A 144,179-nucleotide genomic window follows, 5' to 3' on the forward strand; every position below is an offset into this window, starting at 1 on the left:
TTGCTATTTTGATACCAATAACGAAATATATCTATAAATATGGATTCTAAAGATATTTTTTATTTGTATAGACATCCTTATAATGATAAAACCATGTTTCCAAACAAAGTAAACATTGTTCCTTTTGTTTACATTGTTGCAGTGTTGGTAGCAAGCGTGATTGCGTGAAGCTAAGGGTTCTTGGTTTGAGGGAGTCGGGAACAATAGGGCTTTGCCCTCTGCTATTCCACAACCCGGTCAAGGGCTATTTCAAATAACCTTCGATAAAATATGAGTACTAAACTGAATAGGTTTAATTTTATCCTCTCTGTTATATCATCGACAACATTTTAAGTCTATAGCTGGACTTTAAAAAATCGTCATGTCAGTCACAAAGTCAAGACAAAATGTCGACATCAATATATTTATAGAAAATGGATATTTTATCATTAAAACAGACACATTAAAACCATTGAAGCAGTATAACGTTATAGATATGAGTTGACGATAGGAAGGAAATAATTAAAACCTAATCATGCAGTGCAACCAATCTTTCTGCGGAAACGGTTTCACCAATGGATTTTATAGTTGTAGTAACAATAATGCACGTTAGTAATTTCGCTAATAACTGGTACAAACCGATAATTTTATTTATAAAGTGTCTTAAATCATGACTACACCTTGGTTCCTCCGTACGCGTGTAAAGTGGACCGAAGTTATGTATTTGTTCTAAAATCTAGTTTAGTACATATTATACTTACCGAAACACATAAGCAAAGAGTTGCTTATGTAGAGATAGAGGAGAGCCTCTATCTCTAAAAGGCTTCTATAAGTTGCAACAACACCACAACGCATCACAGAAGTGAATAACATACCTACATTCAATTTGTAGGTAGCTACAGCTTCATCTACCATTGGTCATCGCCTAACAACAGGCGTTATTTCTTCAAAAAATATTAGTAGAAACTTTATTGAGGTAATTAAATATCTAAATAAAAAATATTTTTATAGCTCTACAAACCACATATCCAGAAATAGTTGGAGAAGGAGAAGTTACGTCAGTGACATTACCTGATGGGACAATACAGTTCTTTTTCATACCGACAGTCAAGTGGTGGACACCTGTCGTGCCGCCATGCTATCCCCCGTACTCCAATGTACGCGGTCCCCCTTTCCATCCAAACTATAGCGCCTCGCCCTACAGTATTAATGCTGGAACATGGTTTATTAGGAGTATATCAAATCCGTAAGTACACGTACCTAACAATAATTTGTTATCAGAGCATGGATATTAAAGAAAGTAGTTAAGTAAGGATCGTAGCAGGTGACACTCAGTAGTCTGCGTGTCATTGGACAAAAGCGTGAATTTATTTATGTACTTATTCACGCATATACTTACTAGTGTCTTACTACTTGACTTAATGCCCGTGAGCACAAAATTCGTAGTATGTAGGTATGTCCACTGCATACTCCTTCATTCTATTTAAAGATACTTTTCTCAATAGAGTGCCTCTGGCTCAGCCACAGAATCCATTTATCCCGACATGCCAGCGAACCGAAGTTCCGAGACTGCGGTTTGCTTCCGATTGCCTTATGAACACTGGAAATAATGGATTTCAACTCAAGGTATGCAGAAACAGGTAACTCGATTGTTTCAAGTTAAAAGATAAAATAAATAGATACAAGTAAAGTTTAATTACAAAATTACAGTTTCACAACGACGGTTGCAGTTCGACAACCGACTTACACTACTTTTGCCCCAGCTTACGTAAGGAAGCACCATGCAAAGGAACGGCCAACGTTCAGATTGACACACCAATAACCAGCACAGTGTGCCACTACGAAGTCGTCTGCGGCAAGCCTTGTAACTGCAAGGCGGCTGCTAAACCACCGTGCCCACAGACAACAGATAGCGTAACGCAACCTATGAGTTTAGAATCAATATGCGACTGCAGGAACACTAAAAGTAATAACACCATCACTACTGACGATTGTTCCTGCGAAGACCTCAGTAAAAAACGTAATAAACGCACCAAAGATAAGAAATCGAAACGAAAAAAGAAAAAGAAGGAGCATGTTGTTTGTTGTTGTGATGCAGCTGCCGGAGCACCCACTGCTGACAAGTCGATGGCAACATATGACGAGAAATGTTGCTGCACTGCCGCGACCCCCGACAAAACGAAATCAGTACCAAGTAAAGAAAAAAATACATGCCAATTACAGAAACTCTCAAAACTAACTTCATGCAGCAAGACATGCAAGCCTGTACAGTTCCTGAATTCAGACGCGATCCTGAAACGATGTGAGGTTAAGACAGCAGACACATGGCGACCTAACACAGCTTTCAGCAAGAGAGCAATGAAAGACAGTCCTTCTGCGAACTTCGACAGTGAGATAGAATTGAATGCGGCATGTAACAGCAACTGCGGCACTTGCAGTGGGGACAATATCAGTGATAATGAATAAAAAACTGTTTTAGGTATTTATACTTTGTTATAATACAATTTATTCCTTAAAGTTAAAAATAACTATTTACATTGTTGAAAATAATAGTACAAGTAATAAACAAAAACAATTGAGATTTTAATACCTTAGTTCTTACTATTTTTATATAAATTACAGATAAAAATACAACTGCAAACAATTCAGTCCTTACTACTCTTCAAAGACTAGTAAACAGTTGTACAATCTATTAAAAATTATATTGTTTCCATATAAAAAATTAATACATTTTAGTAAAAGGAAGACTTAAATGGAAACACCAAAAAATCAAGTTCCTATGCTTTGGCAGAAATCAAATGTCTTGCACTTGAATCGCTTCATTACATACTTAATTCTCACAATTTTTCTGATAGAACATAAATATATGGTAAAAACAATTTAACACTTAAAACTAGTATTGCATAAGATTAAACAAAAGGACTTAATAAACGTGGTAGTTGGATTTAAAGTCTCATTCTTAAAATGCTCAATCTTACTTCCTAAGCTTGTTGAAACACAGAAAAATATATTGGCGATTCTTTATAGTAATGCATCGCATGTACATTATTTTATTAGTATCATATAGATCCTTTGTAACACGTATAAGCAATTTTACGCAAGAATTTTATAAAGTTTACAACGTTAACATAGAACTTTTGCATTTCCTTGAGATTCATGGCTTACTTCAGACTACTTGTCATGTTTCACGCACTCTTTACAACTACCGTAAATTATATTAAACCATATAGATAGACGTGAACGTTTTCTTTGTATACAATCGAATTGTATAGGACTTTAGGGTACCTTGCTACAAACGCTAAACACCCATTTTTAAAACGCACGTAATGTTTACAAATAGACTTTAGTATAATAGGTGTTGCGTGTACCCGACACAAGGTAATCTTATCTTTAGGAATAGCACACAACCTGTAACCTAGTTGTTTCATACAACTTCACCTTACTATGGCTAAACATATCTTAGTCTATAACACAAGTGTCAACCAATTGATACTAATTGAACTTTAAACACAAATGCACTGATTGTTTCAGACAATTATACTATCAGACTTTGATGCTAACGTTGTCGTAACGAATTAATAACTCACTCGAACAGCTGCTATTATCCTTTGACACAACACTGAATGTTATATTACGTAATACTTCAAGTGTCCTCACATTACCTAATTTCTAGTAAATGAACTAACACACAAGTACGTCTAAAATTTTAATACTTGTTGTTGATAATTCGTGGAGTTTAGTTATATTTTGAGCGATTTCTTTATATCTCTACAACCAGTTGTGTGTTTTGTTTTGTATGCAATCAGTCCCCTTTGATTAATTAAAGTGCAAATACTATAATATGATACAAACAATACTTTGACTAGACAGTACCATAGTACCGACATAACCTTCGTGACCTCTACTGGGTGGAATCTTTACGAGAATATGTTAGCATACATTGAAGTTTAGGCCTTCAATAAAAATTTATTTAATAAAAGATCTTTTAGTGGAACTGCGGTGTATACATTGTGCATTGTTATTGTGTTTATTTTACACTTACAACTAAATATACACTGTTATATAGCCAGGGTATAACATCTAAAACTTGATACAAAAGAAGCTGAAGATGGGTAATAAATCCCTGATTCCCTGACTAATCGTGGAGCGATTAATCTGTAACATAATGGTCGTCTGGTTTATCTTAACGCGTATGTGGTAAGGAGAGTAATTTCCACTAAAAGGTCCTCCAACACCTAACACCTGACACACATTCTTGTACAACACATCAAAATTACACATTATCTAATCTACATTACAATTATACTTAGCGAGGGAGTGTCTTCAAACATATTAAAATAATTTAGTACTTACAGTATGTATTAATTAATGTATAAAATACATCTCGCCACCGTCACAGCACTATACCTTTCCCGTGTGTACATATTACACTAATTCATCAAGTCCCGTCCTCTGCAGCCCGCCGGTCTGCCCTGAGGATAAACGGTTACATTGTTAGAAAAAACGTCATATAAATATTGTTTCATTTGATGTCTGGAATTTATACTGTTTGTATATTTATTTGGGGATCTAAAGTAAATTATGTAGCTATCGATAGATTTTAATCTTAAGATTTTTTAAATAAGGACTGCGGGTTCTGACCTTTCAAAATAATAATGAAACTAAAAATTAAAATTGGACTAGGCTGCTTATTGACTTGTTGAATATTTAGTTAGTGTAGTGCAATTAGATTTACATTGTTAAGACACAATATAATACCCATTGGGTATGAAAGAAAGAGTGGAAGTATTTATCAGTCAATTGAATGTATGAAGTATAGTAAGGTATAGTTACCGGCGCGCTGTGCTATGGCGCGGGGTGCGCGGCGTGTGCGAGCTGCGCGTGGTGCGCGGCGTCCCGGATGGCGGCCAGGCGGTGGCGCGTGGCCGCGAACGTGGGCCGCTGCGCCGGGTCCGCGTGCCACGCCGCGCGCATGACCTCGTAGGGCCCGCCCGGGCAGCCCTCCGGGGCCTCCATGCGGTACCCGCGCTCCACGTGGCGGACCACCTCCGCTAGAGGCTGCACAAAGTCAAAATCATTTATTTCAAATAGACCAGGAACGCACTTTTGAACGTCAAAGCAAATATAATAATATTAATAACGTCTGTCTGTCGGTCAGTCCTCTAGTGAAGCTATTTGCTCGTTCCAAAGTGTAGATTCCTATGGAGAAGAACGAGTAAGAATATCCACTCCACATAACATAATATATTTACTTTACTGGTTCTGTCATACTTGTAATATAAATACTCGTGTTCCAATCCGGGATTACAAAAATATAACGAACAGAAGTTGAATAATGTTTCTTACTTTGAAATAAAAATATTTTTTTCTATTCTAATGCTATGAAATTGTCATTTTCCTGCTAAGTTGTCCTAGTTACGACTACAAGGAAAGATACACAAAAACTAACAATACATGCATTATTATCGTTTGAATGTTGTACTCACAATTCGAGGGTATGGAACTCTTCCAAACGAATATATCTCCCAGAGGAGAATGCCGAAACTCCACATGTCAGACTTGTTAGAGAATTTCTGAAACAAACACATATTCCATTAATACCTGAGTCACACAATGCTTTATTTACTAGTGTGTTACATTGATTAGTGCCACCACAGTTTTCCAAATATCTGATCTGCCACCATATAAAACCTTGTTCTTAGGGGAATATTCTTGCTGCGGACCTAGCGGGTTTACCGGGGCTCCGGCTTGAAAAGCAGGAGAAGGAACGGGGTGGTTTTTAGTCAGTAAGAGTCTGACACTCCCTCTCGCCTCGCCCAAGGCGGGAGAAGTCATTGGATGATGGCCCCCTCAAAAAAAAGGGAATATTCTTAAATAATAATAACAACTTACGTTGTACTTGAGTGCCTCGGGCGCGGTCCACTTGATGGGCAGCTTGGCCTGCAGGCGGGCGGCCTCGGCGGGGTCGTCCATGGTGGCGTCGTTCCGCGCCAGCCCGAAGTCCGCCACCTTGGCCGTGCCCTCCGCCGATATGAGCACGTTACGCGCCGCCAGGTCGCGATGCACCACGCGTTTGCCCTCTAGGTACTCCATGCCGCAACACGCGTCACTGTAAAAGTAAATTTTATTTTACATTTTTGTAGTAGTGTAATAGGAAATAACAATTTGATCAGAAAACATAATCCAATAACAAGAATTTTTATTGTACTATCGAAGGTCTAGAACACAATATAACAATAACAACGTGGGGACGTTTAAATAACGACAAATTCCACAAATGGGGTCAATCCTCCTCCCCAACCTTAATTCTTAAGTGGTGGCCCCTCAGGGTGGCAACACACTCATAACTCCTCTGGTGTTACAGGTGTCCATGAGCGGCGCTGATTGCCTACCATCAGGTAATCCAACTGCTCATTTACAATCCTATACCATAAAATAGCAAGCAATAACTTACTAAGCGAAGTTGATCTGGTTGAGCTGCGTGACGTAGTGCCTGCCCCGCGAGCGGAGGTAGTCGAGCAGGGATCCCTGCGCGCAGTGCTCCGTCACGATGCACGTACTGCCGCTCGACGTGAACACCAGCCCCAGCAGCCGCACCAAGTTATCGTGCGTTAGTGACCTGGCAACAAAAATTACATTTCGTGTGAAGAGAAAGAGGTATGTAAGGGTCGTAGCAATTGGCGGTCCATTGTCTCTGCCTACCCCCATGGGAGATAGGCGTGAAGTTATGTATTTCGTATGAAATTATGTTAGTTAAGCTAAGACAAAGCTAATCAGCAGTAGTGAGATCCCTTAGCTTAAATACTTTATGTCTTTTTCCTATACATTTAAATAAATACTTTACATATATTATTGCTATAAATATCATACTACTCGGAAACGAAACCACCATACCGAAATGTATTTTCCCATGGCTAAAATTATAAAATTTAGTCATTTAGTCAGAACTAAATTGATTCATACAAAATATTATTTGAAGAATTTCCTTTTAGCTTAAAATAACAAAAAACATACATCCTGACAAATTACCTACACCATAAAGCAACATGTAATATGTATGATAGCCGTAGACCTATAGCGATGACTAATGCCCGGTTCCAATATTTAACGAATCGGCGTGGTATAAGAACTACTATCCGTTTTTCGAGTACCGACTACGTCTCGTTATTACCGTTCCACAATTAACTTTCTTTACCTGCTGTCAACGAACATCCGTTGGTTATTGAAATACAGAGCCCTCTTCACTTCCAGGCGTGCGTTTCGTTATAAGCAAAATTGAAATTTAAAATAACACAAAATTCAAAATAAATTAAGTTAGATTTACATACAAATGAATCATTTAGTTTTTTTAGGATATGTAACTAACTATACCATTGCAGGCATCGGCTTGATATGTTTTTTTCCTTACCAACACAATTGAATGCATCTTACACTAGGAACGGAACGTAAGTTTCCCTATGCATACTTATTATAATACTCTTTGCACTGACGCTTGACATCCGTCAAACTTTGTAAGCGCGAGCATTCAAATTCTTTTCCTTTTCACAAGGGCCGTGTAAAATAAGAATTGAGGTGTTATTGTCATTTGAAAAGAAGTTACCTATTTTTTGAAATGGATATTACGCCGGTGAGTACCTAAAGATAACATCTTGTATGAGCTATTTCTACAAAGTTGTACATTTTGCTTCGGTAAACCCTCATTCAAGAATACTTATTTATATTACAGAAAATAAAGAAGGTTATGAGCAAAGATGAGGTTTCACTACTCGTGGATTTAATCCAAAGCCACCCAGTAGTAATTACCAAAGAGACCAATGCTGCCACCAACAAACTGAAGGAGGAATCGTGGATTTCTTTAACGAACAAATTTAATTCAAAAAGTGGTCAAATACCACGTCAGGTCGGTCAGCTTAAATTAAAATGGGACAATTTAAAAAAAGCAGCTCGTAAGAGAGCTGCCAATATAAGGATGAACAATTTAAAGGTAAGATTATATTATTATGAATAACTAGCTGTATGTTGTGGTTTACATCCATGAATCCCACTCTTATGTCTGTCTATCCAAATACACTAGGCCAGGTAGGCAGTCACTCCATGTAAAACAACTGCTTCGGGTTAGACTGGTAGCTGACTCCAACATAGTTGGGAAAAGACTCGGCAGATCACGATCAATCAAATTAATAATAATGTGTTTTATTTTATTGCAGACAGGTGGTGGCAAACCAGATTTCATTCCACCCGATGAAATTCTTGAGAAAGTGGCAAGTGTTTTGGGACCCACATGTAGTGGGTTTGATGTTCCATTTGGTGGTGATGGAGTAGGTGCTACAGAAAATGTGAATGAAATCTTTGAATTGGACAATGCTGATTGGATGCAAATTCCTGAACAACTTAACACAAATGTTGCATCAGTTAACATCCAGGAAGAATCACTTTTGCCTACATGTCCAAAAAAGAGGAAAATAGACGATAGTTCCCAAGCTGGTACTTCAGAAGGCAACACACGCGAACCAGGTGCTAAACATATATATGGAATGATGTCTAAGCCTCTGCAAAGCAAAGGTAAAATCACTTTTTATATTAACAGTGTTTATGTTATAAGTTTTTAAACTGACATGGTCACTAACACTATTATTAGAACTTATGACGGGATATTTACCATTTACCATACCGGCACTGTTGCAAGCGCCATGATCACGGATTAACTGTGATCATGGCGCTTGCAACAGTGCCGAAATATCGGAAACTCACCAAATTCAATAAACATGGTATATATCCCGTCATAAGTTCTAATAATAGTGTTTATGTTTATTTTTTTATTTAAATAAATTGTGAAATGTGGGTATACACAGTGGCATTGTGTGCCATAATGTGCACCTCTGCCTACTCCTTCAGGGATAAAAGGCGTGACGTTGTGTGATTGTGAAATATTTTTATTAGTGAAACCTAATCTGAGCTTTTTTATTACAGCCAAAAAGTTTAAAACGAACCAGGATGATGGACGGCTGCAATGTAATTTGGCAATGGCAAGATACTATGATAAAAAGGCAGAAAAATTAGATATAGAGATTAAAATATTGAAATTGGAGTTAGCCAATAAGGAAAAGAATTGTAATAATAATATTTAGTTTTCTTCCATTTACATATTTAGCACCTGATTCGCCTGTGTTGCCTTCTGAAGTCCCAGCTTGAGAGCTAAAGTCTGTTTTCCTCTTTTTTGTACATGTAGGCAAAAGTGATTCATCCTGGATGTTGACTGATACATCATTTGTGTCAAGTTGTTTAGGAATTTGCATCAAATCATCAGCATTGTCCAATTCAAAGATGACATTTTCTGTAGCACCTACTCAATCACCACCAAATGGAACAGCAAACCCACTACATGTGGATCGCAAAACACTTGTCACTTTCTCTAAGATTTCATCGGGTGGAATGTAGTAATGTAATAATGTAAAATAAAACATATAATATACAAATTTGTTAATTTTATTACTTTTCTTTTTTTTATTTCAAATAAAATACATTTATTTTATATATACAACTTAAAATATAAAATAAAAACTAATTTAAAACTAAAACTGACTGCCTCGTTGGTCGAGTCGTCGCAAATGCGACTGCCGAACAAGGGGTCTCGGGTTCGATTCCCGGGTCGGGCAAAGTATTACTGGGGTGTTTCGGTTTTTCGAAAATTTCTCAGTAGTAGCACGGAGTCTGGAATTGTGTCTAGTATGTGGCAATAGACTCATCCCCTATTACCTGGGACTTATAACACAAATGGTGAAAAGTGGGTGTATAGCGGCATTATGTGTCGCAATGAGCACCTCTGTCTAAAAGGCGTGACGTTGCGTCGAAGTACTCGTCCGCATCGCTGTCACTGGAAAACGTTCCCAGAAGACTGGCCGCATTGCCACGTTGAATGGCAGTACTTATCTTCTGACCGAAGAAATAACCAGCCTTTTCATTACATTTATCAGAGAACTAATACTTAGCAGTTCATTGTTACTACTACTCTTGATTATTTATAGATTATTATCTTCATTAGTGTAAACTGAAAAAAATAAAGAAATTTTGAAGTAGTGATTATATTTTATTTTTATTTTATTTTTTTTAAGTAATACTCACTTATTGAAATATTCTGTAATCAATAAGTCTCTTTCCATATAATTACTCATCTCCTCAGCATTACTGGCAACAGGCACTGCCTCTGCATTTGGAAGTTCCATCTCCGGAGGTACATCTGCTAAACTCTTTGAGCGACAAATATTATGCAGCACTGCTGTAGCTATTATTACTGAGTGAGCTCGTAAGAGACTCAGGCGCAAAGTCAAACCCACAACAGGAAATCGTCGCTTCCATACCCCGAAACATCTAAAACCAAATAATTAGTAGATAATTAATTTTCTTGCTACAGTTTAATTAAATTATAAATAGTGATATCTATATATATACCTCTCACCTATGTTGGGTTATTGGGTTTTTTTATCAGGAATTTCTTAAAAATCTTTCGGTTTGTCGAAAATTTCTCAGTAGTACCACGGAATCTGGATGTCCTCTGTTGTTGGCAAAAGACCAGCCTTCTATTACATGGAACTTAAACATAACTGGTGATATGTTACAACATTATAATGAATGTATGAAATTGTCAACCTACCTTTCAATGCAATTTCTTGTTCGGATATGCGCTTCGTTGTACAAAATTTGGCCTTGTGTTTGCGGGTTTAGTAGTGGTGGTAAAAGGTAAGGCTTCAGAGGATATGCACTATCTCCCAGTAACCATCTGTTGCCAAATAATCCACTTTCACATTGTGCCGAAAAAAAGGATGCTTTATTTCTGTTTAAATTATGGGAACAAGTAAATACTTACAGATAGGTATATGTTCTTACCACGCAGTTCGGAAGCATTGAATATAGTGGCATCATGAGCAGAGCCAGGCCAGCGAGCCATCACATTCATGAAAAGCAGATTGGCATTACGTACTGCTTGCACATTCAGGGAAAATTACCTTTTCGGTTTCTAAATTCTTCTCCAACCTGAAAACCTGTGTTGAAAAAAGTAGTTTTAAAAAACGAGTGAAACTGTTTTTATATGTAGGTACCTACCTAACTAACTTATTACTTAATTTCATGGAGACTTACATGGTGATTGTATTCTGATGTGTGTACCATCAATTGCACCAAGAACACGTGGGAACCGAGCTATATTATAGAACTCATGTTCTGTGTCAGTGTGCATGAAAATGTATTTACTATAAAGTTTAGCGATAGCAAAACTAATATCACGCACAATACGACATGCCGACGTTTTTGACACACCCACAAAATCTGCCACTGACAACAACATCGTTCCTAAAGCATAAAATCTTAAGGTCAGCAATAGCTGATGTAGTGGAGAAATCCCATGATTCCTGAAATAATATCAATTTATTTAGGTTATGTTTAAATTTTTAGAATAAGTATACAATACTTTCAAATGCCTCCAAGATACTTACCTGGATCCTGTTACTTTTATATGCGGATGAATTTCAAGAAGTAACTCTTCAGTAGACGCTTTGTCGAGTCGAAATCTCACTTGAAATTCGTATGAATCCAGCGACGCTAAATAGTTTACTCTTTCTTTATATGTTCTGCTACGCCTGTTATCTTCGTCTGAATCACTTTCATTGATGTGTGATAGAATATCAAACGCTTCTCTATCACTCTCTGAACTGGACATTTTAAAATTTACAAGGAAAACGGTGAAGTTTCTTTCTAAATTCTACTCTAACCGACCGACATCGGCTGGTAACCAAGTGACATTACGAATAATCATCTTGACAATCTACGGACGGTTAAAATATTTATAGGAACGCCATGGACTGTCATCTCTATACTTTACGCTTACCGGTGCCCTCCCATCCGTTAGTTACAAGCCGTCAGTAAGTTGCGCGACGAGACGTTTTTTATAGGAACGGTTTAAGCTTACGCCTCGTATATAAAACTACTATTCGTAACTAAAACGGATCGTTTCTCAATTATAGGAACCGGGCATAATACACGTTTTAATTAACCAGTCGACCTTGTGGATAGATAAAAAATAATTTTATGAGTCACGTTAGTTGACAAACATTAAATTAATAGCACTTTTTTCTTATTTATCCAGTCGGCTTGTTGTGACACCCGCGGGAGGAGTTGAGGTGGTGATAAATGTATTTGACACTGCTATCCGTCACTACACAGCTAATTTATCTACTTCATTATATAGTCGACTCTCGATGATTCAAAGTTATCACGAGGTTTCTAGAAAATCTCTTTATATTTCGACCTAAATCAATAAATTTTTATACACTTGGTAATTGGAATATAAAAATCATTACAAATGACTAGTTAATTGCAACTTTCGTCAATCTCTTGACAATTTGAAGTTGAACAACGATAGAGAACGAAAGATTGCAGAGACAAGTATCTACATTTTAAGGCTAGTTAAAATTTCGGACCATTAGATGATTCGTAATAATTTAAAAGTATCTCCTGTTTCGAATTAAAGAGTGACTGTACAAAGTACACACATTGCATACACACATGTCCATGTATATGTTTGTAATCAAATGCTAGGCCGCGGTTAAATTGCGGTCAGTTCATATTTCCCGTAATACGAAATCTGTCCAATATTTTTCCAATTACAAACAATGAGCGTAGGTACAGTTAATGGAAATCTCAAGTTATACATTTAACTCTTAAAGGCTCGACTGGAGTGATACCACGGCCACATAGAAAACCGACGTGAAACAACGCTTGCGTTGTGTGAGTGAGGTTACCGGAGGCCCAATTACCCCCATTCCCAATCTTCCAAATCCCCGATTCCCCAACAACCCTTAAATTCCTAACCCCCAAAAAGCCGGCAACGCACTTGTAACGCCTCTGGTGTTTCGGGTGTCCATAGGCAACGGCGATTGCTTACCATCAGGTGATCTGACTGCTCGTATACCATAAAAAAAATACTTACGCCATAACACTAGCTTCCGCGCGGAACTTGCTGGCAGCTTCTCTGTCCTTGAGGATCTTCACAGCGACCTTCTGCGAGCCGTTCAGTATGCCCAGCATCACGTCACCGAACTCTCCCTTGCCAATATTCTCACGGATCTCAAGGTCACGCTCGTCTATTTTCCAACCTGGAAATTAATGTGTACGCAAGAACATTTTTAATTATAGCCCACAATATTTATGTTACTACTGAATCATAAATAATATTTAAAAGGGAAAGTGAGATTGCGAATGTTAACTGGAGATAGTAATTTTTATAGCGATAGTTAATTATATTTGAAAACCTAGTAAACTTGTTTTTTTCCACGGAAATTGCATGTAGATATAAAACTGATACTAGTATTATTTACTAGCTTTTCCCTTCGTGACTTGCCACGTGTGAAATTAAAGTTTTCTCACGAGTCGGTAAGTTCCGGTTCTAAAGGAATATTGGAGTATAATTATAGTAAAATTTGTTTAATGGTATAGGCATAGGCTAATATATAGAATAGGCTCACCTCCTATTACATGGGACTTATAACACAAATGGTATATTGCGTGCCGTAATATGCACCTCTGCCTCCCCTTTCGGGGATAAAAGGCGTGACGGTGCATATTTATTGCATAGTTTCGTAACAAAGCCTATAGTTTAGTAATTCAATGCAAAGAAACTATGAAATGATTCCCTCTTTCTAATATAAATGATACTAACGTGCATCCACGAAGTTCTGCGGTTGTAACGAGCTGTCGGTCTGGTCGGAGGAGGCCATCTGCGTGGAGTACGTGTGCTGGAAGTGGCCCGAGCTCAGCGCGCTCGACACGCTCGGCGTCGGGGGGTACGGCGGGGGTTGCTGCGGGGTCACATTCAAACAATATTACGTACTATTCCCGCGGGGTGTAAGGGACTATACATTTGATAGAGACCGAGAAGTAATGCTCTTTGATAAACCTGAACTTGAAACTTTAAAACTGCTATTTCGAAATCGTGAAGATTACGGCATACCAATACTGGCAACTACATTTGAGGTAAGATAGTTGCCTTGTTCTATATCAGGCATATTACATAGGTCTTATAACTCAGTTGGCGATATGCTGAATTTACTTTTGCGAAAGCAGTATAAATTATATTGTAACTTTTCTACCTACCTAGTACCTAAATATTTATTATTTCTTAACAAACTATGTAATGATCATTACCTGCGGATGAGGCGGGTAGGACGGCTGCAGCACTCCGTTGTTGTTGGCGCCATTGGGCGAGGCCTTCGGCAAGCACCGCACCAGCTTAGTGCACAGGCCGTCAGCGTCTTGTAAGTAGTGCTGTGTGGAGTAAGACAAACATGTATTAATATTATTTTGTCATTAAGTTCCATTTTCGCTTGGTGGTTGGTAAGAAATTATGAGATCAAAGTCAATGATCGAGCACTACTGCTTATAAGCAACATTTTTTTTTTTTGCGTTGATAAGTCTGTGTTTGGCCACCAACCCGCTTACTGCCAGGACACTATTTTGTAATTTAGTACGTTATTATCTCGCATCTTTACTTTGATCAGTGACAAAGTAGTACTTATTGGAAATGTGCTAACTTTTTCATGAATTTTTATAAAAAAATCTTTCGACTGCTATTCTAGACATACGAGGATGGCAACGGAAAATAAAAGTATCGGACATATTATACTTACATGGATTAAATCCGTCATATTATCGAAAAACTCTTCATCGTCTATGGTTAGACGTTGGTTTTGGTTATCAGGTGCTGTTGCCCATTTTACTCTGTAAACAATAATAAAACGTTTATTTTAAGTTGTAAACAACATATTCAACTCTTTCATGAATTAAATGGTTGGAAAACAGTAGAACATGTTTTTGCACAAAGCAAAAACGTCATTATTATGGTTGTTTTAAATAATACTGTTGACGTGAATGGTCGTTTCAAGAACCTTATTGTTTAGTCTGTAAGACATGTTTACTTACAATATTGAAATAACTGAATGGCATATTGTGATATGAACGTTTCAAATGTATTATATATACACACATTAATGATGTCCCTCTAACATTATCATTTTTAAAAGTAACTTTAATAAAATAAAGTTATTAAAAATAGGAACAAGTGATGTACAAATGGTAATTTCAATGAAATATTACTATCGGTCGAAGTTTCCTAATATGGGACATAATCTTTCGGAATTAAGAGAAGGCTAATTTGATGTTTTCTCCTTACTAAGGAGTGAATGGTTATAGCATGGAGTTCTTGGACGTTCAACAGCGACACAAGTCACAATAACAAAAGAACACAATATTCTGTAGTTCTGTATTCGTAAACAATAGTAAACACAGTAATTTAAGTGTTCGATTGAATTCATTTCATTCATGTACCTTTCTACAACACTTCTGGGGCCTTAGTCTGCTATTACAATTGTGTCAGGATGGTTCATTGAGCAGTGTATGAGGGACGGAGCTATGTAGGTTGTATAGCTCTTCTCTGCTCAATGATCGACCATTCTAACACAATTGTAATAGCAGACTAAGGCCCCTGGAATAAAAGGTGTGAAGTGATGGAACTCACCGATAATGTTCGACCCGGCCCCGATACCGCACGCAGAGCGTGTGGTCGCCGGGGAAGTTGGTGCTCTCCCGCACCAGGAACACGCCGTCGGGAGAGCCTGACAGTAGGGCCTCCGCGCGCTCGCGGGATATCGCGCCGTGGTGCCATCTGGGGACAAACATAATAGTGAAATTACTATATTTTACAACTGAATTATATGCTATACTAGTAAACCCGGCGAAATCGGTTTCGCCACCAATTATATTCCCTGTTTTCCTGCTTTTCTCTTAATTTTTTTCCTGAATTTTCTTTGCTTTAGCAGAGACCTTTCCAACGATTGCAAAACCGGTGGAAATTGGTTAGTGCGTTCTGGAGTTATAGCGTCAGGAAGGAAAACCCGACTTATTTTTATATTATAGATAACTAAATGTCAGTACTTTATATACTAGCAGAGTTAGAAGCACGGTTGATAGCTCTAAAGATGATAACTTTGTTGTGTACAGTACAGTAGTCAGTGTGTTGAGCTTCGTTGATACTTTGTTTTTATTCAATCAGCCTTTTAAACCCTATATTTTCGACAATATTGTGATATAATATAATATTATGTATAAGATACAAGTCTATTAATAAAGTCAAACAGTCTTATTCATTTGCAATAAGGTCGATTTCTAATTTACGTTTATTATATTTATAATACTTTTGTGTCACAGTCAAAGGTTTTCCTGTTATATATACACTACAACGCAGCAAGTATACACAACACGAGTCGTATGCAATACAATACAACGACTACAATTAGGTTTCATCAATCATGTGTTTTCTTTCAATACTAAAACAATGATTTATCAACATAGCAAAAATTTGTAATGTAATAAAGACTAGTACATTTGTAAACGTGTTAACGATTGATAAGAATAATAACAAAAGATACGTGTGATACAAAGACCTATACTAATCAGTTCAATTGAAACGTAGGACGGCTTGTGAACACAGTCCCTATATAAAGATAATACGATTAACTTTATCAAGGGTTTTAATTGACTGATTGGATTCTTTTCATTCAATCTGTGTCAATTTTACGAAGTGATAAAGTTTATGTTCATACTTTAGAATGTAAAGAACATGAGTTTCTAGGTGCGTTTAATTCGTGTCAACTTTTAATTTTGTATGTGTTTTATAGCAATTGTTAAGATTTTTTAAAGTGGTGGTGTTTCTTGCTCATTCTTCTCCATTCGAAGCCACATTTTGGAACTAGTGCCTATCTTCACTGACAAACAGACAGACAGACGGACAATTCAATTTGACGTTTCAAAAGTGCCTAAATTAAGGATTAATTGAAATAAATGCTTTGATTTTGACTGTTACCCTTTACTTGTTGGCAACCTAATCTGTACAGAAGATGTTGTATAGGAAAATAGAACAAATAAGAGCAGGCATGATACACGTCTACAAATGCGAAACCTACTGTCAATGATTCCATTATCAGTATAATCAACACTAGTACTATTTCTGAATAAAAATTCAACAGGATATTTACTCTACATCCTCGTAAGCTAAAGCCGGCGGTATGAACAACAGAACTTTGTGTGGTTTGTTGAAGCACTGGGTTATGTCACACGCACACTCCATACTTGTGTGTTTCAGACTGACGACTGTACGTCTATTATCATTCAGATAAGTCCTGATAACACTAATGTTATCACCTATAAGCGTTTTAATAAATTAGTGTTTTCTTAACAAAACAATGTGTGTTTTTATATTATAACTTTAGTGAAACGTACTAAATTAATTATTATAATGGTGACAGTCGCCGCGTCGTGTGTAGCGGAATGTTGCTCAAGAATATGGGCCTCTAGCATGGCTTGAAATTAGTCGAGTTCCTCGTCAAATAGTTACGTGAGTAAGCCGAAAAATATAATAAGTAATTTGTGTGTTGAAAGGTATTATTTCTGTGAATATGGTAGTTTTGTGTCTTCGGTTCGTGTTTTGTCTATCTATTAATTAATTAATCAAATAAGTGGCTTTTAACATTAATTGTAGAAAGATAAGATTAGGTGTTTTAATTTTATGGAATCGCAAATAGAAGTGTGAGCAGTTTTTCTACAAATGCGAGTTATATTCAAATTTTAGATCGTCATTTTTGTAATTTTGATTTGTTAACGGTACTAAAAATATCTTCCTGTGCTGCGGTTTCGTTTAGTCACAAACTCGGAACACGTATCTATGTGGTACGTGCCGTACCGTTAGTAGGACATACCAAGCGTAGATATCACGTAAATTTCATAGAATTTAGAACAAACATACTATTATCTCGTAACATTAATAAAACGAAATTAATTAGCTTGTTGTATGTAGAATACAAAGAGTTAATTGTTTAAACAGCTCACTAAGACATCTTACATACACATAATTTATGTATATGTATAATAAACTCACGTTTTTATCCCATGAGGGTAACCATAAAAGACCCATCTACTATGATCCTCACATACTTCTTCAGTTTCGATTACATACAAGCATCTCATGATACAAGCATGCCGTTTAACACACTCTCAGCCTAATTAATTAGTTAATACATACATTTACTCGGTATGTATGTGACATAAGTACAAATACAGCTGTTGACAAGATACGTACGGCCACTGAGTCATGTTGATGAGCCTGTTGCCGGCCGGTGGAGGGTTCACGCACGTCGAGTTCACCAGCACGTCGCTCGGCCCCTTCGACACAGCTGTTGGATAAACATGGAGTTTTATAAATTCTGCTTGAATTTAAGACAGGAATTTTATAAAGTCTGCTTGGATTTAAAACATGTTTCTTGTAAAATTAGAGTTGTATAACAGAAATAAATTTTCTATGTAATCGTTTGTGCTGTTCTGTTACTATAGTATACATTTCTGCGACTATAGTATAGTGTAATAAGATTAGAAGGTAGTTCTGTAGTGCACATTTTTCTTTCTTTATATTTATTAGTTTCACAAGTATTTGATGGAAACAAAACCCTATGATTTGCTTGGTCTAGTAAAGAGTTCCGAATCATGTTTAAGATAAACAATCCCATATATCAAGTACTTTTAAATATAACCAAGGAAAAACATTGTCTTTACACAATGCAATTTGCTTTCAAAATGTGATTTAAGCTAATGTATTTCGCGATAAATGTATTCGAGCTAAAAATTGCTTATTCATCTCTTTTGTATTAGCCTTTTCCCGAGTTGGTGCCAAGGCAAGGTTCGCCCGGCTTTATAAATAATACTGCAATGTAATATTTGCAAGTCACGAATGCCTGTATTCCTGTAGCGTCATCCTCTGACATTGGATCATTTTGCTCCTTTGTACCGGTATGACACAAGTTGAGGCTTAACATAATACTGCCGCTAATTTGTTGGAAAAGCTAGGGTATAGTATGGTAAAGGAGAAGTTAAATCTTTGTGACAATTAGGCCCTAAAAGATCCCTTTGAAAGTCAAACTTTAAAGACATATCTGTCAGTCCTTTGGTAGGTACAGCTAGTTGATCTTGATCGTGCCAATGTATAGATTCCTATGGAGATAATTGCATACTCTCCTTCCATAATCCCTACTTTCTTGAATCCTTAGATGGCATGTAAGCTACATAACGAAAGGTTTCGTAACAGCTAACTAGCAGACTGTGTGTCGATTGCAATTTAAAGAACTACTGCGAATAACGAGGGCCGAACGTGATTTGCATGTCTGAATACATTACATTAGAAAACGTGTATGCACACACTATGTTACTGTATATTTACGCACATGCGGAATTCACATTAACCGTATGAAAGTTATATTACTGTACTTGTTACTCTGATACTATTAATATCAGCGAGATTTATTGGTATCTGTCATGACGTCACTCGCTAATTCAGCTTTTTATACTTGTGAAACTCAGTGAAATCGCAGTTGAATGTATAAACTCAAGGTGCATGACAGAACATATGAATGTAATTTCGTATAAATTACTAATTCAAGTTGAGATTGAAATTTTGGTAGGTAGGTAAACTGTAATGTTCACTAAACTAGGTCGTGTGTTTACTGAAACAGTATCTTAATGTTTTTATTAACTTACGACTATTTTGGGCATTGCATGCAAGCTGTAAAGTCCATCATAAAGGCGTAATTATGAACAGTTCCGTCAGAATGTTAAATTGATTTACCAGATGTCGTCTGCGAGGTGTGCATGGCGGAGGGCGCAGGCCCGGGCGGCGCCGGCGTCCGTACCGACGACGACATCACAATCTGTTGACAACAACATTTTATTACCTATTTTACAACATTCAATTGAAGATAAAACTATACGACACGAGCAGGTTAACTCAACTGTCGTCATCTATTGTTTAAAAACAATCACTACCCATCTATCAAACGCAAGGTATAAATCATTGAAAAACTTGGATTACAAAAACACTATTGTAAGTGCAGACGTGGGACGATAATGACGCCATCACAAGTCAACGAAACCTACCGGTGAAAATTAAATATCATTATTAGTAGGGACTAGAGACGGTCGATATGACATGGAATGTTCTATTGCTTTGACATACATTAATAATTATGTAAGTAGGTGAAGTTCAACTGAAAACTGGGACACTAGTATTTAGGACACTTATCACTAGTAATCCCATTAGATAATGTTACTAGTCAACACTTCGATACTCATTTAACCTTAGTGGGTATCTAGTACAAACAGCAAACGAAGAAGTCCACATTATACGAGCTTTAGAATGCAACGCACGTAGTCCAAATAGCTACATTTGCAAGTATGTGCAGCAAAAATAATATAAATAAATTGCACTCACGTTATGTGGAATGGAATTCTGCAATGCGGTGGGCGAGAGAGGCGCGTGTGGCCCATTACTACCGCTCACACTGCCTCCACACTGAAACAAAGTTTTCAACTATCGTAAAAATAACCCACGTGTATTGTGGAAATGCCAATTCTAGATCCAAGCCCACGCCATAGCGCCACCGCCACATCTGCCTTTAAAGAATAAATATTTACGTTTGATCCGGCGCGGTGTCTTACTTTCTAAGCAACCGTGAGAATTTCCACCGCAAACAATACTAGTTGTGACAAAGGGTCTGAATGAATATGAACTCTACTTTCTGTCGCCGGTAAAGCGGAGTTTAGCGCAACATAAATATAGCTAACACTGAGACAATAACCTACAAATCATTTTAAAAAACTTGTCACATGTCAGTGGAATCACGGCACGCCGATAATGCTACAATTGTTTTGTTTCAACTACGTGCAATGGGAACTTGTCTCGCGCTTAGCCTTGTGAATAGATCAATGTGGTCGCACAAAGGGTCATAAATTATGTGACATCGTTGTGATAACTATGCCACTGTGCTTCTCATTCTCAATGCTGTGTATCACTAACCATGAATACAATGAGTCTCACCTATCGACATTATGGAGTATTCCACTCTGATCTCATGAGAAAACCTATTAAACGATAATAATCTACTTTCTATCCTACTTTAGGTATGTTGATGTTTATATAGATTATATCTACGAGTAAAACCGTAAATAGTTATCTATCTTCATATTCCTGCAGTCATCATGTTTAATTATAGAAAATTCGCGTAGAAGTCGAGACGTTGACGTGATAGTATACGCACTGGTAGTTGATGAGGGGGCTGAGTGCGCTTGAGCCGGGCCGGTGCGGTGGGAGCGGGTGCAGCTGATGCCGAGTACCAGCCGCAGGGACCCACACCCTGGGAGCCCGCGTGCACTCCGTGCTGTAACAACACGGGACACATACAATATCGCATACGGGTTTCTTGACACAATCAATCAGTTTACAATACTTATAGGTACGAATAGTTTAAACCCGCCACAGCGAATATTTCCAATTCTGCAATATAAATTTTACACCTTTGCGTGGAGGTCATATCTCAATTTATATACGCAAAAATCCTTGTAATAATAAAATGTGAAATCTGGACTTCAAAGTACGTTTACTCATTACTCGTAAAACGTAGATAGTTTACACAGAAGCCCGCATTAAAATAAACTTGCTACTGTTGAATTTGAGATCGTGACAGGCGAGGTTGACCGCAAATCGACCTTTCATGAAGACGACTCATGAATATAAAATATCGTAAAAGTGTTCCAACGTTTACCGTAGTCAAATCCAATCATAATAGGGACGCCGATTAACTCGTTCGATACCGATGTCGATAAACTGTATCCAAGTGTTGTAATACAAACCGTAATTGTTTAGCAATATAACGAATTGGAAGCACTTGGATAAACGATAATGTTCCCCGTAACGATCCATTGAAACGCAAAACCTTGGACGTACGCCAACTGTTGATGCAGGTACGTTAAATACAATTTTTCATGCAAATTTTCATTTCACACACTACTTTTGATATGCATGAAATATATGCTTATTATATTGAAAACTAAGAGCGTAAGAAAATTTGTAGAGGTTATATTTCAAGTAGTACGCATTAAAGAAAGTCGGGCACAGTGCATGCGGACGTGCATGTATCGAGGACGAATGTTGCTTACAGAGTGGTTGATGTGTCGATAAACTATGTGCTACAGACGTGCTGTTCTATAACTTTAGCTTGCACATGTTACTGAAAATCGAGGATGATGATGTAACAATGAAATCCGTTCACAAAGTGCGTATGCTCCTGGCGATCGGTTGCAACATTGCTTCATTCATTTAACAACAGATTGATTTGTTAGTTTGAACTTTAAATTGTGATTTGCATCAAATACGAAAGCAAAACAATTTGGATTTATAATAATTTAAAAACATCACTCAGTTTAAGTAAACATCTGGTTGTTAGACTTCAGAAACTTTTTGCTTATTTCGGTTTTTGTCTTTCGAGTATTTTTTTTTATGAAATAAGTTAGTAGGTGCAAAGGTTTACCTGTGCCAATGGCGGGTGCGCCTGATGACGGTGCACGTCAGAATTCATGTCGCGCTCCTCCTACCACGACAGATTACCCCTCATCATCTGTAGACAAACAAAACAAATCATTACACATCAGCATATTTTCACATGTTATGAAATCTGAGTTTAGCGGTTCATATTTCACATATCGTATTTGTTTAGATATTTGCAGTAAGTGATAATATTGCATATTCTTTTATTTATTTAATAATTAAATCTGAAAGTCAGCTGCAACTATTTTGCTAATGCTATAATTTAGTTCAGAATAGTAATGGAACAATTCTAGGTATATAATTGGCAAAAAATTCCAAATCGATGTACAATAACAACAACAACATCGCATGATAAATTGTCTAGTAATAACGTCAACTAAGTCAATTGCAGTGAATTTATTCTTCTAATAAGCAATAAATAATACTGTCGAGAATATTTTCTTTCAGTAAGTAACATTGAATTTATTTTGCAAACTTCCGATTTGCGTCATAACTTTCACGAAAACAAAGACATTAAATACGATATACTACTCTTTGTATTCGCAGCTGTTATACGAAGAAGCTTTGTCTTATATATTAATATTTATCAATCGTTCATCAAAGCTATAACTGTCTGAGATAATAATTTATTAAATAGTGTAAAGTATTCATTAAAGAAGATTCATAATACAGGTTAATGACAAAAGTGAAGCTTATAAAAACGTATAAGTGTTCTTCATTCGTAAGTCTTGTAAATCAATCTTTGAAATTGCTGTACTTATATGGTTGTTAAGAGCTTTAAGGGATTTGTAGACTGATGAATAGTAGGATCATGTTAATCTAGGAAAAGACGACGTATCATAAATGGTTAAGCCGCAGTTCTGAATTTATTCATACTTAGTCCATAGCGTTATTTATCATATTGGACACACTAGGATTTTCGCCAGTATCACTGGCCCAGGATTTGACACACGACACGTAGAATTTCCATTTGTCTTTATCGTTTAACCTATTCCCATTAACTTCCATTTGTTTAACATGATAGAATTACCAAATGCTTTTTTAACTTCTTCGTATAAAATTAATTCATAATTCGAAAGAATTTTACATAACATTCGTACATTGTAGTAATGGGTTATTGATTACGATAATGCTGTTGATAAATGATGTAATTTATTACACTACACATTACCACATTACATTGTCATCATCAACTGTCATTATTGATTGAATGTTTAGTTTACAACTGTACTGTTAACATGTAAACAGTACTACTGGACTTTATTCGGTTTTTCGAAAATTTCTCAGTAGCACGGAGTTTGGAATTGTGCCCAGTATATGGCAATAGGCTCACCCCCTATTACATGGGACTTATATAACACAAACGGTGAAAAGTGGGTGTACATTGTATAGCGGCATTATTTGCTGTAATGTGCACCTCTGCCTACCCCTTGAGGGATAAAAGGCGTGACGTTGCGTGTACAGTTAACATTTTTGTTAGAATATGTATTTTCTAACCCTTTAAAAAGTCAGGTACATAATGTATGTAGATTAGATAGAGCTTGTATATTAGAACAAACACAGCGCTAATTGCAGAAGGTACAATAAGGCGTGGGTAGGGAGTGGTGCTGATTCACTCTCGTCCTCACAGCGATGATGTGGAACAAACTCAACAAACGATCATAGCACGGCACTGCCCAGCCAACCGTGTCGTATCGTGACTAGCTACTGTACACGTATGAGCCAACTTATGTAACTACAGGTGGAAATGCAGATGACAGCATAACCATTAACGCGTAACGTTTGTAAGAACTGTTTGTTGTGTCTCTGCACACCATTGCATGATACTGATAAAGGAAAACTTTACTTATCTGCGGATTTTCTTCCTAGTTTTGGGTAATAAAAGGCAGTTAGTGCCGGTTGAGTGTATAGTGTCCCCCCTCAATGAATGTAACCCACTTACTAGTTTTCATCGCTATAATTGAGAACGGAATTAGTAGCCGGGAGAGGCAATCTAGTGCACCGGGCGGAGCGTCGGCACTTTACATCGTAAGAACTAGTCAATAGTTAGCCACTATGACCGGGTATAGAACGGGAAAGCCTAGTATTTCCTTGCTACTTTTCTTCACCATAATTGCCAGTTAAAGTGTCTCATCATAATTTTTTTACACTACGATGACTTTGTAGAATTCGTGATCTGAATCTGTGCAATTACATCAAATTCCAACAAAAATTCGATTCATCTCAACAACGTTCATTATTCTGATCTTGTGGATTATATTGGTTCTAGTTCAATGAATTTCACTTGAATACGAATAATATAGATTACATTTTCTTTGACGTGCGAGTTTCTCGCTATCATTCGGATACTACACAGTAGGAGTACTACATAGGTGTATTGATTTTCACCTAGTTGATCTAACTCGAAATCTAAGTATTAGTTGCCATATGTACTTGTAATGTACAAGTGACGCAAACCACTCTTTTTTCGCCTCATGCGAGCGTGACCGTCCGTCGCACCGTGTACGCTACTTGCATATTTCTTTACTAAAAACAATTCTGTTTTTATCACGCGATAATTTTCCGACTACAAGTGGACTTCGACAAAAATATCTTGTGGATACGCCAATGACTACTTAGCGTTTGTAAATATTGTATTTGCTACAGCAATTATTTTCAAGTCTAGAATAGATTTAGCGTTTAAATTTTAGATCTTGGAACCAAACTAAGAATAGAATTCACAAATACACTGAACGGAACGACGTTAAACAAATTACCAATGAATTATTTACGATGACTCCGTATTAACACATCTGAGCACATAACAACGAAGGTCATATCTAGCAGCCATAGTTTAATTTATTTAAATTATCCTCACACACTCACTGTTTTCAACTACACATAAAAGACGACTAAATGTTCATCAACAGGAAAATTATAATTCTGGTCAAGTTAACCTCATGCAATGTATCAATATCGTCAATTTTATATGACGTGTTAAAATAAATAATACACATAACGCATAGTATTCCTTTCAAGCTCATTTTTTTTACTTTATGTATCACATTTTACTTGGAAATTATTATACGGTTCATTGGAAGTATAAAGGACAGTAATGATATTCCCAATTGGGTAAAATTAAAAATTTAAATTCCTTTGGTTAACATTTAACATTTGGAATAAACCAGCATTTTTGGTGGTTAGTTTGGTCACCACGATGGTGTCACTACGATGACAAAACATTGTGACGGATTTTAAACATTTTGTAGTATTTTTAATCATTTCACGTTCGTTTTGTGTCTGGGGCGAAACGTGACCGAAGGATTTCAAGCCGCGCTGTAAGGCAAGAAGGACTTATCGTGTAGTTGTTATTAGATCACCGCTTTGGAATCCGTCACAGATCCGTATATGGTATCTTAGAGTAAACTGCTATGTACTGACAGATACGCTGAATAAAGTACTTATAGAAATTATCTGGTCTCAAACACAACCATTTTAGGTAGTTGTACAATGATAGAACTTGAATTTAATGTGGAACTCAGGTAAGTACTCGAATACAAGAAATAGATGTAGCGCGAGCTGCTACAAGGCTAAGACATGTTATTCACAAGTATGGAACTGACAGAGAATTGGAATGTAAAATATGAGCGTCATCCAAATGTTACATTTTAAGAGAAATCAAGGCATTTAGAAGGCATTACATTACAGAAATGAGAACGAGTGCAACAAAACAACACAAGCACCGAGATGGGCCGTCAGAGGATGCAGGCGCGTGCCGAGTTGAACGACCACGACGGGGACCACGCGCGCGTTTCACTTTCATCGCATCCCGGCGAGACCGCGACCACGCGACCGCCATTACAGAACAACATCATTCATCACTTCATCACCACGACCGTGCTTTGATTGTTTGCCTTATATAGCACTTTGTACGACTCACTTATTTGGACAACAGGAAATGGAGCAAGCTTTTAGTCACTAATTGACGGATTCTAACAGCTGACGTAACAGATACAACGATTAATTATCCAAATCCCTCTACAATCAAGTATAAGGTAATTAAGTCAGTGCACATTTACACAAAGAAAGTGACCAATAGGCCTCGAGTAGACATACATTCGTTCGCACCAAATGCATAAAATTATATTTTCTTTCATATTTCACGGTTTCTCTGACATTTAGCCTCTACCACTTTCGCCGATTTTACAATTTCATTCAATCGAACGTAGCTACAACGTACGTAGTAACGTATTTGAATTGTACGCGATACGTTTATGGTCACAAGATTTCATACATGACAAGAGAGTGACTCAACAAAGATATTAAAATTTGAGAGGTCTAATTGGGTTGTTTTGCATATAAATATTGATAATGTGAATAGTTGTTATCCGCGTCATGCCGCTAATTTTAAGGTTATAGAGAACTGTGTCGGTCAACGACTTATAGCCTTTATAATATGAATGCAGGAACTAGGAAGTTATGTACGCAACAGCTGCAGTAGCAGACACATTTTCAATTATCACTGTTTATGTTTGCTGGGCTTTGTTTATGTTTTATTTTTAGTACCTGTGTGCACGATGCTATTATATTTTACAAAAAATCCTAAAAGCCAGTCTTACCGTTTTGAAAGAATCATAAAACAAACACTAGTAAAATGTCTATCTCTGAATAATATGAATTAGCTTTAATTAAAACTGCCTGCTCCAATTTAGATTATCTTGAAATTGGTAGACTTGACGTAACAAAATTGAAAGTAAGCTAGATGATACGCCGTTTTTCGAACGGAATCACCAGACGGTAGAAAAACCTCTGCAAAAACTGCGGCCTTTAACCGGTAAAAATCTTTAAAGTGTTGTTTCCTTCGTTCAGTAAGGTTATAAGATAAAGTCGATGCATCACCACTTTATGAAGACCAGAATCATTTCTTTGAATTAAATTCAAGTTAATTCGGCACTACAACATTTACAAGTGGAATTTTTCGTTCATTTATCGTAACGATAAGAAATAAGAGAAATCTGAATCCACGATTTAAGTGTCGGAGTAAATACGTCTTTTCCGAGGATAGAGCACTTATTCTCAGATTATAACTTACTTTATTTATGCGAAAGCGGTACAATGTTGGTATAAATGTCGGAAATAAAGCTTGTAGCAGTCAAGGTGACTACGACAGTTGTAAATAACTACTTCCGGACGCCATTTCCATGTTCAGAGACCATTAATCCTGTTTTGGCGAGTGACACCCCGTTTTTATTGTGGCGCATAGGGTAGAACCACTCCTCACTTTAGTATGAAAGTCGTGACTCAGCTTTATTGTATGATAAAATGATGATAACTGATTACGAGCTCTTAATATGTTAGTCACATTTATTTTCACACTGCTTTATTATAAATAATGGCTACGGCTGATTTTAGCCAGATAATTATTTAGACAGACAGTAATTAGACAACTTTCTAATAATAATGAGGTACTTAGCATAGTTAATTGTTTGATAGATCTTATTTTAGAATAACCAGATTGCATAAATGACTTTCCTAAACATTTTTCGGATTTATCGGATCATTCTGATATATATCTGCTCTGTAAACCAGTGACTCATTAACTGGCTACCAAGATCAATACATTTTTTATCAATGGCATCTCACTGGCGGCCTTATAAGAGTGCACGTGTCTGTTAAACCGAACTAAAATCAATACTCTTGATTCATTTGCGTAATACGCAGAAGATAACATCGTGTATTTTTAATAAGCAGGGGTGACACCCACTGCTGATGTGTTTAACCCTTTAAGTTTGATGTCCGAATATAACAACTTTGTGAATAAAACGTGGGCTCTTGGGAAATATAAACAAGGCAATGACGAATAAAACAAAATTAGATATTCCAATATTTGTAGTCAATTAAAATATTTGAGATGACAAGGTGTATCATGTATGGGTAGGTCCGCGGCCCACGTACAGCTAATCAAGGTGGACGCGTTCGCATACTGGCCTCGTGTGATGATCACTGCCGGTTCTACGTGTATGATGACTATGACTCCTCTTGTTGTTAGTTTATAATTCTAAAAAGTGTCACTTTTGTAGCAATAAAATTTATATAATTACATGCTACCAATCAACTTTGTATTAATCCTAATAAAACCTGGGATTAGAGGAAGATGATGATGACAGAAAGCGTCACTTTTATAATAACAAACGTCACGCCTTTTATCCCCGAAGGGCTAGACAGAGGTGCACATTAGGGCACGTAATGCCGCTATACTTTTATAATATTAAAATTATATTTAGTTGTTCAGTGTACTCTTGTTTTCTATTAAGCTTATTTAAACCTTATTACAAGTGAATTATTAAATAAATAACTTTAAGAAACAATTACAACTCCGATATTTACAAATGACAACGAGGATACGGATGAGATTATTATTCACCATAAGGAAAAACTAATCATGTCTGTCCCCGTACCTTGTCTGATGTCAAGCTTGACTGTCTTCATTTAGAACTTGTAACACATGATAAACCTTTAAAATAATCACATTCGTCACCAACACTTTACTAAACAAATAGTCTTTCTATCACTTGTTTACACAGGAAATTTTCAGTTATGAGTCACCTTAGACAGTGGCAGTAACTTTTGTTTATTTACATGGGCAACATGTTTATCACTGCACGGTAAATTGTTACTAAATTAACTCGCTAGTGCGCACTATTCTAAGCAGACACTTTCCGTAACAATAAACGTACATATGACGCGACCGCCAATCGCAAACTGTCAGTGGGGGAGTTGCGGTCTGCCCACCAGCTCGTGAATATCCCTATTAGTAAAGGTATTACACAAACGACGCGACGTCTATATCCATGCCATTCGTCTTTACTGCGTAATCGTAAACGGCGGTCGACAGATTTGGACACAGAAATCTTCACGGTTAGACGTAATGGTGTAAACGTTAGTAAACGAAACGCTAGCTGTGTTGACATTATTTTACGCCATCTGTATGCTTAATCTAGATTTCATTCGGTTCGAGAATTGCTTTTTAAAATTGTTTCTTTAGCTGTCTTCATTTTCATAATATTTTCTGGTGAATATTATGTAGCTAAGTTACAATATACACAAGGAAGACTGAGCAATAGTGTCGATTTCCTGGTGTGATTGCTACGGGTCTCGGGTTACAGCAAACCGACGCTCGTAGCCACTGCGCCGAACTGCACAGTTGCACACAGGAAACCAACACATTGATACCTTGTAATTGACACGAGTGCAGTTACCACGTGCTTACTGGGCTCTAGCGAGCGATTACGTTTCGTAAGTACACAATATGACTCAACGCAATCTAGATTTAAAGCGAAATACCGAAATTAGGGAACAAACTAGTGTGTTTAGTTGCAAGTGTTACAACACGTACATAAATCATAACACTGTTTATAAAACAAGTCGCTATAATTTGAATTAATATTAAACCGGTTAAAATAGTTTGTACTACATCCTCCATCCCTGAAATTAGTGTATGAAGAGTAACTTGCAAACAGGTCAGATAGAAGGGCATTGAGCAGTCAGTACTTCTTGCAAATGTAAGAATTCTCCTACAACTAATTTAGTTTACAATCAGAGCAGGAAGTAGGTCTTAACTGTTTATGTACATAAACAAGAATGTAAGAAAACATGGCTAGCTAATGTCCTCAAGAAAATACGGCGGCAATTGCGATCTAGCCAATGCGAGCGTCCCAGGAAGTGTCTCATAATGAAGGCGACGAGAAACAATAGTTTGATACAGGACGTCGCCGATTTATAGTGCAACTTGGCAAAGTAATTTTCTTTGTGCAACCGTGGACTTTTCGCACAGTACGTACAATTTTACAACAGCTTACAAGAAATAATTAACTCGTACAATTAACACGAAGTGCAAATATCCCGTCAGAGTCCAGTTCTACATCCGTACAATGGCAAAATTCAATACAATTAGTGGTGTTTGCAGCAACTGGAGCGTGAGAGGAATCCGGGCACGGTACAGTTCGCGGCGCAGTGCCCCGGAACCAAGTGTCGTGTCGACAGTGTCATCGCAAAGTACCTATTCTATTCACCGTAGACCTATCGGATGCTATAAATGCCTTTGTATGCTATTAGTTCATCTACCAGTTAGCACATATTAGAAAATTCCGATAAAAGACCTAAGAAATTGTCTTGAATTCTTTGTAAACTAAGATGAGACAGGTTCGTAGATATGAAATTCAAATTACCCTTATTTATAGGCTTTCAGCGTATTCGTATTCAGGACATCTCTTCACCAGAAGATTCTGATATAATTAGGATTACTCATTTGTGTATTACTAAGGTATTATTTAAAGTAAAATATTGATTTATTTCTGTACTATTCGGAGTTTGAGGAAAAATGTTCAAATCAGTGCAAGCTGTTATTACGTTCGACGAGGCAACGAAGTCTGGTATTTTGCAAAATGTTAACAAAGAATATTTGTGCTTTTTGTTCGTAGTAATTTGTTTTCTAAGCGGATTGGCATGTGATTATCGAATATATGAGCTACTTGCTCATCATATTAACTCTGCAAACAGTCGGGGCGTAGCGCACACCCGATGATGTCACCACATCACCCAGCACTTGTCAACACGCCGTATTAAAAGTCAACATTACGTGAAGTATTATATAGTTGGTACTCGGTTATTCTACTTTAGTAAGAAATATATTTTAGTGTCAGATACCATTGGCTATTTGAAGGCATTAGATATAAAATGGACCCAAAAGGATCCCGAACATTTTAAGATGTATCTAATTGGGCTGAGCGGGGTCTCGGGATACGCTCGGGTCTCTTGATCTTGTTATCATGTAGGTCATACCAGTCAGTTCAGAGGGAACTTTTCGCTAGCTTTATTGGCTTGATTGACTTATAACAGTTTTTATAGCCAAACATACTTCAAGTGATGGATGAATAACGTAACTCGGTAGGACAGTATAAGAACCTTTTAAGGAATATTGTGTATCAGTTGATACGTTTGTTGGTTGGCTGGTAGTCTTGACTCCGACATCGCAAGGTCGCCTTTAATTCAATAGACGTTTTCGTAAAATGAAATAAAGATTAAAACAACCGTGACCGCTACTGTATATCGTCTGACTCATTAGGTGTTGGGATGAATAATAAACAAAACGTGTAATGTAACTATAAACTAAAAACAATACATTTTGTAGTCTACAGCTCTACAGTAGGGTCTACGAAAACTAATATCATAAATTATTTTACAAAACCTTTTAATGAAGGCTTTGTTTACTCCGGCATTGTTTTCGCAATATTGTATTAAGTTGACGGCCTTCATAGTTTTTATTAACAACAACATCACCATTGTTTCTTCGTTTCTCATATTTATCTTTGAATATATCTATTAGTTCGCAAAACGGTGTCATTATCTTTGTTAAGTATCATCTGCTTACGTATTATTGGCTGAAGTCCCATGTATAAACGTAAATGAAATCTTTGTTCGTCTTTGAACCTGAAGATCCTTGCGGCCAGTTTTGATCAATGGCATGGTGAGTCAGAATACGGTTCGACATCTGCGACTGCGCTCTGATGTATTCTCTAAATATAGGCACAGACATTGCGGCTGTTTAATTATACCTACGTTTTGCACTGGTACGGTGATAAATTTAGGACGCCAAGTGTGCTAAGCCCTTAGTAGAAACCTTCCGCTTATGTGCCACCAATTCAGATCTCGCGGCAATTGCGTTGCAAGGTTTATCATTTTCTATATGGGTACCAATTATTAGCAATTATGTAGTAGTAGGAATGGTTTTCTTAGAATTCCTTCTTTATAGGGACATTACCGTAAAGTATTTTATCTATTAGAAGCTGAACCTAATTAAGACTGATATGCATAATGGTGACCTATTTGTCTTAGTAGGTTCACATTCACATTACTTAACCCCAGAGATAAGCTGCAGATAAGCTTGTTTATATCTTTTAGGAGATGATAAGTAGTAAGATGGTAAGAAGTGAAATTCTAAATATTTATTTCATTTATTTTTCCTTATAAATGCATAGGTTTAATGTTTTCAAACATATTGTAACTGTAACTCTGACAGGAGGTATATAATATTTATTTAGGAAAGAGCCAAGGAAATTTACAAATAAGACCTTTAACTGGAACCATAGAGGTCATCAGTGACCAGAGATAGCAAAGGATTTGCCTTCAACAGTTTTTTGATGACAGTCAAAGTCAGGCTCCGGCCCTTGGAACACATAATGGTGGAACTACTAGTATTGTTATTGCAAACATTATAGATTCTTTACAAACTTAAATGGAAATAAATGCACAGTTATGTTTATAAAACTTACAACTGCACAATACATAATGTTTTTATTTTTCTTAACACAAGACATTATTCTTATGCTGGATGTGTTTATAACATTAAGTACAAACTAATAAAAAAATAGACATAGATAGAAAAAATATCTATGTAAGAAGAAATATCTAAGGATGTTCATTAATCAGGTGGGGCTCAATTAGGGGGTTTGACAAAAAATCACAAAACATCTCAAAAGTGTTTAAAAATATATCACATGTATTTTTTTTTCGTCAAAAGCGGGATTTTTAATTGTTAAAAAGGGGTGTGCTGTGTGTCTCTTTGCAATTCTGTTGATGAAAATATTGTGTACCATAAAAAAAGGTAAAGGATTCATACCATAGTCACAAGATTTTTGAGGTTTTCTGAATTCATTAAGCTCATTTAGTATTTATGTTAAAATAAGGAAAGCTGTATTAAAATTCACAGGCTCATTGTTGCATTGATTTGATAGGTATAAAGTAAGTAATTTAGTTACTACTTTAAACCACTGTTTTGTTATTTACATCCAAAAAAAGGATCCACAATGGGTAAATTAGACTGTTTCGTTGGCATTTAATTAATGAGTAACCAGGCAATTATGTGAAATAAGAGCATACCTAGTAAAAACAAAGAAAAAACGTAATTATGTTTTTATGAACACTTAACAATACAATAGAGTTTCCATTCCCACATTATGAAAAACAAGATTATGTTTAATACATTAGCTCAAACTCAATATCATAAATGGGAGTCAAGCTTTTTGCACTCAATGTTCAACAAGAAGTTATTTGCAGAAAATAAAATACATGATTTCGTATTAGATGTTCTGTGGAGTTTTTAAGAAATTTCTTTGTAATATGTACAGTTTTCTGGTAAAATCAGACTAACAAAAGGTAAAATAAACATAATAGTTACACATTGTTTAATGTCTCATACATAATGCATTTTATAAACTATTTACTCTTCGAAGGTGTCCAGGTTTCCCGGGAGCTAGGTACCTAATTAGATTACTAAGGAAAGACTAAGACCTGGGTAATTCATGACAAGAATGTTACTCATATTGGACAAGCGCAATGCAGTAGTTAGAGTCATTGAATTCTTTACGTAAATAAGTTGTACAAAAAATTGCTGCAATTCAAAGTTTGGATTTGTGTAATGCATAACGAAACGAGGACGTTCCATCCCGCCTACAATCTACAGCCAACTACCAACACCGTGACAAACACCAAGTATTTAACTAAAACGCTGAGTAATAATCAACTTACCAAAATGACGACAAACAGATAAGATGATAATATGATTAAACAGTTCTCACTTCATTATATAAATCACAGTAATAAGATAGTAAATGAAATTCATAAACACACAACACATACGTCACTCAGAGATCCGCCATTTTATAAATTTTAAAGTTTTTTCTTGTCATAGCTACGATTTAGACTAAGACATTTACATACAGCCTATTTTAATAAATCGATCAATACTTTTTATTTTACATTTTTCGCTAAAAATAAGCAATTACTTCATGTTTTCTAATGATCAATGTTTTTAATAGCGAGATGCCATGTCTTGTTTTATTAATAATTTATTGAGTAGTTAACCATTATTTAATTTCAAAATGGACTATAACTTTGTATAACAAATATTATTAATTGAAGATGTGAAACAAAAAACGTATATTTTTTAAGCCAACTGTCCTTGACGAACTGTAATAATATTTAAAATGTGCTACCGCAGCCTGTACACTACAGAGAACGCCATCTTTTGGACTGTAAACTACAATTTTCAAAAGTTTGTTTGTGGTCTGACAAGTGGCAGTTGACACTTGACTTGACAAGTTGACACTGTCATTCAGACAAGAGTGGATAGGACATTGTTGTGAATCAATGATTGATTTTTATCATTTTAATCATAATAAACATATCAGAATTTGTAAAAAATTCTGAGTGAATGTAAGCTGCTAAGATGTGTAATCAAGTGCTGTTATTACTAACGATATTGTCAACACTTTTCTTATTCGGAAGCTGTGAGTTCTTGATAATATAACAGTTATGAACACTCCCAGAAATTGTGTTTGTTTGCTTTACCTATATGTTTTGTGTTTCTAGGTTCTATATATCACAACCTTAAGTATTTTGAAACAATACATGCGTCAAAATTGGCACATCATGTGGTGAAGCGCGGTGCAAAGTTATCAAGCCACCCTTTCAACACTATCAAAGAGGTTCATTTCAAGACACTTGGAAAGGATTTCAGATTGATCCTGCATCCTCATAGTTCTGTTCTACATTCTAATTTTAAAGCATATACGGTAGATGGGGATGGCAAGGAAACAACTGTACATGTCGGTGAGAAAGATTTTATTTATGAACATGATTTTTTATAAACTCTACTCCGTCTTGTGTAAAATTGTATTCAGTAAGAGACACGGTTAGATAAGTGATAATTATAAGGAAATAAGAACTTAGAAAGATCAATCAGTATGAATGCATTCTATTGTAATATAATGCTTAAAAATTATCTTAAAATTTTTACTAACAAATTAGGTTACTATAATGAGATGTTTTTACTTTTATTTTATTTCACAAAATAATTCTCTGTGACATTCATCCAATATAAAATGCAGTTGATCCTAGTATGTTAAAGATTATGGGTATAACATTATTTTCTATTTTATTATTCCAGATAGAGAAAACTTCTACACAGGCAGGGTATTTGGTGAGAAGTCCTCAGATGTCAAACTACACATGGAAGATGGTATGATTACTGGAATTATCCACACTCCTGATGAAACATACCACATTGAGGTGATTGAACACAGCTATTAATTTATTATTTTATTTATTTAATCTTTAATGTACAGAATACAATAAAATAGTGGTACATATGGCAAACTTAATGCCAACTAATTAATTTACTTGCAATTCCAAGATTTATGAAAATGACACCCTACTAGCATTTTGTCTTGTGTTATAAACTACTCAAAACTAAATAGGGCCCATGTTTTTTTACTCTAAGTTAATATTGAACAAAAATATTCAGTTTTTATGAATGTACAAGTTTCAAGTGGGCTTTCAGGAATACTGTAAACAGAAACAATTGAAACTTTGGTTAATTCTGTTTATTTAAACAAAAAAATACACTTTTAAGGCAAATTTACAAAAAATAAGGGAAGAACATAATCTTGTAAAGCACGACTATTCTGGGGAAAAGAATGGAATTTGTTAATTGTTAATAACGAGTGGGCCCTCCTCTGCTCCGTATGCACTCTCTGAGCCTATCTGGGACACTTTCAATCAAGTGCCTCACGGTTTCTTCCGGTATTTGTTCCAAACAGAGTTTCAGGGCGTTTATGAGTACCTGCTGGCTGTTCACATCACTGTAGTTTTTTTTCAGGCGTCTTTTGAGCTGATCTCACACATGTTCAATGGGGTTGAGGTCGGGACTCATCGCCGGCCATGGTAAGATGGTGATATTGGCTTCAGAGAGTGCTCTTTGTGTAAGACGAGCTGTGTGTGCGCGAGCATTGTCATGCATAAAGACAAAGTTATTGCCCACTCTTTGTGAAAATGGGATGACATGAGGCCGGATTACTTGCTCGATGTAACTGGAGGCGGTTACGGTACCTTCATTTAGAATTACAAGCTCTGTTTTGCCATATAAGCTAATTCCACCCCATATCATAACACTGGGACCCCCAAAACGATCTGTTTCATGAATGCACGATTCAGAAAAACGTTCCCCTTCTCTTCTCCACACGCGTACCCGTCTATCGTCACTGAAAAACTTCACTTTACACTCGTCGGTAAAGAGCACGTTCTTCCAGTTGTCCATGGTCCATTCCAAATGGTCGCGAGCGTACCTTAAACGTGCCGCACGATGAGCCCTCGTCAGTTTCAATCGAATAGCTCGTACTCTGGAGCGTTGTTCATCTTCATGAAGTCGATTCCGAATGGTTTGGTCGCTGACCCTCGTTCCTGTAGATTGCCGTAGTCGAGTTTGTAAGGTACAAGCGGTTACAGTACGCTTCCAGCGCGCAGTCAATCTTAGGTATCGATCTTCCTGGGCAATTGTAGCCCGAACTCTTCCTGATCCAGGTCTCCTGGCTACACTTCCCGTCTCCTGAAATCGTTCCCAAACGTTTCGGATAGCTCGTCGTGATACACCGAGCTGCATAGCCACAGACCTCTGAGACTGTCCCTCCTGAAGCAAAGATACTGCTCTTGCAGCGGTTTCCATGTCCATATGTCGGCGAAAACCAGGCATAGTGATCACAATGAATACAGAAATCAACCAAAAGCATTAAAAGCGTGAGTGTTCCACAACAGCGTTTAGTGTAGACTGAAAACATAAGGGACTGAGAATTTGTGCAATCGATGTTTTTTTCGAGAACTTCAGTTTTTTAGCCACCCTCTTGAAAACAACATGAATGCTATCGATATAAACATTGATATGAACTCCTAAACATGTCAGCTTGACGGTTAAATGCATAACTTTGTCAACAACTACTTAAATAATTATATTTAATTCGAAGTGGGCCCTATTTTGTTTTGAGTTATATGGGTGCATTTACAAATGTAAATATTTACATGTCACATCCAAATCTGAACTAATTTTTTGTTGATTACACAAAGAATTGTAACATGCTGGAAACAAATAATTACCCAACCACTCCATCAATGCCATCAAAAGCAATTTATTTTGCTGAAGTATAATTTATTAACTAAATAATCTTAATCCATTTCCAGCCCTCATGGCGCCATCTACCACATTTAGATGACAAGACAATGATCACCTATCGGTCCTCAGACATACATTTTAGTTGGAAAGCTGCTGATGAAGCTAAAGGGACTAAACCCAGAGTCTGTGGCTATGTCAAAGAAGGAAAAGGTAATAAAATATACTATTACATCTAAATTGGACAATATTGGACTCTATTACCTTGTTTTTATAGTTTAATTTTAAACAACAAGATTTTGTAACAAGTAGTTGCATATTAATAAAAAAAAATCCTTCTTTATTTAGCCTCTTACATCTACAATACACAAGTGATCAAAACAGCCCCAGTAAGTGGTTAATTATACTTGTCTTGGGGATTAATCCTGATACTCATATTATAATCACCTGTCTCTTTAGAATTGGAAGAAGAAGAAGATGACGGTGAAGATCTAGAAATAGTAGCTGATGTGGAATCGGAACATGAACAATCTGAGAAGGACAAATACCTGGAAGAGAATGCACACTACCCCAACACCACAGATCCTACACAGAGTAACAAAAAACGTGTCAAACGGCAGAGCGACTACGAATACACGCCCACGAAAACTAGATGCCCATTGCTACTGGTTGCAGATTACAGATTTTTTCAAGAAATGGGTGCTAGCAATACTAAGACCACTATTAGTTATTTGGTAAGACATGAAACTTACACCTTTATCTTATGAGGATACTGAGCACAAACACCACACCACCACCTCCTTGCATATGTACTACTTTCGTTCCCCTTAACTTTCATTTACTTGTAGGTACCATGAGCGCGCCTGATCAGAGCAATAAAATTGTTTTTATAATTAAATGAGCTGTTGCCAGCTCATTCTCTCAAAAGTCCCGTCAAAAAAAAAAAACGATTACTATATATACATGTAGTTTTTCAATATTGCAAATAGACACTCCAATTTTATTTATTAGTCTAGATTTTTTCTTAGTTCTTAATTTCGTTCTTCCTTTCCTCAGCACGCCCAAACTATATGTAATATCAAATTAATTGTTTATTACAGATCAGCCTTATTGATCGGGTACACAAAATATACAACGACACCCTCTGGCAAGATCGACAGGTTTGTATAAGTACAATATTGTTCAAACTTGCTAATATAATGAACAAGTCATGTAAAATATTTCAAACAATTATGTTATTTTTGCAACAGGATATGGACGGCTTTAAAGGCATGGGTTTTGTAATAAAGAAGATACTGGTCCACTCTGAACCAACTCGTGTGCGCGGCGGTGAAGCACATTACAACATGGTGCGCGAAAAATGGGATGTCCGTAATCTACTTGAGGTAAGGTTTGAAGATAATGTTTATACTTAGTTTAATTTAATACAAACTTTTCTACAATGATTTTCTATTCTCTTATAAAAACCACATGATAATTGGATAAGTAGTTTTTTTTAATTATCATGAATTGATAAAGAGGTAGTACATGTGTAATGAGTTCAACTGTTTCAGTCTATAACATTATTAAGTTATAATGTTAATTATTATGTTATCGGCTTACTCACGCAATTGTTCGGTGAGGAACTGGACTAGTTTCAAGCTATGCCAGAGGTTTATTTATAAGCAGCGTTCCACGACATACGACGGCGACAGTCGCGCTACTACTTAATTTAGTATGTCTCACGAAAGTTATAAAATAAAAAGATATAATATTGTTTCTTTGGCAGGTGTTCAGTCGCGAATATTCGCACAAAGACTTTTGTCTCGCCCATCTGTTCACTGATCTTAAGTTCGAAGGTGGTATCCTCGGGTTAGCGTATGTAGGGTCCCCGCGACGGAACTCGGTTGGCGGTATTTGTACACCAGGTAAACGAACCATAATTAATTCATAATTATTATTATTTATTTCTTTATGTTGAAGCATATTATTTTGATTTTATTTTCCCTTTGTTTATATTCCAATTATAATTTGTGTTCGTTTTGTTTTCAGCTATTATGGTGCCTAGTGTGAGTGTCCTTATTTGTTTTGCTTGTTTCATTAATTTGCAATATATTTCCTGTTATTTTACTATTATTAGAACTGTATTATAAGTGTTATTTCCTAGATTAGGTATTTGTTTGGAACATTTGTTTTTAACCTTATTTGTGGTGGTGGAATTAATATAGGGATACATTATTTTGTGTTATGTTTATTAATGAATTCACAGAAAAAATAATTGTTATTGATTACAGTGTATTATTGTCACCATTAATAAAATCTCTGTATCTATTTACTAAAACAGAATACTTCAAGAATGGCTACACTTTGTACTTGAATTCTGGTCTGAGTTCGTCTCGGAATCACTATGGGCAGCGCGTGATCACCCGCGAGGCTGACCTGGTCACTGCGCACGAGTTCGGCCACAATTGGGGGTCGGAACATGACCCCGACGTGGCGGAGTGCTCCCCCGCCGCCAGCCAAGGGGGGTCGTATCTTATGTACACGTACAGTGTCAGTGGATATGATGTTAATAATAAGGTACGTGAATTATTTTGTGGTTTACTTCTTCTGATAAAATTGTTCTGAATGAGTACTCTGGTTAGAAATTCGTGATTCAGTTTGTTGAAGTCATCATTCCCCTTACCAAGGACAATACAAAATAAGTAAATAATACTTTAGGTATATTGTCCTTGCTCTTGCGGAACTTTACTAATATCACCCCAATGAGTTCAATATTAATTCTTTGGCATCCAAACACTACTAGTCGTTTTCCATTTCCATATTGATTTATCTATAATTAACGCACCTGAATATCCATTCTAGTGAAATATAATACACTTCTTAAACTGTTATTTTACAGCGTTTTTCGCCATGTAGTCTCCGGTCCATCCGAAAAGTTCTTCAGGCAAAGTCTGGTCGTTGCTTTTCGGAACCTGAAGAGAGTTTCTGTGGCAACTTGCGCGTTGAGGGTGGGGAGGAGTGCGACGCTGGATTACTTGGTAATTTTGAATGTATTTTTTAAAGAAATCCCTACCTCACCAAGCTCACCCCCTATTACATGGGACTTATAACACAAAGTGTGTGTGAGGGGTGAACTACCACCATATTGCCCAAATGCCAACCTCACCTGCCCGTGGTGCATCCTGCCGATTAGCGAACGAGGCTCTGGCGACCGACTGATGGCGGGATAACCATCACTACTAAGGCGTAAACTAAATTACAGGCCAATGATGGGCAGCAGCATCACTGGTGCGAGAAGTTTACACCCTGCGATCGCCAACCCGCCTGCCCAGCGTGGCGATTACGGGCAACTCCTCCAATGTTTAAAAGAACAAGGCCGCGGCCCCTAGTTCCCGGCGGCCCCGCTAGGCCTGGCCACGGTGGCGGTCATGGTAGCGGCGGGGCAGGGGGTGCGAAGAATCCCCGGGTTATGGGAGGCCACCAAAACAAATTGACCCTGGCGACGTACAACGGACGCACACTACGGCTTGACTAGCATCTGGCGCAACTGGAGGTGGAGCTTGGGAAGATTAGGTGGCACGTTCTGGGGTTAAGCGAAGTCCGAAGAGAGGGGAGGACACCGTCACCCTAGAGTCCGGCCACCTAATGTACTTCCGAGAGGGAGACCAACAATCCCAAGGTGGCGTCGGGTTTCTGGTCAATAAGTCTCTCTCTGATAACGTTGTGGAAATATCTAGTGTGTCGAGCAGGGTAGCGTACCTCATTATCAAGCTCACCGAGAGGTACAGCCTTAAGGTGGTGCAAGTGTACGCACCGACCTCGGCACATTCAGATGATGAGGTGGAGGAAATGTTCGATGACATATCGAGGGCCCTCCACTTCACTACTAAGACCCACTACAATGTTGTCATGGGAGACTTTAACGCTAAAGTGGGAGTACAGAATTGCAGTGAATCGGTAGTAGGATCCCATGGTTTTGGAGCCAGAAACCATAGGGGGCGGATGCTGGTCAACTTCCTCGAACGGGAGGGGCTGTTCTTGATGAACTCGTTTTTCAAAAAGCAGCCCCAAAGGAAGTGGACCTGGCGGAGCCCCGACACTATGACAAAAAATGAGATCGACTTCATCATAGCGGACAGGCGATACATATTCAGAGATGTCTCCGTGATCAACAGGTTTAACACCGGCAGTGATCACAGACTTGTCCGAGGCACTCTGAATATCGACTTTAAAGCCGAACGTGTCCGTTTGATGAAGTCCAGGCTCCGACCTACTATGCTCCAAACCATCACCGGATCTGAAACGTTCCAGCTTAATCTGGAAAACCGATTTGCTGCCTTGTAAACCACAACGGACGTTAACCAGAACCTAGAAAATGTAGTTCGAGTCCTCAGGGACGAAGGTACGAGATTCTGTAACATGCGACGTAAGGGCAGGAAGTCTAAACTTTCCGAGGAGACCCTGGGGCTGATGAGGCTATGTTGGCAGTTTAAGTTAAGTTTGAAGACTGGCATAATTTAATTTTGGATGTCAATTTCATTTAATTTTTATGTGGTTTTATGTCTTAGCAAATATCGAGGCATCGTCTGTAAATTGATAATTTGTTTCAGGGACTGAGGACAATGATATGTGTTGCGACAAAAACTGTAAACTAAGGAAAAACCAGGGAGCAGTCTGCAGGTAAAAACAATAACAAGAGTTATCACTATCTACTTTACTGTTAAAGAAAATTGAACGTTATTTCAATCGGATATTGGTTTAATTTCCTAGTGACAAGAACTCTCCATGTTGTGCGGGTTGTGTGTTCGCTCCGCCGGGCGTGGTGTGTCGTGAGGCGGCACATTCTGCCTGCGAGGGAGAAGCTACTTGCAATGGAGCCTCTGCTGATTGCCCTAAGGTAATGAAAGAACAAAATAAATAGCATTTTTTTTAAAGTACAATGTATGTTATAAAAACATATTTAAATGTTATTTATTTTTTATGCATATTCCCTATTACTTAAATGTCCAAAATTAGTTACTTTTTTGTCGCAATGTGGTACTAAAACCGATGACCAATAGTTGTTAATGTCAAGCCATAAATCGCTACGTTTTAGGTTTTGATCTTTGAGTTAGGTCATATGACTTAATACATCACTAGCGCCAATCGGCAATCACCAAATCTAAGTCATATATTGTAACAAAGCCTCAATTTCGGTTTCATTATTCATGTTACACGTTGATTATATTTTGTTTTATTGTTTATATTATATATTATACTAAATAGCAATTTGGTAATTATTATTCTTTACTTTTCTCCCAGGCCCCAGCCATAGCGGATGAGCATGAATGCGCAGAGCGCGGCCGGTGTCGCAACGGTACGTGCGTGCCGTACTGCGAGACACAGGGCATGCACAGCTGTATGTGTGATATTGGTGAGTTGATATAGTTCTAAATAGGAATAAATAATGAATTAAGATGGCAACTATGGTTGAAATCATTATCAAATAATCGACTTAATTTAGTAACACCAGAAAGTCAAGAAAAATACTAAAATCTCCGTCAGTCGGTAGGATCCTCAGTAAAGTTATTTGCTTATCTCCATTTCACCATTAATTAAGTTCTAGAATAAATATTTACTGTACTACAATTTACAGTTGCGGATGCGTGCAAGCGTTGTTGCCGTAAGAGTCTGAATAAGACTTGCTTCCCAGTGGCCCATAACGACATCTTACCTGATGGGACGCCGTGCATTCAAGGGTTCTGTAATAAGGTTAGTGTAAAGAACATAAAAAAGTTATAATTAACTTTAAAATTCACCCCAATAAATGATCAGCAATTTTTTTCAATTAATTTTCAACCTTAAGTCATTTTTAATAAAGTCGAAAATGGAATAAAATCCCTTTTTCTACAGGGTGTATGTGAAAAAACAATCCAAGATGTGGTAGAGCGTTTCTGGGATATAATAGAAGACATCAACATTAACAATGTGTTGGGTTTCCTGCGCGACAATATCGTGGGAGTCGTGGTTCTGGTCACCGCCTTCATTTGGATACCTGCTAGTTGTGTTGTAAGTGGTTTAAATACATTACATTAAAATATCTTGGCTTGCTTTGTGCGAAACAGCTCTAAACAATATAAGAACCCGACCCGAAGCTGCGAACTGGGAAGTAGGAACGGGGTGGTTTATAGTCAGTAAGTCTAACACTTTCTGATGACTTTCCCCCTTAAAAAGAATGCAATATCAGAGTATTCCAAACGTCAAAATTCTTGGTATAAGTGATGATAAAAATATAACTATGTTGCAAGCAAATTAAAACACTATAGTTATTTGTGTGAGCCTATTAACTTTTTTCATTGTTAATTTTATATTTATTTTAGATAAGTTACGTGGATCGGCGGCGACAGCGGCAACATCAGAAGTTCTTGGACTGGGAGCGACAGCATGACCTCATCCATCCGTCATCGCCGCGGAAAATTATACACACAAGGTAATTTCTACAAGATCAATGCCGAAATTGAGAATGAGTTCTCACGCATTTCAGTGTTTGACATGGGTCTTATGGCTTTACTCTTGAATCCAATTCCAATCGATCGACATTGATATTTTTACAACACTAGCGCCCGTTGCATTCGTATTGCATGGATATTAAATGTACTAAATGGTATTGAGTTTGGCTTTATATTCCGTAGTCTGGATACTATTTTATTATGCTACAAAAACTACGATTGGGGTTGTATAGTTTTGACATTAATTAATTATTGAGTTTGTATTGGATTGAAATTGCATTGACATTGAGATTGGTTTCAAGAGTAAGTGCCCAGGTCAAACTAAAGCACTGCTATCATTGCTATCGGTTTCAGGACCGAAATCTTACTTATAATGTTTTATATTTTCAGATTACCAAAACAAAAGCCACCCGGTATGAAAACAGCAATACAAGGCACAAGTCAACTGTAAATTATTATCTAGAATAATTATTATTATATTATTGTAGTTGTACCTTTTCCAATAAAAACATAGGTTTAAGAATAAAAACAAACGTGTTTTATTATTATTTTGTTTATTGTTTGCTCATAAAGATAAGAGTGCACAACATTAAGCGATTATTTAAGATAAATAATTCATAAATATAAAGTGCTAAGCTAATGTAACGATTACATAATGAAGTTTTTAATAACTTAAAATAAAATAAAGTATTTTTGTATAACTGTTTAGTTAAGTGCAGTGGAGGTGAGTAGGGCTACGCCCCTCTCGTAGAAGGCGTGGGGCTCCTGTCCGGGCGCGATGGGCAGGCGCACCGTGAACAGTAGCTCGGAGCGAGCGCTGTTCAAGTACACTGGGAGCGTCAGGGACTGACCGCCAGTTGAGGTTTCGGGGCCACTGCGAAAAATATAAATGGTTAGGTTAGTATACTGTAGGTTTGTCTGTACTCGAATGATAGTAGGACTATCGAATAGAAGACAACAATATTAAATAACTAAATAACTTTTTAACAATGAGCGCAACTATCCAGGAATGATATTTGGATGTATTTTTGTTTATCAAAAATTATTGGTACTTCTTTGAAAGAAATCTAGAATTCTGCTGATACAGTTGGGGTACACCCCAAACTTGCATGGGGCTCATGGCATTTTTAGTATCTAACTGGTGAAAATTTTACCGTGTGCCCACCTCTTCTGAAAACAAAAAAAAAATTAAGTAAAATACTTACCGGATCCAAGTAAGCACGGTGAGAGGAAGATCCACCATGATAGTGTTGGTGAGAAGCAGTCTGTTGCCCTTCACAGTGGCGCCTTGTAGCTTCAGACCAGTCACAGAGAACGACCATTCAGTCTGAGCGTTCTCTGTTGGAGTGCCGGGGTCAGGGATGGTAACCTAGAAAGTTGATGAGATTGAATATATGAAAACAAGTAATTTATAATGAAGAAAAACATGTAGAAGTTGACAACTAAAGTCTTGAAAACGACAATATAATCGAGTCTACGGGTTTCTGGACCAAATCTCCCAAATAAGATAGTGTATTGTTTGAAGTTTATCTTTAATATTTGTGCAATGCATTTTTACCTGAAGATGCAGTTCCTCAAGAGACCAGGAATTGGCCTGAGCGACGCATTGACGAGTGGCCGTGATGTAAGCCTCGGGGTTCAGTAGACCGCCAAGCCATACTGGGATACTCTGTGAAAGAACCAAATAATGTTAGATACTATGAAAAATAGCAACTAATTTGAATGTGAATAAAAATACACTTTACATTCACTTTAAAATCATTAGTGTTTTGTATACAACATCACTCAATTATGTTAGCAGACTTTTGAGATAGACTAGTCTTAGAAGTTCAAGCAATATTCATCTAATACCCATATTAAAACTTATTAATTCCTAAATGGCCAACTATCTAGCAACAGTTATTTTCAGACTTGATGTGTAACGCTTGAATTTCAAAAGAGTGAGTAATGTTACCTGCAGCCGCTTGGCCCCCTGCGCGGACACAGCATCAGAGACAGCGGCGAGCTGCGTGACGCGGTGCGCGAAGTCGCCGACCCACTGCTGCACGGTGCAGCCGCGCGCCACGGCGTACCGCCGCCAACTGCTCGGCAACATGCCGCGGACCAGCGCGCCCACCATCGCGCGCGTCTCGTTGGTTTGTTTCATCTCGCCCTGCACGGAGGATAAAGGTATAGTTGAACTCTTAATGAAGGTATAGTGCAACACACATATTGCTTCTTTTAAAGATTATTAAACTATTCTCCGCTGGATGCGGGTCGCTTCCAACCGACCTATGTGGAAGTCATTGAGAAGGAGAGATCATCAATGAAAATATTCTCCAAAGTTAGAGAAAAACAAAACAAATAAGTCGCAATCATGGTGCCTTTGCCTTTTAATTGGAAACTAAAAGATAAATACAAAGATTATTTAAACGAACTAATTTGGTACATATTTAATTCCTCTCACTTTCTCCTTTTTTGAATAAACATAGACGATATTAGGTTCGATTATATCGAAAAGGAATATTCAAAGATAATTTACTGATATCATATTTATGCATATCATCTAATAATATTTATATCATACCTGACAGATAGAAAGAACGTTGCGTAGATCGTGCAACACTTGTTGCAGCAACGACGCGCCGGCAGCGACCTCACGCTCGAAGAATCGGTACAGTGGGTCTTTGATGTTCTCCACAGTACGACGTAGTGTCTTAGGAGAAAGAAAATACAATTGTTACAGTAAAGTATTACACTAACAATACAATAGATTTTAATGTAGCATGGATTTCCGCAAAGTAATGCCTGATTCTATTCTATATAGTAGATTATTAAATAAAAAATACTTTTTACAAATTGAATGTAAGTGTAAAGTATTCGTTCTTACCGGCAGTTCCTTCGGCAACAGTTGCAACCAGTTGGTGGCTGTTGCGTGCAACGTCTTCATCCAGGCGGGTCGGCCAGCGACCATCGAGTCTGAAATACATTTCCCATTATTATTTATTGAATATGAACACTCTTCTTTTTCATTTATTTGGTAATGTAATTTATAGGATCTTATTCTCTACATACATAATATAATGACTTCCAAGACAACTTAGAAGATGACTACTACGAATCTTATAACCCGTTGTCTGTCGGAACGCAGATCTACGCGAGACACAATGTGTTTTCTATTGTGTCTTATATACCGACAGACAAGAGATTAATCTATCTACCTGGCTACTATGAATCTCATAAGGGGCATTTATCCGATAAGTTAGTATAGCATTTGTAGTTAAAGATTGAGGTCATTTCAACGTACCTGCGACAGCATCATGATCCTGTGCCGCAGCGTTGTAAGCCAGTTCCTCCTCGTCCTCCAGCTGCTGCATCTTCAGGAGCTTGGACACCAAGTCACTGCCTTGGTTTGTTAGGAGCACCTGTATAATAGTAAAGGTTTTTTAGAACTGAGTTTGAAATAAATAAAAGGTTGTGATTTTGCAAAAACACGTTGGTCAATGAAATTAGCTGGGATATATAAATGTTAAGCAGTGGCAAGTTCAATTTATAACACACCAAGAGACCAGAGATTTACTTAACTAATAAAAATTAAATGTAGCATTGAATATTTGTACCTCTGGATAACTCTACGTGGATTCGAAGCCATGGCGCTATGATCACCAGAGTTCAAGGTGGTGGTACAATTGGGAAAAGTTAATAAAACTCGTGTTAACAAGTCCTACCTTCTCAGCGTTGTTCGGCAGTCCGAGCCATGACGGCGTCTGTCTGTCAGACAGATCTTCAATCCACTTCAGGAAGTGATCACGACGGTTGCCGTCCGGCATCGTAATGTGACGTTGGTTGCCACTTGCCTATAAATATAAAGTCATATTAGAAATGTTATTTGAAAATTTCTCTTCTAAAATGATCAGTTACAAATGCGATGTTTTTACAAAGAGGAGTCTTTTTTAAGAGGGGAAAATCATCCAATGACTTCTCCCGCCGTACGGTCTGGTTCTGGTCAGGCGGCGAGCTACCCTTGCTCGCTGTCCGTAGTCCCGCAATTTATAAAGACGTAAGGTAGATAACTGACATTTTGCATAAGATATATAGTTCGAAGAAAGTTTGACAGTAGTCAGGAAACTACAAAATAATGTACGTTAAATAAAATATACATACCCCATCAACATTAGCGACCAGCGCGAAGTCAGCCTCGAATGATTTCGGCGTGAATAGCTTGCAGAGGAAGGAGTGCAGCAGACGTTGGTCGAACGAGTTGTCGATCTTGCCTCCGTAGATACACTGGGAGAGGAGAGTGACCAGTGCCTCCCACGGTACCTTCTCTGGTGGTAGGTTGGTGCGGCCCTGTTGGGTGGGAAATTATATTAATTGTATGTAGTATTTTTGTTAAATGTTTACCTGGATTAAATGGGGAATGTTTATATTAAAAATATTGTAAATGATGAATCTGGGGGCACGGCAGTGCCCCCGCCAAGACGAGCCAAGCGAAGCGCAAGCGCAAGGGCACTACCTACCTTTTCTCGAAGCGCTTCGTCGTATTTTTGAACCTTCATAACTTGAGTTTGGGTTTGGTTATTCATTTTTAGATTGCGTTTTACATTTATAGACTGTTCTAATCATTAGCAAGACGCAGGTGTAGTAAGAATGATGAATGAAATAGTATTGTTTCACTATTCTTTAAATAAAGAATAATTCTCTTAATAGTACTCATTATGATATAGTGAAAACAGACCATAGCAGTAGCATCGATCCAAGTATCCAGAGTGTCGCAAGCAACTCTCAGATCCGATTCATTGAACTCGTAGTACTTGGCCCAGCCGAGCGGCACATAGCGCAGACGTTCTTGTACGATACCTAGATAACAAAGCAAAAATAATATAATTATTATTCTGAAGAACCATTAGTACCAAGAAGTATTTGTGTTTACAGAAAAATAAACTTTATGTTTAAGTGTATACAGATAAATATGTTGATTTTCTTAAATTAAATAAAGTAGAATATTACCGTGGAACCAAGCCAGTAGGAAGTACAGTCTTGCACGTTCCGATGGTTGCTTCATCATACGCGCTGCCGGCACCTGTATAAAAACGTACACATCAGTGATTCTATTTACAAACAAATATACATACTTTCATTCAGTCAGTGAATGCCTGGGTGTATGCAAATGTTAAATTAATTATGGTTTACGGTTTACTGAAGTAACTGTTTGCCGAGGTATACTGACTAATTTCAAGCCACAACAGGGGCTCACAGTCAATAAACGAGATGGTGACCGTCACGCAGCCAACTGATTTTCGCTAGCCGTTCGAGTTACTTCGTCAAATAGTTACGTTATTAAACCATAAAATAATTAATATAGGTATCAGTCACGAAATTAATTAGCTTATAGCCCCACTTACAGTAGCGAAAGTCCTGAGCAGATTAGCCCTGATACCGGGCGGGGGTTCGAACACCAGTACCCTGCCGGCCCGCAGTAAGTTGACGGGCAACTTGGGGCTGATCTCCGTGGTGAGGAACAGCCTGAAGTTGGGGTGTGGCTGCAGGGAGTGCAGCTTCTTCTCCAGCTGCACCAGCCATACGGGGGCTAGGTGCACGTTCTTTAGCATTACCCAGCTGTGGATTACAACAAGATATTAAGCCGGGTCCAGACGAGTGTAACGTGTAACGTAATCCACCGTGTAATGTAACACGAATTCTACGTGTGGACGGCAGTACGAGCATTACATGTAACGCTCGCGCGGCGCTCGCGGTTGATCCATCGGCTGTCGGTTTTTCACGCGAACACAAAGACGCAACTGAGTGGAAACAGCTTTTGAAATATTTTCGCGTTCACAATTCGCTTTGAGTTCATGTGCCGTCCACACTGTTGATGCTAAATTACACGTAATGTTACATTACACGTTACACTCGTCTGGACCCGGCTTTAGATATATTAATGTAACGGCGAGTGCTCCTTCAGTGTGGAAGACTATCGCCCAAATACTCAAACGCTACTCAATTTTAAGTTGTGCTTAAATATCGTGCTATCTGTAATTTTATCAAGAATTTATAGTGACAGTACTACATTTGAGAGTGTCTTAAAATTGAGTAGCGTTTGAGTATTCGGGTATAAGCTGTAGACATCTTCCGGCTGATGATGATGAAATTAATATGAAGATTAAAATATCAGGGACTTTGTATGTACATAGACAGACACACTTCATGTAGCAAAAGATGTGTTCTGGTTGTAAAATATATAAACTTTTTATGGTTTTCTCCATACACTAACTGCTGCACTCAGAGATATTTAATGATTACTTAAACTATTCCTTAGTAACGATTTTGTGACCATTAAATGACTGAGTAAGGCGGTAAGTGTTTATTGCACTTACCGTCCAGTCTTGCACGCAGTGTTGATGGCTCGCTCCGCCTGGTTGAAACCTTCAGCAGAACCAATAGCGATGCTGGACAGTGGCTTGTTCAATTCAGTTGCCATGTCGTCGACACGACCTGTTTACAAATAAATGGAGATGTAGAAACGTTCTTGGTTTCTTATTATGATAACAATAAAGCATTATGTAGGTATTTAGGTGTAGACAAAATTCACATTTATGAACATGTGGCTCGTAGTTGATCGAGTTACTTCGTCAAATAGCGAGAGAATAATTTAATATATCTCATGAGAGTTATAATACAACAATTAATTATTACCAAAATTTTACTTAAGATTCAGTCAACACAATAATTTTACTTATAAATAAATATTAATAGTATCATTAAAATCATAGCACAAACCGCTAGCATCGTATCCAGGTACGGAGCACAATAACGCGGGCGTGGTAGCGTTGAGCTGTGTCTCGGTGATGGAAGCCAAGTCCAGCTCTGTCTCCGCCTTAGCCATGTACCCGGCACCCAGTACTGCTGTCACCAGCTGTGTTGCTGCTGCTATTACACGGTCCGGACGGAACGCCTGAGGATAAAAGGGAAGGGAGGATAAAATTTGAGAGATAAGATAAAATTAATAAGGAACGGTTAAGGCCACATATTAATTAGGTGATGTCTCTGAAAACTCGTGTGGTAGTAGTGTTAAAACCTTTTTTTGACACAAATACTTTTACAATCAAAATTGAAAATTATAAGTGTGAGATATGAAAGTTGTCATCAATAGAGTAAGTATACAAGGAGTGTGATAGGAATATTAATAAGGTTTGCATCAAGTTTAAGTTAATAGTGTTAAGATCCATTCAGAGCACGTATAAGTCTTATGTTCACACAGTAAAGGAGATAGATTTGCCGCTGAATGCAGGTCGCTTTCAACCAGCGGATTTGAAAGTCATTAGAGAAAGCCTATGTTGAATAGTAGATGTCTATTGTGTGTGATAAACCGATGGTAGTGCAACCAAGGGTACCTGTATGAGCAGTAGCCGGTACATGGCGAGCGTATGCGGCGCGGGCGGCGCGGCGGGCTCCCCGTCCCACAGCGTGGGCACGCACTGCTCCGGGGCCGCCTGCGACAGCCACGCCGACAGCTCCGGCAGCTCGCTCACCTTCGACAGCAGGCGCCGGAAGTGGGGCATCCTGGTCAATACAAAGTCTTATTAATAACATTCTATACGACCAATATATATTTAAACACAACTATTATCAGGTATATTTTTTAAGGTTGTAGTCAAACGGACTGCTTGGCAACTAGGACTTGCAATAAAAGTATTCAACTGCAAAGCATTTATTTCTAGTCAGACTTGACTGTGAATAGGTGATGTTAAAAGCATTATCATTAGTGGTGAACACTGGACATCATACACGACCGGATGTCATCATAGACCGATCTTGTGAAATTCAAATCAAATCATTTACATCCCCTCTAGGTATTTGTTATATTAATTAAATTACGACTTCTTAAAAACACACATTTACTATTTGACACAATAAAAGACACATACATTCCTTCCGCAATTAAATACAGTAAATACTTTACATGACTTACCTAGAGCTAAGTCTAGCAGCAGCATCGTGTTGCGCGTGAGTAAGAGGTTCGATAGGGTCAGTAGTAGAGACGAAGCCCTCCTTGCCTCCGAGGAAGACGTTGAAGGCCCGGTCTAGTGTATCCTCAGCGCCGGTACCCTTGAGCTGTATGCGACACAGCAGTAGCGCGAAGGTCAACCGGTCTGTGTGAAGCATACCACGCGCTACTCGCTCGTATACCACCTGGTAAAAGAAGACATGGTTTACAAATTGTTTGTAATGTGAATAGCTAAAGAATTTTAGTTTTTATATAGATAGGCGGCTAAAATGGCTTGCTGTATGGAATAAAATATTTGTTAACAACAAGACTTTAGTAAACCTTTGCCACTAAGCTGAATTGGGTTTATAATCATGAATTTACGCATCACTAGCGTCATTATCAGATGACGCACATCAGAATATAATATCGTAAATCGTCATTGCTTGATTAAAAAAAAGTATATCTAAATTGTACGATGTGAATATTAACTTTAAGTTATATAAAATAAACCAAGTAAAAATAATAATTATAATTTATAACATCTACGTTTTAAGTACTTACAGCAAACAGTTCTTCAGTGATGATCTTGAGCCTAGCAGTGTAATCAGTGATACCACTGAGCATGGGACAGACCAGCACGGAGCTGAAGATGTCCAGGAACATCTTCAAGGAGTACTGGTACAGGAAGTGTACCTGGTGGAGCGACTCCATCGTGAAGTAGATGCTGCTGCAAGCCTGGAAGGAAGGGTGGATGTTAATTAGTGATCTTGTGTCAATGACTTTATAGGTAGCTTATGTAGAAGTGTATCAGACTATTGTTGCATCTTTATTAACTGCTTATGACCACAATATTGCAAGTATAAGCACCCAAACAGGTATCTATTGAGTACAAATTATTTTTTTATAACAACTATCGTGAGACATACTAAATGAACTAAAAATCAAATGCAGACAATAAATGAGTAGGCTGCGCGACGTCGCTGCGTCTGCGTACGTTGCTCATGATGAAGAGTCCCTCTGTGACTCGAAAGTAGTAGAGCTTTTCTCTTTAATTTATGTGAGTAAACCATGATTTTTAGTTAACAAATCAAATTCACAAAAGTATACGAAACTAATGATAAGAAAATCTTATTTCTTGTATACTTACTTGCGACAACGGTAAGTATTGTTGGCTGACAGTTTCAATCTCAGCGATAACTTTGTCAGTCTCCTCAACCTTCTGTCCGATGTCATCGGCTTCCTTCTTCAGGGTCTCGAGGGTCGCAATGACGGAGTCGTCATCAAGGATCTTACCCTTAGCGTCGTTTAGAGCCTGGAGCAAAGACTTCTCTAGCTGACGTAGACGTAGGTGGAACTCGCCTAGGAAAGAAGGATTTTATATAGCATTATTTAGAAATTGTGTTTATACTGAAATGGTTGGACTATATCATCATGCTTAGATCAGGTAATTGTTAATGTACGATCTAACTAACTATCTAACTACTGATATATTCATTTGATACAGCCATAGTAACTTTCACAATTAAGGAATATATATTTTTAATATGTATGCATGTGCAGCATTCTGATCTAGAAGTCATATGCTTTTTTCTCTTTTTTTAGGGGGCAAAAATTATACAATGACTTCCCCCGCCTTGAACGAGGCGAGAGGGAGTGTCAGACACTTACTGACTAAAAACTACCCCGTTCCTACTCCTGCTTTTTGAGCCAGAGTCCCGATAACCCACAGGGCAGTCCACAGCTCCGGCTGTTGTCATATGCTGGGGGATCATCACATCAACCACTGCTGAGCAGGTTGAGCTTATGTTCAGCAGTGTGGCTGATGTGAAGATGATGTTTACGTAGCCTTATAGTCGAAAATTGCATTTGCAATCAGAGCATCATGAGCTTACCTTGAAGTTTGAGCAGGTCGGACCTCTTGGTATCGATGTCAGGTCTCTCAGCCTTGAGCACTCTGTGCAAGCACTGAGACTGCAGCGAGGACCGCGTCACCGTGAAGTTCACGAACGTCACTCGAGAACACATGTCCGGAGGGAACTCTACAGTTGGGTCCCTAGAGGGAAGTGAAGGGTTTACATAAATACCTCACAAAACTATAGGTAACAATACCATGATCTCATTATAAGTCAAAACCATGTTCCACCTATAACTTTTCTTTGTAAAAAGATTTCAAATAAACTTAAATTGGAACTGTTCAATAGTAGTTCACTATATTTTTATTCTAATTCGGCATTAAATAATTAATTATATGTATGTCTTTTTTATAGTTTTATGACACAAAGCAACATTTTTTATGTTGTGTTCAGTTAATTTACCTGGTACTAAGGAAGATGACGAATGACGGACTGAGATCAATGTCCTGGTCTCCGAGAGTGATGAGCACACGGCCACCAGTACGACGGAGCTCTCTGTTCAGGACAGGGTTTAAGATCGGGTCGTAGTTCTCTACATCCTATAGAAACAAAGAAATTAATAAAGTCATAACTATATAAAAAGTAACTGATAAATTGTAAGTAGAGTATAATAACTGATATTTAATGTCAACAAATAAAAGTAATTATTGCATAGCACATTGCACAAAGTATCCCAAAAAGTTGCGCAACTTGCGCATACACGCATATTGACATATTTTTTTATGATTTCGCAACGTCACGTCTTTTATCCCCGATGGAGTAGGCAGAGGTGCACACTATGGCACGTAATGCCGTTATACATATATAGGGGTGAACCTATTACCACGTTCTGAGCACAATTCTAGCCTCTGTGCTACTATTGAGAAATTTTTGAAAGGTGCGAAATAGCCCAATTTTACTATGCCCGACCCGAAGTTATGATTTTATCTGTTATAATAATTATAATGAAGTTATACTACTTACTTGTACGAGCAGCGGGTTTCCGAAACGCAGAGCAGACTCCAGATTCTTTCTGAACGAATCGTCGAGGAACGAGGTCTTTGTGATCTTGCGTTCTTTGAACTCTCGCATTATGAACTCTGTCGCTTGGCCAGAAGGATCGATGATCAGCGGGTAGCGGTTGAAGCGCTAAAATAAACCATAACATATATTTGCTGTAGATATTGTATAGTCAATCATCAAACACACTAATTTTAAACTAATAACTCAGAACATAAGGTTTAATATTGAATGTTACTTACCCTTAGCATAATAGCGTTCTCCACGCATAGTTCGTCGGTAGGTAGTGCATTTGCCTGCCAGCGCAGTCGCTCGTCTGGGTTACTGAGGTACTCCGTGCGAGCAATATCTGCGCGGTACTTGATGTTCGCAGCCGCCAAGTGTGCTGTCCACGTAGTGAACAGGTTTTGACGGTACTGGAGAGTAATAAATAATATTTATATAATATCATTATTAAGTTGCGCAAACTATATTGTTGTCTTTGCGCAATTTCTTTAGTATGCATAATTGCTAATTTTTTAAGCAATTTAAAACATACATATGGCATTACGGTTCAAATTCACATTCACATTAAGATTTATTTCATGTGAGAATCAAAACTATCAGTCTTTGCGCAAACAGTAGTGCGCAAAGTATTAAAGTTTGCGCAAATTACTTTGGTATTTGTAACAAGGGAATATGACATGTATACTCACGTGTTGATCGAAGTATCCACCGTAAGCAATGAAGGCGGCAGACAGCAGCACATCTCCGACGATAGTGCTCATTTGTGAGCGGAATGTCTCCGAGCTAGACTCCCAACGTTCACGCTCGATCACCAAACTCTTCAATAGAGCAATGGACCTGTCCACCTGGTTAAATGAAATGATTAGAAACGATTTTACAACATAAGCAGATTTACCTGCGGTTCTCAAATTATTCCAAATAACACGTACATTTACACCTTTATCAAAAATTGCTATCCATTGATGAAAACCGGTAATTATTTGACCTTTTTTTTAAGGGGAAAAATCATCCTATGACTTTTCTCGCCAGGGCGAGGCGAGAGTGTCAGACTCTTACTGATTAAAAACCACCCCGTTCCTACTCCTGCCTTTCGAGCTGGAGCCCCGCTAGGTTGTCCGCAGCTCCGGAATTATTTGAGCTGCTATAGTCTTTATATTTGTAAGGTTTAGGGGGAGTTAATTCAGGTAGAAGATTGTGTAGGCGTAAGTGCCTGTATGTTCTTACCTTAGCCTGAACATTCTCCAAATCAGTCTTGATGGCTTGAGCCTGGCTAATGAGCTGAGCGTATTCTTCCTTGTATGACGCAATAGATTTCTCCAGCTGTGCGATCAGCTCACTGACTTCATTGCCAGCCGTCACATTGCTCTGTGCGCGGTCTTCCAAAGCTTTGAGCTCATTGCGCAACGGTTCCACACGTTTCAACATGTCTGCGTATTCAATCTAAGAGAAAGAATTAGGAATAATAATAATAATTATTTAATAAGTTTTTGGAGTTATTTAAACAATTTATATACTATTTAATTGGTTTTGTTTCCTTACCTGAGCGATGGCCCATTTGACCATAGGACCACAAGCCATACTGGCTCTGTTGACCTTCTCGAAGTTGTAATCAGGGTTGCAGAGGTAACGGGTCCTCATTTTCTCGCGAACATCGTCACTGGCAGCACACAATTATGTGATTAATATTAAGTTCAGTTTCCTAGTGTTGATATTTTTAACTTTATTACGTGCATCGTGCAATGTCAATGAACCAGACCATCTCAATGAATGACTTTGGACCTTGTACCAGAAGTTTCCACTTGTATGTACGACACGGTGTTCTTGCTGCCGATCGAATTCATGTTTGTGTGAATATCTATTATATTAAAAAAGAAAGTATCAAAGATATGCCCGTGTAGATAAAAAAAATAGTGGGAATTTAATTTTAAAGATTTTGAAGCTTAAGTGCATATTATGTGTAAGTATTTTGATTGAATTGCGTTTGTTTAAAGTGTCAGTTGTTTTAATACTTTTAACATGAATTTGACCGTCAGTCCAATTTACACTGCAACCGCGTCCACCATGCAATCTCGTTATTCCGTATTTACCTCACTCAAATTATATAACAGGACGTCACTTACCCACACAGCGGACAAAGATTCTAGAGATAAACACATTGCCTTCCCCTGCTCGAAGGACACATCAGATAGCAAACAAAACAAAATAAACATAAAATATTAAACAGAAACAAAACAAGCTGTTTCACCGTCGATAGTGAATTGGTTTCTCGGCGGCGGTTCGACACGAACATTATTTATTGGCAAATACATTCATGCGTCCTGTCTCTTCAATGTCGAGGTAATGTACGAGTATGGTGTATTGTGTATTCTGGCGCTGATCTTTCACAGCACTTTTAGTACAGATCGTTATGTGTGTAATTAATAAATTAAATTATTGAGAATGGAACGGCTGTTTTAGAGATTAATCATCTACTTGTTGTATTAATTTGTTCAATGTCTAAGTGTAGTCTAAAGTATCAACCTACCACCACATACGTACCAATTACCGATACATGCGCGTGCATCTAAAACGTCAATAAAATGCATACAAAATGAACATACCATGCGAGAAGCATGCAGCAAGCATAAAATTTGGCCTAACTTTCTATGCAAATTGCACGCGATTTTTATTTTTATTTGAGTTTAAAAGAAGCATATAATAAAAGAAAACGTTGTGTATAAAAATCGTGTGGAACTAGCATTGGAATACTCCGTGATCCGTAGATCAAAGTCCTTACATACCACCACCAAACAAAACAGAGGGACAAGTGGGAGGGGTGGAAAACAAGCGGCGGTGCTCACGTTATGTCCTCGGTGGAGAAATTGGAGACGATGCTGTTGATGAAATTCTCCCGCATGATGACGGCGCGGATGGCCTTCCAGTCCGTCGCATTCTCCCCGAGGAGCAGGCAGATGGACTCCAGAGCGACCTTGACCAGCGCCGGCGGATTGCCCATAGATCTCACTTCCACCAAGTGCTGCTTCTTTATAGATTTGACCGCTGTACGTTACACGGTCCAGTTTGCAGTATACGATGGCCGCCAGTCCAGTGCGTCGCGTCGCGTCCGTCACCAGCACGAAGCGAGAGCGAGAGAGTACAAAAAAGAGAGAAACAAAAAAGGCATTTAGCTGCTTCTGTGACACATGCGGCGGCCGATATTACATCACGGGTATACCGCAGCTACCGGCGCACGGCCCGGGGAAACTGTCAACAATTCCTTGACACTCAACATTTCCATATTATTCAATGAATTAATAACAATTTCCCACGGCCCTAGTACGCAATAACATAAATAATAAACGGTTTATTTTTTAATTTCTGAAAAGAAACGGTTAAATACGTAATGTTAAAACAAAAATGTTAAATGTATCACGACGATGCTTAGCGGGGTTAGTCACGAGTATTCACTGTATATTAGTGTGCCTTACAATACATAGATGCCATTTTACATTACAGTGATCACAGCGTTACGTTTTTTTTTCTATATTAATAACAACAGTCACATAATGCAAGCGAGCTTAGCTTATTTACAACAACATATTTATCTATAAAATTCATTCAATAACAATAAAGAAAAACGTATAAGAAACGTATCGAATACAATAAAATGTTCTGTTTTGTGTAAAAACTTACAAAATATATATCAAAAAGTTTATGCGTAACATAACAATCAAAAGTAACAAGGTAGGTAATGTTTTTGCCAATAAATATGACTATGGTATTAAAACTAAGAAATACTAGTTGCTATCTAGGATGTTGATCTCTAGAACATTACATTCATATCAAAAATATACTTTTTTTTTTCAAAAATCTGTTGAGATAGTATGTCGTGTTTCGCACCACGTATGCTTAACCGACGCATACACGTTTTAAAAGAAAAAAATGTTAGAAAAGGTGCACGACAGAGTATCATCAAGTACATAGAACAGACACTTCTAGACACTACACTCTTGACCCGTAGCGTTCATAGCTATTTGGGTACAGACAACAGCTAGAAGAGTGGAAGCGACCATAGTGCCATACAACAAACTACGACATGCTATCTCATGGAAATAATTGTAAAAACTAACGTGATGTTCTTTGTGTCGAAGTTAACGATGGTGGATATGAAGTTGTCCTTCATCACGACGGATCGGATGCTCTTCCAAGTGTCCCCCTTTTCGCCCAGGAGGGTGCAGATGGACTCCAGCGCCATCTTGACCACGGAGGGGGGGTTGGCCATAGACCTCACCTCCACCAACTGCTGCTTCTTGATCGAGCGGACCGCTGTCGTATGGAAGTCGCTTCCAATTTAATACTAAATGTCGTTACACTCATGATCTTTTCAAACTTCATTTATTTATTGATATTATATGTACTTCAAACTTGTGTTTATTTGTTCAATGAAGTTTGATATCATGACTATAACGACGCTGCTATAAATACGTGCTTGATATCTGAATTACTTTTGATTGTATAAAGAAACAAATATAAGGCAACTTAGCACACTATTGCATTCAGAAATCAAATGATAAAATAAATAAATGTTTACAAAAATCGAGGCATCTTTCTTGTGACTGCAAAATTCAAATGTTAGGTCAGCAACAAACTACTACACCAACGGTTATGAAACAGTGACTAAACGAGTAAATGGACTAACGTCATCGCCCATGTTCTTGGGACAAAACAAAAAACGAAATGGATATATAAAATCGTACCGGTTTTAGTTCAAACAAGAGTACATTATAAAGAAGTACTTTATTTAGAACAATATAGTGACGAACATTTAATTAAGCCACTTACCAAAACAATAGTACTCAACATTTTAAAAGTTAACTTTTCATTAATAATAGATACACATAGAAACAAGAAGTGACCTAATTTAATCACCCGTCAATATATATTTCTTTAAAGCCAATAAAGGGACTTTACACAGTAAAATTTCTAATAAAACATCAAGTAAGTCCTTTTATTCTTGCTAAATAAAGTCTAGTTGTAACTAAAACCGGTACATAAATATAAGGATACCACATTATCATGCGAGTATTGTAAAGAGTCAAACCATTTTGCGCCTCAATGACGGCGGGCTCCACTTGCGCGAGGTCGGCCATTACATCGCGACGCTTCGCTTCTATCTCCTTCGTTTGTTTTTCTAGAGCCACCTGTATTATAAACAGTAGTTTAGAAATATATATCAGACCTGCAGAGAAATAAAATTAAGGCTGCTCCTTAATATTTCTCTGTAGGTTTAAATGGTGTTGGTACGCGGTTTTCAATGAATCACCCACTTTTTATTAGTTACAAATCCCATGTGTGTTATAGGATATAGGGGATGAGCTAAGGAGTCATCACGTTACTTTATTAGGTAAGATATTAAGCTTGACTAATTACTTAAGCAAGTTGCTAGTAGTAGCAACTTGCTTGAGTTGCTATGAAAAGAAACGGACGACGATCGTAGGGTCGTAGGATCGTCGTCAGTTGCTTTTCATAGCGATTAGGGAAGGTATAATCATGTCCACTTAAAGTACGCAACCACAGGCCCGCATCGTACGTATCCCACGCAACGGATTTCAGTTTGTCTTGTATGGAAACTTATACAACTGCGTCCACTGATCAGCGGGCCTGTAGACGCTTACATTTAATGGTAAGCAGTGAGTTGCACTTGCCATTTGTAAAAGAGCATAATGCTTTGATAATAAATAAGAAAAAGTAGAAGATAAATAGTCCATACCTGAATCTCTTGACTCTCAACCTTCTTCTTCTCAGCCTCCTGTTGGTCTTTCACCATCTGTCTCAGCTTGGCGTTAGCGGCTTCGTTCTTTTGTTGCAGTTCCTGTATTAAAAACGTAGAATTAAACATACAATTCCATTAAACTCTGGCACTACAACCAGAGTTGAATTGTAATATGTACTTACTTTTGTCTATCGTTAATTCGCCTCATGGAATATTGGCCAACATACAATGTAAACTCCTATAGTCTCTATTCTTTCATTTTAAAAACCCAACAAGAATTTGTTCAAAACTGGGCCTCAGCTTTTGTGATCTCTCCACTAATGATGTCCAGCTGTTAGGGTTCTAAGTACAATTTGACGAAAAACATTGGGAAAGTATACCTGTGACTTGACAGCGAGGCTCTTCTGCATCTCTTCAACCTGTTCGACAGTCTCCGCGATCTTGCCGAGACCGACGTTCAAGTGCAGCTGTTGCTCCTCCAGGTCCGCTCGCTTCTCCGCGTATAGCTTCACCATTTGTTGGATGAAGTCTAGGTAGTGGCTGGAATGAATTGATATAGATTGTTATATTACTTGTTTGAAAAGATAGGGATTTTAAACTGACATCTTTATTTGTGCAACTGTTTACTGTGAAACTGTTAACTGTGTGTTTGAAAAACTAAATGTTGATAAATAAATCCATCATTCTTCTTAACTGCAAGTATTTTTTTATGTTTGCAACAATTATGCTGGTTTACTCTGGCCAGAATATTGAGTATAGTATTCATTTCTTACATTGTTTGACAATGAATGACAAAGAAAAACTTCTCGATTTATAACAACTTTACAGTGCTCTTCTTTACAATCAAAGGTGTTTCAACTTACCGAGGTGTAATAGCCATAGTACGGTTGGCTCTCTTGGCGAGACTAGCATTGGCCCTATGTAAGGTCTGGTGTACATAGACGCAGGCGTTGACCACGGCCTCGCGGTGCGAGGGTCGCTCGCCCACCTCGCCGCACGCTGACGGGAACCCGTCCGGCGGGGTGTATTCAGCTGAGTCCAGGTCCATGCGCTGAGTGAATTCTTTACCGACCTGTAAGAGTGTTAGAAAGGGAGATAAAAGATTGATTCTTTTAAAAAAGTCACACGAATCAAATATGTGTTACTGAATTTTGGAAATGTCTCTAGCAGTAAGGTAACACTGGACAAAATAGTGGACACTGTAGTATTGATGTTAAATCAGAAATTGCAATAGCTACAGCATGCTATATCATTGTTTGTCACATCGAGTTGATCCCCCAAAAGCGATGTTTAAGTTCTATGAAGATGACAAATTAAATTGGAATTGATGTATCAATAATTTAAAACCATTAAAATACATTTGTCACAGTATGCTATAATGATTTATATGACATTATTTATACAGAAGAACACCTCATCCTCAGATTTATTTTATCCAGAACACCTCGTCAAACAATTTTGTTTAGTAATAAATAACTTACTTGGAACAGAGCACCATCGCTCCAGTCTCCGAACCAGTTAAGCACACATCTGTTGAAGAGAGCGGGCGAGGTGGCGGCGCGGTCCTTCAGACCTTCGGATGACGGGTTCATTGTGAACACCACGTGCAGGTTGCGCATTACTTGGCCGGTGAACCTGTAAGTCGGGGATTTCGATTATCTTATTAATAAGAGATTGGAAAGATTAATTATTGTAGTTTTTTCCATGAGTATGGGAGTGGCTTTCACAAATTACGGATAATTGCACCTGCCCTATCTTTTGTTTTAAACAGTACAATCAAAACAATAAACATGGTAAATATACAGCCGGATAATAAAACTATTTTGCTGTTAAGAGTTTGTTTATGATAGAACTCACCATTTGTACAACTCGTCGTTGGAATCCAACATCAAGCCTTCACGCTGTGCACCTTCTTTGCACTGAGTCATAAGTGCCGCAAACTCATCTCCTTCGAATAGACCGGGAACCTAAAAATAGTAATAAACACAATAAAATAAATAGTAATACTTAGATACCGTGGCTTCATTAAGGTTTCATTTGAGATTTCAGCGTAAGTTGCACAGCTAATGTAATGGTGCACGCTCTAAGGAGTATAACCAAAAATGTAATCATATTCTACATACCTGTCAATTCTAGTTTCTTATAACATTATCGAAGTCCAAATATAATGTTTATTTAGTCTCGTTCGTACACTGTATTACATTTGTTCTATAAGTTCTATAAAAAACACTGTATAACTCACTTCTCCGTTAGCCAAGAGAGTGTTCATCCTCTCGAGGAAGCCACTGTCGAGTACGTTGGACTCGTCGAGTATGAAGGCCACCTTCTCGTCCCGACACCCGGCGCGCCGCAGCACTGAACGCAAGTCCTCGTCGAAGTCCGCGCCCGTGTATTTGTTGTGCACCTAGGAAGAAAAATTAGATTTTTGAAAAATGGACCTTATGGTTTGAGATATTGGGTTTATTTTAGGCTGATTAGAGTACTATGTTTATTACACATTTTATTGTTAAGTATGCTTAAATGTAATCTGATCAACTTAGGTGCTTTTTTAATCATAGACATAATTATGCTTGTCTTCAAAACATTGTCTCATTGAATTTGATCTTTGGAGTATATTTTTAATACCATCTTTAGACATCTTTTAGTAACTTGTTTATCGTAAAAAGTCTTATTTTTAAACACAAATTACCTTAATCTGGAAGATGCTAAGTCCATTCATCCAGGCGACGAAGCGACTGAGCGTCGTTTTACCAGCGCCGGAGACTCCAATGAGCAGCAGATGTCCCTGCGGCTGCCTGAAGATACGGTCGATACGTAGCACGTGGTCCAGGACCTCGTCGAACAGTACCAGGGGCACGTCTAATTCTTCCTCGTAGAACACCTAGGCGGAAATAGAGAATAAGGATGATGAGGGGGTGTGAAAATTAAAAATCTGTTTAGTTCGTCAGTTGAGTAATGAAAATTTTAGACACGTATTTTTTTATTTTCTCGTATAAGATAGCAATACTTATATAAAATGAGTCAAAGTTTGGAAGTGGGAGCAAATTTCTACGTATAAAACATACTTAGAAGTGACGTCACGCGATATTTCAAAGCGATATATCTTCGAAATTATTTGTATCCGTAAGAAAATAAAAAATACTTGTCTAATATTTTAAAATAATCTACAAGACGGACATTAAAATTAAAATTTGTCATCTACCCTATAAGCTTTCATACATCGATATATAAAAAAGGTAATTCTTATTTTTCTAATATATTTTACATACCTTCAATCTAGCCTTGACATATTCACGCAGTTGATCCCTGTGTACTGGCACATAGTCCTTACTGAGCCAGTTGCTGTACAGAATAGGACGAGCCAATGCCTGCTCCCTGTTAATACCTGTAAAACAAAATTATACTTTAAAGTCTATAAATTAAAGTTCAATATCTTTTACTTGGCAAAGATTGAATAAACTTCAAACAAATTTGTACTTTAAAGTCGATGGGATTAAGTTCAATTTGCACTGTTTACCTGGGAAGAACATCATAGCGACGTTGTCGATGTTCTCGTCAGTCCATTGTCTCTCCGTGTCATCGACCAGACGATCTTGGAACAGACGCAGGGCTTCGTGCGCCCATAACCTTACTAGACCTTCGACGTTCAGGTTATCAAGAGGCCTGTAGAAGTAATTAATAAAATGTATGAAAATTAAAGATAAATATGGGATCATTGGGTTCCGATTGGTTTCCGGATTAGGAGAAGATTATGATGGATTTTAAAATCCCAAATTATAGATAGACCTGATAGTAAGCAATCGCAGTCGTCCATAGACACTCGCAACACTAGATGAGTTACAAATGCGTTGCCGGTCTTTTAACGATTTGGAATTTAGGGGATGAGGGATGCGAGAAGGGGGAGGGGGATTGAACCTCCGGTAACCTCAATCACAGAACGCAATTATTGTTTTATGCTGGTTTTTTATGAGACTGTAGGCTTAAAACCTCAACAATATAATTATTATTATCATAATCTTACCTAATAGCCTCGCAAATGCCCCGCACCCATCTAGTCATCTCTCTAGGCGAGTATACGTAGTGCGGCTGCATGTCCTGAGTGAATCTCTCCTGTGAGGCGAGGTATAGCTTCACCATGGCCTGAGTTAGAGGCTCCGCGTACCCACGCAGAGCCGGCTGCATACGTAGCATGGCGCGGGTGAATGTGCCGTAGATCTGTCAAGTAAAGGTGGGATTTAGTAGATTATCTCACTGTAAGGATTCTTCTCACTGGAACGAGCACCTAGCCTAGCTAGACAAATTATTATTTTTTATTTATTTGTCGACAAATTTGAAAAGTACCCATACATGGTTTAAACGGAATAAATGATTTGACTTTGAAAAGAAATAAGCATTGCTTGTTTTTAAGAGAAATTTGTTATTTGAGATTTATAAGTATTTTGTGTGAGTGAAAAAAAAAATCAACTATTTTGGTCGATCCGGAAATTAATTAGACGTCTGCGTCAAAGTCATGTAGTCATGTAGCAATAATCAATCATTATTTTATTAGATTTACACATTTGAGTAGTACAAGTACCTGTTCCAAAGAAGTCTCTCCAGGGTAGTCGACGTATATAACGGGCACGTGTCGCAGTAGCCTGTGAGAGAGCGGCTTCCGGCCGGGGTCCGTGGGCGGGTTGCACGCACCCACGAACTGGATGCGCTCCAAGTGGACCCACGAGTGGTCTGGTGGACAATTTTAGAGTAAACAACAAAGTTATGGGTGGGTTTAGGTAATCTGGGATTGATATAGTGTAATGTTTAGGAAATCTGACCGGAGAAACGATAAGACACTAAATAATCATCATTATTAATGTGTCTCGTGGATCCTATAAACAGATATGTCACTTTTCGTGGCCAGCTATGAATAAAATGAGAGGATATTCGAAGCGAGAGAAGTGGGAAGATGAAGAGGTGAATATAAAAGTAGGAGTATAATTATGAAAAAGAATAAGGAATATGAAGGAGTGAGTAAAACAGACAGTGAGGAATATGGAAACAAATTGCATGAATTTTGAATAATATAGGCAGAAAACTTACCACTGGCTCTGTAGAAGCCCTTATGTTCGAGCAGCTGTCTCAAGAAGGAGATGACACGCTGTGTTCCGTACTGATCCATGTCCGGCAAGTTGATTTCGTCACAGAACAGTACTAGCCATTTGCCGAGCTGTAACAAATATGCAATTATAGTCACTATTCATATATACACCAAGGTCTATATTACCATCAATTATGAAAACGTTTCCTATTAAAATGAATCAAACAAATATGAACTTTAAATCAAGAGAATAAGGTAAAAAATCCCACCTGTACTGGAGCCAGAACAACTCCATTGGGAGTCTTCCTATACTCGCAGTAGTGGTCGAAAGTCTTCAGCAGTAGTTCAGGAGTAGTTGCTGAGGAGAAGTTCAAGCCGACCACTTCCATGTCTGGCAGAGCTCGGAGTGCAGAGAATAGGGTCATTGTTTTACCAGAACCGGGTGGACCGCAGAGTACTGTGGAAAGAATATTATATTATAATATAAGGAGCGAATTTTGTTTATACAGAGCAAACATAATGAGTGGATTTTAACCAGACTGCGTGACGTCAAGAAAGTTATATTTTTGTTTAGGCTTTTCTTTTTCTAGTAGCGTAATTTGATATTAATATAGATTTTTTAAATATAGAATTTACTTTTTCGTAAGACGCGAAAACATACCGTATAATAAAAAGAGAACTTATTATCCACAATGCATTTAAAACGACTTACATTAGCTAACTGTGCATTATCACGACTAAACAAAATATGCAATATCTTTATTATATATATAATTCTTCTGTAAGTGTGTATGTCACTGAACTTCTCTTAAACGACTGGACTGATTTTGATGAAATTTTTTGTGTGTGTTCAAGGGGATCTGAGAATGGTTTAGATTCACAATTTTGTCCGCTGGACAATGTTTTTTTAATTAATTTTTAATTTATTAGTAGTTGTTGATTTTGGAATGATTTACATCGGATCCGACGGACGGCGCTACCATCGCAGTGTCAAATATTAATGACGTTAGATATTGTCATAACATTTGAATAATAATTTTCATCAAAAAGGTCCAGAATGTTTTAGCTTATTAAAAAAAGTTTAAAATTTTCAAATTAACGTGTAGACAGGACAACGTCTGTCGGGTCCGCTAGTATAGTATAATATAATATGCAAAATTCCAACCTCAACATTTGAAGATGCTTTGACCCTTTTAATTTCTATTACAAATAAAAATAATTATAAAACACACGTACCGAGCGGTTTATGCTCAGCGAGCCAAGTATACAGCAGTGCCTCGTGTCGCACGGTGTCCAGCGTGGGCACCACGACGTCGGGCGCCGCCACCTTGTGGGTCTCCACCTCGATCTGGGGGACCTTGGCCGACCACGGCACCCACTCGCCCGTTATTGCCACCTGGGTAATAAAAGTCAAAGTCAAAGTCAAAGCATTTATTTCAATTAATCCTAAATAAGGCACTTTTGAAACGTCAAATTGAATTGTCCGTCAGTCTATCTGTCAGTGAAGCTAGGCGCTCGTTCCAAAGTGTTGCTTCGAATGGGGAAGAACGAGCAAGAAACTCCATTCTTACTCTTTTTAAAAAAATGTTTTTTACAATATCTCTGATACATTATTTGATCATTTACCTATTTCTAGACAGTTAAATACAAATCTAGATGCGACTAAAACATTGTCCAAATGTCGAAATCAATGAAATTCTTACGAGATATAAAAGAAACTAATGTATGTACAAGACTGAGTGTATATAAATAATATTTTTATTTTACCTCAAAGTCGATGATGTGTTGGTTAGCTCCACAGTTAGGCAACTGCATGGTGCTGGCAGATCGGATAAAGTCGCCGAGTTCATTGCGATCCTAGAACCAAAACATTTATTACAATTTCAAAAGTAATATATGTATTAATCTCATACAAGAATCACTATTTGTGAAAGGCAATAGGTAGCATACTGAAACTGACATCAGCACAACAAGCTATCCCGACCAATCAGTTTAATTTTAATCAGTTATAAAGTAGCTTCAAGCGCTAGCTCCTTATATAATGGCACCTACAGTTTAATACTAACCTTGAGTTTAGCATCACCGGCAAACGACCACAGCAGAGAGTACACGAGCCATTTCGGTACGTAAGCTTCCAACTGTTCATTTGTGATCGGGAAGTCAGGGTGCTGACGGTTGTAAGCGAGGATGTTCCTAAAAGGAAAATGGATACAATAGACGTTAATAAAATTATTATTGCTTATAGTCTAGGACGTATTGACTACAATAGATGTTAATGGCTTATAGACTTGGACGTATTGACTCAAAGATTATATTCTCGTGTTTGTATCTAAAGGCTAGCAAGAAAGTTGTACTTTAGTATTGAGATATTGTCCCACATAGTATAGTATAAGTTCTAATACACACATTAATAGGTAAATTAAACACTGAAATTCACCGATCACTCTACTTATAGTAGATTGAATTAATCAGTTGCGGCCAGATAGACAAATTAAGTCTTTAAGTGCCTATAGAAAACTTTTGAAGGAAATCCTCCGCTAACGTCGGTCACCGGGGACCACCACGGCGGTCAATGTGTTAAGGACGAGGTCTTTGTTTTAAAATTAAGTAGTGATTAACCACATTTCACTTACCTAACACCACGGTTAAGCATAGAATGCAGAGAAGACAGCGCTCTATGGCGTGTGAAGTCCATGATATGGTCGAGGCTGACCGCGCGTTCCAAACATTTGACGACCAAACCGTCGCCGAAGAACAGGGGTTGCAGAATAGAGGCTACGTCGCGTTGAGTCTGTGGATAAGAATAAAGTTAAACGAATATGAACCTTATTTATAAGCGGCTGGAAGTGCTTTTTACCTTAAATTAGTGCAATGGTCATAACTTACTTGTAAAGCAGGAGACAAAATGTTTTCTGTGGCGTTCTGATCTCCACCGGCAGTTGGTGCAGCCATCACGATGCTGAAGGAATCTTCTTCTCCATCTTCGAGTGGGATGTTTCTCAACCTAGGAGATAATTTTTGTTAGTTAAATTCCTTACATTCTATTTCCAATTTGAGCCAATTTTTGAGTCTGAAGCGGTTATAATGACACGGTCTTCATGAAACAGTTTGTTGCTTACCTCATAAGATAGTTCTCGAAGATCATTTCGGTTGTCAGCACGTCTTGTGAGAACCAGACCATACCACAACGAGAGACCGTAGCTAAAGTAGCGTATTTCAAATCTTGTACCTGAAATTAATACGTTTATGAACATTGATTTGCAATTTCGAACCTTATGCCAATCGTGATAAACATGCAGTTACAACTACAATATTTTATCAAAATAAATAATCTACATTAATGAAATGGATTTGCAATTTTGGTCCTTAACCCCATAAAAATAAGAATCAAAATCAAATATCTCACTCACCTCAAACATCACTCGTACATTAGGAGGCAAAGACAGACGTTCTCCGTTGGGCAATGTGAGCAACTTGTTGTCATCAAGTACTGAGTTCAAGTTCTCTACCCATTCCGGATCTACGTCACCGTCGAATATAATCCATTGACGCTTGTTGATTTCACCACGGACGTTGTCGATGATTTTCCTGGATACAATGGTTTTGGATATTTATTGTGTGAACATGGAGTATTTATCTGTACTTTATTAGTAGTACAGCATATGTCTAGGTCATTACTCGTTACTTTCATAGATTAAGAATGGACCACTTTTTACTACACATCATGTATACGAAGGACACAAGTGTAAGGCGACATTGATGGTTACCATAAAATAAAATAAAGTGTTTTCCCCGATGGTCAAAATATCCAAAGGTATTTTAAAGAACCACACAATGTTGACTAAGAACGGTTAAAAATAAACGACTGTGTTCGTTGTTATAATTATGTTTTCACAAATATTTGTGTACTATATCGACGTACCTGAGTATATGTGTGAAGAGACCATCAGTCCATTCACGAGTGTTAGGATCCAGTACACCGTACAGTGTTTCCTTGGACATCGCCTTCGGGTCGATCACGTGAGCCACGCCTTCAACGCCTTCGTATCTATAGAAAATAAAAGTATGTAAGCAAACTGATATTGAGTGCTAGAGTAACTTCAGAGTTCTCTTCGTCGTTCCCTGATCAAAATATAGCGGCCATTGCAGAACCTTTGTAGTGGAAGCTGGTGTAACGAATATCATTTAGTTATTTAAACAAATGTAATCGTTTGACATACTCACTAATCGATGATCTAATCGATTTACTTTTGATATCTTAAATAAGAATAGAAATGTTACCTCTCAAGTGCTTTAAGCAGTACGCGCCACGCAGTAGACTTTCCGCTTCCTGAAGGTCCGACCATCATAAGACCATGGTTCAACTTGCAGATTTGGTACAATTGAAGGACCTGCACACATTATTATACCAGTCAGTCTTGAACCAAAAACAGATCCATAATTCCTTTATTAACCTCTTGATTGCCAGTATATGAGACTCAGATTGCTCAGTAACGAACGTTTTTGGCATTCTGATTGGCAGGCGCGAATGAACCAACCAATCAGATCGCCGAACGCGCTCTCATTTCATTTTCGTTCAACGTAAAGTAAACTCGTACTAAGGGTAGAGTTCTATGTTCCGGCAAACAATGAGTTATTGGAATTATGGATATAATTAACATACATTTTAGCACAAAAGAGTAAAGTTATAGTTAAATTCAAAAGACACTATAAAGAAAGAGAGAGGAACTTCTCTAAACAAGAAGCTAAAGAGGACATTTTGCACAAAGTAAGGGAACGTAGAAGCCCAAAAGTTTCATCTAGAACTTACTAGGAAAATCCACAAGTTTCAGCAGTGAATAGTTTGAGTAGATTGGGACAAGGATGCGTAAAAATTCATTGTAAAAAGTGCATAAATGTTGATATTTTAAAAATATCTAATGAAGTAACATTGAACATAGTATAGGACAAGTTTAGTTTCGAGTACTGTAGAGTAAACATCAATATTTATGCGTACATTTATAATGTAAATAGCAAAACTGTAACAAAAATACATAAGGAAGTATTGAATCAGTGACATTTCGACCAGGTGTAGTGTGATGTTAGCTTAGAATGAATTACAAGTCGTCATATGTGAATGGTGCCTGGAAAATATTATTGTTGGTCGCTAATGGAGTACTCAACGCAGCTGGTACTTTGAACCAGTGTTGCAAATAAAGTTACTATAAAGTTACCGTGTTGGACGAGGGCAGATTTTAATCAGTAATAGTCAAATACTCAGACGTCACTCAATTTTAAGACCCTCTCAAGAATAGTTCTGTCCCAAGAAATTATTTGTAAATAACAGATTGCACAATATTTAATTACAACTTAAAATTGAGTAGCATTTCAGTATTCGGGCGTAAGAGTCTGAAACTCCTTCTCGCCTAGGCAAGGCGGGAGGGAGGCATCAAATGACTCTTTGTTTGATGATTACCCATTCTCAGAAAAAGCTGACTTTGAAGCTTCATAACTAAATAAATAGATACATAGATTGATTAATGTAGTTTTGTAAAATGGCGAGTACTCCATGAGCCACCAACCCCGTACCGAGTCAACACACATGTCCACAGCCCCGGGCCACTGACCTTCTCGATCCACGTGCTGTGCTGGGCGCGGGTGGCCGCGCTGCGCCTCTACGTGCCATAGCGGGTTAGCATGGAAACGCATACACACTCACGTACTACCGTATTATGATATTTATAATAGGTAATATGCGTACCACGAGACTGGCTTTTACTTATAAGTAATCAAAGAATATTATATAAAAAAGAATTCAAAAGTGTCGGGTAAAAACCAGCCTCATGTCATGGATAAAGCAAAATGTTAAATTGTTATGATCATCGTCGCATGAAATATAATATTTATTAATAAAATACAAGTTACATTTTTAGATATATTATAAAAAAAAACTCATGACACACCATCACCTATCCGGTTAAATGATTTATATAAGTTATGGATGTTATTATATATTAATATAAATTAATAATAATAATTAATAATCAAACGACGTGCATAAAATGGATGGTGTTCAAACAGATTGACTGTGCAGTCAATGAGATGATGGTTATCAGTTAATATCCTCGACCAGTTTATTATTGGGGCATTCATTAGCTGGTGTTTAGTGAAATATGGTACCTTGTCCATCCAGGTGGATCCTTGTTCGTCACCTTCTCCGCAAACCAAGAACTCTTCGGCGCATACCGCACGGATCTCATTCTTCAATCCTGTTGGAAAATGTGTGAGGTGACGTTTCGACGGTAATTTAAGGAGACATTACGAAAAATGCATTAGATAACAATTAGATATACAACGAATAGTTTTTGGACTACTGCAAAGATATTTGATAACAGCAATGTTTGAGTATGCTGTATTGCATACTTTAAACCTCCATTCGATTTGCACTTTACGATTAACAAAACAGTAAAAGACTAATAGAAATATGTTTTGTTTTTGGTTCATACGCTATTTTTCGTTTCATACGTTTACGTCTATGTTAAGGTTTGAAGCATTCTGCATCTTTGAATATGCTATTATAGAGGATGTTTTACACAAAATACTTAATTTTATTTATTACTCAACTAAAAATCGTGGCTTACCCACGCACATTAATGGAGAAATGCTCTACTAGTGTCAAGTTACAGAGGGACTCTTCATCGTCGTCAGTAGGCTGCGCGACGTCGCCGCTTTAAAGCTTTAAAGTAGAGCTTTAATGTAAGTAAGTAAGTAAACCATGATTTGTAGTTAATTTAGCATGTCTCACGATAGTTATTATAAAAAAATACTTACCAGTCATCTCAGCCCTAGTATACCCAACGTTAGGGAAGACATCGTTGAGTAATGAGAACAGCAGCGGTATGTCTTCAGCGACTAGCTTCGGCACCATAGTCTCACACACTGATTGGATCAAAATGTCTTGCTCCGGCAAAGACTCAGCAATCGACGCCTCATCGGGAACTTCAGTACCACGTTCAATCAGATTCTCCTATAATACAACAACGATGCTAAAGTATTTTAAACTCTATTCCTAAGATGGTAAGGCAGTTTTTTGTTCAAAGCACATTTATATAAGGTTTATAGAAAACAGACATGTCAAGACACACAACAGTGAAGGGCAGTTGACTACTTTTAAATGTTTTTTTTTTTAAGCTAAGAGGAAGCGTATTTAGAAAATTGTTTGTATAAATATAATGTAAGGAATGGAAATTGCCTACTTAGATATTTCCAGCCAATTTCATGCGAAAAGGACATTTAAATAAACAGGGTGAGTTTTTATAGCACTTTAACAAGTGATTTAGGGATTTTTTAAGACATTTTATCCGTTTGGATCAGTTCCTATGAAAAAAACTCACCCTGTATAGAGTTTAATTGCGCTAGAGTTTACCAAAGAATCGTTTATATTCGTAAAATCACCGTTGGTGCCAATTTTCTACCCTTTATACAATTTATCGATATCTTTTACTAATTAACACATTAAACGCCATGGGGGGCAGAAGTGACCGCCGCTAGCGGAGGATTTGCCTTCAACTGATTTTTGTTGGCTGTCAATGTGTTAAGTAAAAATAAAAGAGATAGCAAAGTTTTCATGTTCTAAATAGAATTTTAAACTTTGCATCTCTTTCTATCGCTAGTCAGTAAATGATAAAGATAAATTAATACAAGTTGGTTGAAGTAGAAAACATTCGGCGCCATTTTCCTTTTTTTCTTTAAAAAAGTCAACTACCGTATTGTTATCATAGCTTACCATATTCTGAAAAGATTTTTCTAGTTTCTGTTTGTTCCGAGCATAAACAAACAAAACACGTTACAATTTATTCTATAAAACTTTGCTATCAACCAATTTTAGACCTTATTATGTTCAGCAAATAGCTTACATTATTGTGACAAGAAAATGAAATATTTTTTTATCAAGTCTTGTCATATAATGTCTGTTGATAAAGCCATGGGAAATGATGACTTATATCTACTGTGAATAAGGTTGTATTTACCTTGATCTTCTGAATACGGTCACGTTTCACGTTACCAGCAGATACGAGTACGGACTTGAGCGCTCGCAGACCAAAGTCGTAATGCGATTGGTTGGATAACTGCTCGTCACAGAGTCTGCAAGAACACCAATGATATTTTACATCCACATTTTACACAATATAACTTTATAGACACAAAAGAAGAAAATAATCGAGACGATGTTACTTTGAAATGTAAACCTGATTATGTATGATACTAACAGCTATTCCATATAAGAATTAAAACTGTAACATGTTACAGAGTAGTTGTTAAAGCTCATAATCGAAAGACACTATTTGAAACATCATTGTTTAGTGTTCAGTAATAGCAAAAAGTTGTGTAATTTTCACACTTATTTTCTCACAAAGTCTTGCTAGAAGAATCATGTAAAATCTACTCACTTGAAGAACGGCACAATCTTGCAGGCGAGTTTCTCAGCAGTCCTGAACCCTTGACTGAACAACATGACTTCAGCAATCAGCTGCCTGTCCGGAGTGGTCATGGCCAAGCTTCGGAACAACTTCTTCAAGTTGTCAGGCAGGTTGGAACGTCCAGCGTATCCAGGGTTCATTGTGATGAAGATAGCCATGTCTTGGCTCACACGGACTTGCTTGCCTACCAGTTCCACTGTTATGGACTTGCCTAGAAATAAAAAAAATGTTGTAGATTTACATTAGGAAAGCGTTGTAGATTAACTGCTGCACTTACGTCCAAATACTCAAACAGCATTCAATTTTAAGACGCTCTTAAGACTAGTTCTGTCTGTACCAATTCTTTATAAAATGACAGATATAGCACGATATTTAAGTACAACTTAAAGTTTAGTAGCATTTCAGTATTCGGGCGTTAGAGACATTTAAAGATTACTTAAACTATTCCTTAGTAACGATTTTGTATCGAAAACGATTGCTAAGGACTGGATTAAGTAATCATTATTCGTTTGTCATTGATACTTACTGGTATTGTCTCCTTCCTGGTGACTCTTGAGAGCTTCTTGGATGGTCTGCACTTGCTGCGAGACGGCTGACAACATTCTCTCTTCCAATCGATTGAACTCGTCGAAGCAACCCCAGGCTCCCACCTAAGGGAGAAAATGAGTTTTAATACCCATATGACTTGCTGATTGGTAAGATAAGGTTTGGCTAAGGTTTGGATAAGAAGATAAGGATTGGCGATATTTCCGTTACGATTGAGGAGGATAATAATGTAAATATTCGATAAGTAGGGGAAAGTAAAAATACTTAAATACATTTTGATATCAAAGAAAAGTGAGCTTAATTACATTGTGTTAAAGTTCAAAATCACGGAGATGTTCACTTATCCTTTACTAAATTAATGTTTAATTACCTGACAAAGACCGACGAAGATACGGCCCATGGCCTGGAAGTCGAAGGTCTCGTCGCAGTTGAACACCAACACGAACCGACCGAGCTGGTTGCCGAGAGCCTTCACCGACTCCGTCTTACCGGTACCGGCGGGACCTAAATAATTTTATCAAGTAGTAGCATAAATAATAATATTAGTAAATAGTCCCACTATAGTTGGACCACACCCTCCAAACGGGCTACCTGTCATAAGTGATTTTTATCAGATCTCTCGCTTACACTTATGTTTATTGTGCAGTATATTCATATTCTTTTGACGTGACATTTCACATGTTTGCAATGGCCCAACTATAGTACCTAATTTTAAGTCTTCTCTGATTATAGGAGTGAGCCATACACGATTTCTGACTCCATGCTATTGTTGCGACTTTTCGAACACTTCGATAATGATTGCTTGCTTTTGCTTGGGTCACTTATAAAACTTGAAACTCCATCGCTCGGAAATCACGTACACATTCGAAATTACTGCGTATCAGTATCAATCTTTCATCATATCAGCCACAAGAGGACCACTGCTGAACATAGACACCCCCAATTGCTTATACCTAAGTTACTTGTGGGTTAAAGGGTTATTTTATCATACATACCGAATGGTGATCCTCCAAGCCTGGCTTCCAAAGCCTGCGTCATGGTGAGGTAGCAGCGATCCGTCAGTGGAGTCTGTACCAGGCGGTCTTGTACTCCGAGGTATTCGAAGCCGTACAGGAATTTAGCGTTAGCCATGTGGATGGTGAGTTGTTGCAATACCTAAAGGAGAATAATGGAATAAAATGTAATGTGAACGTTGTTAAAATTTTAACAGGTCGTAGGACCAGGAAACAGCAAACGAGCTGGAGAGGCCGGCAAATGCCAGCCATTTAAACAATGAGACAGTAAAGACAAATCTTGTAATATTTAACTTACGATATGTTGCAAGTAACTTAACAATTTCTAGGTATATAACATCATTGATTCATAAATGCTTCAAAATAAAACAGATTGGCAGGTTTTTTTTTTGAGAGGAAAAATTACTTCTCTCGCTTTGGACGAGACGAGAGGCCAGACTCTTACTGATTAAAAACCACCCCGTTCCTACTCCCGCTTTTCGAGCTGGAGCCCCGGTAGCCCGCAGCTCAGATTTGCAGCTAGATAAACAACAGCTGTGAAAAGGTAGTGAATACTTACATCATTGTTCCTGGGATCGAAGTAGAATCGCATCTCGCAGAGCCACTCGAAGGAGCGCGGGCTGTTCACGTCGGACGCAATCAGGCGACGCGTCACCGTACGCTTGTGGACGAACTCGTTGATCTACGGTAGAAAAATTAAGTAGAATAAAGAATTAAGATGTGTGTTGTTGGTATAATTATAATTATAAGCACTTCTAGTAATGCTAAAGTGAGGTATAGTGGTTGATAAGTCAATCTACTTCCTTCTATCAAATGTCTTTATTACATTTTCAACTTTATACCTTTGACATGAAGTTGAAAATCCAATGGACAAAATTAATTAGAACAAATTATTAATTAAATTGCAGTAAGTATGTTTAACCAGCTGACAATTGGCCATCATTTCAGACTTTTGGCAATGATATTTGTATCATTGTCAAAAGTGGTACAGTTGGGTAAATAATTTTCAACCTTATTACTATGTTGACAAAGTCGAAAATCGTCTCAAGCCTTACCAAATGTTCGAGTTTCTTCCTTCTAAGCGGCGGTTGCTCCTGCAGCACGGAGTCGGCGAGTATATTGAGCATGTTCTCCACGTGTGCCAGGACTCGCTTCAGTCCTTCTCCACCTCCGCTTGCCAAGGCTGCTTCTACGTCTTCCGACCAGAGAATCTGAGCCGCTAGGACTACGATTTGTGCCTGTTAACATTGACATACAAATTAAGCCATAACATTATGATTTACATTATTCGAAGGAAAAACCTAAATATAGGTACTTATTTTGTAGGAGAAAGTACGATAGTAAACTTAAGTATGGGAATGCCATGCTTCGGCATGAATTGGTCCACTCGAAGTCAAAGTCAAAGTCAAAGTCAAAATCATTTATTTCAAATAGACCAGAAAGGCACTTTTGAACGTCAAAGCAAATATAATAATATTAATAACGTCTGTCTGTCGGTCAGTCCTCTAGTGAAGCTATTTGCTCGTTCCAAAGTGTAGATTCCTATGGAGAAGAACGAGCAAGAAACTCCATAGGTTACTCTTTTTCAATCAGATTTACAATACAATTCTTGGTTACATTGTTTCGATTACTTCAACTATGTGAGAACAATGTAAAACTAATATACAGTCGAAGCGATAGAAAAAGAAAATAACCTAGAGGACAATAAAAATTAATGCAGTCCGGAGCTGACCAGTCCCAGTTGACAGCGCCCGTTCACGAACATGACACGTACACCAGCACCGCCCAACTCAACCATGTTGCAGGGAATCGAGCGATCCAATGCCCGTGCCACCGCCAATGAGACCTTTGAGTGAGCATGACAACTCCAAGCTGACATAAATGCATTCTACTAGTCTAATTTGATTTTAGTTAATTACAGGGCTCTCACATTTACAATGATTGTATAAAGTAGAGAACACATCGAAATAACATGGTTATATTACAGAAATTTTTCGTTATCCTGTGGAGCCGGACCAGCTTGCCTCCAAGCATTTTTATCTTCTATGTAATCATTTACTTTGTAGTATGCTTGTTTACATAACGTTTTTTTAATACAAAGTTTAAATTTTGATTCATTCAGATTCTGTATTTCCATTGGAACTTTATTATAACATTTAACACAGAATCCCATAAATGACTTACTTATTTTTGACAATCTATAAAATGGTTGACTTAATCTATCCTTATGCCTAGTTTGATAGTTGTGTCTGTCAGATACTTTCGCAAACAAATGTAGGTTTTTCTAACATACATAATATTTTCATAAATAAATTGACATGGAACGGTCATAATATTGATCTCCTTAAACTTTTCTCTGAGAGATTCGCGACGACCTAGGTTGTAAATAGCTCTGACGGCGCGCTTTTGTAGGATAAAGATAGACTCAACATCAGCAGCCTGTCCCCACAGCAAAATACCATACGACATGATGCTATGGAAGTAACTGAAATATACTAGTCTTGCCGTGTCTATGTCAGTTAGCTGTCTGATCTTCCAGATAGCATAAGCTGCAGAGCTCAATCGTCCCGCTAGCGATGTAATGTGAGGACCCCATTGCAATTTGTCATCTACAGTGATTCCTAGGAAAGTAGTCTCTTTTACAAATTCTAATTTCTGACTATTTAATAATACATCGCATTGGTTAGTCTTAACATTTGGCAAAACAAATCTAATACATTTTGTCTTTTTATCATTTAATACTAGGTTATTTGATGTAAACCAATTTTGAACCTTCATTAGAGCATTATTTACGTCGTCATAATTATTTTTTCGTCTATTTATTTTAAAAACTAATGATGTGTCATCAGCAAATAATACCATCTGAGGTTCATTCTGAAATAAATGGGGCAAGTCGTTTATATATGCCAAAAATAGGAATGGGCCTAGTATTGAACCCTGCGGTACGCCCATAGACATGCTAGCACCCGGTGAGTTTATTTTATTTACTTGTACTTTAAGTTGCCTATCCCGAAGGTACGACTTCAATAGATTTAGTGATATACCCCGAATACCATAATGTTCCAGCTTCAGCAATAGAGTCTCGTGTTCAACGCAGTCAAATGCCTTCGAAAGATCACAAAATATTCCGATAGCATCCTGTGCGTCTTCCCACGAGGCGAACACCCGCTTAATTAGAGCTACTCCAGCGTCAGTTGTACAGCGTCCCTTGGTGAACCCGTATTGTTGATTGTGAAAGATAGAGTTTGTGTTGAAGTGATGCAGCATTTGAGTAAGCATCAGTTTTTCAAACACTTTACTGAGCACTGGTAAGATAGAAACCGGCCTATAGTTATTGGGCTCCGCACTATCACCGGATTTAACAATGGAACAACTTTACTATGTTTCATTAAGTCTGGGAAGATTCCTTGATCTACACTTTTATTAAAAATTAAAGCTAAGTAAGGTGCTATAGTCTCTATAAAAGACTTACACACCCTAACCGACATTCCCCAGAGATCTTCAGTTGACTTAACTTTAATATCTTTGAACGCTTTTATCACTGTTTGGGGGTTTGTGTGTTGAAATCGAAAATCTATTGAGCATTTCTCGACATTCTTTTTAAGAATATCTATAGATAGTGTTGGAGATGATTTCAAGGCTTCCGTAGTTTTAAGTGGAATATTTTTAAAAAAAGTTTCGAATTCCTGGGCAACTTTTATATCTGTACAAATGCGTCCATTTTCGGTATTTAAATTAAATTCAGAATTACGTTGTTTATTTCTACCTGTCTCGCTATTAATTATGTTCCAGGTAGTTTTTATTTTGTTATCCGCGGTTCTAATTTTACTGCTAATGTACAGAGATTTAGCATGCTTACAAACCGTTTTAAATATTTTAGAATATCTTGATACATGACTGCGAAAATCCTCACTATTATTAAATTGTCTCATACCATATAACTCAAATACTCGACCGGAGTGATACACAGCCTGACAGAAAACCGACGTGAAACAACGCTTACGTTGTGTTTCATTGTGTGAGTGAGTATACCACCAGGTGATCCGTCAGCTCGTTTACCGGTTTTTTTCATTAAAAAATCTTCGACAGGTCATAAAAGTAGTGATGAGTCTTTAAAAAAATGGTTAAGTGCCTCTCAAAATCTGCGCGGTCTAGTCGTGCTAGTCTTGGTACTAGACTCAAGCCTTTGACTACCATTAGAAAACTGTTCTCTGTGAGACCCATCCTCCGCAAACTCCAGTCAACAGTGACCTCAATGGCAGTAAACGTGTTAAGATTGGGAACCTATTTAATAAATGTTAATCCAGTTTTAAATCTTACCTGATACTTATCACACCAATCGATAAACTTCTGAGGGTCGACGTTTCCATCTTTGAACTGCTTGACGTCACCTACAGCGTCCTTGAGGCGACAGGCCAACGTCACGCGCATCTCTCGCTCCACCATAGATAGCCAGGAGTTGATCTTGGGATTCTCAATAGTTGATACTGGTGAGGTGAAGTATACCTAGAAACAACATTTTTATTGAATTAAAGTAATAGAATTGTAAAAAAAACTGTTTTTATAGTATTTTTTCTCTATGAAGCTATTAACCAACTTATATGGTGGTTTAAACCTCGAGTTTAATAAGAAACGAATGTCTTAGCTAAACAAGAACAATTAAAGAGGTTTGGGAGACAAAGAAGAAACAATATAAAGAGTAGATATTTGTTTCTATCCTTTTTTTAACTTTGCCCTACACTTGTATTTTCTCCTGTATCATGGGTGCGTCCCAGACCCGAAACAACAAATTGTAGATGACACAAACAGTTGCTCTGTGCGGAAACCAAACCCGCTACACCTTGCACGGCAGTCAGTTGCCCAGTCGTCGCGCAACCGCGCAGACTTCAATTACAGTTATTAATATTACCAAAGAAGTAAATTTTGGGGTTCCAATAATTATTATTATTGCTTAGCATATAAATGCCATCTTTACCTCTTCGCCTTCACGAGAAGCAATACCGTTAATAACGGTGTTGTCGTCATTGAGTATGATGGCGGCGACTCCTGCGAACATTTTCTTGAAGTGCTTCTGCAGGCGAGCGATGTTCTTGCTGTTACCAATGATCTCCAGCAGATCCTCGTCTCCCACGAAGTAGAACCTAAAGTTAAAGGTTTTAATTGATATCACATATGAAACAAATATAACAAATAGAATGAAAGTAAAAACGCTTTAGTAACAAGTCTTTATCTTCTGTCTAATTGAAGTGCTGGTTTAGTTGAGCGCTAATCTTCTGAACTACTGGCTCAAATTGCAAAACTCTCGGCATAAAACATCATGCTAAGATCAATAGGAACCGAGCAGCTGTTTAAACCACGCGAGAATAATGAGTCTGATATAAAACTGTGCACTTAATATAAGCCAGAATTAAACGACAGTGACGTCAATAACGCCAGAATCATACACACCTCGGAAAGCTGCTCCTCTCCCTTTCCAAGTATTCACCGAGAGCCTTCTGGATCTTTCCAAGCAAGTCAGCGAGACGTTCCAAAGAGCGCTGTACTCCAGGGATGTTGAGCACGTCCATCACCATCGGGGACTTGCCGACTTTCTTCATCAGGCCCAAGAACTCGGAGCTAAAGGAAACAGTTAATATGATAACAAAATATTCTACATGCCTGGGAATAATAGAGGTTTTTTTAAAGTAAACATATTTTAGTTAAATTCATTTAACACAGATTTGAAAGTTTTCTTATAACTTATTTAATAACATAAGTGGGACTTAATGCCGTTTTTGAACTCGAAATCTAAGCCAGAGGCTGTGAGTTAGAGTCCTATTTGTGTCATTTTTTATTTTAAAACAGAATATTTTAATATATACCTGATGCTCTGGAAACGGCTCGTCTCAACAGGCAGCAGAGTTTTGATATCGGCAGATCCGCTGAAAATTCCCTCCAGGTACACCCAGCGACGTTGCACGTCGATCCATACGTCGAACAGAGCGTTGATACGGTTCAGCTTCTCTTCCCAAGTTAGAGCTTCCTCCTCGAACACCTTGGGTATGAATAAAATAATGTTATGATTGATAAGTTATTATCAATTTCCAAAGAAGTGTAAAGGAGATTGGTGCTTATGGAAGGTCTCTACATACAAATAAAATGCTTATAAGAGAAGTATGTTCACATTTTAGTTGTAACAAGCTATAGAATTTTCAGAAACGTTATGTGATAGAGGTTCTTTAATCCTAGCAACTTTTTGTCATGTTCCGGTTAGTTGTTTGGGGCTTGAGACATTTACAAAGAAACTATGACTATCCACCATACTCAGAGTCATTTAATGGTTACTTAACCCAGTCCTTAGCAATTGTTTTCTACTTTTTACTAAATAATATTTTAAATAATCATTAAATGTCTCTGAGTACGGCAGAATAATCCTTATTCTAATTAAAATACTAGTACATAATGTAATAATGTAAGTAAATAATAGTACATAATGTAAGTAAATAATGTTACCTTGTAATAAGGAGAGAGTTTCATGGCAGCCACACTGTTAATATGCTCCTTCACTTTGTTGAAGAGATCGTCCCAGCCGCGGATGATCTTGCACTTGTTCTGGTAGTTGATCAGGTCCAGTTCGTAGCTCTGCCAGGATTCTCGCACCTAAGGGGAAGGAACGATCAGTTTTTGAGATTCAATCATATTATAAAAACCTTGCATGTTTAGTGTACCATGGATTCTCTCCAATCTGTTTAATTCTTTAATATTTACCTCTTTTAAAATAACATTAGGGTATTTATTGTGTCGTGGGTGCGTTTATAAACATACAAGTTCACATACATCCAGACCCGAAACCACAATTTGTGGATCACATGAAGAGTTGCTCCGTGCGGGAATCGAACCCACTACACGTTGCGTGGCAGCCGGTTGCCCAGCCACCTCGCCATTAATCATAATATCATTTAAACTTTCTTCTAGCTTTTTTAACGCAGTTTTTCTTCTGTATTGTGGTTATATTCATAAGCATCACATACACAACAATAGTCTGATCCAGACTAATGCCTCGTTTCATGTGGGAACAAACCCTCATTGCACTTGTAAATAGGTAACAAAACTGACCTGTTTCAAGAACTCTTCAAGCGCCATTTCTCCCTGAGCGACAGACACTACATCCTTGACTGTATGTTCGTTGTGCAGCAGGTCGGCATCCCACACCTGTCCCAGGGTCAGCTCTGACAGAGACCAGTCCACCTTCAGGGCACGGCACAGTTGGCGCCAGTGACGCTCCTTCAAAGCGTCGGACTTCAACTCCACTATTAACATGTTGACCTGGTAGATGGGGGAAGAATTTTAATTATTAGTTAGTTAATAGTAATAATCGATGTTATTGTTTGTCACAATTTATGATTAAGGGCTCCGGTTGAGCTCGAATATAGTCGAGGATACTCGTAATAGAATAAGCATAATAGGTAAGCAGTATCAACATTTTTTTAATGTAAATAACCGATTTATCGGTTGTTATCGTCAGTTAAAGAGATTTACGGCGCATTCCAATAACCTACCTATCGGTAGATTTGCCTACCAGAGGTAGAATTTTGACATAAGCTCCATACAAAATGTGTCAAAATTCTACCTCTAGGTAGGTAGGTTATTGGAATGCGTCGTTAAAAGGTATTATTTTTACCATAATTTGTTGAATGTATAGAAGTTTACCTTAGTATAGGACTGCAGCAGTTTGCGCACGTATTCGTAGCTGTCATACATACGGAGACGAGCCGGCAGCTCTTTGAGTTCGTTCAACATCGCCTCCAGTTGTTGCCTAGCAAATACATTTTATTAATCACTTTCTTAATTATTAAATACATAGTAGATGCCATATTTTTCACATTCAAATGGTACCGACATTCAATTTTCATCTTTAATGTTTTGTAATAAAGTTGAAAATGCAAATGAGTCAGGATAAGATTAAGTACCTGAGTTTCCTAGGCTGTACAGACAACCAAGGCTTCTCCCTGATATCGTCAATCTGAGTCCATATCTTGCTGAGTGAGGACCACACTCCGCGCAAGTCCTGCAGCTCTTCCAGCGCTACTGTCATACGCTCGTTGTTGATTGAGCTTCCTACAATACGAAAAAAGAGAATTTATCGGTAATTTATAAAGGAATCTGAGGATTTGAGCCTAAAATTTGGAAATCTAATAAAACTAAAAAAAGTAGACTAAAAAAATCGATGTTGAAGTCAAAACTGGTAGTTACTTCAAATACAACTTTTTTGGGAGATGCCAAACTTTATTTTAAGCAAACAAAGAAAGATTTCTTAGATGAATGTTCTAAATTATTTTCAAGTGTTTTATCTTAAAGGTTTAATGAACTTACCAGTATCATGTAACTCAAGAGCTTCCTTAGCCTTAGCAACGTTATCCCTTTCATCCTTGAGCCTGGTGTATCTGGTTTCCATGGCCTGGAGCCTGGCCAAAGCGTCTTCTGGTCTAGTGGACCCATCAGTGGGCTTGCTACGTTCCCACTCAGTGAGGAACTCTAGAGTACGAGCCTCCACGGCTTTGTCTTCCGCCACGATCTTTTGTTGGAGAGACGCGACCTGGGAAGAAGGAAGAGAGAAAATTTGCCATCATTTTAATAATGGAATGAACGATAACTGTAGAGAAAAGTGTATTGTCATGAAAAAAGAAACATGATTTCTTTTTTAATTATTATAACTTTAGTTAGAAATGCTTAATTAATTATTATGTCATCAGCTTACTCACGTAACTGTTTGACGAGGAACCCGATTAGTTTCAAACAGTTTGACGAGGACGTCAAACAGTCACGTGAGTAAGCCGATAACATAATTGATTTTTTTTTACCCAAACTATGACGTGATTAATACCTGTGTCTGAATAGAGGAATCCTTTCTGCGCATAATCTCATTGAATGCACTCCATTCGCCTTCGATGTTGTCTACGTGCAGCCATTGCGCGGGGAATTGGAATCTGTGTGTTGAAAATAAGATTCATATTAGTTTGATTTTTTCATTACAGTTCACAGACATAAAACATTAACATTACAATTGATTATGAGCCTTAATGGTAAGTGTAATAAAGTTTAAATTGACTTGCCTCTGCCTCTCCAGAATGCGTTGAGCTTCCCTATAGATATCGACTTGCTTCTCCCAGGCTAGTACTTCCCTCTTCAGCTGTTGCACGTAAGTGATGAGAGATACGGCATCGCTGGTTGATGCGGCCTCTGTGAAAAATAAGGTTCAGTTAAGATACATGATATAATTCGATAGTGGCAACGTCACGCCTTTTATCCCCGAAGGGGTAGGCAGAGCACATTACGGCACGTAATGCCGCTATACAATGTACACCCATAATTCGATACTGATAATGAAAAAAGACGACGATGTGAGAGGTCTAAATGTGTTCACTTTAGCACTGAGCACATGGTAAAAAGTCATGTCTAAATTAGGTATCATATTTGAATTGGAAAGATTTCTTACACTATTTTAACTTAATAGTTAGTCCAGTGGTAAAGTGCAACGTGTCGTGTGTTCGGTTACCACATGGAATAATAATTCATGTGTGATTCATAAGGCCGCGTTTCCACTGACGCGGAGCGGGGCGGAGAGGAGCTTAGCGGTGCACGAATTGACCAATCATGCTGTTTCCATTGAAGCGGAGCGGAGATGTCGAGCATAGTGATAGCTAAATTATGGAAGAAAAAGTAAGTAAACCTTACCAATAGTTTGTTGTTCAAGCTGGCTCCGTGACTTGGCGAGCTGTGAGTGGAAGGTGACCATCTCCCCTCCGAGCAGGGCTCCGAACTTGCCGAGCACCTCCTTGTGCCAGGCGTCGTACTTCAGCGCCACTTTGCTCTGCACGCGCGCGAAGTCTATCACGACGGGCCCGTACTCACGGCGGGTGTCCGATGTATCGAATGTTGTGCGGGATTTTCTACAAGTTAGTTATAACTTTAGTTAATAACATAAATGGGAAAGACTGTTAAGTTGTAAAAATACTAGTGTAATGATAAGGAAACTTAAGACCATCATCATAAGGTTTTGGTAGGTAACCGTGCAACAAGTAGGATTTAATTTAACTTAATAATATTAACACATTGAATGCCGTGGTGGTGACCGGTGACAGACATTAGCGGAGCATTTGCCTTCAACTGTTTTCTATTGTTGCAATAATATAAATAAATAAACTAAGATATTGAAACAAAATTAGTCACAGTTTCTTGACAAGTTCTTGCGAGTAGTATAATTTCTAGTACTATAGTTTGTTAACTTACTTGATATCATTCAGGCATTTGATCCAGAGAGTGATATCTTCACCGAGACGACCATACAGACTTTCAGGCTGCAGATCCCAGAGAGCTTGGTAACTAAAAATATAAAACTTAGGTCATTTCATTCAATACTACACCTTATTTTAACACGAATAAAGTATAAAATCCCTTACCGTAGCCATTCGTCGACATATTCGCGTACTTGAGAGATCTTCTGTTCGATAGCGTCATATGCGTTCTCCAATGGAGATGATCCAGCGGGCAATTTGGTTAACAGGTTCCTGTAGGTCGCTGTCTGTGCCCGAGCTACGCCAACTTGGTATCTATTGACATGATGCGAGTGTTAAGCCAATATGAACGTTGTTAGTGAGGCAGAAGGTTGATATTCTTTTTACAAGAGTTAAAAGGTGGATTCATTTTGGCATATAGTATTTAATTGGTTTTTAAAAACAAAACGAACAGTTTTAGTTAAGAATTGAACATTGTTGGTCATTTTAAAAGCATCTCTATGCCTTAAAGCTAAGGTTGATTTTTAGTTGCAAGGTCTATGGAGTATTACCTGGTACTTTGCAAGCGGTGTTGGCTAGTGACGATAGCTTGCCAGGCGAACATTTGACGCATGAGTTGGAAGCGAGCCTCCTCCAGGGAGGGGAACAGGTACATCTGCTGGTTTGTTATGCGCACTTCGTGGACGACGCGAGCAATCTGGTTGAATAAGTAAAGAAGATAAAGACTTTATTTGTTATTGCATGTAAGCATATAGATACATATATGCATAAAACACTTTCTCTGTGTAAGAAGAGGCTTTGGTCGGCGGTGGCCACTAAAAGGCTGTTGATGATGATATTGATACATTGGTAGTTTTATGAAGTAAATCTGAAGCACATGTGAAGTTGTCTTCACAGCTATTTTAATTAAGATTTCTTCAGCATAATCTTTAGTCGGAAGAAAATCACCGCTAAATACAAGCACGCCACGCCCAACGATGAGGTGCCACGCCTTTTGCATTAAATGGCTAATCGCGGTAGATCATTAAATGCAAGTCTGATTAAAAAACATGTGGTTATCTGAATTCTTTAAAAGAAATACTTGCCTGTGGTTCGCCACCAGGTTTGTGGGTAGGCTCCGTGGGAGAGTAGGTGTCCATAGACAGGTCCAGCTCATGACTCTTGCCCAGTAAAGCTGATGTCCACGCTTCGATACCGGCTTGCAGACGAGCGGCCAAGCTCTTCTCCACCTAAGATTTTAAATAAAATAGGTTTAGATATGTTTTTTTTATTATGTTGCAAAAAGTAATATGTAAGCTAATTTAATTACACTTTAAGTTAATTTTTGAGAGGAGACTTGCAAATTGTTATTGCTTGCTTTATTGCTTGGTGTAACAGTGGACATTGTGATGCGTCCGCATTTAAAGTTTAGTAATTTGATTGAGGTTTTCTAAAAACCGAGACATCAAAACCCGACATCCTTTGGTCGGTAGTAAAACCTGCGATTTCTCACCCGAAGCGAACATCACCTATGCTTATTAAGCGTTATAAATCCTCCTTACCTCTTCATCAAGTCGCTGGACCCATAAATGCAAGTTGCTGTACTGTCTCAGCGACAGGTCATCAATAGCCCTCTGTAACCGGCTGAGGATGTCCGCCAGACTCACTGCGGAGTACGGACAGGTCTCCAAGGAACGAGCGTCGACGGAGATCTGTTCCTCTACTGCTAGTAAGTCTTCCACCTGTGGAGATATGCGTAGATGTAAGGTGTGATTGAGATATTGTGTTCCAATGTAGAGTTTAATCTTTGTTTTATTTGAATTGAAATAAGGATTTTCTTCTTAGTAAGCAGTCTGATGCAAGCATACTCAATCTAGGTTATTGAATTATTGCGGTACTTTTTTGATAACAAGAATAAATAAAACTTAAAATAAAAAAGGAATCCATCATCAGTTGTTAATGTGCGAACTACGACTCTAGTCGTGTTACTTAAATTGTTCTCCTAAGTCCGATAAATACTATGCTGAACCCCGCACCAAAATCGGTTCAATAAAACGCGAGAAAAACGCGAAGCTGAGAACCTCCTTTTTTTGATGTCGGTTTAAAATAGGGTTTATTTATCAGTTTCTAGAACCCACTATAACACCAGACAGTAACATATTGTTACAAGATTTTTTTCATAGTATGACACAGCAGTATTTTATGGAATATTTTGTCTCTTGATGGTAGTAGACTAGTTTTCCGATACATATTAAAATAAATAAATAAATTCATAGTATACTCACTTTCTCTTGGAACAGAAGCACCACTTCGCTAAGCTTCTGAACATAAGGATCCAGTTTGTAGGACTCCCATACAAGAGCCATGCCTTCAGATACTTGGTTGAGCACATCACGACGGAGACCAGCCACCAATGGAATTATGGACGCCTTGTCTCGGATCTATATGTATTGAAAAATATGTAGTCTCATAGAAATAAAGGTGTAGTAGAGAAAATCATATTGGGGTAACTGAAAGGGTAAAATTAAATGTCACATGAAATAAAATAAAGCGGTAACAGATATACAATAATATTGGAAGCTAAAAATGTTTGTTTTAAGAAACTATGGTGGAAGGTGTTGATAAAACTGTAGCTATTTTGTGAACTAAATTATCATTTAAAAAATTATCAGTCTAAATAAATTATTGTCATATATCATGCTGTTGGTATTGAATTATTATTATTAAATTTTAAAGTCTTAAACTGTGTAAGACTAAACTGTGTGTGTAAACTGTGTAAGACCTTTTATTAATCATAAATGTAAAAACCTATATTATTGATCATTAATAGCAATCACACATAGTTTCTCAAAACAAACCTCTAATCTAATAACAATAAAAAAAAAGAAAACCAATAAAAATCATAGTGAATAGAGGTGTTTCTAAATATGAAAACTATAAAAAACAAAACACATCGACAATCGGTCATGCAGCCTATAAAGTCATAAACTACCTTGGTATGATTCCTATTATTTAGCTGCACAAATGAAAAGGCACCCGTGTTAGTGTCACATATACGCACATACAACAAAATGTAGTCATTAGCCTTTAGACCTCTGCAGTCGGTTATAGACGACAAACAAAACTTTTCTTAAAATAAGTTTTTTACTGATAACCGCATCTAAATCGGTTCAGTCAATCGCGAGATAATCGTGGACAAACGTACATACAGGTCAAACTGAGAGACTTCTTTTAAGTTGAAGTCGGTTAAAAATGAGGGTTTATTGCCAATGGTGTATTAGCCCAGTCTTTGGTTGTCGTCTATAGCCGACCATGATGGTCAAAAGTTTAAAATAGTTTTTTTATGTGATAATTTGAAAAACCAAGTGTTTGTGCGAATATCGTGTTTAGTTCTAGTGCTTGAAATCTGTGAATTCACACTGTTAGTTCTAGAATATTCGTTTTGTTACCTTCTCGAGCGTTCGTTCATAAGTCCTCACGCTTTCGATGAGAGATATCGCGAAGGGATACAGTTGGTTCGCTTGGTGAGCCTTGTTCACTATCGCCAGTGGTACCCTATAAAAGAAAAAATAGCATTGATTTATCTGATATCATTAGGCAGTTGGATTATTGAAACACAGCTTTTTCACTTCTAAATTACATGAAATGTTTTATGTAAAGTTAAAAAGATACCTGATATGACTGAAATATCAAATAAACCTTAAAAAATTAAATTAAAAAAGAATTCATTTTTCAATTTTCAAAGTCTTCATAGCAAACTAAACCATATGCTACAGGCATTAAAGTTGTTATTCGAAAACACAAACTAAGTTATAAGTTACCTGAATCCAAGGTTCTTCAGATTGCGCACTTCCTTATACAGGGTGATGATCTCAGGTAAGAAGTTGACCTTCAGCTTCAGTATGGTGCCAGTCTTGCTGGAGCGAGCACGAACTGACTCAATAGCGAAGATACGGCCCGAGACACCTAGATTACGTTGTTGGACCTAAAAGAGAAAAATATAGATTTACTTTTGCGATCAAGGAAATAACGACTTTATTCTCCAAGTGCTAAGGTTGTTTATCATACCTTGCGAGCCCAATCATCAAAGACTTCTTGGGTATCCAGTTTAAGACGGAAACTGTCACCATCGGCTTTCAGTTTCTGACCTTCAATGTGATTCTCCCATCCTTTACCTATTAGAAATAAAATAATTAGTATTTACTCATTATGTACTTTAAGCTGTTGGTATAAGGTGGTTATTTGACGAGCAATAACTTACCCAGTACATCCTCTACTCTCTTCAAGTACGCCGTGAGTTGGTGGTCGATCTGCTTCGCCCAAATGATGGAACCAGCCACGGGCGGCAGATCGCGCACTAAAGACAATCGGCTGCACTTCGATTGAGGATATTGCACCTGTATAACAAAGAATTCCGTGTTACAATAAAGTTAAATGAATAATTTGTGTTAACAAGAAAATACTGATAGTTTCATTATCATAATTATTAATCTAGGACGAGCTGTCGTCGACAAGAAGAACTATTTTTTTCTGTATAAGGGGGAAGATAATTTAGTATAGGGGATTTCGAGGGGGGAGGGGATTTGTAGTTTGCTTTAATTTTCACATTTGATAGATGTGTTTAGAATTTTAGCGTGAATCATAGGACTTAGCAAAGTAAAGAAAAAATATAACAGGTAAAGTAAAACAATCACCTTAAACTTCTCATGTAAAGTTTCGATATCGTCCTTGACTCTCTGTATGAGTTGTGTTTGGTACTCTCGAATGGCGCCTCGGATGTGTGGGCGTACGAACAATGCGTTGAACCGGGAGAAGATGCGGAACATTTCGTTCGCGTTCTTCGCTGTTCCCAGTTGGTCACGGAGGTGAGCCGTGATGCGGGTCTCCACACGATCTAGGTGAGAGGATATTTGTATGAATTAAATGCCTAAAATAAAGTCTTGCCTGAAATAACGATGTGTTGGGTTTCGCCGTGTGAGTAAAGTTATTAATCCTAATCCCTCTTCTTCAAAACGGCCGGCAACGTACTACTTACCCTTCTACTGTTGCAGATATCCATGGGCGGTGCCGATTGCTTACTATCGGGTGATCCGTCTCGCTTGCAGTCTTATCCCATAATAAAAGCTGAACAAAGTTTTTTTTTGTCATTCAGAGATAAGGCATGTCTAGCAAAGAATATTATTTATAATGATAATTAAATAAAGTTTTTAATTGCTAGAAATAAATAGTACCTGTATAAAAGCAGGAGGAACTTACCGATTCTATCTTCATAGCGTCTGACCGCGGCCTCCCAAGCATCGCATCCTTCGCGAGATATGTCCAGACAATCTACCTCCTTGACATTCTCGTACGCGAGGTTCACCTGGATCACAAATATTATTTAGTTTACATTTAAAAATAAATCTTTAAAGTTTTTTATGTCCTGATTAATGGTGATGAGCCGACATTACACTCTGACAAGAGAGAACATATTAATTAATGTCATTATATTACCTCAGCAATGGCATTAGCGTCAGCTGCATCCATGGGTAGAGAGTGAGGTTGCGCGGGCTCGCCGCCTGCACCCGCGTCCGTGGCCACTGTAGCGCGGGGGCGGAGCACCTACGGGGACAGACACATTTAGAGATTAACAAAAATATTTCTTCACTCCTGGCCAAGTTTTCAAAGACCCATAGGCATATAACACAAAAACAAATTGGAACGAAATTATAAAATACTAGCTACTTCTGCACGGTTTCACCCGCTCTGCTCGGTTTCTATCGATCATAGCATGATGTTTTATAGTCTATATCTATATGTATAGCCTTCCTCGATTAATGCACTATCCAACACAAAAAGAATTATTAAATTCGGACCAGTAGACGCGTTTAAACAAACAAAGAAACTCTTCAGTTTTATTATAAACAGAGTCTAAATATCTGAAGAACTTACCCTAAGCATAACAGTGCGCAGTTGTTCATGATGCCTGCGGAACCGACGCATGTGTTCCATGCGCGCCTGCAGCCGCTTGTGGGACGGAGACACGCGCCATACCATCTTCAGGTGCTCGTCTCGCTTCTTCTTCACTATATCTCTGTATTTGAAATATTTATTTGTAAGTAGTACTTGGTACTAAGTAGAGATAATTTCTAATTAGGATGGAGAGGTTATAGGATTCCTATTGGAAATAATTCATTAAGGTAATCTAGGAAGAAGCATTCTTTACAATAAGATCCAATCTATTACATAACAATTTCTTAAACAAGAAATTGCAATGGTATTCAAATTGCAATATTTTTTTTTTTGAATTGAAAAAGTAGTCATTGGACAGATTTAAAATTTAATTAAATCTAGATCCTAAACAAAATAATAGTTTATATAAAAACCTTAAAAATTAATCCTAAGTTAGTCACTCCTAATAGTAGTAGTACTGTATATCTTACCGAAGCAATCCTTGCAGTTTTTCGTACTCGTCGTCCCAGCAGGAGAACACTTCGAAGCACTGAGTCATCACGCGCTCGAAGTCTTCAAACGGAATGTGCATCAGCCGACGCGTACCAAGCACCTATGTACAAATAACATTTATGTATGAAAAACTAGTTTACGAAGGGTTAAATTAGACTGTTGCTTTGATGATCTCAGGATCTTAAGTTTTTAATTGGGATTATTAGTCTTAACATTGAAGGTCTTTTTGACTTTTATCACTTGAGTATGTGTCTCAAGTGTTGTGAAGTGGATATACATGCTTGGAATTTTGAAACTTACCTTAAGGAGTTGCTGTCCGAGATCACGCGAGATTGCCTCGACAAGTCTCAAACCACGTTGGATAGGGTATTTAGTAGAACGAATCTTTCGTAGGTGGGAGAAAATCTGCTGTACTGCCAACCTGTATGAAGAAAGAAGTTTAGTAAAAATCTATAGCGCCTTCATAAAATATTGTTTAATTACTTATTTTACCTGATCCTTTCCAGTTCAGTGGCACTAAGCAGATCATTGATAGGGAAGTCTTTCATGAGAGGATTGTAGTCCGAGACTGTTGCAAGAGCTTGCTTCAGTCCGGTGTCCGTGTCAAAAGACACCGTCGCATGGAACCGCTTACCATACTTCAGTATCTCTAGGGTTAGGGCCACCTGAAATTATTAAGAGAATAAGTACAAAATATTGTTTTTTGGGATAAGGACTGTTGTAAAACATTTTTTTCTTAGCATTGATTTTATCGGATTTGATACCAAGATATTAATTACTGATAGTTGGTATTGAGCATTGGCACCAATAAATGGCCAACAGTATACCTAATGCATCATAATATGCAAATGAATGAGTAAGATATTTACATAAAACAAATATGGATTGTATAACATTCATGGATTGCCAACAAGAATACAATAAGAATGATTATGCTAATGAGATGGATATACTTAAACTTTATATCCATTTTTTACGCACCTCTATGCTCTCTCGTTTCTCCTGGATTCGATGGAGAGCCCTTTCCAAGTTAAGCCAGAAGGAGATTTCTTGAAGGGCTGTTCCATTTGAAGGATCTCGATCCAATTTGGTGACCTAAAATACAAGGAATTAGTAAAAGATATCTTGCTATAGGATAGGCCCACATGGCCAAGAATGTAAGATTCTATGTACACTTTATAAGAATTAGAACTTACTTTTTGGATTTCTTTGATCCAGCGGTTGACTCCATTCTGAAGTTGGTTGAGGAATGTTGAGTCTTCCACCTTGTCTCCAAAGTCGGCGACACGAGGTTTGCGCCCTTCATCTGCAGCTCTGTAACAACAAATAATTTGTTTGTACTATATCAATATTCTGCAAAATGTTTAGTTACTTATTCAATTACCTTTTTTTTATTATTTTAATTAGAAACAATAGAAAGGTTTAATTTAATTATCATTTTAAACTTAAATTTATCACACATTTTTATATTTACTTTGATAACAATTAGGTTAATTAATCACTTGGGTGACAATCGAGACAATTTATACCAGAGATATGATTTCTGAATAAATAATAATACATTTCTTATTGGCAAACACTGTACCTTTTGATGACAGCAGCTACAAGGGGATGAACAGGCAGGGTAATCTCAGGAATATCAATGTTCTGTTGGAGGTGTAGAAGTCCCATCTCTAACTCGGCAATCTTCTTCTCCACTGATGGAGCCATTTTATCTCCATCCCTGTGATATTCACAAACTATTTTAGCACCAGAATTAATTTAAATGTTATAGGAACATGTAGAAGTGTGTATTAAGACTTTTTTATGAGTTACGTTGTGTAAATGAGGTGCTAAAACTCTTAAATAAAATAAATCATTGTTACTGTTACCTGTCAGCCCTACCACTCTCTTTAACATAGCTCTTGAAGAATGGAGCCATGGTTTTGCTAATGAAAGCATGGAGAGTTTCATAGGGAGAGCCATCAGACAGGTTGATGAGACGCAGCTGACTGTGGATGGACTTGTCAGCCTCAATGACTGCACCACGCTTGATACACACAAAGGCTGCCACCCGGGAGGATGAGAAGTGAACCTAGAAACAATAGTTATTAGGTTTGTTTTCTTTTAAATAAGTGTAAATAGTAGAAAATATTTAGTAGTAATTTACCTCATTACTGATTTGGTAAGTAACTGCCTCCTTCTCTTCTTCACCTTCAGTAGGCTGTTCACTATCATCTTCTAAAATTAAAAAACATGTTATACTTAAACATACAGCTTTAAAAATAATACTACTACTTGATAAAATAGGAATAACATATTTAATTGAGAAGTTTTTTGTCGCATGACTTCATCGTCGATTAATGAATATAGCGTGCATAGTCGTATGATATAATACTGCAGCAATGCAGGTAGAAAGTTGACAAACTATATAGACTGAATAAAAACGGGGTGATGTCACATACCTTTGGAAGAAAACCTTTGCACGTACAGTGAAGACACCTGAGGGTCTGAGAAGAACTTTCTAATGCAATCTTGGTTCACTTTGTCGTCCAACGCAGCGTTTAAAGCCGGTGGAACAATATCATCTTCAGGCAAAAGTACCGTTGCGGCTCTGCGCAAGTAGTTCGCAAAGTCTTGGAAGTCCACAACGACGACATTTTGCGACTCAGGTGAATTCTCACTTCCATCTAAAGAGTCTCCCATGATGTATTTGGGAGATCTCTAATATTCTTATTAGAATCAATAAAGTTTTTTAGAAAACGGCCGCAAATAATAGTTGCAGATAGCAGCCGTCAATCGAAGTGAATGATGACGCATCGGAAAGTGTTGTAACATATAAAAATAATTGACAGCTGTTCCTAACTTTTGTTATTTTTAATACATTTTCAGATAAATAGTATATTTTTATGATTTTAAATTCAACATAATGCGAATATTATTAATATTTTATGGTTTAAAAGGACTACTTATTAAAAAAGAAATACATTTTTCATTAGTGATTTTTTATTTGGCAATTTTGTGTACCACAGATAAAGTAGAAATGTACTTTAGTTACGTTTAGTTATTCTGCTCGTTTTACAATGTTATAAAAAAATACGCTTTAGTTTCCTGATCGCGTAGGTAGACATATTCAATATGTTCAGTTAATTTGATTTGTTTTGTAGTGGGAATTCTTCTATATTGTGTAATGTAATGAGACTAAGGGCACAGCTGTATATTTCGGGGTATGACAGAAACTTTTTCAATACAAAGAAGTAATAAGTTTTTAATAGATATTAATATGTTCGGTGCGTACAAATACAAAACAATCTGGCTTTAATAGTGGTAACAACTTATGTTATCTTTACGAATTCCATCAGAATGATTTAAGGCAGGTAAATCGGGTTCTAAAAGTAGAAAATGTATCTAGACGCTAGACCTATCTTCAAAAATATTCGGTAACTTTTTGTTTCTATGGGCCTTATAAAGACATTTTCCAGAGCGATAGAGCGTCCAATATCTTATTATAGCGAGCTTGTAAACTGACGAAATGCTCCTCGAATCACTGCCTTTATGACTTGAGCTACCGATATTCACCTTCTTTTACTATTCTGGGGGAAAAAGTGTCAAACTAAAAGGAGTTATAAATCGCAGCATCTAAAGTTCGGTTTTCTATGTCGTATTTTAGAAAACCGTGTGGGCTGATATAGGCAGATTTTTTGTCGACTATGATGGATAAAGCGAAGAAGACGCGGACAACTTGATTGAAAATGCCGTAAGGTAAAGAGGTTTTAGGGGTTATTGAAATTCAACAATACATAGCAACAGTGTCTGGTTTTGTTTGACCGACCGAGTGTTGAAATAGCTTTCAATAAATACTAAAGAAGTAACATTATACTATTTACTTAATTATTAAAAGCTGGATGTTAGTTTGACACAAATAAAAAAAAACCTTTGCATCGTATTAGGCTTTTCTCTTACGTCATTGATGAGATTCAGACTCAGACCCGGAATATCAATTTGTGAATCACACAAAGAGTTGCTCCGTGCGGGAATCGAACTCGCAACACGGTCACTCGGCCACTGCACCAAGTCAACTATGTCGTCAGATATGTAAATACTTAGTTAGGTACGTATAATTATTTAGGTATTATCTTCTAACTTAGGTCTTATACGAGTATTGTTATTTTTAAAAGCTCCTTATTAAGCTCTACCTTTCGTTCGCTTCAAATGTGTGGGTGTCTAGTTAATTTTACGTAATTAATTAATTGTTTTCTACTGCTGAGGGAGTATGCTCGAGTTCTAGTTCATTTCTCAGAAGATAGGTAAGTACCTAATCCTGTTATATAAATCTTAAGCTCAAATAAATAGGCAGTTATTTGTTAGTCAGTAGGTAGATGCTAAATAATTTTACCTGATTGTAATGAACAAATTCATTTCTTAACTTTTTGAAACATTTTTAATTGTTCTATCAAAAACGTTTTAGGTTGGTACATTTACTAAGAATAGACGCCAGCCTGCCCTTCGGAACTTGAAAAAGAAAGTTAGACTGGCTGGCAAAATTTGAATTCAGTGTTACCAACTGAAATTGATTCTAAATTCAAAAGTTTCGCATGTGTGCCAGCAACTGTTAAGTTTTCGTTCTGTAGTGATCCTATTTTCGCTAGTTCCAGTTCCCAAGTTTTCGAAGAAAGGGTGAAACGTTTTCGTGTGGTAATTTGTCGCTAAAATCCTTATTTATTGCAACAGAGAAGTTGGATCGGCCCCGGGGGCAAATTCGCAAACTTTGCTCCTTTAACTTCGCTTCACCGAGTACCGACACCTTGGGCACATATTGAGGTTGAATCCTCGTTTTCTTGTTTCAATAGAATCATGGAGGATTACTTTAATGTTGTTTTATTTTCCATATTATGAAATGTTTTTGGCTTTAAGAGACACCTTTTTGATAAAATTAAACAGATCTTAGGTAATTTTAGAAGCTCCTTAGAGAATATAGTTACGTAGTTGAGTTGAGGAGAGTACTTACACTCTAGGTTACTAAAACCCTTAAATTTTGCTTATTTGCTAATAATAAAATCAATATATAAGTACCTAGCTATTCTATGGATGTAGGCGTTAGTGTTGTAACCTTTTATAGAATAATTCGTAACTTGACTACTATTTTATTACGTTCAATAACTTAGTGAGAACAACATAATAAGAGCTATAATTACACCAAAATTCAAGTGACATAATACCCAATTAGGCAGTTACACCCTATTCAAGGAACAAGAGTCTAAATTTATACAAACAACTAGTCATTTTAAAATCATCATGTTTCAAGTAAACAGTTTCTGACAAAGAAATTTAATTTGTACCTACTCTGGGAAATTGTTTGTTTAAATTAAGTTTCGTGTTGAGATAAGGGAATGTAATTGTATACCCTACGCTTTGTACAGACTTGATAAGTTCTTGACGGGTTCAGGCTGCAAACTGCAAAGACTGAGACCGCGTCTCCGGCGCTCTCATTGGCCGGATCCAATGAACCAACCAATCAGAGTATTGAACGCAGTCTCTTTTCGCAAAACAAATTCGTACTAAGCCCTCTGATTTAAAAGAGTTGTTTGTATGGAATATGGATTTTCAATCAGAACCGAACTCTACCAAAGCGGAGATGGGTGGAAATGTTTGAAGCAGAGGTGAAAGATGTTTGGTTCATACATTTCTATGAATATGTACACTATGATATAAATACCAAGCATGTATACTGTAAAGAGTGTGGTGATACCTATACTCTATACTGTTTCCGTGCGGAATCTATCGCCACGAAGCAAACTTTTGTAGTGAAAAACAGTATTATATTGTTGTACGGCATCTCCCCCACAATTCCATTGTAACCAGTAGGTTATCGCACTATTCATGGTTGCGGTCAAACAATGCGGACATCAACTCTATTCAATACAGAATCGATTGTACCTTTTAATAGTGTTTAGAACAAACTTCGAAACATTGCGGTACAATCGATTTCAAAATGGTATCCCTACACTACAGAGTACATACATTTAAACGGATTGGGAGTACATATAGTAAAACTATGAAACTATAACTTATATTGAAGTTAAATTATAGTGTTGTATTTCTATTGACGCACCTGTAAAGTATTGTAAACTATAGGTATGTTTGGACCTGTTTTTGTTGTATTTAATCAAATTATGTAAACAATGTTGAAACGAACCTCTGGTTTCCATAAATAGAATATTGTAAGTTCCACTTAATTTGCGGATTGCCTAATGCTACGGTTTGCTACGCCCGCAATGAGTCACTGCTACGCCGCGCCTACGCAAAATTGCTAATAGATAGTTTGATTGCTTAGGAAATGTTCTTAGTGACCGGGGCAAGAACGCTCAATAATGTTCTGTTTTGTTTTTCCACAAATGACGTTAATTATGTCCTGGCTGTTATTTTTCGAGAAGCAGTTTTTTTATTCATCATGTAATTTGAATATAGATCTGTATGAAAATTACATTACCATTTCCACGCTTTATAATAATTAAGTCAAGCATTGTCATTACTGATTTTAAATGATAATTTGTAAGTTGATTGTTTAATATTTATTTTTTTTTATGTGAAAGATTAAATTATATATTATTATTATTTGTATAGAAGCATTATTTCAAAATTGTAAGTGTACATATGTGGGCACTATGTTTGAAATAACCCGCTATTTTATTTTCTTTACAAATTGGTTTTATTGTCCCGTTAGTTTTGACGTATTGTAGTTACATTGTTCCTACATATATATACAATAGATAAATAGTGTATCAGAGAAATTGTAAAAAACTTATTTTTTAAAAGAGTAACGATGGAGTTTCTTGCTCGTTCTTCTCCATTCGAAGCTACACTTTGGAACGAGCGCCTAGCTTCACTGACAGAGAGACTGACGGACAATTCAATTTGACGTTTCAAAAGTGCCTTATTTAGGATTAATTGAAATAAATGCTTTGACTTTGACTTTGACTTTGAATATATTTTAACTTTAGTTGTTTTAATAATTTTTTAAATAGTTTTTATACATTTTTGTACGCCAATTGTGGCAAAACATGTTGAGACTTATGCGTTTCCCTTTACCATCTGCATTTGCATTTATATGTATTATATTACCTACACTTGTTTATAAATCTAGAACCACATGGAACATCACAATGCCTGTTAGAATAGAATGCATAGAGCCAACCTACTCATCATTATAATATGAAGTGCTGAGTACGACAAGTTTAACTAAAACTAATTCCACCCGATAACTTTGCATTCAGTAATAAGACAAGCGCAAAGTGCAACGTGACGGATGTAGCATTCCATTATTAATACTCCGACACTCTGAATTAGGAGGTTGAGCTACAATACGTAAGACGTTCTTAGGTACTGTCTATGTCTTACCTTTATACATATTTAGAAGTGTGTCTTGGCTCTAATAAGCGGTTGTTTAAAATAGATCCAATTATGTTCTATTTAGACGTTAATTGATTTCCGTGAATTAAGATGGCTAAAATAGGAATGATGACGGGGTATGTAAATTAAAAATCTATTTAGTCCGTCAGTTGGGTAATGAAAAATATTAGACACGTTTTTTTTTTATTTTGTCATATAACTTTACTAAGTAAGATAACAATACTTAGATAAAACGCAGCAAAGTTTAGGTGTGGAACCTAGAACGTCATGGGATATTATTTGAAATCGATGTATCTTCAAAATAAAAAATATGTGTCTAATATTTTAAAATAATCTACAAGACGGACATTAAAATAAAATAAGTCATCTACCCTATTGTGTATTTATTACCTCGTGCTTGATATTACAATGATTTTGATACCATAATTAAGAAAACACATATCATAAAGATTTTCGTAAGTGTGTACTAATATAGTTCTGCTTACCTACTTCTAAATAAGAACAGTCGTGTAGGTGTACATAATTAATTTTGGTAAGATAAGTATAGAGCAGGGAAAGGAGGATAATATGAAGAAAATGAGAGGGAAGGATCCTCTCGTTGTTTAATAACAACACTAATAGCGATATATTGCAATTAAGGAGATTTATTATGGGTATTAGCTGAATACACTATTAATGTATTGTGATATGGTTCCTACACGGTCTTGAGTTCGATTCGGGTGTGAGAAGTTTCAAAATTCACGTATTTTAGTAGGTAATAACTTTAGTAAATATCGAGAAAATCTGAAATCTTAGGACCTATACTGGCATATACTGAGCAGATTTCCAGACTCCGAAAACCAAAAAAAGCCCAGTAATACTTTGCCCGACCCGAGAATAGAACCCGAGACCCCTTGTCCGGCAGTCGCACTTGCGACCACTCGACCAACGAGGCAGTTTTATGATAACACAAGTAATATATCCAAAAACACTTAGGTACCTATGTTACATAGTTTTCCTAAAATAAGTGACTGTGTTGCAAGTTTGTGCGCTCCCGCTATTCAGTAATTACATTTAGCGCGCATCTACACAAACAAAAATCCAGTATAAATTGACCGTTGTATGTAGAGATAGATCATACAAAGCGAGACCATGATAAAGTGGTTGTGTATAGCTTGATGATTACCCATGTGTTCGTAATGCAGACTATAAAAGCTTGCGCGATGCTTTGTATAAAAATATGTTATTTTACTATTTTTGATGTTGCACTAAAAATTAAGTCTGAAAAGTGGAAACAGTATATGTTTGTGTGGCTTTTTTGTGAATACAAAGATTTCTTTTTAGTTAAAATGTGAAGGGGATGTGAGAATTATTGTTGCTTTTTATTATAATGAACTGGCTTCTGCCGGCGGCTTCGCCCGCGGTCCCGTGGGATAAAAAGTCGTGATCCCTTCTGCCATTTTGACGTGGTTGAGTAACAAACATTCTCATTTATGATATTAGTAAGATTACTTTTTTGAGTCTAAGTGTAGCATGAACATATATTATTTGATACTTCCTTGTTAATAATAGGTACATGGAGCAAATTATTAAGTGGCAAAATTCACAATTGAATTCAGTAGAAGTTTATTACCAAAAATTACCTACATTTTAGTGCTTAGTCAACCATTAGTACCTAGTAAATCTATTTTCGGAGCTAATTTCAATAATATTACCGGAGTATGACGCTAGATTACGCGACTTTATGGTCTCGGTCTACGGTGTACAATAGTATTAGAGCTGTAATTATTTTGACCTACATCGAACGAGCCAAGCGTCCAAAACTAGAATGCCATCTGTTTACAAGAACCCAGCTTCAATGGCTAAGCGTATAACACAAGATCTTCTAATCAATGTGATGAGGCCACAACACAGGTCGAATGTGCAGACTGTGGCTTCCCTAACAGTAATGTGCACTCTCCTTAATTATACTAAATGCACAATGAAGGTTGGATTTACGGCCCGCCGTCGCTGTCGAGTCTTCACAAACAATATATAATCGTACCTGACGCGAGAGCTTTTCAACAGATTACAAAAGTTACCGAAGAAGCGATAATAGAGGCTGAACGAGTGCTGGAATAGAAACTGTCTACGTTTTCGTCTCAAAGAGAAATCTCAATTCGTTCTACTGTTAAATGTGATGTGATAGATGATATTGGACTTTTCGTTGTAACGGAAAGTTACTTGTGGAAAAAGTTACGTCTACTCTTACAAGCTTAAGGAAATTCTTGTATCTCGAAGATTGTCTTTTTATGGCGGCCGCGTTAAAAGTTTTCAGTGGCGCGTTGATAGGCAATAATTTACAAGATTATTTAAGAAAAATGAGCTTTTATTAATGTGTTTAGAATCTGATCTGTGTAATAGAAGCTTTTATAAATTGAACAGCATTACAAAATGATTTAGAAGTTTAGTCTAAGCTTTTTTTTTAATGGGAGAAAATCATCCAATGACTTCTCCCGCCTTGGGCGAGAGAGTCTAACACGGGAGTGTTCGACTCTTACTGACTAAAATCACCCCGTTCCTACGCCTGCTTTTCAAGCCGTAGCCCCGGCGAGCCCGCTAGGTAGTCGGCAGCTCCGGTGTTTAACCTAAACCAAAGATTATATGATCGTGTCGTGATTAATAAAATCACGACACGATCAACACATTGACAACAACAAGAGCCGTTTCACCGTAACTGTCATAAAAGATGTTATCGATGAACCGACTAATTTATCCCAATGTTATTAGTATCATATTTAGTAGCGCAATCGGGTCTAATTAGCAACTGTGATTATTTGGGCGTATAATACACCCGCGTTGCGGTCATGTTAATTATTGACAAACTTGTAGGTACCTAACCGGGTTCACATTCGTATCAGCCATTGTGTTAATGATTATGGCATCGTTGTGACCGATATGGGATAATTAAATTGTTCCCGTGTTATTTTGACTTTAGAATAGTAACAGTTGGCGGCGTTGGATTACCTACTCAACTCGATGTTCCTCGTGGGTCCTATTTGTGTATGAGTGTAAGTAAATATATTGAGGATTGAGGATACATCAAAGAATTACTGGGAATTTATTCGGTGCCGAAATTTTGACAAATTTGTACTGGAAATGAATGTATACTTGATGTATTGTTAGGTGCTGGAAAATAGCGCGTGAAACTTAATGCCGCTATCATTTTCTTATTCAGTTAGCCAGATAATAGAGCTGCCTAATTATGCTACATTAGGCAGATTGTAATACTAGTAATTACACCCAATGAGTAATTTTGCTGTCAGAACACTACTTGGATTACCGAAAAGGCAGTTAATAAATATGTAATCCTAGCCACAACAGAGGCCCATAAATATTTTATACTCGATAATTACATTGTAGATATCTACCCAACAAAGGCAAGGTATCAAAGCTGTATAATATTATGCGAGATACATTAAATTTAATGACAATAGTAATGTTAATGAAAAACAAACAAAACGACTTGAGTCACGCAACGAGGTTATCTTCGTAAACGTTTCTATTTAATTGTGATGTTTGACGTGCTTTCGATTTTTGAATAAAGAACATTTCAGGCATAAAAGTTGGTAGAATTCGGGATTAGTGTGGCAACCCTGAGAAATGGGAGGAATGGAGGATGGAATTGGAAAAGTTGAGGCGGGGCGGCGGCTCGCGAGGATTACTGCTGGCTGTTTGGCACATTGCGACGTGTACAAAGTTTCATTGGTACCTACGTCACTACAATGTCTGTTTCCTTGGAACTTGCATATTTTCCTTTCGAAAAGTACTTTTCAAAATGTGTTTTCCTCCGACCAAGAATGCTGACTTGATCCTTACCTTACTGGAAAAGTTTGACACAGTTTTTTGTCGAGATCAGATTGTGTTGCTTGTTAGAAAACAGTTGGCCTTGGTTTTGGCCTACTTGGATACCTGTTTTAATGATAACAGTATCATAATACAATAGTACATAGTTAAGAGTTGTCCTTCCTTCGTTACCAAGATATTACTTTTAAGTAAAGAAAAAAAATCATTGAGAATCATTGTTGGATTTTCCACAGTAATAAATACTTAAGTAACGAATTCATATTTCACTGGCTTCTGTCAGCGGCTTCGCCCGCGTTTTTGTGGGATAAAAAGTATCATATCACCTAAGGCAGCTCATAGCTTGTCTGTATACCACATCAAAACAGTTTAAGTGTCGTATTTTGAATATTTGTCCGTCTGTTGACGACAAACTTTCACATTTATAATATTAGTGTGACGTAATGTTGCATGTTCTTACATTTCAATCTATTTGTAAGTGTTTTTCATTTGTGTATATGATGCTAATGAGGATTTTTTAATGGAAAACATATGAAAATATTAATTTGAGACATTGAATAATTACTAGCAATAATGTAATGTAGTACATTGAAATACAAGTTGTAAAGTTTCGTATATTTTATTTCTTTACTAAATGAAGCTGTAGGTATTTTGGACTATGTAAGCTGATAAAAATAATTGCGTTGCGCAGTGAGCATTTATTTCTTTATTTCTTCATGTTCCGCATTACAGCAAAGGCTTTGTACGACCAGTTGATGAGCTGAAACAGAAATAAGCGTATTACGTCGGTTTTAGAAATCATAAAGTTAATGACGAACTCGTTAGAATATTGATTATGGGGCTTTTTATTGCGAAAATGTGTGGGAGAGCCATGCTTCGGCACGAATGGCCGGCTCGGCCGGAGTGATATCACGGCCTCACAGAAAACCCACTTGAAACAACTACCGGACCGGTAAAACCGATAGACAACTACCGGTACTTCCTTATCTTCCCAATTCCCGATTTCCCCTACAATTTTAAATTCCTAACCTCCAAAACAACGCACTTATAACGCCTCTGGTGTTTTGGGCGGCAGCGATTGCTTACAATCAGTTGATTCGTCAGCTCGTTTACCGGCGTATACCATAAAAAAATAAGAGCACAGGTTTGGGGTTTATTGCTGTTTTTTTTAAATCACATGTTATATAGCATTATTAAAACAACCTACAGTAAAACAAAAATGTAATAAAATAACTGTAAAATGTATGACAGCACGTTTGTACGGAATGTACGCGCATCTATGTGTGTGTGTGTATGTAACGTGAAATACGAATAAAATTATTTTCCTACTTCGTTTGCATGGGAAAGTCTCGAAACAGACTTATTAAACATTTGTTTAGTTAGTGTTCCCATAAACGTAGTACCGTTATCTCATTGAATAAGTAAACCGATCTCAGTAATGAAGTGAAATAGATAACTAAGAACGTATTACGCGTATAATATTAACCGTTTCTAATTAATTGAATACATACGACTCATTGAGCTTTGGATATGTAATCCTGTGATATGCTGGATTTGTGCTGAACTAAGCTGGAAGCGGGAGCGGGCTTGCTTTCCATTTGTTTTAGTTTGTTTTACAAGCAGTTCTTTTGAGATACGTTAAATAATATGTAGTTGCTTTTTTTGAAACATTGCCCCACACACTAGGACTTTTTTCTGTGTCGTGAGTACGTTTAGAAACGTACAAGTTCACATACACATGATGCCCAGACCAGAAACAATAATTTGTTTATCACACAAAGAGTTGCTCCGTGCGAGAATCGAAACCGCTACAGGTTGTGCGGTTGCCAGTCGCCCAGCCACTGCGCCAACCGTGCAGTCAAAAGTTATATTTTTACTTACTCCACGGTTCCAATATAGTGTCAGTCTTTCTAACTGACTAGGGTACAGATGCGACCCTTATTTGCTATAATAGAATGCATCCGAAGAGGGTAAACTATTATTAATAGTTTGTAATATAGGGTGAGATAGAATTCAATGCTACTGCCAGATACCTACATTTTTATTAAAAATAACAAAACCATAGCGCAATCTATTTCGATCCCAACGCCATCTATCGAGGATAAAGACAACTTGGATTATTTATTTATACTCCGTTCGGGCATTTTCTTTGTACTAAAAGTTTAATTATATTGATATAATTTTTTCATACCTTTTTACTATTTGTTAACTTTTTTTCGATGAATTAAAACAATAACATGAACCGAAGTCGTGTAACGATCGACATAGAATTATCTATACTCCGTTAGAGCGTTTTCTTTGTACTAAAAGTTGTATTATGTTATATTTTTCATTGCTTTTTACTATTTTGTAAAAACAAATTTCCAATGAATTAAAACAATAACATGAACTGAACAATTGTAATTACACCATTGCGCGATCAACGCCATCTATCTACGGAGTATAGGAACAGCCCGACATTGTTCAATTCCGTACTATAAGTACGAAATTGAACAATAGATGGCGCTGTATGTCCGGAATAAATTTATTTTTTATTTTTATTTTATTTTTATTTTATTTTTATTTTATTTTTATTTTATTTTATTTTTATTTTATTTTTATTTTATTTTTATTTTATTTTTATTTTATTTTATTTTTATTTTATTTTTATTTTATTTTTATTTTATTTTTATTTTTATTTTTATTTTTATTTTTATTTTTATTTTTATTTTTATTTTATTTTTATTTTTATTTTATTTTTATTTTTATTTTATTTTATTTTTATTTTTATTTTTATTTTATTTTTATTTTATTTTATTTTTATTTTTATTTTATTTTTATTTTTATTTTTATTTTATTTTTATTTTATTTTTATTTTATTTTTATTTTATTTTTATTTTATTTTTATTTTATTTTTATTTTATTTTTATTTTATTTTTATTTTATTTTTATTTTATTTTTATTTTATTTTTAATTTATTTTATTTTTATTTTATTTTTATTTTATTTTTAATTTATATATCTATGTCCTTTCTAAGGTTTCTAAACTATATCTGTACCAAATTTCAACCAAATCCGTCAAATAGTTGCGGAGATTAATGGTATAAGCATAGAATGTTCGACGTGATTCTTTAATTTGACATAACTTTTTTATTTATGAACCGATTGACATGAAACAAACACTAAATGTAAATTTAAGCATCCCACAATATATTCGTGAAAACCGCATCCAACTCGGATCAGCCGTTTCTGAGATTAGCGCGCACAGACGAACAGACAAACAGACAAACAGACAAACAGACAAACAGACAAACAGACAAACAGACAAACAGACAAACAGACAAACAGACAAACAGACAAAAAAAAAGTTAATTACATTTTTGGGTTCGACATCGACATAACAATAACCCCTGCTATTTTTTTTATTTTTATTTTCAATGTACAGACAGCACTTTTCTACGATTTTATTATATGTATAGATTAATCAATAATTTAACCATACAAATCCGACCAGAACAAATGCAATGTAACGTGTGGTTTAATAATTGTAATAACTTAATTAATCAACTAATTCGCAACGCAATGTTAAACCTTTTATTCCCGAAGAGGAAGGCAGAGGCGCACTTGCTCATTAGGACACTTAATGCCAATGTACAATGTACAGTGTACACCTACATTTCTCAATTTGTATTATAAGTGGGATGAGGGTGGTGCTAGGGGATGAGTCTATTGTCATATCTTGGAAATAATTCCAAACTCCTCTTCAAACGTAAGATAACAAACATTTTTTTCTGTGAATAAAAAATACAGTAGCCATTTGTCATTCGTACATTTGTACATTGCTAAAATGTCACGGTGTGAACGGATCCCGAATCCCGAATCCCGAAACATATGCAATGCTGACACTGAGAGGTGTGAACTCCATCATACACTATTTTTTTGCACGAAACTTTCCACGCTTTGCGCGCCGTGACCGCGTGGATTTGTGGATTGACCTTTGCACATGCAAATAAGGATTTGTGTACACCAAGTAAACTAGACTCGTGTTTTTCGTGTTTCGAGTGATTTGAGAGTATACGTGTTCGTGGAATGTCGTTTTGCGAAGTACGAAATCGATTGATAGATCCTCGAAACTGATAAAACATAATCGTAGGATGAGTAATTGTAGATGGGGCCCAGTAGGGCTGATGCCTGATCCAGAGCTGCGGACTACCTAGCGGGTTTACCAGGGCTCTGGTTCGAAAAGCAGGAGTAGGAACGGGGTGGTTTTTAGTCAGTAAGAGTCTGACACTCCCTCTCGCCTCGCCCAAAACGAGAGAAGTCATTTTATGATTTTCCCCCTCAAAAAAAAAGGATGAGTAATTGTGAGAACAAAAAGATTTTAATCTTATTACTTTTCTGTATATTCCATCACTAAGAAACAGGTGCGGCGTTATATTAAACAAATCTGGAAGCGGATAATCCGCCGCCTCCGTGTACCATCCTTACTCGAGATACGTCTGATGAGATTTAGTTTTCCAATTTAATTTGCCTCATTAGAAACTCTCAGAAAGTATACTTTGCACAGCAGTGCGCTGTAACTCAGCTTTTCTCTTGAATATTTAATCTTAGGCTATCAGATTACATAAATAATTTACGACTTGAGAATCACTTTGTTACACAGCAAAAGCATCTTAAAGCTAACTGAAACAGCATTAATTTATTATACCTATTGTTGTAAGTGTGTCTGACTTGGATCATGAAAATCTTAGCGAAACTAGAATGGATTGGGCTTGGAACTAATTAATTCAATAGCACTAACAACGATTTGCAATTAATTAATCAACTGATGACCGTATTTTAGTAGTTGTTGAGTAATTTCGCCCTTGAAATGTGAAACTGTAAATGGTTTCTAAAGGTTTTGTAATTACTTATTAACCGTTCGTTAAAAAGGTTTTCAAAACTATTTTGAGTTCGGTCTACAATCGTAATCAGTTCGAATGGATATCCAGTGTATTGAGTTAGTGGTGCGACTATTACTAAAACTTCTTTGGACTTTTGTATTCTAAAACTGGTTCTACTTGCTATGACATATATTTAGAATATCAACAATTTTACCTGAAAAGAAAAACCATGTGAATAACTATATACAATAAAAAAATGGTGCTTACGACTGTATAAGTGTCGAGAGACAAAGTGAATATCTTTCCGGCCGTCAACCTCATGGGTCGTTTGCATCGTTCCAGGAATATAATGATGAACATGTTGGATTTGCGGTCACTGTTCATCCATGGTCCTTCGAAAGCAGCCTTTGCTAAGTCCATGCTCTGTAAGAATAAAATTTTGATAACAGAATTTAGAAAAAGATTTTTATTACTTTAGGTCTTTTGGAAGACAAGTATTCGACTGCGAAGTTCCAATACTTTTACATTTTACACAAATTGAAAAAAAAGTTTCATTTCTTGGGTTTTCATACATTATTAGTTACTATTTCCAATAACTTCGAAAAAATATCAGTTAGGAGTTATCGGTACTTCGCCGTCGATATTACGAATTCTGAGAAATGTAGACGCAACTTTAATAATAATAATATCTGTACAACCAATAAGCCAGCATATAAGATAGTTTGCAAGTATGTAAAACTGTTCCACTTATTATATAAAGTTTCACTCAACATTCATCTAGTTTCTCATACGAGAGGCATAAAGTTGCTGCAACGTAGCGCAAAGGCTATTTATTGGCTCCATCGCTTGCAACTGCAATTACCTTCCAGATCAGTTCGTCCCCGAACCAGCAAAGTATGAACACTTCAATCAGCATGCAGGTTAGATAGATGCCCATCCAGGCTATCTGCATCGGATGACTTGATGGGTTCTCGATCTGTACACGAAAGCATAACAGTGATTTAAAAATCGTAACTGATTTACACATTGAATATTCTCAAAGAAAGTATCAAAGTATTACTGCGTATTTTTCAGTTTTTCGAAAATTTCTCAGTAGTAGCACGGAGTCTGGAACTGTGTTCAGTATATGGCAATAGGCTCACCCCCTATTACATGGGACTTATAACACAAATGGTGAAAAGTGAGTGTACATTGTATAACGGCATGTCGTAATGTGCACCTCTGCCTACCCCTTCGGGGATAAAAGGCGTGACGTTGCATCTTCTCAAAGATTATTCCTTATTTAATTTTTTGTCGTTTCCAAGCCAGATTTTTCGATATTCCCATCTAAAGCAACTAGATTGTGTTCTAATTCGATCTTGATTCTACTAAATCGATATTAATGAAGGAACAAGTGTAGGTCTGAGTATCTTTTTGACGCGCACAAGAAAAGGTAATTACATTTCTGGGAAAGACACTCAATCTATAATTACTTAACTGATTCTTCATGTTCTCTTCTGATACTTTGACTAGGCGAGGCGTATTTTATTTATTGAGAATTGTATTTATTTTTTGTGTCGGATTATTTTGCTAATATTCTCAAGTATTATGGGATTCCTAAGATTGAGGTTAAGATTTAAGAGGTTAAGATCACTATCACACGATAGTGATCTTAACCTCATACCAAATTAAGTAAAAATCACGGTTTACTCACGTAAATTAATGGAGAAATGCTCTACTAGTCTCGAGTCACAGAGGGACTCTTTATCATGAGCAGCGTGCGCAGACATGGCGACGTTACGCAGCCTACTAGTTAGCGCTCGTAGTGAAAATATAGTAAAGCTTTTCTCCATTAATTTACGTGAGTGACCGAAACCGTGATTTTTATTTGATTGAGGTTAATAGTTAAATACTAAAATTGAAAAATTATGCAATAGATTGAATTTGGTATTTGGTCTTTGAATTTATATTCATGACCTCTTGCTACGTATTACATTACGTAGAAATTGACTGTTAATTAAGGCACGTGGGTGGTAGAACAGGGACATACACCTTGTGAACCCTTCGGGAAATATAAACAAAATTTGTTGTTACTAAATTGATTCTTAATAACTCATGGCGTGCTGTGGGTGGTTGAATAGCGTGGTTTTCGAGACAATTCTCGGTATATTTTGTGACTACCTTACTCCTACGCATAATCTGCCACTTAAAGCCCATAAACATTTTTCATTATCGCTATCGTTGGTACAAATAATCAAGTGATTATCAAAACCCATTCCTTTCGGAAACTGATGATTAATCTTAATATTCATCCACTCTCATTTAGTTATCACCACTGTTTGGTTCCGTGTTAAAATCGTCTACTTGACACTCGGTTTATCTAAAGTAGCATCGTTAGCTTTTTTATTAGAACAATAATAATAATTTTATGTTCCTATACACTTACTATAAATTCTCATTTATCGATACATCTATTGCTAGTTTTGACCATACATCTATTATATAAAAATAAGTCGGGTTTTCCTTCCTGACGCTATAACTCCAGAACGCACGAACCGATTTCCACGATTTTGCGTTCGTTGGAAAGGTTCCGGGCTCCGCGAGGTTTATAGCAAAAAAAATAAACTAAAAATTTAATAGATAAGCAGAAAAACAGGGAAAATCATTAGTGGCGAAACGGAGTTCGTCGAATTTGCTAGTAATAAATATAAGTCAGATTGAAAACAAGCTTAATAACCTACTCTGCTTACATCAATGTTATAGTATAAAGTTTATAATTCTTAAGATAGCAAACACATTTAGTTTTTTATGTTACATATTACTTTTACTCATTATTACTAGGGACTTATAACACAAATGGAGAAAAGTAGGTGTACATTGTATAGCGGCATTACATGATAAAAGGCGTGGCGTTGTGTTGTGTGTATATTTATTTTAGTTTAGTTTAATATACGTAGATATAAAATATTATCGTGCATACCGATAGGAACTGAATGCCGATCAAACAAAGCACCATGACGCTGAGCATGAACTGCAGAGCTGACGCCAAACTAAAAGCGCTCTCAATCATCGACACGTATCTGAAAATCAATTTGTTTTACAACATTCGTTTACGAAGCAAAAATAGTGTCATCTATTTTATTTTATCTGGGCAAATGAAATGTAAAAATGTGCTGCCATATTCGAAAAGTTACATGTAAAAATATATATATGTAGGTTATATTTGTGTTCAAATGTTTGGTTTACTTTTTATTTATTAGAACGAAATCATAAATAACATAATTTAATTTCAATACGAAAAAAGTATTGAATCATTTTGCAACCTGTCATAATAAAACTAATACTTGAACTGGGTGAATAGAGAACATAACATCGTCCTTTGAAATTAAAACCAAAAAGGATGACATATTTTTCCACTTACATAATATTCCCATACCTTCATCCATACTTGCATTTCAATCCCATCAAACCTTCATAACACTCCTAATAGAGTTGGAAAGATTAACCTCTCACTCATACCAAGTATTGACTGTTCAGATTGCAGGCCCGAGTAGTTGCCTGAGCCAAGCCGGTACCGGTGTCTTGCCGTCGGCAGGTGCTATTCGTGCCTGATACGATCACCCCTTTTCCTCACTTAACATTTGCCCGAGTAGATACACCACTGATACATTGTCTGTTGTTCTTTAGAACCTAGATTAGCTCAATTTACTACACCAATACTACGTCAGTAGAGTTTTGAATGTAGAATACATTCTTGTTGGTTTCGTGTAAAGAATGTTCATAGGTGCTAAATTAATCAAAGAGTTATTTTCATATTACTTGAAAATGTAATATGTTATATGAATATATTTTCAAAGTTATTTAAATAGTAGTGTACGAAGAGTCTTCAAGTAACAGCTTCTAAGAGAACAGTCACTCCAAGTCACTTGCAACTAGCGCTAAAACCTTCACGTCTCGCGCATTTTACAACACTTTTCATTTGCTTCTGCTTTCACAAAAGCTTTAAATATACTAAGCAGAATATGTAGTCATTACCTTATAATGCAGTTGTGGTGTACAATACACTCTTTCAGTACTGAACGCACGTAGTACGGTGGTTTATATTCCTCAATGTACTTGTTTTCAGCGACGTCCCTTTTGCGTTGTCTCTCAGCCAGAATATCGAAGTTTCGCAGATTGAAAGCTAGAATTTCTATTTGTCCAACTGTTAAAATATATAGTTATAATGTAATGTTAATCATAACTTATTTATTGCTACCGTAGCATATCTACGAAACCGCTACGGATTTTCGTAGCCCGTAGCGTCGGCGTAGCAATCTTTTAACTTATCGATGACGGATACTTTATTTTCTAGTTTATTTATTTTAAGGTTTACATTTTAAGTGTTATACATATCAAATAAGATACCTATTTACATTTCTAGACAGTTTTGATAAATTAGACGTTATGTTTAATGAAATATGTACTTGAATATTGGATATCATTTCTTACAGCACTGTTTCTAAACAATATGATAAATAGAATGTAATTTATAATATTATTAATCTTACTAGCTGAAGCGACGAAAGCTGCCAATATTGTGTCCATGACTCCATCAATTATACAAGTAGCTGGCTTGTAATAAATCTAAAAACAAAGTGTACATTCTAAGGTTAACAAAATGTTCTGCGAATTATTTTAATTAAACTAGATTTTATGTGCAAAGATTAATATTTTTGATACACATAGTTCGAAAATAAATTGTTTATTTAGGTCTAAAAACTATTAGTAAAACAGTTGCTAATATATTTTTCTTCGATAGGCCAATAGTTTGTTCTGAAAATTTTGTACATAAAACAGTATTAATTGAATTGATGTATCGATTTGAAGATTAATCGAGTTTCTTATATGTGAGTAGTTTAACTTACGTGATGGACGTAAACGGCTTCGTATGCTGGCGTCTGGTAGACGTTGAAGAAGGGATACTCCACGTTCGTAGGTAGAATGTCGAAGTTTTCAGTCAGAGGCATTATTATTCCAACTACCAAGAAATATAATGTACATTTATGTTGAAAGCTAGCTTAAATGTAAATATTGAACCAACTCTAGTACTGTTATTGTACAGCATTTGTATCATTAGTTTTGTTATTTGTTACAATTACATGCTCCACTGTTCAAATACATTTTATCATGTCGACCATTTATAAAGTCAAATCTGTTTTATTTTGATTCAATTACGTTGTGTGTGTAACAAATATTTGTTTATGAAAACTAACCTGACACAGCTCCGACGCACATAGTGGAATAGTAGGTCATGACGAAGCGAGCACTTTTAATGCTTTTTATTATTATATCTCTGTGCTCCGGTTCCTTTGGTTTGAATTCTTCGCAATGCAAATACTTCAAAAGATCGATCACTTTGTTCCTGTTCAGCCAGAACACGGCGACTTTAAAGTAGGTGTACATCTCACTCAAAAACAAATACAAACTGAAAAAAAAATATTATGTCATCTTTGATTATCTCGTTTAGTAGGAAGTATCAACCCACGATAGATAAACAAAATGTAAGTGAACTGGGAAATATCTAGTTACCCCTCGGCGACATCACCAATATTTTCTCTGCGCCTCAGTAAATAAACGACTTCTCCAATACCGGGAAAAAAACATACAAGCCATAAAACGATCAACGTGTAGAACATCTGCACCCAAAACTTGATACTCTGTGGTGAGGAATCATTGAACCACATGCCGTAGAACTTGAGCCAGTAAATGTGGACCGCATGGTACAGTCGAGGGTTGAGGTCCTCCCAGGACTCAAATACGCCGTACGGCACCACAGGCGACAAAAACGCCAATTTGTTTTTCATATTTTCATTAAGAATTATCATTTTTCTTCATAAGCCCTCCACGAGTGAAGCCTTTGACGGGTAATATAAGAATGCTTCTTATACCTCATCATATTATGCCCCTTTGTACATAAACACAATGAGAGAGCGACATTAAGTGGATGTTATACATTATGTTGTGATATTGTTAAGTGGAAGCGCTGCGTGACAATTTCTAAGTATTGCAAGCGGTATAGCCAAGAGTATTACTTGGTATAGAACATGTCATTAAGAAAGTGATACGGGGAGAGCAAAGTGACTTGGATAAGATCAGTTTTCATTTTTGATCACTTTTTGCCATCATTACACTTTGTGCTACTGCCAACTTTGTTTCTACTTTACTACTGCTCAGCTCTTTCGTTTTATTATCGCTTACATTTTATTCCAGCGTGGGTTCAGTAGCGCGAGATAACGTCTCAATCGTGTGATACACTTTAATAGTTTAATTTCTTACTTATTATATGAACTCTGCTGTTTTTACCTACTCCCACATGGGACTAAGGCGTGAGTTTATGTTATATTATTCGAAGTGTGTCGGGTAATGCGCAGTGAACGTAGGCAGCCACCTCAATACCTGAGCGACGCGACGTGCAAATTGTTGAAGAAATATTTCACACCGTTGTCAGCGCTCTACAGAATTCAAATATATTGAGGATAAACTTAAACTATGAAAAACATCCCCTTAAAAAGAGTTAATTTAATATGTCGACAAAAGCAATTATTATAATTACAACAGCAATGTAATTACGGTTATAAGAAAAGGCACCGCTCTCTTAACTACGTATAATTGTGTTTTCAAAGGGGTTTTCAGATATTCATAATTTCGAGTAGGGCACAAAGAAGATTTCCAAGCAAATAAGTAGATTGATGAATATAATACATCGCATTTTCTTTGAAAACGGGAAAATGTAATAAGTGCCGCAATCATGTGAACTTAGTACAGTTGTGGCGAGTATCGGCGGAGTAGGATTTTATTAATATCAATAAGTTATGTTCCTTGATATTAGGGGATAAGAGAATTATTTCTGACTATTAACCCTTGGGCGAGTCGAGGGGTGTTATAAGATTGATACATTGTATTTGTATGTGTGTCGTATTTTATTAGGAAAAGTTTCGATTATATTGGAATACTTGTTCTAAATGACTTTTGTTTTAGAGCAATATTCATTGTCTAATCTCACGATGTTGACATTTGTCCGAGAGAGATGGATATGACGGACAACAAACGAACTAATAAACTTTAAGATCGCCAAAGTTCATGTGTGTGATCATCGTTATGTCCGAGCAACTAATTGAAAGCAATATGCATACTTATGTCCAAGTTTATGAAGTGACTTATGTATTGATACAATCTTTTAAAAATGTGGAGAATCATTTGAACTGTCACTTAACAAAGGCTTTCTCATTGGCTCCACGTTATTTCATGTGCCTTATCTTATGATGAGGCTTCAAACGATTTCAATATACCAAATCAGTTACTCTTTATATCTTTTTTCTTTACTTGGAGCATGTGGCTGCGTAACGAAATCGATTTCGATACGATTCGATTGAAATATTGTGCTCATTTTCAATTTCTACCCGAAGAAAGGTTTTATTAAAATCATTATATGCGAGATTTCTTTTCGATTAAACGTGAGATTGGACAAATGAAAATCAATTCCGTGTACACAATATAGAGATGTGAGTGTGGTATTGATGTTTTATTATTTAAGATGTTTTGCTATAGAATGTACTATTACGATACAGATTTTAAATAAAGATATCAGCGAATTCATATTATGAGTATTCTGATTATAACTGTATTTGTTTAATTGATTGTATCCTAACAGTAACAAAATATAATGAATCAATCAAAATAGGACCGCACGAGTCCCTATTTGGTTTGCGTTGTGGGACGAAAAATAATAAATCATCCGTCAAATGTGGAGGTACCTTTCAGCGATGAAGGGCGCTGACTGATCGTCGGCTTACACAAAATATATTATGCAAAAAAGTGATAAAATATGAAACGATTTATGTGATTCGCGGAGGGGTGGTCGATTTGCATAATCACCGTTCGCGCAGGCCCGACACAATATGAAATACGTGATCTCCCAAACAATTCCAATAAAAATACAAGTAAAAATATGCGTTAACAGTTTCATCAGCCGCTAGACACCTGTTATTGGCGGCGACTACCGCAGACACTGAAATATTTGCTCCTCAATAAAAATGAAAACACGACAAAACAAAGGTTGTAAAAACCACTTTATTACTACCTATATACAACGAGAAGTGCTTCGAGTACATAAATATACTTTTATGACGTTTGTGAGGCTTTATTGTGTCATTACGTATGAGAAAAATTATTTTATATTGTTTCAAAACACACAAATGAAGATAAATGAGTGTAAGAGATTGTTGAGTGATGTCTGTTTTCTTTGTTTGAATTATTGTACTCTTTATTACATTTATACATATTGCTTCGTTTGTCAAAAAAATGTAAACATTGTTTGTATTTTTAGGTGTGTGCTGTCCAATTAAATAAATTTTAATAGTCGCAGGACATCGACTGGTTTTCAATGAATGCGTATAACAGTTGCATGTGCAACTGTTATAAAGAAATACATTTTATCAAAGTGGTGAAATACATTTTCCATATTTTTTTTGGAAAGCAAAACATGCTTGCGTAATTACGGCCCAGTCTATATTGTTTAGTAGGTACAACAATATAATTAAACCGATCGATATGGAATAATCATGTATTGTGATCTTTTGTAGACTGACACAATCATAGTGGCTTGGTTTTACAGTAAACGCATAACACTAGAAAATATGTTTGCACCAATTTGCTACAACACTAGTTATTGTCTGTGACTTTGTATATTCATATGAATTCGTGGTTCAAAATGGAGTAATGTCACCCGGGTAGCGAACTTCATTTATTAAATGAAATGGTTTTATTGACTAAATATACCTCTCTCCCTCGTTTATTAAAGCCCTAGGTATTTCGATGGTCTCTCCAAGTCCGTGGAAATCCAAAACGCTGTTTGCGTAACACCATTTCAGCGTCCATAATTCAACTTAAAACGGATTTAAACAGTGTATTTGCGATCTAGATATCGTTTATTATAATTGCAGATCGTGCTGGAAATTTCAGCGGGTACGGTGAGGTAAGTGTTTGAAGACATTTAAGGTATTTGTATCGCTTACAATTCTTCTGTGCACATCCGACGGTGGGCGAGACAAATGGGTCGTTTTCACGCGATACTTCGCCATTAATTAGAAACAACGCGTGCAGCGGCCCCCCGATTGCTATCTGTCAGCGAACACGCGAATGCTTGTTCGCCACACCATATCGGCGGTCAAGAGTCAGTTCGCCTGATAGCACTACAAATGCTGTACATCTTGAACATGTTTATTGCTCACTCCTCTATATTTATCCTCCATACAACCTGAGAACTTATCATTACCTAACTTATACTACAGATGTGTAATATTGATCGAGGATAAAGGGTAGATACGGATAAGGATTCAGTCTCTCCTATTTTAGCCCTAGGGATCCACTAGCGTAATGTGAGACGGGTATCACCACCGCCTTTTACTCTTCTACTCGTAAATATGAATTTGTTTCAGTTTAACGATCCGCCGGGGAACTAACTTAGGGCTATTACATACAAAGTGCCGCTAGTGACGGTAGGATTTTGCACTAAATAAAAATCGGTAGGTAGACCTTTTTCCAAGACAGTGTATTTCCTAAAAACATTTTCCTCATTGTTATTCTATTTTCCTATCAAAATACGTTTTGATACTTTTGGGCTTGCTGTGGTAAAGAGTTATATCAAACGGTGCTACCATCACTGACTAAAACAACATAAAAGAATTGTACATTTACAAGTGTACATACTGCAATTAAGCGACTAATTACCAGCAATAATTAATACGCAAACATTAACATGACCAAACGAAAACATTGCATGAAATATAAATAAATCGCTGAGCAAGTATTTAAGCTACAGCGCACGACGGAGTGTAAATTATTGTGTAGTGACGTGAAAAATATATCTCGTTTATGCAGTGTACAAAGGAACTATGTAGTTGCGCGAGGTACTTTACAAACTCGGTCGAGTGCTCTCCTGATACGTGTTGAGCCTTTACAGATCAACTTTGGAGCGCCGACGCTTTGTATGTATCTAGTATGAATTAAGACCAAACTACTAAGTTTGTACCGTTGTTCAAAGGCTGGGCAGTTCCTTTAGTGTTAGGATCGCAGGTCAGATACAGACCTGCAGAAAGTTCGTTGCAATTGTGATGATTAGTGTGATCTATTTGTTTGTCACATTAGGTACAAAAGTTGTATAAAGTTGTATTCGACTCATTTCGACACTCGAATATTTTGTAACGGTTTGTGTAACCGTCGACAAAGGTATGGCAGTTAATTTTTCCAATCCATCCAATCAGTCAATCAGATTAAAGATTACGTTTAAAAATCATACCCAATCTATCTCTCGAATTATCTTTAGGCATCTGCTAACGTTCGTTTTTCATTTACTTAGAAGTAAAATGCTAAAGGTAATAAAATTATAATTTGTGTTCATGTTTCTGGCAAATTAATTTCTAATTAGAGTGGGAGCCGATCCCCACTTGAAGAAAAGCGAGTCGGTTAAATTCTACCACTTCTATAATGGGCAATTATTTCACAATAGCTGCCTCTGAACTTTAAGGATTGGCGTGGGTTTCTAGGAAATGAGCATTGGGTGGAAAATCTATCGCTAAATGTCATTTCTTATTGGTTGCTTGGTTCGTTCACGATATTTTAATTTTAGAACATTATTTTACTAAACTTAAGTAAGTATAGAAACAATTTATAATTGAGTAGTTTTGACCTTTCAATACGATATAATGTTCCAAATAATCGTACTTTAATTCATTAATATGACAATATAGTTATTTTTTTTTCCAGCATTTTTTTGAGAAATAAGTATAAGTATGCTATTTAACACAAAATATTTATGGCTTCATAAGTTGCGCTCTCCTACAAAATTCATATTATAAAAGTATCGTTTTTGACATTTCGATAAAAGTATTGAATTTGACTAATTGGAAACAACTGAATAGTTTACAGGGTCACAAGATTTTATACATACTCGTCCCGAATAGATTAACATTTTTTTTAAGTAGTTTGATATCTTTTAATATATCCATTTGAACTCTAAAATAATTTTACAATTTTGGACCTTGTGCGAGTATCAAATTGCACGTACAATAACATCGTTGGTTTTGACAAATTGTGAGAGAAAAATGAATGAAACGCTCGTATTGTGACAGTTGCAAGCGAAGAATGTTTGGATGCTGAGCGCTACTCCCTTCCCCTAAGGAATGCGATACGTACGTAGAAGTATACAGAACACATATTTCACGATACGTTCCCGTTTATAGAAATAAAATGTATTTAACTGTAGTTATATCGTATTGAGTGGCCACTAGGGGGACTGCCAAGCAAGAGATCTCGAGTTAAAACCCTGGGTTGGGTAAAGGACTATGTGTTTTTTTCTTTTTTCGAAATCTTTTGCTCTACGACTCTTGGAGCCTGCAATTGTGCCAGGTATGTGGCGAAGGTTCGAAGCCTCATAAATGGGAGTCATAAGTCATATCATAGCTGGTGAAATGTGAGCGTAATATTGTATGTGTTCACTTTTACATACCCCTTTGCGATTTAAAAAGCATGATATTCTGAATGTAACATGGTACTTTGTGAAGATCCAAATCGTTACTTATCTCAAGTATCTTAATATTTCAACGCATTTGAACTTTAAACAATAGCGTGTAAGCCAAATAAAACCTTTATTGTCACCATAATTTCAGATAAAGTGTCATAAAGAGAGTTTTCATAGCATACATAGAGAACCCGGTATTCTTTATTTCGCTTTAAAACCATTTATGGTCACAAGAGTGTGAAGAAAACGGCTTTTGTATTGGTTTGCTTTTTTAAATTCTGATGACTTCATACTGATTGTTAAGTTGGTTCAGATCTATTTTTTGGAGCTGCGGATTACCTAGCAGGGCTCCGGCTCGAAAAGCAGGAGTATGAACGGGGTGGTTTTTAGTCAGTAAAGTCTGACACTCCCTCTCAGTCGTGGCGAGAGAAGTCATTGGATGATCCCCCCCCCTTAAAAAAAGGTCTATTAAAGTCACAGAGGTCATGCCGCCTTCGAAATCGGTACATTGTATAATCAATAGTAACCCGTCCTGAAACCTAGTGGCTGTAACTGCGCTGTTGTTATCTAGTGTTGTTATCCTACTGGCCTAGTATAATATACTAGACATCCTGCCCGCCAGGTAGGACAAGAACAAAATACACGTACATGTCATGCTGTAGATATAGATCTGTATTCCACCAGACTCATTCCATTTTCAAAGTCCTGACCTACAAAAATAAAATAAAAAACTGATGGACAACTCCGACACTGGATAGTTTTGAAAATCGAACAATGTGAACTATAGAATCCGTCCGTTATAACTTACCAGTGTTAGTGCAGGTTCGAAAGGAATTTTATTAGACGCGACCCGCCACCCGTCATGTTTGATTTTCGTCACGAAGTTCATGATAGAATTGTGCAATCCAATTGGTATGTTGCTGTTGAATAGAAGAGGAAAATGTTGAAGAAGGAATGTGGTGTGTTAAGGTATTTGGGATTCCGTGACATTCAGCCGTACTGTGTGTAAAAAATGTTGGGTTTATTTCATCTACGGTGTTATGGCCGTTACAGGTACGGATAGATGGTTTTACTCCACAAATTTTACTCGTGTAACATATTGAAGAACACTGATGTATGTCTTGATATCCCACATTTTCTCTAAACACACTAAACATCGCTATCGAAGTTATTCGAGGGAATTTTGCTTCATTGCTGCGGGATTTGCGCACATTGAAGTGTAGACTCTGGACTTCAAAGGGTTCTCTTTAGCATTGTGACATCATTTGATCGTGATACAGGTACCGGCCGACATGATTACGATCGTTCCGATAGATTGTGCCGAATCGCTTTTCAAAGTCCAAACGCCAAATTTGAGTGACTGCAATTTATTTGGCATAGGAACAGCAATTTTGTAGATGAGTTATACGATACGCAGTTTTTTCGCATATTTTGCTTGTTTGAAATGTTGTATGATTTCAATTATTCATATTATTTAACAGAGATTTTTATTCATATCTGTAGTTAGTATTTACCTGGAACGCCGGGAAGCTTTATAGGTGAAAAATAACATCATATTGGTTTCTTTTCACGACGACTAAACTGAAAACATTTGATCAGCCAAAATTCCAGATACAAACAAATATTCCTTTTAGCTTTTCCCAGAATAGATTTTTGAGATACAAGCGAATAAAAAGAAACGTTCGCCCTTCAGCAATATTTCAGTCAATATCAAAGCAAAATCAACCAAAAAACATGCTGTGTTGGCCTTAATCATTCAGCGGACCACTGAGTTTATTCTAAAAATACCCATCAACAACAGTTTCATTTGAATTTTTATAAAAATCCAACACAGCGCCGTAACCGAAGGAATGTTAAAAATACAGTTCATTGCGTTGAAAACTTGAGGAGTTGTCTCATCTGCTCGGTACGATAAAGAGCTTCGAAATTAGCTTTTATTTATTCTAAGAACAGCATAAAAATTCAAATAGTACAGAAACTCAGCTTCTCCCTAATTACTAGTCATTAGAAGTTAACGCCAATGTTTCTGATTAATGAAGATTGATTGCCTCAATCTGATAATGTCGTGACTTTCGTTTCGTGAAGTTAAATGCATGTTTCACGTTCCGTTTGTTTGTGTCTGTAGCTCCACAATATTAATGAGCAGGAAGCACCTCACAAGATAGTTTATTTACTACGGGGTTACATGGTAAAAGCAGTTTGTAAAATAAATAAGTAAATAGAAAAATGTATTGTGAATTTATGGAAAAGAAGCAGCCATTTTACGACCCAGTGTCTCTTTGTCGTCTTCCTATTTTAAAACTCACGGTGTATCATTTTCTTTTCTCTTTAGAGCCTTGAAACGGGCATGTAAAATGTCCTTCCGAGTTCTTGCAAGTGTATTGTTGTTAAGATTATTGCAAGAGACTTGAGTAAAACATGTTACAAAAGACATGCGAACTACGAGAGCGGGTTATACGAAAACACTCCCTAGAGACTCATTGCGATGTGTACCAAATAATAATTTTACGCTGAATTGTAGGACCAAATGAAATTGTTTCAACCAATAAACTATCACGATATTGTTTTTATCTTCAACACATTCTTCAAATATTTGACCTAGATAAAGGTAAAGGTAGGTACTAATACATTTTCGTTTAGTTTTCTCCTAAAAGATTCCAATTTCCGGGGAAACCGATGGAGCATTGTGAGATATCTATCTCACTAAACCACTTCAGTGATCACCAGCCGTTTCTCTATGTTTGTATGTGTATATATATCTACATAATCAACGTACTTTAGAATATTGTTTAACAAAATGTATTTTGAAAATTTCTTCTATAGTTATTGATATTTCTAGGAATGCCATCGTATTTGATAAACTTTCATGAGATAGGTACATTCCTACTAATTTCATAATTATGTTTGACGATGACGCGGCCACTGCAGAAGTAGACAGTGAATAGCAGCGCGATAGTCGCCGCGTCGTGTGTCGCGGAATGCTACTCATACATATGAGCCCCTAGAATGGCTTGAAACTAGTCGAGTTCCTCGTGGGAGTCACCCGAAAAACATAATAATCTATTTCATCGTAGTATATTATGTACTTAGTTATTACGTCACGGCTTACGGCAATAAAGTCGTCATAACATAGTATTTCATTCAGGAACTAAATTCAATCTACTTAACAAAGTTCTCTTTAGTTGCGTTAGAATGCCGTACACAGACGCAAATTAGGTTAATCATGTATTTTAGTTTAGAAAGCTACTGAATTATTAATTATACGACTTGTTCATTACGGAAATTTATGATCATTAAACGTATTGCAGGTACGACTATATTATTCTTGCATAAGTTCCCAGTGAATGGTTAAATTAGAGATCCTGTTTGAGTTTTGTTCTGTGTACTGTGTCAAGCATAGGGAAGTACTGTAGTAGTGCTTTTTATTCAAGTGGTGTAGTCACTTCTGTAGTCACTTATGCTCCGTATAAGAACTTCTATGCTTCTTCTAATTGTGTGCTGAGTACAAAGAGGGCTGTAAATGAAAACTTGAGGAGCGTTCTTTGTTTTGTACCTTATTGTCATGTAAGGTAACATTTGTTTTATGTGTGACACTTCATAATATTAATATTTTAAGGTATTTCTTTTTATTGTTTAGTTTAACTTATTTATACATTTTTTTATCCTCAGAATTAATTTCTTTCCCCCAATGAATATTAACTGGTGATCGTGAATGATCGTCGTCTATTAGTAAAATGGCTGCCACATTTTAAATAATAATAGTATGGACCCATACAATTTCCATGCATATTCACTCCCCATATTTAAATGTCGATAAAGCCTCGTACGTCGTTTAAAAATCGCTTCCACGTCATTTTTCACTAACAGCACATTTCACTAAACACTTGAGGTGTTTTGAGTGAGCACTTGACGGTGGATGTAGTAATTTATGTGGTGAGGCGTGGCGGTCGTGAGCAAACGCCCTTCTCGTCATTAGTGTTAGGCGAGAACGTCACTAGCTAATTACAGAAGATTGATGAAGGCGCCGCTCTCACCGCACTCCACTAGTGCGCGCGGTCCGCCGTAAGGCCCCGACTTGCGTGCCAGCAAAAGCGGAATGTTACGTTTACTTTCGGGAGCCAATTACAGGAGCGGCGATTCGCCGATGATTTTCGAAGAAATTTACGAATATTTTCCCAATTAAGCGTTATTTGGGTCAAGCGTTATATTCAGAAGCTTTCAATATTCAAGCTTCAGTATTTCAGAACATTCTTCCGGTAAAAGTGTATGTGTATGTAAAACATAATCAATCTCGAAGCAAATTGGCATGTAATTATAATATATGGAGGTATTGGAGGTACTTCTTTTATCCGCCTTTCTAGGACGTGAACCGTACTCTAACTGCGTTACGTTTGTAAGAAAAATTGAGATCGATGTGAATAAAATTAATGAAGTCCCAACATAAAGTTTCCTCGGCAGTTAGGTATAGCATTTCCCTCATTCTGAGCTTTTACGGAGCCAGCTATTGCGAGCAGTCGTGTCGGAAAATTAGCGCCCTTTTAGAAGATGAAAAACTCTGCTAGTTGCTATAGGATAATATTGTGACATCGGGACAATTTTGTTGTGTATTTTTTGGTGAGGTCAATTATTGTTCGCCAACATACTCCGCTGAGTATGGTGTTTATTCCAATAATTGTTCTGATTGAAAATATAAAATTTGTATAAATGGATTATTTGAATAATGTTCATGATATAACATCCGTAGTGACTATATAAGACAAAAATATACTCCTACTACAATAACATTAAAGTAAATAAATAAATCGTAGAACTTTAAAACTATAAGTTTAAAAGCAACGAATCTCTATCTAATTCAATCTTCTGTAGGTGGCGTACAAAGGGATTTTCGAAGACTCCGTAAAGTACATGCTCAGTGCAAAACGGAGCTTGCTCGTAAATATTTTAAGCGGAATTATTTTGTCTGGCACGACGAAACAACTGCTTGTAGTTTAAAATTTGTATAAATTAGACGTACGATACTTTCAGCGTAATTTACGGCTTGTTATCAGACGTTTGAGTTGTTTACTGTAGTTCTTTAAAACTATCAAGGACATTACACCCTTTGAGCGGCTTTTGTTAAAGTTTATTTTTGCAAGTAAGCGGTCGCGCGGCAATACAAGGACAACGTAGGTTGTACAAAGTGTTTGTTCGTTGAGTTCGATTGACTTATGTATTTGAAATGGGATCTTCTGCAGCAGTGAAATGCAAATATATATATACCAATGTCAATTTTATTCTTAAAGAAAGAAATGCTTTACATATCTGCAGTAAATAACATTTTTAAGTAACAAGTTTCACCGAATAATATCACTTTTCATTGGAAAAGAGTTAATAACAGTTTGTATACCAAATGGTTTCGTGAACTATTAGTCTCTACTAAAGAGGTAGAGCTAGTTTTCCAAGAAGTTTGTATCTAGTGTCCCGTTTTACTAAGTTAATGCAGTTCCGTCTTCGCCTTACTTTCCTGCAGATTCATTTTCACTGTCCCACTTACGTAGTTGATACAGTTTTACAGTAATAGTAATTTAAGGAATCGATAGCATTGCTTGTTTTTGACTGGTTGTTTTTATATTTGCCGAGTAAAAAGTTTCCTACACGATGCCTGGTCATATTACTTTAGGTACATACTTCTAGTTGTATGTTGAATCAGCATAAAGCAATTAATATACTTTGTCTTATTCTACTGATTGCTGTTATGAGATACATTACATACGGACTTACCACACAAACATTAATCTTGAACAGATTAAAAGAAGCATTTTGTTTAACATAGCCTCGAGTCTTTTCGCAACAAAAAAATAACTCGCCTAACCGTTAAGATGATTTAAAGTTACAAAAGTTTATACACAAAACATGTCTACGGTTATATCCGAAGATAAATATAAAAAGGAAATAATGAAACGTACGCTTGGGAGCTATTTCCGAAGACCGGATACATGGTACCGACGAATGCGTTCTCCCTAGAACATTTATATGTAGCCTTCTCTTCATATTTGCTTTTGTGTGCTACTAGGTAGTATAACGGTTCATATATTTATGTGTAGTACTTTTGTTATCGTCCAAGTTATGTCTTTTGTGTGTTGAAATATTTTCATATCTATTCGTATTAGTGGTTAGTTTTAGAATGTCGTAAGTTTCTTATATGGCACTTACATTTGATAGTCAAATATAGTCTCCTATAGTACTACTAGACCAAAGTGTCATCAGAGTGTTCTTAGATGTGGAACTTCACGGCCAACAGCTTTATTAGTGAATTCTGGGCCAATAAAGCTTGGCTTACTTTAAGAGATTTTTTATTTCAGTTTTTGGAACATTGTCTTTGTCAATAACCTATCACCATTTGGTCAAAATACTAACAACCAATCACAGCATTTATCACGGCGTTATTATACTTCATGAGTTACTTAATGCTTACCCTGATGGCTGATTAACGCAATATAGAAATCGGGTTCCTTCTAAACGTATTCGAATAATACGTGCAAATAACAATGGCGTGTTATAATGCTTTATATAGATACTCGAGTACAAAGCAGGGTTTTTCCTCAATTAACTGTGTCAATATATTTTAAGGGTTATATGAAGAGCTTTGCTGGTGTAACGCTCTTTGGACTTGTATTTAATTTAAGTAGGTATATTTTTATTTGTATTGAAATTAAATTAAATGATCTTGTTGATATTTGAAATTGAGTACGTTATTAAAAAGAGTACCACATTACACTACCACCATCACTTTACCACCAGTTCTTTGATTGGTTTTTTTATAATTAGGCTACTTTTTATAAATATTGTGGTATAACTGTAACTAGTGGTCGCCTAGTGGCCGAAATTCGACCATATATGATTTAATTTACAATACCACTTAACGTACCTAAAACATGGCAACTTTACCATATTTTGGAACAAAAATCGAAATATATTTTTAACCATAAGACGCATAGAAACCAAAACTATATATTTAGAATTGTAGTCTATCTGGCTCACTTTACTGTAATCGTCATTATATACAAACGCTTACTTTAGCCGTAGTAAAGAAAAAACAACATGGGTAAAGATACCAAATTTTTGGCAACTTTACCTACGCGCCGTATTCATCGTGTATTGCATATTAAAGAGTTGTTGAGGTACAGAGGGCTTCATCTAGGACCTCTTCGTATTATAATGCAAACAATATGAGGAAATCTATAAAGATAACGGCTACACAGACATTAGGGAAAGTTGCCACGGGTTTCATCGTAATTTACATACAAATAATTTGTTACGCTCGGGGTTGTCAAAAAATGAGAATTATTTTTATGACATGTATATTTAAAAAAAATATATAAACCTTAAACCTAAAGTAAAAAAAAAGCATAAATATCTGACATAAATATTGTTCCCTTTTAAACTAAATTAAGTTCTAAAATTTTAAGTATTTATGTTTAAAATTGTAAAAAAAGGCTACAAAATAATGTTTAATCTTTTGACTTTTTAATTTTTTGACTTCACTATCTCCATAGCTAATTTTAACATTACTTTTGTATACTTTTTATAACAAAAGGCTCTAAAACAAAAGGTATTATTAAATACATTATAACTTATCATCCAGGATATTCACTATTATGCTGGGAAATTTAGGTATTCGAAAATGGTTACATACACACAAACAAGAAAAAAACATTTATTGCCAACCCTAACTGTAGGTAAAGTTGCCACAAAGCAGGCCGTGGCAACTTTACCTAACCTGTGTCAACATTACCGAAGCGATTATTTATCAATAAATTAAAGAAAAAGCAATTGCTGACATTACTACAGTAATCCCAACTATATTATACATACAAGATCAAAATTTCACTCACCTGTGACAAATAATTTAGGCTCTGTGAGCACAATTTAGGAACTACTAACTTTTAGCACATTTTCACGCACTACACAGTCTACACTGTAACGGCCATTACTGGCATAATAGCAGTCTTACGTCTACGCAAAATATAGTAAATATTTCCTTTTAAAGTCTAAAAAATACTACTATTACAAAACAGAATTCTAGTGGGTAGATTTTTAGATAAATGAGTTGATACCGAATACCTATAGTATGGTAAAGTTGCCAAGGGTCTGGTAAAGTTGCCATAGTTTACCGGTACGTTGAAGGATAATTTTTATTTAATTCAAACTCTTTTATAAAACTCTTTTCATATGAGACGTGAGAATATCATCGCAATGTCTATCGATTTTGACGTTTTGTCAAATACGATCAGATACTATGCATGTGTGTGTAATGTTTTATTTATTGATTTAATGTACTTTATAAGCATTATTTTTGAAAAATATTAGCGCTATGCACTTCTCCTACACATAAACTATAAGTATACCAAATTTTATGCTCCTACGTCCGCGCAATTTTCGTAAAATGTGGTCCAAAGTTTTTGCATCACGTATTAATATATAGATAATGATAACGACAACGAAAATAATTTATCAAAACTTTTACCCCGTAACCTCACGCTCAGCAGTCACAAAAAGTTGTTAAACTTAACCTAACATAAAGAAATAATCTTAAAAAAAAAGTTAACAAAACCCTGTTAAGAACCCTGTTATTGAATTATATAATTCAAGCGGCTCTTTCATTATAAATCCTCACAATAATACCTTAAGCTATTGATTCTTTCATCCAACAAGCAAGCACAGTACCTACTCTACCGTAAGAACGTGTTCAATTGTCGAGAGGGAGCCAAGTACACCGACGAACGTATAAAATGTACCTATATACCTATACTTACCTCTTATATTATACATATTGAGGTATACTTCTACTTCTATGGAACGACCAATAAAACTCCAGTGTTCGACCGTTCTTTTTACCCGTGAATTTCAAATTGAACAAAACAAAGAGGGTGTGACATTCCCATCAATCTTCGTTTATTTGTTAACGAAGGAGTTTATAATGGATGTATTAATTAAAAGTAAACACTTTCTGTCGAGTGTGACGATCTAATTATTTAACGGAATTGCCCGTTTTGATTAAAATTATTATCTACTTACCTAGGTATGTTTGTTTTCGGAGCGTCGATATTGCTTTAGTTTGCTTATTTGTTTGTTTGTTGTGAATTTGTGAAATATGCGATTTCTCAGTATTCGATGAGTAATATTTTCCCACGAACTTAATAATACTGTATCACTCTGTATATACAAGTTCGAAAATGAAACTAGTTTCTAGAAGTAATAATATTCTCTGGATCACAAGAAACTATTTTGTATCAAACTTTTACAAATAGAAATAAGAAATTTCTCGAATATGTACATTTCAATTTCTTTTTTTCATCTTCGTCAATGTCTGCATTTTGATAAGAAGATGACCTTATAAAAGTTTATTATGTATGTTTCATTTTTTATGGTAAGCAATCGTCGCCGCCCATGGACACCCGAAACACCAGAGGCGTTACAAGTGTGTTGCCAGCCTTTTGGGGGTTAGGAATTTAAGGGTTGTTGGGAATCGGAGATTGGGAAGATTGGGACTAAATGGGCCTTTGGTAACCTCACTCACACAAGGCAAGCTTTATTTCATGTCGGTTTTCTGTGAGGCACAAGCCAGTCGAGCCAAAGTTGTTCACATGAAGTTTTCATATCTAAATGTATTTTCTTTATTTCATTGAAACTAATTAACGTAGCGTCTGGAACTGGGTGATTCTTCAAAAAACTTTAACTTTTATTTAACAAATCATTATTCTCCCGCGTTATTAAGCATCATGGTAGCTTATTGTCATCCTTATTTATATTTGATTGGTTGAGAGCAGTGTCACAGCTTAATTTATTGAAACCAAATTTTGTGTTTCAATCGCCAGAATTGTTAACTTTTGGGTGAGGATAATGACGCCGTTAACTTTTTGTGACTTTTTTTGAAGAATCACCCAACTAATAGAATAGTTTTACTTAGTTTCAATTCTACCCCGCGGCTGTGCTTGTAAGTTCATTGATTACAAGTCATAAAATGTATCGTAATACCTTTTCTCAAGAAGAAGCTCTTCACCTCACCTTCAAACTATCGAAAATGTAAAGTCAAAGGCAAGTGTACGTCTACATTGAAAGGTTCTAACAGGCGTTACGTTCAAACAAGATTTTCTAAAATATTACTTTGTACTTCAGAACCGAGGGAATGAGTAATAAATAAAGGAAACTTCTAGATACACCGAACAATTTTCAACAATAACGTATAGCGGTTCTTGTACAATTTATAGCGTGTTTACAATTTCCCCTTGTATAACTAAATCTGTAAAAAAACGTCGACTAAGAAAAACACAGTAACTATACGACATAAATACAACTCTTCTGCACATACAAGTAATATCAAATGCTTCGTGAAAATTAATTGCTCGGAAGAATGGCGGCTCCCGGCTACAACGAATACACTTATCATTCAATACTAAACTCACACATATAAATAAATACGAGTCAGTTTACTTCAATGGATATGTGGAACATTTATTGTTAGCAAGTTTTTTGTGAGTCCAGATACGTTTGGAAGATATTAAGTGGTATTCGAATCCGTGATTTATTATACCAAGTTTATATTTATATTTTTTTCAGATTTAGGTGTAATATGATACATTATATTGTGGATGGAAAAGAACATGTAGTGGATTAGATTGGTTATATGAATATGAATACATGTTGTGTAGCTCTTTTTTACGTACATTAGATACGTTTGAAAAAATGAGAAAGGCATCACGTTATTAATTTCGAGTTTTAACATTAAAATGGATAACAAAAGTCATAGACAGTTTGAAAAACAATAGCAGATACTGCGTCGGCAAAAAACAAAAAGCGAATCATTCTGTATTTCCATTAAGTACACTCTAATTTACTTTTTTCGTATCAACAAAAATAGCGTGAAATTTTAAATAACAGCTGCTGAAACCTCTCGCGAACATTGTTGGGTGCGAAAAAGTTATCCAATTCAAGTTTACGATGCACTGTAGCAACGTAGCGCTTTATTTCACAAATAAACAATACCAACCATTGGTTTTATTAGGCGATAAAAGCCAATTTATAACTCTGATTAAATAGTGAATCTTGTTACTACAACGTAACAAATTGGTACTGGGTGACATTTTGATTTGTACTCTCTGAAATACTGCAGTAGTGCTTATTATAGTGACTTTTTTTTCTTTACATTTTTAAGGATTGTGTTTTTGTTCTTGTTAGCGTTATTGACTATGGATGATAAAGTCTTATTAGGATTAGGTTCTGAAATTCAGATAAAGGGGTTTTCAAGCAAAAAAGAACATACTATTTTGGCCACGGCGCCTTAACGATTTAAAGTAACAGTGTTTGCGATGCACATATTTGTTTCTCCTACCCAGATAGCAAAATCTACCTAAATGAAGTTTAAATTTTCAATAGTAACGTACTGAATTTTTTATGGTACTTATAAGCCGGTAAATGAACATGCGGATCACCTGATTATAAGCAATCGCCTATGGACACCCGAAACACCAGAGGTGTTACAAGTGTCGTTGCCGGCTTTTGTTTAAAGGTTGTTATTGATATATTATATTTATGTGTTAAGTATCGCTTTCAATATCGAACCCTTTGACATTAACAATCAACCTTGAACTTGTACCAAAAGGTATATCAACAAAACAGTCTTTGCAAAGTTACTTAAATGTTAACTACTGACTTACCTAGGATAATGTTAGTTTTAACCTATAGAACTTTATAACAACCGATTTGACCGTGGAATTTACTGAGACCAATAAATTGAAATAGTGGGATTTAAACTTTCCGGAAAATAGACTGACCATTATAATACTATGTAAGTCCTTACATTACATAAATGCTGCGGACTGCATAGAGGGTTACCGGGGCTCCGGTTTGAAAAGCAGGAGTGAAAACGGGGTAGTTTTTAGTCAGTAAGAGTCCGACACTCCCTCTAGCCTTGCTCAAGGCGGGAGAAGTCGTTGGATGATTTTCTCTCCTTAAAAAAACATTACATTAAATATTTCTGAGAATTATAAAATGTAGCAAACCAGTACTGTTATTTTTTGAACTGGACTGAACTTACACATTACCCATTTTATCAATGGTAAGTGTTCAAGAAAATCCGAGGGAAAGCTTCAAGAATACTCGTCGTCCCCAATATAAGTAAAGTTAGTTGAGAATTCTACATACATTTGCGAGAGAAGTTCTTATCCGCATGAAATTACTCGCTTTACTGTCTCTTTGTAGCGCTAGCTTCGACGTGGCTGTGAACGCGGCTCCGACTGCAGCACTTGACACAGATGGGAGGAGAGGTAAGTGCAGCTTAGTGCAATGTTTAGTTACAACGCATTGTGCTTTCCGACTGACGCAGCTACTCACACAGGTTGACCCCACACACCGCGCCGGTAAAGGGAAATCGACTGCGTTAGCTATAAAAGATTTTATGCTTTCTCGATCAAAGTGGTCATGTCAAAATCGTAACAGTTGTTGTCGGCGTTTGCACGAAACTTCCCCGTTGTTGTGTTGTTGCTTTGGTTGTGATAAATCTCTCGTTGGGTACTCTTTTGTTCAGGTTCGTGTTGGAAAATTGGCACCGCTTTTACTATTGTTAGCCTCTGTAGATGAATTGTGTTCGATTTGAGAGAATAAATTACAATAAAAACGTCCCTAGCGATTTATTTCATGGGACATATTACTGCTATATATTTTTCTTTGTTGATGATAAAAACGTTGATGCGGAGATATTGACTAGTATTTTTAATCAACGTATCCGTTATTTATGATGCTTCCTTTTCAATATTACATAACAGATGGGGTTTGAAGAGTACACCATTATACAATAGATAGTTTATTATTGTATTAAGTGAATACTTACTGACTGGATTTGATCTAGACCAGGAAAAATAGAAATTAAAGAGAGGGAAGATGTGGGTCTAACATAAACATATTATTTAGAACACAACTCCTACAACATTTAACTCAGGAACATAAGCACTTACTGAAGAACAAATGAAGTAGAAAAAGCGAAAAGATTTAAAAGGTTTGAGGTCTCCGCCTCAATATAAAATTCTAAGAAAACTTGAGATGAGAAACGATTTGAGTTTTTCTGTTTTTCTACACGTGGATGTGATGTCGACCGGATGATTTTGTGTTGCTTTTACTTATTTACTACGAGTAGGTAAAATTCACAGTTTATTTTGAGAAATAATTACATAAGTACCTACGTATCTAACGCTTAATGATACTTAATACTGTCAAGAACAGGCGGCTTAAATTAAATGAAGTCTATGGCAAAAAAGCAACAAAAATTGTTAATATTGTGAAACAAAAAGCGTATTATTTAAGATACGCCGTACGCCACGGCTGTGATAGCGGGTCGCCATAATTTATCATTACCATCTTTTGACAAACTCTAAATATTTCAGTCCCTTTTGTTCCTGTAAAATAAACCACAATAACAGCAACGGTACAAATCAGCTAAACGCGGGAAATGTTACCAATTCCAAGGAGGAAATTCCGGTGGGAAAATATCTTTGGAATAAATGTGAATAAATAGGGCTTGCGAGATTAAAAGCGGACCGCTTGATATATGGCAGGCGGTGGCGGCACCCTTGGGCGCCGGGCCACGAGCTACTGGCCAGCAGATAAAAAGTACTAAGATTCGTAAATTTACAATTGATTGGGTTCTTACCAAAACATACACAGTATCCCAATTTGGAATGTTAACCATACGTAGAATAATCCACTTTGTAACTTTAATTTTCATAGAATTAGTCTTGGATTCTCGAACTTTATAAAAAAATCCTCTTCTCTCCAATTTCAATTTTTCACGCTCACGTATCACGCTTACGACAGAACAGGGAATACGGATAAAACCAGGGGGAAGTGCTAGAGTTAAATAGATTTGCAAAGCAAAAGTTACGTAAAGCAGTCTTTGGGCAGTCATGTAAAAATGAGATACGCTACTAAACATTTTTAAAGACTAAACTCAAAATGAAAATTGTTGAGCTGAAAGTTACTTAAATATTAAAAAACTGAATTAAAAGCACGTGGAAGTTGGAATACCTTCGAAACACCCGCTAAGCGAGAATATAACGTTAAAACAGACAGAAAAGAATACGATAAATATTTATGTTAAGTTGTTTTACTGGCGTCTGTTAATATTTTAATGTAAATACCTCAAATCCAGTTGCCAACAAATTAACGGAGAAAAGAAAATAAGTAAGCGATGATTTTCACCAAAGTTAATAATTTCCGCATAATAAAATAATGCACGGTGGAACTGAAGTCCAAGGAGTAGAATATTTTGTTCGCGATTAAGATAGAATTTTAAGTGGGAAGTTGTGCCCAAAGTACTAATGGAAAAGTTGTTCGGATCTGTCCGGGATCTGGATGAAGTGGATGGAAGAAGGGAATACGCTTCAACTTGAAGATGAAATTGTTGTTGAATGTAAAACACACTCAAAATTACTCTTGTGTCCGGATGATGGCTACAGACATGCTTATCCTTAAACGGAATAACTAAGTTGAGGACTATCAAGCTTTTATTTAGGGTTACACGTTTGAGTCTGAAGGGGCATTCTAGATACAGTTTTAGACCGAGTTATATACTAAATCCGAAAATGTTAAGCAGCTTTACATTAAAGTTAAACATTAGCCGTATTCGTTTTTGAGCAAACATTAATATAATTTTGTAATATCATGCTCTCAGAGTAAAGATTGTAACCGAATTACCCTGAGTGGGTAATATTGGCCAGTGTGTGTCCACACTTGTTTACTGTGTACATTGCAAGCCCCCCCGGGGGTTAAGACGAGCGTCATTTAATATGGCGTCCACATTTAGTCATTTAAGGTCCTTCGTACTGTGAAAGGCCATTCTGCTATTTAGTTCGTGACACTAATTAGATTGTCGTTAACGTAGACCGTGTTATTTACAGTAGTCATTATCACGGACCAAGTAAATGGATATGTTTTCTAAGTAAGTCTTTGTGTCTGACATTTCGACATGGGATATATTTGTACGGTGTTGTTTGGGGTATAAAGTTCATTACGTAATTGAAATTTTCTACGTATGTATTTTGAATTTTTAGTAGCTGTTGTTGATTTTAAATACTTTTTAATAAGATTTTTTTAGATAAACTTTTAAATGATTACATTATGCATTACACGAATGGTTCCTTATAACTATTATACGAACATAAGCTCCATACAAGTTTACACAAACTACGGGATAACATAAGCGCTCTCTGGCCGTTATGTTAAGCTGCTTAGCTAGGTTAAGTTCCGTGAGGTTACTTGCGGGAAGTAAGAAAAACATCGACTGCAATTTGCTTCGAAACTCACATGTGCAAGTTAATATTGTACAGGCTGATAACTTTTATTATACGTTAGTTGACGTAAGCAGTACACGATTACGTACCTACTTTATAAGTATTGAAATTTTAAGTGATCTCATTTAATAGAATCTCCACCGGGTTTCACAGGGAGTGCTCTAAGGAATTGTTTGGTCTGTTACCTGCCGCGTCTTCATCATCGTCCATCATACATATGGTTGACAGGCTACAACTGTGCGCTTATCACGAAACTTTGTGCCTCACACAGCAAATCTGCGGAATAAGTTGTTGTCGGCAGTATTTCCGAACCGATACAACCTTCAAACCTTCAAGAAAAGAGCGTACTCCTTTATAAAAGGCCGGCCACGCACCTGTGACCCTCTGGTGTTGCGGGTGTCCATGGGCGGCGTTGATTGTTTACCATCAGGTGACACGTCTGCTCGTTTGCCACCTATTCCATAAAAGGAAGGTAAAATGACATACGCGACAATAGTATCGTATGAAAAAATAAGAAGGACAATATAAAAGTAATATTCACAACGGGTCTGTTAGTTTTTAGAACTAATGATATCCACAAAAATCTAACAAGACTTACGTCAGTTTACGACTTCGTAGAAAACCTACTAAAGATGTATATCGCAAGGTTGTGTAGAGCGACAAATCACCCAGTTTGTGGCCGCTTTCCCTTGATTTCGTCGAATTTCAGAGCCCTAATGTTCAAAGTAATGCTTTATTGTGCGTTGTTATTTTTATTGAAGAAGGAATACGTGTTTGTTTGGTTAGTATTTCGACTCTCGTTTTTAGTTCTCTGAAATACTACTGAGGTTTTGTTGTCTAAATTTGAACTCGATATATGGACAACCCTCGCCTACGGGCTATCCTAAAATTCGCTCGGAATAATATTGTTTTTACTCCAATTAACAAAGGATAGATAAAATAACATTATTGAATACCTTTTGTTCTAGAGAGTAATAAAGTTACTTAGCACCTAATGAAAGCTAGGGGTATGTACAATAGTGCTAAAAAAACTTGTTTCGTTAGAGCAGTTCATTAAGAGGGCGCAGCCGGCCTAGAGAGCAGTTTGTGAAGCTCGCGCTTGACCTAATTAGTGTTGCGCCACCGTCACTATGACGAGGATTTGTTTTTGTAACTTCTTTTGTTTTAGTAATGTTTAACAGTCAGTTGCGACAGCACACACAATATGTTATGCCCCCGACTACGCTATGGTAATGAGCTATTCTCAGATTGTTGAGCTCGCTGAATTTTTATGATGCTGCTAGTCATAAAAAAACTATCATACATGGAACGTTTGGGTTTATATTTTCTGTGCTTGTTCTGATTTTGAAATATAAAGTACCTATGTTCATAATAGTTTGGCTTTCTATATTTCCTCGTAATGTAATTTATTGTGGTATAGTAAAGTTTGTTTGTTTGGATGTTTAGTTGTTTGTCAGTCAATCACGCTGAAACTACTGATAGGATTTTGATGAAATTTGGTATACAGAGGGGGGTACGAGCCGACTTGTGTGATAGAAATACTTTTTATACCACGGCAACGCGGGTGAATCCGCTAGCAGAAGCTAGTAAGGTAATAAATATGGTTGTCCATATTACAATGTGTTATTTCTAACATTTATTTAAGAACAACTTACTCGATATTATTTTGTTAAGTCATTTTAATTTATGAACTTCAAGAATGTTTTCTTTAGTTACAATACTTGTAATATGTATATGTAATATGTATGTATGCTGTAAGCGCTAGTATTATTTTGAAAGCGAGTGCGATATTATGTTTAAAAATACCTAAATCTTAATAAAAGTTGCAAAAAAGACAAAAATAGCGTTCCACTTTACTTAACACGAACAGTTTATCATGTGGCAACTTAATTGTAACCGCATATATCAACTAACGGATAAAAAACCGACACGTAAGTATGTTCGCCGTGAACCAACTGGTTATTTAGTAGCGCGTTTGGCAAAGGTGCAATATTTCAACCCCTCTACATCCTTGCGTGGCACATGTACCGGATAAGTGGGCGAAAAAGGATAGAAATACTTTTAAATTGAACCTCTTTTTCTTTAAGTAATCTGTTTAATTTATAACGTAACATAATTGTATAGTTTTTAATCTCTCACACATCACATCTAGCTTCACTGACGGACCGATAGACTATTATTTATTTCTTTATTTCAAATGTACCTACTTATGGTTTAATTGGAATAAATGATTTGAGTTTGACATTAACATCAACAGCCTATATAATAAGTGGCCACTGCAGTGACCAAAGGTCTCTTCTCGCACGGATAAGGTCGGCGATTTCAAATTTATAATTAGAAATTATAGTCCCAGGTTTCCTCATAATGTTTTCCTTTACCGTTTGTCAGTGGTGTCTAAATTATTTTAGAAAGTACATATATTTCAGAAAACCTTACTTTGCTCCTTGCCGTTGGTAAGGTCGAGAACCTCGAGCATGAGAAGCAGGCGTCCTAAGCCTGTGGGCGACCACGACCACATTTTTAAACGGTTTTATTTTTAATCTAATTTATTCGTATGTATTAGAATTCATTCATTCATTAGATTCGTAGCAAGTGGCGTTTCATTGTCTCTGCCTACACCCATGGGAGACAGGCGTGAGGTTATGTACGTATTCCTAATTATTTCATTGTATACCTATCAATATGTAATGAGCTGACTTATAATGGAGATCGCTATTAGCTGGATTAACATGCCGAAATTTAATTTCCACCTACATCATGGTTTTTTATGTCCTAGCTTAGTTCAACGCCAAATTCCTTTTTTAAATGGCCGGCAATTTACAAATCTCTTTATAAATCTCCGACACCAAATTGATTCTGATTCCACTTTTCCATCACATAATTTTATGAAATGCTTTTAATCTAATGGAAGTTCTTAAAAGTTCTCTCAGCTCTATTAGTTTTGTAATTTATTTTGTTGTTACAATTTAATATTCTATGAACGTTGTTATTACAAACAATTCTCGTGAATTATTCATGTTCGACCTGATAATTTTTGTGTAAGACTTCTCAGTAAAAGAATAAATAATTAATGAGCAAGAATGATGCATTATAATTTGTTGTTTTTGATAAATATGTTTTTCTATGGGAATTTGTTCAGTTAGTTGAGTTGCCAGGAAGTTGATCAGGTTCTCAATAAAAAGGTTCTTAACATTCAATTGTTAAAATAATACTTACTGCCGCACTCAGAGACATGATGATTACTTAAACTATTCTTTAGTAACGATTTTGTTCCGAAAACTATTGCTAAAGACTTGGTGAAGTAACCATTAAATGACTCTGAGTACGGCGGTTAGTGTAAGGAAAAAATATTAATTATGAACACGGTGATTTTGTTATTACACATTAATACAATTATCAACACAAATCGTTCAATTAAAATTGATTGGCGAAACACAAATCTATCCTTATTAATTTACAGTTCACAATAAATCTTCACATAGTTTACATATCTCGAATATGTCTTCGTATTCGTGTGTAAATGATAATATTCCTCGGCCTAATGGTTACGGCAGTTTCTGTCTTCAGTGAATTACAACGCCATCTATCGCCATTTACAGATAATTACTTTCCTTTAACAATTTATTGGAAGGTTCTTCAAGAAGGGTCTCGATGTAAGTATGTATATTTTACAAATGGATATTTTCTACATATTTAAACTAATGTCCTTTTTTGATTTTGTATGCACATAAGTAGATAGATGTTTTTCGGGAGAAACTTAGATAGGTATAGAGTAATTTATTCTTTCTATCTATTAATAACTAAAGTCTAAAAAAAACTACGATTAATACTGTTAGTTATTTTAATTATGGTCCTTTAGTACACAATAGAGTTGGCGATGGGGCGAATCTATATTAGTACATAGTAAGATATTCATTAAATATATACCTAAAGTAAATACTGCATTAAGTCTTTTTTCTAAATAGCACAATAATTTTAAATTACCTTAGTTTTTTAAAAGAATCTATTACACATAATGACATAGTAATATCATAAAAATACCTTATTTTCGTAGAATCAAGCTCAAGAAAATGAAGCGAAAAAACCGCTTCGTTGACATTTTATACGAAAATTTATATGTAAAGGGCATATATAAATGAATTTGCTTAGACTAGGATTATTTGCTTTATTACTGGTATCCCTTGAAGGGAGTAATAATATCTTACTCTTTTGCTATTAGTTCAGGTTTGTTTGCTTTCAATCTGTGAATGGTCAGAGTAATTTAATAAAGTAATATTAGATTTTTTTGGTCACTGTAAAGAAGATAGAGTATATTTTAGTAGCTATGGACTATTTTATAGATTTGACGCGTGATTTTTGATTACATAGCGCATGAAAAAAAAAACGCTGTCATCACGACCATAGCTGAATATAAACCACGTAACACAAAAAACAAATAAATTATTTATAGTACCTAGGCTAGATTTTAGTATATTATTTCAGCAAGGAGTATTTTTTACAAAGATTGCTATTTCTATATTTCAAGCAAGTTTAATAATACACACACCCACAATGAAGCGTTTTTTCCACCAAAGAATTGTTATGCTAAGTTCCTGTGGATGCGTTTACATGAAAAGGTACGTATTATGGATACGTGCTATACCATCGATACATCGCATACTCGAGCTGCGCATCTTGGTCGCACAGTTTCACAGTTTAGCTATTACATGTTCGTAGCATAGCTATATAGCACATCTCAGAGGGAAAAGCACCCTTCCACGTGTAATGATTACAAAAGACGAAAATATTACAAAATTAAGTTTAGGTACAAACGTTATATATAATTTCGACTTGAAATGGACTAACTAAGTCATGAATAGGTAAAGAATATGAAGTAAGGACTAAGTAAGCACGCCTAGTCTGGAACAAAATTTTAATTTGTTCTCAACTTAATAATAATTCTGAATTCTTTCATTGGTTACGCTAGGACCTAATTGGATTTCATTTCACCTTCTTTCGTTTTCATTAAGTAAATGCCTATTTATATACATATATGTATTCGAAACGTATGGATCCAATTACATTTGAAAGTGTAATTAATTAAGACGTATTGTTTCGTTGGGACTTGATGACACATTTATATCGATTCACTAACCACGATTTTGTTTGTCACATGAGTTATGCTATGCGTTGTTGCGTGTCGTATTTCAATTAAGACTTAATGAATTTTACACTATCAACATTTATAATACTTTTAAGTTTAGTAATTTATGTGCGAAAAAATCCTAACAAAACTGCAACTGCAAAGTCTATCTTGCTTCCTCTGGAACGCGCTCAAAGAGCAATTCTAAAGGTTGCTACCTTCCGCCCTTTTAGGTTTCCCACACACCAACTATACACTGCATGTAAAATACTAACAGTGCGCCAACTATTTATATTGCAAACCATACTTTATCAGCACTCTGAGCTTCCTTTCGACCCAGTATCCCAAACCAGGAGGAGGAAAGATTTGGTTTGCTTTGAACCACAGACAAGACATGCATTTGCACATAGATTTTACGTATTTTTAGGACCATTTTTGTACAACAAGGTCAACAAGATACTAAATATATATAGTGTAAATTATTATAAATGTAGTACATTGTTATCAGAGTATCTACTAAATCTTGATTACGCAGACACAGAAAAACTATTGGAAGTTTTAGTATGCATGTAAGATTAGTTTGTAAGTTGTTATTCTATTTCTGTACACATGCACCTAAATTGATAGTCTTGTAAGTGATGACCCGAAACACAGGTTTTTATAAACCTAGCTCGGGCAAGTCGCTAATTATACATAAGTCTAGGTTAAAAAGTAAATTTTCCTATAGTTCCTAAATATTGGTAAGTTACTTATTAAGTTATTCCTAGTGCACTAGCATAATTATTGATTAATACTTATTTGTGGCTGTTTCATGTAAATTATTTTGTGAAATAATGAAATAAAGGATTATTTATTTATTTATTTTATAAAACACTTTCCTGTACTATGTCACAGGTCACTATGCGTCTTCAGAGACATCGCTCGCATTCGCTTGTATCGGAGGTATCGCTTTTAATTAGCTTTAAAGTTTGAATAAACAATATTGTACGAAAGCTACGAGGAGAGAAAACTACATTTTTGCCAATTAAGCATCAGTTGGCTACGAATAAAAAAAAATATTCATTCAATTAAAGACTTTGTAGTCCATTCGGAGCGAATCCAACATTTTTTGTTGAGAGAAAATTGTGATCATTTGTGTGGGCGTTAAGCAATTTTATGTTAATGTTCGTCGCTTAAGGTAACGACCAATATATAAGGCATAAGTAGATATACAACGTGTCTGCTCAATATTCGTGGAATGCCAGCCGACAAGGAGCCAGCCGTAGTCTGCAGAAAGTTGACTAATGATCGTTACCGCGTACGTAAACGGCAGTTCCAAGGTAAGCGAGTCAAACTCTATCAAACAATATGAAAGTGATAGACAGCCGACATCGACGCGGTGCTCGTGTACGGAAATATTCACTCCACTCCCAAATTGAATTCCAATATATACGTCGAAATTACTTGTACACCTTCATGTTCACTCAGGAATTGAATGTAAATGTAATATAGTTGCCTGCTTGTAATTTTGTCGGTGTATTCCACCGTACTATTTCGTACAATTATTATATTAGAGACTTTCATGCTTGTTAGAACTCCATATTACACTAACCAGTTTAATATGAAACATTTTTATTGAAACGGTACATTTATGTCGTATAAATGTTACCTATTTTTTATGATACCCTCAGGGAATATTTTATCATATTAAACGCGTTGGCGCGATACTAGTGAGTGTCAGTTTGGGTAAATAAAAGCAGTATTTATTCAATTTATTAGTGGTGAAATCTTAAGCTGAACAATCATAAATTGCAATGTACGCGAACATAGAACAACTAGCGGCGGCGCTAGAGGACGTTCACTCAAATTTATGAGTCGCAGTGCGGAATATAAATTCTTGCGTGGCTCTCCAGCGATGAGACCGCGAAAAATTTATAAACTAGGCTCGATAGTATAAACACGACGCTTCTATATATTGTATTCTATTTCGGTATAACATAATTAGAGGTTACACGAAAAAGCTTTTCTTTGTTGTTTGAAATGATCGTTGGTTTGTTATCTTATTCAGATTATGCTGACCGAGATATGTAGGTATATGTATGTAGGTTGTTAAAAGTAAAGTGAGATATTTCAGTGAATTAGGTCAGGCGAGGTAAAATGATGATCTCAACAATAACAAGCAAATATTTTGGTAAACGTGATCCATAAACTTGCCTTGTTTGTTAAAACTAAGTTAAAAGATAAAGTTGCCGGTAAAGGTTGATTTTTTTCAATAAATTATAATAAATTTACTAAGTTTGCCTTCGTTATGTGGGTTAAAGTCCCGGACCTCCAAAGTTACGCGTAGGCAATATCTTTCATAAGATTTAATTCGAGAAATACCTGACTGAAAATACGTTTGAAGGGTCAAAATTTCCGAAGTTCTCCACGAGTTTTGAGTACTCTTCATTTATAAGCACGTTTATTAAATGTTTATAGATTTTTTTAATCGGTTTTTATTTTAATGTCTATCAGCATTTTAAAAAACTCGTTACCGTTTAGGTATTTTTAAGACTAGGTAGGTAACTGCCAAGAATTTTACAAAAGCGGTTCAGAATCGATTTAATAGAACCTTATTCAATAGAATCGAATTGATCGTCTTTGTAATTGAAGTTAGACAATACATTCGATTAATTCGTGTATGCTAGATACAATTATGTAAAGTAAGTACTACGCATGGCGCAGTAAACGTGGGCCGACTGCCTTTCATTCGTCAGACCTCAATATAATGCAGAATAACCCTTTTATCCGTTTATCTATTCAAAGAAATTTTCTCTATGAATACAAATAGACGTGTTGAGTGAAAATATTGACTTGGAATTGGCCATGAACGTTCCTAGATGCTAGGTTCCTGGAAAGCTATCCAATGTACTTATCAATATTAACGTTAAGTAATTAGTTACAAAGCTAGCCTTGCTAAAATTTGTTAATTAATCGAAAATCATGTTCTATGTTTAATTAAGGATTTTGGATTTTGTCTGAGATTATAATATTGAGTAAAAATATCAGGCAACGGCTTATATCTTGGTATTAGTAATTCAACAGTCTTACAGTTTAGTAGAGAGTAACAAATAATTCTACATACCTATTAGGTACTACGAATTTAAAAAGTCAAAGCGAGACGTTCGTTTAGGTTCGGCACATTTTAAGGAATAGGGTGCAAACGAGCAGATGGATCACCTGATGGTAAGCAATCAGCGCTGCCCATGGACACCCGTAACACCAGAGGAGTCATAGGTGCGTTGCCGGCCTTTTAAAAAGAGACTTGTTCACTAATTAATTCCTTGTTAGCATAGAGCGCGTGTTACACGTTCCACGCATTTTAAGATCACATTAAACATTACAAAGGTCATGTAGGATAAAACTAGAATAAAATTAACTATTTTATTTATCAGACACAAATATAAGAGAAATGGTCTCACAAAACTTACTGGCGTATAAAAATAACATTTTCTTTTAGTCTCGTCTGTAACTATTAAGCAGTATTTTACGCTGTAATAAACGGTGAGGTCTGACAATTTAGAATGCTTAGGTACGGAGGAAAGGCGCCGAGACGGATGCTCGTACGACGGAACGGGACGGAGCGTTATGTAATAAAGTCATCTTGGAGTGATAGATTTAGGAGATTGTTACTCGTACTCCGAGCTAGAACGAGATCCCCCTTTGTGTTTGACAGACTGGCTGTCTCATTAACGAATACATACGACACGGTTACATACAAAATTGTTATTTAGTTGGGAGTTAGCAAAATGATATGCATAAACAGTTATACAAAAC

General features: G+C 36.6%; 6 protein-coding genes across 15 annotated transcripts; 3 read left to right on the forward strand and 3 right to left on the reverse strand.

Annotated features, from left to right (window-relative positions):
- Positions 1-345: 345 nt before the first annotated feature.
- On the forward strand, positions 346-2,566 carry LOC118274054 (uncharacterized). The gene is made up of 4 exons (XM_035591409.2): positions 346-587; positions 991-1,225; positions 1,485-1,605; positions 1,690-2,566. Exons 1-4 carry the CDS (start codon positions 515-517, stop codon positions 2,443-2,445), a joined length of 1,185 nt encoding a protein of 394 aa, XP_035447302.2. The 5' UTR covers positions 346-514; the 3' UTR covers positions 2,446-2,566.
- LOC118274053 (tyrosine-protein kinase CSK) lies at positions 2,453-34,176 on the reverse strand. 7 transcript variants are annotated; one of them, XM_035591402.2, is made up of 16 exons: positions 34,016-34,176; positions 22,434-22,520; positions 21,165-21,284; positions 20,339-20,419; positions 19,697-19,778; positions 18,161-18,254; positions 15,545-15,691; positions 14,658-14,748; positions 14,176-14,295; positions 13,691-13,829; positions 12,962-13,127; positions 6,434-6,598; positions 5,872-6,088; positions 5,466-5,552; positions 4,813-5,037; positions 2,453-4,451 (listed from the first exon to the last, which is right to left on the reverse strand). In XM_035591402.2, exons 2-15 carry the CDS (start codon positions 22,479-22,481, stop codon positions 4,825-4,827), a joined length of 1,770 nt encoding a protein of 589 aa, XP_035447295.1. In that variant the 5' UTR covers positions 22,482-22,520; positions 34,016-34,176; the 3' UTR covers positions 2,453-4,451; positions 4,813-4,824. The 7 variants fall into 7 exon arrangements, with proteins under 7 accessions (XP_035447295.1, XP_035447296.1, XP_035447297.1 ...); XM_035591403.2 differs by lacking the exon at positions 34,016-34,176 and adding an exon at positions 28,888-29,237; XM_035591404.2 differs by lacking the exon at positions 34,016-34,176 and adding an exon at positions 25,207-25,229.
- On the forward strand, positions 7,145-9,166 carry LOC126913060 (uncharacterized). The gene is made up of 2 exons (XM_050707783.1): positions 7,145-7,963; positions 8,187-9,166. The coding sequence occupies exons 1-2, from the start codon at positions 7,721-7,723 to the stop codon at positions 8,586-8,588; spliced, it is 645 nt and encodes a 214-aa protein (XP_050563740.1). The 5' UTR covers positions 7,145-7,720; the 3' UTR covers positions 8,589-9,166.
- Positions 34,177-34,573: 397 nt separating the features above from the next.
- Positions 34,574-44,440, forward strand: LOC118274052 (ADAM 17-like protease). Its single transcript, XM_050707781.1, has 17 exons — positions 34,574-34,776; positions 34,859-35,098; positions 35,436-35,557; positions 37,499-37,640; positions 37,887-38,161; positions 38,528-38,587; positions 38,678-38,812; positions 39,196-39,334; positions 39,751-39,986; positions 40,309-40,447; positions 42,020-42,089; positions 42,180-42,306; positions 42,711-42,822; positions 43,045-43,160; positions 43,302-43,457; positions 43,769-43,878; positions 44,288-44,440. Exons 1-17 carry the CDS (start codon positions 34,716-34,718, stop codon positions 44,346-44,348), a joined length of 2,301 nt encoding a protein of 766 aa, XP_050563738.1. The 5' UTR covers positions 34,574-34,715; the 3' UTR covers positions 44,349-44,440.
- Positions 44,435-95,131, reverse strand: LOC118274050 (dynein heavy chain, cytoplasmic). 4 transcript variants are annotated; one of them, XM_035591398.2, is made up of 94 exons: positions 94,773-95,131; positions 94,478-94,548; positions 94,200-94,402; positions 93,914-94,051; positions 93,525-93,642; positions 93,310-93,423; positions 92,821-92,993; positions 92,629-92,749; positions 92,307-92,428; positions 91,816-91,957; positions 91,378-91,485; positions 91,141-91,246; positions 90,579-90,778; positions 90,146-90,281; positions 89,953-90,059; positions 89,706-89,869; positions 89,334-89,439; positions 88,170-88,325; positions 87,447-87,626; positions 86,991-87,134; positions 86,457-86,602; positions 86,071-86,220; positions 85,901-85,993; positions 85,346-85,560; positions 84,724-84,850; positions 84,495-84,597; positions 83,984-84,206; positions 83,581-83,728; positions 83,321-83,426; positions 82,727-82,936; positions 82,124-82,270; positions 81,493-81,665; positions 81,080-81,247; positions 80,607-80,772; positions 79,952-80,137; positions 76,687-76,869; positions 76,191-76,313; positions 75,614-75,773; positions 74,989-75,122; positions 74,599-74,722; positions 74,043-74,283; positions 73,623-73,737; positions 72,424-72,619; positions 71,773-71,861; positions 71,220-71,267; positions 69,895-70,004; positions 69,536-69,661; positions 69,024-69,201; positions 68,733-68,842; positions 68,500-68,617; positions 68,247-68,404; positions 67,680-67,806; positions 67,381-67,470; positions 66,850-67,009; positions 65,883-66,070; positions 65,616-65,742; positions 65,113-65,261; positions 64,558-64,751; positions 64,054-64,199; positions 63,806-63,921; positions 63,226-63,417; positions 62,779-62,940; positions 62,394-62,503; positions 62,018-62,171; positions 61,400-61,608; positions 60,917-61,076; positions 60,534-60,635; positions 59,865-59,964; positions 57,625-57,823; positions 56,324-56,441; positions 56,009-56,224; positions 55,474-55,629; positions 55,021-55,194; positions 54,743-54,907; positions 54,182-54,318; positions 53,759-53,919; positions 53,014-53,225; positions 52,428-52,601; positions 51,849-52,069; positions 51,271-51,439; positions 50,657-50,831; positions 50,254-50,371; positions 49,282-49,495; positions 48,887-48,959; positions 48,615-48,736; positions 48,041-48,226; positions 47,605-47,733; positions 47,184-47,301; positions 46,767-46,855; positions 46,464-46,592; positions 45,852-46,049; positions 45,456-45,566; positions 45,103-45,266; positions 44,435-44,771 (listed from the first exon to the last, which is right to left on the reverse strand). In XM_035591398.2, exons 1-94 carry the CDS (start codon positions 95,011-95,013, stop codon positions 44,603-44,605), a joined length of 14,007 nt encoding a protein of 4,668 aa, XP_035447291.1. In that variant the 5' UTR covers positions 95,014-95,131; the 3' UTR covers positions 44,435-44,602. The 4 variants fall into 4 exon arrangements, with proteins under 4 accessions (XP_035447291.1, XP_050563737.1, XP_050563736.1 ...); XM_050707780.1 differs by lacking the exon at positions 57,625-57,823 and adding an exon at positions 58,894-59,089; XM_050707779.1 differs by having other exon boundaries at positions 83,581-83,724; positions 83,980-84,206.
- Positions 95,132-104,158: 9,027 nt separating this feature from the next.
- Positions 104,159-114,278, reverse strand: LOC118274113 (odorant receptor 46a). The gene is made up of 9 exons (XM_035591489.2): positions 113,951-114,278; positions 113,635-113,846; positions 113,287-113,399; positions 112,930-113,005; positions 112,415-112,583; positions 111,360-111,459; positions 109,263-109,376; positions 108,668-108,823; positions 104,159-104,299 (listed from the first exon to the last, which is right to left on the reverse strand). The coding sequence occupies exons 1-9, from the start codon at positions 114,244-114,246 to the stop codon at positions 104,246-104,248; spliced, it is 1,290 nt and encodes a 429-aa protein (XP_035447382.2). The 5' UTR covers positions 114,247-114,278; the 3' UTR covers positions 104,159-104,245.
- Between the last annotated feature and the right edge of the window lie 29,901 nt (positions 114,279-144,179).

Source organism: Spodoptera frugiperda, chromosome 3, assembly GCF_023101765.2.
Source record: "Spodoptera frugiperda isolate SF20-4 chromosome 3, AGI-APGP_CSIRO_Sfru_2.0, whole genome shotgun sequence".
In the NCBI taxonomy this organism is placed as follows: Eukaryota; Metazoa; Arthropoda; class Insecta; order Lepidoptera; family Noctuidae; genus Spodoptera; species Spodoptera frugiperda.

Excerpts from the sequence above, each read along its gene's own strand:
- LOC118274052 (XM_050707781.1), top strand. The coding sequence starts at position 34,716 with ATGTGTAATCAAGTGCTGTTATTACTAACGATATTGTCAACACTTTTC. Across the intron at positions 38,162-38,527 it reads AGACCACTATTAGTTATTTG|ATCAGCCTTATTGATCGGGT; the intron begins GTAAGACATGAA and ends TGTTTATTACAG. Across the intron at positions 42,823-43,044 it reads CAGCTGTATGTGTGATATTG|TTGCGGATGCGTGCAAGCGT; the intron begins GTGAGTTGATAT and ends TACAATTTACAG.
- LOC126913060 (XM_050707783.1), top strand. The coding sequence starts at position 7,721 with ATGAGCAAAGATGAGGTTTCACTACTCGTGGATTTAATCCAAAGCCAC. Across the intron at positions 7,964-8,186 it reads TAAGGATGAACAATTTAAAG|ACAGGTGGTGGCAAACCAGA; the intron begins GTAAGATTATAT and ends ATTTTATTGCAG.
- LOC118274050 (XM_035591398.2), bottom strand. The coding sequence starts at position 95,013 with ATGGGAGACTCTTTAGATGGAAGTGAGAATTCACCTGAGTCGCAAAAT. Across the intron at positions 85,994-86,070 it reads TATGTCGACGAATGGCTACG|TTACCAAGCTCTCTGGGATC; the intron begins GTAAGGGATTTT and ends TTATATTTTTAG. Across the intron at positions 81,248-81,492 it reads AGCCGTTTCCAGAGCATCAG|CTCCGAGTTCTTGGGCCTGA; the intron begins GTATATATTAAA and ends TGTTTCCTTTAG.
- LOC118274053 (XM_035591402.2), bottom strand. The coding sequence starts at position 22,481 with ATGAATTCTGACGTGCACCGTCATCAGGCGCACCCGCCATTGGCACAG. Across the intron at positions 18,255-19,696 it reads CACCTCGCAGACGACATCTG|CTGTGTCGAAGGGGCCGAGC; the intron begins GTAAATCAATTT and ends TTTATCCAACAG. Across the intron at positions 5,553-5,871 it reads CCGAGGCACTCAAGTACAAC|AAATTCTCTAACAAGTCTGA; the intron begins GTAAGTTGTTAT and ends TGTTTGTTTCAG.
- LOC118274054 (XM_035591409.2), top strand. The coding sequence starts at position 515 with ATGCAGTGCAACCAATCTTTCTGCGGAAACGGTTTCACCAATGGATTT. Across the intron at positions 588-990 it reads TTGTAGTAACAATAATGCAC|CTCTACAAACCACATATCCA; the intron begins GTTAGTAATTTC and ends ATATTTTTATAG. Across the intron at positions 1,606-1,689 it reads ATAATGGATTTCAACTCAAG|TTTCACAACGACGGTTGCAG; the intron begins GTATGCAGAAAC and ends ACAAAATTACAG.
- LOC118274113 (XM_035591489.2), bottom strand. The coding sequence starts at position 114,246 with ATGATAATTCTTAATGAAAATATGAAAAACAAATTGGCGTTTTTGTCG. Across the intron at positions 113,400-113,634 it reads GTGCGTCGGAGCTGTGTCAG|TTGGAATAATAATGCCTCTG; the intron begins GTTAGTTTTCAT and ends ATTTCTTGGTAG. Across the intron at positions 113,006-113,286 it reads AAGCCGTTTACGTCCATCAC|ATTTATTACAAGCCAGCTAC; the intron begins GTAAGTTAAACT and ends CTTTGTTTTTAG.